Source organism: Microtus oregoni, unplaced genomic scaffold (genome assembly GCF_018167655.1).
Source record: "Microtus oregoni isolate MIOR12 unplaced genomic scaffold, Mior012 000004F_ref0000308, whole genome shotgun sequence".
Classification (NCBI taxonomy): domain Eukaryota; kingdom Metazoa; phylum Chordata; class Mammalia; order Rodentia; family Cricetidae; genus Microtus; species Microtus oregoni.
This window is the reverse complement of record NW_024543063.1, coordinates 8265467-8409645: the sequence shown is the minus strand read 5'-3', so window position 1 is coordinate 8409645 and position 144179 is coordinate 8265467. Positions and strand designations below refer to the sequence as shown.

The window sequence follows — 144179 nt, the reverse complement described above, 5'->3', positions numbered from 1 at the left end:
CAGAGGCAGGCGGATCTCTGTGAGTTCGAGACCAGCCTGGTCTACAGAGCGAGTTCCAGGACAGGCTCCAAAGCCACAGAGAAACCCTGTCTCGAAAAACCAAAAAAAAAGATGCACATTCACTGGGGAAAGGGCACATAGAGCATACATTCAGAGAGCAAACTTTTTCCCCCAGAGAAAGGGTTTCTCTGTATAGCTGTAGCTGTCCTGGAACTCACAAAGATCCACTTGCCTTTTGCCTCCCAAGAGCTAGGATTAAAGGCGTGTACTACAGCTGCCTGTCTTAGAACAGGCATTTTTATAGGGCAATTTCTGCACCTCATCCTGGAAGTCAGTGCTTTCCTAGGGCAGTCTAGTGGCATGATACAGAGAAGCCCACATACAGAGAACGCTGGGGTTCAAGTGCCCCAGCCCTGTCACTCACTAGCAGAACTTGTGAATTAAATCTCCTGAGAAAATACAAGTTACTTAGAAGAAGGGTGGGTTTTGAGGTTTGATATGACTGTATTAAAGAGAAGCAGAAAAAAAATTCACATAACACCCTCAATGCTCCAAATTTCACCCAGGAGACATCATTCAGTACCCACAGCCCACCTGCATGTAACTCTTACACCCTCCTAGAAGCCCAAGAGACAGAGACCATGTTCACTGGCAGTAAATTACCCAGGTTTTCCGCTCATGTAGCGGAGCCAGCATGTGAATTCTGGGAGCTGCTGACCACAACACAGTCTTTCCAGAGGACAGGGATGCTTGAGTATATGGGCTCAAGCGCCCCACCAAGGCGTTGCTTCTCTGGCTGAGTGGCCCTCTCTGTGGGAATCCACATTTAACGGCAATGACTTTTTTTTTTGTTTTGTTTTGGTTTTTCGAGACAGGGTTTCTCTGTGGTTTTGGAGCCTGTCCTGGAACTAGCTCTTGTAGACCAGGCTGGTCTCGAACTCAGAGATCTGCCTGCCTCTGCCTCCCAAGTGCTGGGATTAAAGGCGTGCGCCACCACCGCCCGGCCAACGGCAATGACTTTTAACAGGAGCTTCCACTGCAGGACTGAAATGGAATTCTACAAAATGCACAAGCGCAGGCACAGGTGAACCATCAATACAGGCGAATGATTCCACCCCTGATGTCTCTACTGCAATCCGTCTTTGAACACTGTTCATATTGCACAGGGAGAGCCAGGAGCTTAGGAAATGCCAGGTCAAAAACTCTCTTAGAATAAGTAACAGGATGAGGGACTCGTGGCATGAATACAAGCCACGAGCTTGCTAGGATACAGAGCTATCAACTAACAACCACAGCCCTAGGAGTCTGTGGGCTGGCCAGTTCTCAGGGAGGGCTGTTATATGCTGACCTGTGACGGTCTCAAACTGTAAAGATACTTCATGGTTGTTCTCATATAACTGACATCAGGTTTTTACCGGCAAAAATGAGTGTTATTCAAGACAGATGGGCTGTCCAAAACATTCCAGACACTGCCCACCCCTGCATGAACAATCACATAGAAAAGCCTAGACACAGGCAGCACCCCTAAGGATTCTATATTACTGGGTCCTGATCCCATCTGGAGCAAAAGCAACCTGTTGCGGTATTATTTCTGTTTCTGCCTGTGTAACTTTCACCCAACGTGTGCCTTGAACAGCTGAGAAAACTAAGGGCAAAGACTGCGCTTGTCAAAGTGGGTCCTGTGGCCCCTTGGCAGATTGTGATCTGAAATCAGATTTTATTAGTAAACGAAAACATTAAGGATGTCTTATGGAAGGAAATGACCTCATCAAATTCAAAACACACAGAGAATCCAAGACGCTTAAGGCAGTCCATAGCATTAAATAAAATTGCTCCTGAGGGGTAAAATTGCATCCTGATAGATGGACACTCCAAAACAGATGGGTCCGAGTTACACAGCCCAGTCCATGAGAACCGTGCAGTCCCGGGTATTGGCTTGCGCACTCCGGTGAATGTGAACACACCCACACGGAGTACCCACGGTTGTAAACATCTTTTTTATATCACAGAGACACTGTCCCGCTAAGCAATCAGCTCCGGCTTCCGCGCCAGGAATTTTAAAAATCAGGCTGCATCCGTGTCTCCGGGCATTCCCTTTTGAGAAAGAACTAGGAAAAAAAGCAATTCACGGTTGCAAGGTCCCCTATGAGTGAGGGGGAACGGGTGCTGCATTCCAAATTCTAAACCCCACTTTTCTAGAACACTGCCACGAGGAGGAGGGTTCCGTACCCTGGGGTGTCTCGTAGGTCAGCGTGGCCATCTGCACCAGCGGGTCGTCCTCAAAGGGCTGGTTATACTGCGGAGAAAGAGAGCCGGTCAGACCCCAGGGCGCTGGATTCCCGCCCGCCGGCCGCACCCTCCCTGCCTCGGCCATGCCAGCTCACCTTCGCTATCAGCCGCTGCATGTACGTCTGGAAACCCCTATGTCTTTCCTTGAGAAGCCGCACCAGCCGGCTAGGCGATGAAACGTCAGGATCCATGGCGCAGGCTGCTCACTGCCTGGACTCAGCACAGCCGAAGGCCGCGAACGGTCCAAAAGTACCGCCCTCGCGCTGATAGGCTTTTCAAAAGTTTTTACGCGATCGAACCGCCCTCCTCTCCCAGCACTTCCGGCGGAAACGGAGGGAGGGAGGGCAGCCGGAGCGGAGGAACAGGCGCATTGCTTCCCCATGGTGCACTCCCGCGCCCTCTAGAGGCGTCTGGACGAGTTGCCTGGGTGTCCCTGCTGGGTCCCGGAGGTGGTCCTTCTTGAGTTGCTTGGGAGGGCTGAGAGAGAGACATCGCCAAATAACTGTCCTGAAAGGAGTCAGGAAAACCAGTTGCCATAAATTTCAACAAAAGACATGTTTAAAAGTGCTGACCGAAAAGATCTCTGATGCAGTTTGACAGCTGAGAGGTTTTGTCAGTTTAAAAGGACAACCTCACCAAACAAATTTCAGTAAAATACAAATACAAGACCTGCAAGTTATAAAGGTGAAAAAAAAGAAAAAAGTGCTGACCGATATTATAAATGTGACAAAAATCTACGGTTTTTACCCTAGGGTTTTCATCAACTCCCTTTCCAGTTTTTTATTATATACGGTTTCTTGATTGACATTTATATTGTTCCTTGAGGTGGTAGGTTATTTGGTGTTCTTTTTATGAGGGCATTTACAACGATTGACATTTTAGAAAATTTTCAGGTAAGCTTTTTGCATTTTGTCTTATTGCAGGGCTGGGAGATTGAACCGCAGTTTAGGATGGTTTTATTCTGGCTTCTTTTATTCTGGCTTCATAACAGCTGCATTTGTGTGCTGTGTTAGTGTGCTTATCACAATATTGGGTGATACTGGAATCATTACTGAGTGCCAAGAAGTCCCTCGAGGGGCCTCCCCCCCTGTCAGCCTGCTGAAGCTGGAGAGGAAAGAGGAACTTCCGGGCTCGCGGACTGAGGATGCTCACACAATGTATTTGCAACAGCCACAGAAATACGCTAAGTCCCTTTCAAGATGGTTAGCTTAGGGCCATCAGTTGTCAGGCTCTCTTGGGGTTGTTTACTGATTGGGGGCTGCCCCATCCAGACTGTCCCTACTCCAGCAGGACCCGGCTCTGGGGGGAAATGTGAAGGCTGTGCTGTTTCAGCGCAAAGCGGTGTGTGTGTGTGTGTGTGTGTGTGTGTGTGTGTGTACCAGATAGCCATTCTGTCTCCTAAGTGCTGGGGAAATGTGAAGGCTGTGCTGTTTCAGCGCAAAGCGGTGTGTGTGTGTGTGTGTGTGTGTGTGTGTGTACCAGATAGCCATTCTGTCTCCTAAGTGCTGGGGAAATGTGAAGGCTGTGCTATTTCAGCGCAAAGCGGTGTGTGTGTGTGTGTGTGTGTGTGTGTGTGCGTGTGTGTGTGTGTGTGTGTGTACCAGATAGCCATTCTGTCTCCTAAGTGCTTCCGAGTCTTCCCTGCCATGGCGGGCTGAATTTCTCCGAACTGAAAGCTAAAATGAAGCTTTCCTTCTTTAACTTGTGTTTTGCCAGGCATTCTTCACAGCAATAAGAAAATATCCAAGACACTGTCAATTTACAGATAATTTTGATTTCAGATAGAGCTTTTACATCCACTGCGTTGGAAAAAAAGCATAAATAGCTCATCAAAGTAAGCTTAGCTTCATAGAAGATGGTTTCAGAGTACTGATCAGTCACTGAGAAAAATCAAGTAAAGAAACTACATAAATGAAACAGAACAGATAATTTGTCCCAAATATTATTATGTCAGTGAATATATATATATATATACACACACATATATAGTGTATATATACATACAATTCAAGGATATGCTATATTTTATTAATAAAAATAGTTTAAAAATATTTGATGCTATTTACAAATGCTATTTTGCTAATTATTGAAATAGTTTTCAAATATAGTGATGTGAATTCTAGTCATGAAAGTTAGATATTACATATATATATATACACACACATATACACTTATTGTCCTGGTCACTCTTCAATTGCTATGAAGAGACACCATGATCAAGGCAACTCTTACAAAAATAAAGCATTTAATTAGCTTGCTTACAGTTTCAGAAGCTTAGTTCATTGTCATCATAGTGACAATGGTGGCATGCAGGAAGACATGGTGTTGGAAAAATAGTTAAGAATTCTACATCCTGGTCCATAGGGAGCAGGAAGAGAGAGAGCTACTGAGCCTGGTATTGGCTTTGAAACCACAAAGTCCAACCCCAGTGACACACTTCCTCCAACAAGACCACACCTACTCTATCTAATGTGGCCTACCTCCTAATCTTTATAATCTTTTCAAATGGTTCCACTCTCTTGTGACTAAGCATTCAAATATATGAGCCTAAAGGGGCCATTTTTATTCAGACCATTGTACTACTAGCGGCTCACACCTACCATTCAGCTTTCACGTAGCCAACAGACCAACTTTTCTGAGTCCTTTTGGGCTCTGATGTTCACTGCTTCTCATCACCTCTAACAGGATACAGAGTGTCAAGTTTTTTCAATAGCTAAAGTCTCAACACCCACGTTTGCATGATGTCCGAATCACCCCATATTCTAATTAGCACAGAGACATTCTTTGACAAGATAGGAAAACAAGAGTCAAATAATTTGTGCAAATATCAAACATTCTAATTATTCTTCACTTCGACAGTCTACGATATGCCTGAGACTCCATTTTTTCCTTCAATGAAATAATTTCTCTTTTCTCTTCATATTTGTAAAAATATAATCTTTCATGCCTTATAGTATTGGCAAATCCTAGTGTTCATCAGTACCTTGGATACTTTGTTTTGAAGGTTTTCAGATTTTCTTGTTTTGTGTGGTTGGGTTAGGGCAGGACGCAGCGCTGAGGATTGAACCCAGGATCTCACTCATGTTAGTAAAGTGTTCTACCACTGAACCTACATCCTGGCTCTTCTTTCATTATGGTTTTTACAGTATGCAAACTCAGGCATTTATATTACCTACACATACAAGACAAGTACTTGCTATCATACAATTAATTATATTTTACTCTTTCATATTGTTAGAATATTTTGCTTACTTATAAACTATCTTGTGTATTTGTTTTACTTAGAGACCATACTCTCTGAAATAACTCTGTTATTCACAGCCAGGACTGTTACACAGAGAAACCCTGCCTCGAAACCTCCCCTCCCACCAAATTAATCTAAAGACAGAGAATATAAAGAAAGAATATAAAAATAGAGAAATGAAACGTTTAAAAGAAAAAGGGTTTAGTGTGTGTGCATATGAGGTCACTGAGGCCAGAAGTCACATAGGATCCTCTAGAACTGGAGTTACAGACTTTTTTTTTTTTTTTGAGCAACTTGACATGGATGCTGGATCCAAACTCTGGCCCTCATGATAGAGCATTGTTAAGCCCAAGTTACTGATCCCCAACAAAGAAACTCCACGGAGCTGGATTCTGATGTGAAGCACAAGAGGGCTTTTAATATTCAAACTGGAGTTTGGACTATACCACCAGTGTGTACACACGGTGGCTGAGGGAAGTGTGGCCCCGAGCCCAGGGAAGGGGAGAACTTTCAAAGGGGAAATGCTGTAATCAGGGAGTTCATGTCCTGACATTTTGGGATTGGGTAACGAGGGCATAGGGTAAGGTTTCTGAAACCGTTGGTCAGTTTTTGGGAACAAAACCCTAACAAAGAGCCATTAATAACTGACAAGGTATCTTCAAGGACAGGATGCCTCCTAGAAACATCTGGACCTCGTTAAATTTTATAGTCGCGTTCCCTAGCTCCTTAATTGCCCACTTTCAGGGTATTCGTTCAAATACCACTATCGCAGCAATCTCTGGAGCTGAGATCGGGCCCCCACTCATTATATGCCTTAAGATGATGCCCCTTCTTTAAAATGGAGTTGCAAAGTCAGGTCCTCACAGCATCAAGCTCTCCTAACCACTGAGTCACCTCTCCAGCCCCTGAAATGAAACACTGCTTTATGACAAAAATGCCTAACTTAAGACAAATCTAGGCGTCCAAGAACAAAATGGAAAAAGAAGTTAGGTTAAATCTGACGAAGGACTAATAACAAGAACATTTAGAAAGGAGTAGGAAACCCTTGAGGGGAAAAGGACAAAGGTCAGAAATTGCCAACAAGGGATGAAGTGTAATAATCATTGTTCTATCTCAAAATTAATTAGAAATGAGTAAGAGTCGGGTATAATGTGCGTGTGAAGACGCCACAATGAAGTCCATTCCTTTGTATGCTGACTTACCAAAGTCAGAAAACCGGCGGCACAAAGCCTATGAAATTAGCATAATTAATCAGTAGTAACAGATCTTAGAGAGGGAGTGAGGACATATTGCTGATCCTTCAGGAGAGCATCTGTTTATGCGGTGTTCCCAGAGGGCACTGTGCCATGATGTAACAAGGGCTTTCGAAACATGTTTATGCTTTGATGCCATAGATCATTTTGAAATCTAAGCAAATTAAAAAAAAAGTTGGCAGGAATTTGTCCTGGGGCTATTTACAAAGCCCTAACCACTACATTCAGTATTCTGAGGGTGTTGAGCAAGATGGTAACCTACCATCTATGTTCCATTCAATTTTGAAGAACTTCATCCATTGGCTTCTAAGATGAATAGGGCATATAAGTCTTAGATGGAAGTTCTAAACATATACATTATATGTCCATACTTTAAAGATGTCTGTAAGGGGCTGGAGAGATGGCTCAGCAGTTAAAACCATGCCCAGCTCTTGCAGATATTCTAAGTTTAGTCCCCGGCACCTTTGTTAGGGTGCTCATGAGCATTAGTAACTCCATCTTTAGAGGGTGCATTTTCTGGCTCCCATGTGTGCCCGCATTCATATGTTTATAACCCCTACACGTAACTATAAGAAGTTTTTGAAAAATGTGTATGTTTTCACAACTTGAGGATGCATTTATGAAAAGTATTTCCAGGATCCCATGTGTGCCCGCATTCATATGTTTATATCCCCTACACGTAACTAGAAGAAGTTTTTGAAAAATGTGTATGTTTTCACAACTTGAGGATGCATTTATGAAAAATATTTCCAGGATATATTCAGATCAATGATGGAGTAATGGAACATTTTTAATAATAGGGGTGCTTTTGGGCCACATTTTCCATAATGGGTTCCTGTTATGCAAATATGAGACTGTGTTATTCATGGACTAAAGAACACAGATAGACAATCATGTTTTTTTTCCCTTAGTTCTACAAAATTAGATTCCTCCCCCCCCCGCCCCCCAGTGAGACATATGAGGTTCCAGACATTCTAAACCTGTCTCCATGCAACTGGGCCATGTTTTATCACTATGGCACCTCACCTCCCCAGCTTTACCCAGAAATGGTTTTTTGGTCCCCCCCCCCCCCCCCGCTAGGAAACTAGGACTAAGGCTCTAGTGATATTTCTGTTCTACCTTCATGTGGTGGGAAGCTGTTTTTATCTTCTTCACCTTGTTTTTTTTTTTGCAACACAAACACATTTTTAGGGTCATGATTAATGTGTTTTAATGGGCTTTGCATTTTAAAAATCAATGGAAGAATTTACATTAAAAATAGAACACAATTAGGTTGATTTGGGTGACCTATTTTTAATCAACTCCATTATTTAAGGATCTGAAATTTTTCAGGGCATCTTTCTCTGGAGCACGCAGAGATCAGCCGTTCTGGTATTACATGTGAATATTTTAAAATAAGAGTCACAGGGTTAATTGATAAATTGCTAAACATCCCCCCTCCTTCTTTTTGATTTTCTAAGATCAGGTCTCACCCTGTAGCTCATACATTTTCCCCCTCATAAAACTATCTGTTATCGGAATGTTCTAGGTTTGCCCTCTCGCCCCCTTTCCTGGCCTTCAGCCCACTGCAGTGCTTTCTTCCTCCCATGGTTCACTGGGGCTGTTCTAGTTTTGTCCCTGTTGATGTGATAGCCATTTTGACTGAATACAACCTGGGAGAAAAGGGTTCTTTTCAGTTTAACAATTTCAGATAGCAGTCTGTCCCTGAAGGAAGTCAGGAAGGCTCTCAAGGCAGAACCTGGAGCAGAAACCACAGAGGAATACTTGTAATGGATTATTAAAAATTGCTGCAGGATCCCTGAATAGCTGCAGTAGCAGAAACACGGCAAGTCCCTGAGCAGTGGCAGGCAGTGGGCCATGTGGTGGCAGGCAGGGGCAGCAGGTCTGGAGAGCAGCCAGTCCCAGTCAGGGACAACGCAGGAGACCATGCGGCAGGTCTCCGAAGGTAGCTGGTCCCCAACAAGCCATGTGGCAGCAGGTGAGAGACAGACGATAGGCAAGCCAAGCAGAGTGAGGTTGGTTATTTATTTAGTGGTTATGGAAGGGAGGGGAGAAGGAGGGGAAGAGAGAGAGAGAGAGAGAGAGAGAGAGAGAGAGAGAGAGCAAAGCTGCCTCTCTGAGAGGGAGATGGAAAAGAGAGAGAACTTAGGCTGAAAGCTGAAGATCAGCCTGTCTCAGCAGATGGGGAAGGGAGGGAGGGCGTGGCTTGTCTCTTAAAGAGACAGAACAATCATTACAATGCTGCTTTCTGGTTCCCTTTCTGACTTATAAGTGGGCGTCAGAGGACAGTTTTGGGGAGAGAGTTCTCTTGTGGAATATTAGTTTAATGATGCAAAGATGTGTTGCATTGTTTTATGCTGCATTGTTTGACTCTGTAAAGCTGTGCTACTTGGCCTGCCCCAAACACCTGATTGGTCTAATGATGAGCGGAACAGCCAATAGCTAGGCAGGAGAGGGAGAGGAGGGCTGCCAAGTAGGCAGAGTAAATAGGTTTGAGAGAAGATTTAGGAGTGAGGAGTGAGAAAACAAGGAGAGGAGGATGCCAGGGGCCAGGAACTCAGCCGTACAACCAGTCACGGAGTAAGAAGGAAAGAAAGGGATATAGAATAGAGAAAGGTAAAAGCCCAGAGTCAAAGGATAGGTGGAATAATTTAAGAAAAGCTGGCTAGAAATAAGCCAAGCTAAGGCCAGGCATTCCTAAGTAAGAATAAGTCTCTGTGTGTTTATTTGGGAGCTGGGTAGTGGGCCCCCAAAGAGTTTTAAAAAAGAAAGAAAAATCTACATAGTTCCTTTTCTTTTTAAACACATGGGTTCTGAGGATTGAACTCAGGTCATCTGACTTTGTGGCAAGCACCATTACCTGCTAATCTGTCTGCTGGGCTGAGTTTTCTCATCTCTTATGGACCTTGCATTAGTTACATTAGTTCCTTCTGTTTCTGTGATTAAAATGCTCTAATAGAAACAATGTAATGAAGAAAAGGTTTGTTCTGGCTTATGGTTCTAGAGGGATAGAATCCAACATGGCAGGGAAGGCATGGAAGCAGTCAGGGAAAGTGTGGTGGCGGGGCAAGAAGCTGGCTGAGCATATTTTCATCCACATACAAGAAGGAGAGAAAGAAGGAGACAGAAAGAGAAAAAGAGGGAGGAAAGGAAATAGAAGGAGAGAGATAGGGAGAAGGAGAGAGAGAATAGGGGGTGAGGGAGAGAACAAGAAAAGGAAGTGAGGTTATAGTAGGTTACTGAACTACAGTTACTCCATTTTATGAAAGTCTTCCTAAGAATACTTTAAGTGCTAAAAATATCCTGGGTAAAACGGGTCTCAGGACCAGCCCTAAGTGCCTATGCAATGTGATCTTAGGCTAGAGGTCAACCACCTGACCCTTTAACCGCTACCTCTCCATTTCTGTAAACCATGCTTGCTTTTTGTATATATCATGACTATGGTTTTCTTTTTTTTTACTCTTCAAAACTCAAACAAACTGGAGGTCAAGCTGCTTTTCACAAACAGCTTGGGACTGTCCTCCTATAGTTAATAAAGACTCCATTTGACTTAGGAATCTTGGAAGTTTTTCTCTTCAGTTACCCCATAACAGGGCAAACAAAGCTAACTCCTAGTGATGGCCTTTCACCAGCTAGGCTCCATATACTAAAGGGTCTATAACCTCCCTGAACGGTGCAACCAGTTGGGGACCAAGTGTTCAAAATGAGCCTCTGGGAGGCATTTGTCACTCAAACCACCACAAATCTCAACACTGTTAAAATCAGACTCTTGACTTTGAGGAAAAAAGAATTTGAGGGTAAACCAGTATAAGGCAGAGTTGGTGTTTATTACAAGACATTTTAAATTTTGGTTTTGAGCACAAGGGCTAGGAAGAGGAAGGACCTTCTTGGGAGATTGTACCTGAGAACATTGTGTAGGGCCAGGGGGGCTGTGTTTGGTTGACTTTACAATAGTAGTAATATACAGGGGCTTCTCAGTCAGTGATCTTTTGCTGTGAAAAGACATCATAACCACAGCAACTCTTACAAAGGAAAGCATTTAAATGGGGCTTGCCTTCAGTTTCAGAAGTTTAGTCCATAATCATCATGGAGGGCAGCGTGCAGGCAGACATGGTGCTGGAGAAGGAGCTGTGATGCAACAGTCTGTGATGAAGCATGTCATCACACTGATTGTGATAGTCTAGGGCGAGCCAGGGAGTCCCTAGTGTGAAGGATCCAGGAGTTCAGGTTTGCATGCTAGCCAAGCCAATGCTGATCATATGTGACAGGAAAGGCTTTGCCTTCCCATGCTGAGCAGCTCACGGGGGCTTATGATTCAGTTGGTGTATTGGTTTAATAAAACACTGATTGGCCAGTAGCTAGGCAGGAAGTATAGGCAGGGCAACCAGAATAGGTGAATTCTGGGAAGAGGAAAAGCACAGGCTACAAGTGACAAATCTTTACAGGGTACAAGACCATTGTCCCACACTATCCGATGCTTCAGTTTGTTATTTTCACTCTTGTCTTTGTTATCTTTACTTATTTTTCTAATCCTTAAGCTCCTACCCTGGTAAGTGATATTTTTGTCAAAGCAGGCCTCTTACAGTTTTCAAGAGGGGGGAAAATTATAAAGGTCAATGAGTGTGATTTATGATTCAGTTGGTTGTGAAATCACACACCTCAGGTCCTTTCATTCCTACCACAGACCTGGGAGGTGGACACTGTTATGATCCAGACCTTACAGACTGAAATCTAAGTCTGGAGGCCTAGAATGTTAGAGAAGATGTAACCTGTTCAACTTCCAAATAACTAATGGAGATGGAGTTTGGGCCTTGGCTCCTTTAAGTGTAAATATTCTCTGCGAACATCAACTTTCTGCATTTCCTTAATATTCAGGCGAGGGGACAAGATGATATAGATTCCCAAAGCTGGAGAAACTGGCCCCATTTGTTTGTTCCTTACATTGAATACTGACAAAATGGAGACCATAGCGTCTCATCATTTGGATGAAAATGAAAACAGCAGATTTGTTGTTTTAGGGTCCCAAAGGAGGGCGACTTTGCGTATTTGACACCATTGTTGAGATGAGACTTTTTTCATGATTCTTATTCCAATCTGCACAATGTTCTCTCTGACACCCTGGATGCATTCTTGAGAGATGAATTGTCTCAGGGCGAGCGTCTGCCAGGCAGGTCTCCTAGCACAGACTCTAAGCAGTTGCATTAGACACTTGCTGTCTGCAGCTGCCTCTGGGAATGGCGGCTACACAATGACAAAAAAAAAAAAAAGGTCGTTCTCTTTTTAAATAACCACATGCAAGTGATTTTATGTTATCCGTGAACACTCTAGATGTGCAGAATTATTGTGAAGGCTCAGAAGAGATACAACTGTATCCACCAGCCTCTACTTTGGTATTGAAGGAAGCGTTTTTAGTTTTTCCTGTACATTTTTGACATGTTGCATTTCGTATAAGCCGTTATTTCGTTGTATTTTACATTATTTTGTCAGAAGCTTATCTTCAATTTTTATTTAAAGAAATTTATTCAGGCTTCATTACCGGTTGGGTACACAGCTCTGTGGATTTTAACAAAGGTGTGATCGTGACAGTGGTGAAAAACTTCCTATTCCTTTCATCCCCTTGTGCTTCTCATCGTTAGCCTGCCTCATCCCCGGCCCTGTCCAACACCCTCCGGTTACTGGTTGCAGGTCAGAAAGCATAAAATTTCAGTTTTTTAAAAGTTGTTGATGATTTTTTTTATGTCCTCAAATGTGATCAGCTAGGCCATGCACTTGAAAAGAGGGTGAACTCTGTCACTGCAAAGGTGTCAGGGTGGTCGGGCTCCTTGGCAGTGTGATCTGTGTCCTCCGGATTGTCTGTGTGCCTGTCCCGCCAATCATCGAGGGAGGAGATGTGGATTCTCCAACTCATAATGTGACTTTTTCATACTTCTGTATTCAGGGCCATCAGTGTTTGGATGACTTCCGTAACGGTTGGGTCCAGTGGGGGTCATGCAAAGATGAGAACACCACCAAGTCTAATAAACCAGAAGCAAACTTTATTCCAGAAACCAGGTCCCTAGGAAAACCAGAAGCAAGCTTAAAAATAAAATTAAAAAACAAAAATAAAAACACTGCAGGGCACAAAAGCTTATCAGCTAGCTGAGACCACAGCCAAAGATGGTGTTTGTTAGGCTGTGGCAAAAAGGCCAGTTTCTGAAACCACTTTTTATAGTAGGGGCACCAAGCATTAGCTCTGAACAAAGGAATTTTTACGATCTTGTCCTGACCCGTGGGTCAGTCAGCAGAGACCTGGAGGGGAGTGAGTTCTAACGTCAGTGGGTCAGCTATCATGAAATATGTTTTAGAGGAGATTACAGCGAAAGTCACTAATTGCAAGAAAACAGGCGTCTTTAGCAATTAGTCAGAAAGGGACTGCTACTAATAATAGAAGGTCAATAAATCAGAACAATTGGTTTTAGGTTGAGAACTTAGAAGGTAGCAGAAAGTTCTTTACACTATCTCAGGGTAAAACTTAGATACTGACTGACATACTTTACAACCTTTATTATCAGAGCTCATCAATTAAACCACTGTATTTGTCCACTGTCTCCAGGTACCTCAGGGTGTATACTGGAGTCCCATGCCTCCCCTTTGGTGGTGCCAGTTTTCCATAACAGAGACAGTGCCTAACTCAGAGGTCACATATCTCTGTCTCCTAAGGTTAACTCAGATCACATCTGTCGTTTATCAGGGATGGCCAGGACCCTACTCCTCAATTTGCAGGGAGAAGCTCTGGCCTTGTAAATAAAACAGCCAGTTGTAAAATGGAATGACCTAAGCTGATGGAGGCTTCCCAGGCATCCGAGAAAATAGCTCACTGTGAATGACTGATCCTTGATCTGCTGAGAAAGCTGCTGACAGTCTGTTCTCATTCTCCTAGACTTATAACTTTATATTTTTTCTACATTCTTATTTTTGGAATCTAATTTTTATTTTCTTATTCTTGGACTCTTCAGTGACCATTGTTACCCATTTTTAGGGTGCTCATGTCTTCTTGGTGAACTAGCCATTTTATCCTTCAGTTGTACCCTCCTTTATGGCTGGCAACATTCTTTATTCTGAAATCTAATAATGTATTGTAATCTATCATTTCATCTTTGTTTTAATTCAACTATTAATGATATTTTCCCCATTTGTTTTCCTATTTATTTATTGTGTGTGTGTGTGTGTGTGTGTGCGCGCGCATGCGCAATGTGTCATGTATGGTGCATGCGACAATCAGAGGTCACCTTTGTGGAGCTGGCTCTCTCCTTAACCTTTCTATGTGTTTTGGGTATCGGACTCACATCATCAGGTGAGCTCTTACCCACTGAGCAATATTGCTGCCATTTGTTTTATTTTCTCTTAGGTCTTCCTGTTTAAAGTGGTTCTCTTATAGACAACTCAACATATTTGAGTACTGCCTTTAATGAAAGATACAGTCTGATATATTTTATTTGCTTTTTTATGGTAAAGTTTAGAGCACCTGAAGTTAACATATTTACTATTGAAATTACCACTTACCTTCTTTCTAATTTTTTCTGTTGTTGCAAATGGTTTCTTTTCCTCTACTTCAATCTTCAGTCTATGTTTAGATTATTTTCTTTGAGTCTGTATTATTTTCACAGCTGACTTAACTTGTTTGAGTGATTTTCCTATACTTTCAGTATGCGTTTTTGATTTTTTTTATAGTCTATCTGAAATATCAAGCATAACCTCCAAGACAGCGCTAAAGGCTCGTAACCATGTTTTTCCAATTTCTCCTTTATACTTTTGCCAGAGACAAGAAAGCATAGCCCCTCTCCATGTGTGGTTCCTGAGATGCAGGAAGCAATTTCCTCCAGGCAACCCAGTGGCAGCTAAATGAGCATATTACTTGAGAGCCAAGGAGAAAACACCTACGTGCCCTCAGGTCTGCTTCTATGGTGTCTGCGTATGCATTTGGTAATGTTACAAATGATTCTGGTTTTAGCAATTCTACTAGTGCACTTGTTCTCCATGTTCCTTTTCTCCTTCCACACCAGTGGCTTCTGAAAATATGGCTGTGCTGTACTATAATCTGAGTCTTCCTGATCTGATAGAGTGGGCAGGCATTGAAGCTGTAAATCAGGTCATAGGGAAAAAAACTGACTGATGAAAGAATTGGGGAAAACGCAGAAATTGTTCTTTGCTTGATTATAAAACTTGGCAAAAGAATTATACTGAAACAGAAAAGAACTTGGCTGTGATGAATAAAGTTTCTGAAGAACCTAGGGCTTTAGGGATGACTGCCTATGGCCTTAAAAATCAAAATTGGAATTGTGAGGAACAACAATGGGAAAGGTATGACAATGGAGTAAAACCCACTGAACTATGCTTCTGTAAACTGCAAGTAGTTAACCTCTGCGGTGAAAGCCTCAGAAGTTGTTTTATGATTAACTCAGCTAAGAATTAAGAACATAGTGGCTGGCATGGGGGCTTGGGATCTGGGGAAATGTGATGATGATGATGATGTTCTGATTTCAAAGAATCTTTGTACTTCTTGTGAACTGCTCTGCCCAGGCAATGATTAACCTGTTGCAAGAAAAAAGAATCATTTTCCTCGTGTAAAATTTGCAATAAAAGATTGAGCTTTGAAGCTCAGAGCAGAAGAAAAAGAAAGAAGAAGAAGAGGAGGAGGAAGAAGAAGACCTTGCCCTGCAGCTGATAGCCTGACAGCTTGCACCAGAATCCTGTGTTCATGTACTCATTTCACCTTCCAGACATCCCAGATTCGAGACCCACTTCTCCGCTGAGGCTGGTCCCCGGCATACTCTTCCATTCATCTACCATACACTAAACTCTACTTGTTACAAGCTCTAAAATACATTGTTTATGTTTTTACATCATAGCCAATTATCTTTTATAAAACTAAAGTACGAGAAACAATATATATGTCTTCCTTTATTGAAGAGTTTCTTCAATTATTCCTCAACATTTCTGTCTGAAAAAGAATTATTTGGTCTTCAACTCCAAATACACGTTTGATGCTATGGAATTCTTAATCCCTTGTCATTGTTACTTAAATGTCCCCTTTGTTATGGAACGTCTGGTGTCTGTCATAATTCTCTCTCTCTTTTATGTCATGTGTGCCTTTTCTATCTGATGTCAAGATTTTTTTTCTATTTTTTCTATTTTTTTATTTTCTATCTGATGTCAAGATTTTTATTTTTTTAAACATTTGATCTGATATGTCTAGAGATAGGTGTGTGTGTGTGTGTGTGTGTGTGTGTGTGTACACGCTTTTATAAACGGACCTTTTTATTTTTGATTGTGGTTACTTGTTTTTTTTCCCCCACAATTTCAGAGAATTCTTGGTGTTTCTTCAATGATTTACTATCTACTTCTCCTATGTCTTCTCCTTTGCACTTCAAACATACATGTGTTAGACAGGCTTATCAAAGCCAGAGGTTGATATTTGGTGTCTTCGTTAATTGTTCTCTCCTTGATTTTTTAAGAAAGGGCCTCTTGGTGTACCTTTTGGCTGGACTGGTGGCCTTCTAACTTCAGGGACTCTGCAGTCTCTGTCTTCCCAGAACTGGGCTTACAGGGCACATTGTGCTCCCTGCCTTTTTCAAACAACTATTATCATGGGCATGCATGTGATATTGGTGCATGTATCCATGTGTGTTCCCACGTATGTTGGTGCACCTGCTTGTGTGCTTCTGCATGGAAGTGTGTGTGCTCTTGCATGTGGAGGTGTGAGGTCAATGTTGGGAATCTTCCTTAATCTCTCTTCACCTTACTCATTGAAGCCGGGTTTCAATCAAGCCCAGAGCTTGGTGATGAGGCTAGTGTGTTGACTTGGTCCTAAATGTCATGAACATCCCAGTAGTCAGATGCTCTCTCTGCCTGTGATCAGTTGAAGCAGTCGGCCCCTTTCACTGTAGTGGTTTTTCTGTCATGATCCCCTGCACTGGATGGCCTTTGCTTAGCTGGAACCATTGTTTGAGATCTAAGGAAAATATCGCCAAGACGCTGTCTGCTTGGTCCTGAGTCGGAATTGGAAGCAGCAGTTTCTTCTACATGGATTTACATTTTAATCAGGCTTTCCACTAGAGGAGTCTTCTACGAATATTCCTGTTGTCCACCGCCCACATTCACTCAGCCTTGTCAGGAGAGCCAGAGATTGCATTTGCCCCAGCGTCCTCAGACTTAGGGGAAGAGAGGCTAAATACGGTTTGAAATTAGCCTGTAGAATGTTCTTTCAATTATGAGAACTTCTCAACTTCACCTTCTCAGAATGAAAATTTCTCTCCTGCTGGGAGTACACCTTAGACTTTCAAAAAGTTTTTAATAGCATTGTGCGAAGTGGAATTTTGATGTGGGAGTGTCATACATCAATCTGTTGATTTCATTGGTTAAGTAATAAACAAACTGCTTGGGCTCATAGCTTAGAACATAGGTGGGTGGAATAAACAGAACAGAATGCTGGGAGGAAGAGGAAGTGAGGTAAGATGCCTCAGACAGAGACGGACAGCTCTGCTCTCTAGAGCAGAGACGCCATGCTCCTGGCTCCTGGTCAGACACACGGGATGAAGCTCCAACCCAGGATGGACGTAGGCTAGAATCTTTCCCGGTAAGACCGGTGCACACAGATTATTAGAGATGGGTTGATCGGGAATTAGCCTAGAAGAGGCTAGAAAGAAACTTCAAACCCTTTCATCTAACACCTTCCATCATTTTGTAGTTTGGGTGGCTAACACTGGATGAATGACTAAATTCTTCCAGTTTAATAAGGTCATATAAATGGGTAATGGGGACTTTCCTGTCTCGGCTATTACTTACTGGTAAAATTATCTTGACTAGTAGAAATAAAGAGATAATTATGACTGGGGAAAAAAAAAGAAATGGGCCAAGCCGTGTTTAAAAGAATACAGTTTCCGTGTAATTATTTCGAGGCATAAGCTAGCAGGCGGCTGGGGTGCTGGGGACGCAGCCCCGCAGCTCTTATTACAACAGAATTTGTTGTGCCGACCCTAAGATGGTAGGAAAGCTGGCTTTAGCTTTGATTCCTATGGATGTTTCTCTGCTCAGCTGCTGCACGGAGAAGGCAAAGTGTGTGTGTGTGTGTGTGGTGGGGGGGAGTGAAGGGGAACCAGGCAGCTCTGTAGTTGTCAGAGTTCAAATCCCACGTTTCCTCCATTTAGTTTCTAGTTAAATCGTCTTGTGCTTTCTATTCCCTGCATGTTTTTGCGGCACCAGCTCCTAGATTTGTTTATAGGCTTACACATTTACCAGGACTTACTTTTCCATTTGGCATCAACTCTATTCCCACTTGCCTTAGTGCCTCGTTGTTATCCGACTTAACGTAAATGTCTGTTTCATTACTCCCCTCTCTCTCTGAATCTCAACGCAAGTGTTTTAGACTTGGTTTGTCCTCCCAGCGTGCAGCACAGTGCAGCAAATGTAAGCAGGATTCTGGCCAGGATGCCTGGGTTCAAAGTCCCCCACTCCTTTCACATGGGCTTTTGAAGACCATTCCAGGTACGAACAATGGCATCCATTGTGAGCAATTCTCGGGTTATCAGTGAGTCTCATGATACCCTTATTGATGTTTTGTCTTGGATAAAATCGTGGTTTTGGCTGGTGGATCCAGAGGCAATTTGCTTCTATTTAGTAATAACAGTAACACGCTCACTGAGCAGACAATACTAACTACTTTGAGTATATTAGTATTTCCATTGTCCCAATTGATGTGGGATTTCCCTCTGTATTCTGTGATTATCACTGATTAATTAAAAAAAAACTGCTTTGGACCTATAGCAGGGCAGAACTTAGGCGTGGAAAGCTAGTTGTGGAAGCTGGGAGAAAGAAGGTGGAGTTAGAGAAAAGCCATGGACCCCTACAGGAGCCAGACAAAACTAGCCGGTAAGAAACAGCTACGTGGCAATACACAGATAAATAGAAATGGGTTAAATTAATATGTAAGAGTTAGCCAATAAGAATCTAGAACTAATGAGCCAAGCAGTGATTTAATTAATACATTTCTGTGTGATTATTCCGGGTTTGAACTACTGAGCAGCTGGAAACCAACAAGTGGGCCTCCTTCTAATACCCAACAAAGGAGGGAGGTGACTTGTGTTGAGATCCCAATTCTGCAGTCTGTTACCCAGGTGTCTTAGTTAAGGTTTCTATTGCTGTGAAGAGACACCATGACTATGCAGCTCTTATAAAGGAAAACATTTAATTGGGGCTGGCTTACAGTTTTAGAGGTTTAGTCCATTGTCATCATGGCAGGAAGCATGGCAGTATGCAGGCAGACACGGTGCTGGAGAAGGAGCTGAGAGTTCTAAATCTGGATTGGTAGGCAGCAGGAAACAAATGAGACATTCTTCCTTCAACAAGGCCACACCTACTAATAGTGCTACTCCCTGTGAAGCTATAGGGGCCATTTTCTTTCAAACAACCGCACAAGGATACTTTGGGCAATTTATCTGAGCCTCAATGATGCCGTTTGTAAAATGGGAACACTATCATCTTTGTAGAGTGACGGAGATCGTACCAACAGGACAGTGTTCAGTATCAGCAAGCTGATTGCTAAAGGAATGTTGATTCCTTAACCATGCAGGCCTGGGGTTGAGAATAGGCACCAGAGAGGGGCTGTTTCTAAGTCACACTGTAATGACCTGAGCAGAATGGATAAGCATGTGCCAAGCCAGGATGCAGGGGAGGAAGGGAAGAGGCTGCAGGCACTTTTATAAATTTCCACATGACGTTTCATGTTCTTTTCTGGTCTGGAAAGAGCTTCCAACTTATTTCAGGGGATAACTCTTTTGAGTCTAGCTTTGCAGTTTCCAAAACGCAAATGGAAAGCAAATGAGTGCTAACTCAAATACAAGGGCAGAGATTTCTAAATGCCTGCGGCACAGGAACTTAGCTAAATTACTTTCCCTCTCTGCTTTTTGGAGGGCAGAACACTTGCAATCCCAGTGCCTGCTTTCCACGTCCTTTCTCAGCTATTACTGCACACCTACAGTGTTGCCCACAGAGCCTAATGGACCACTTTGCCCCAGAGGGCTCTGACGACATCACACTTCTTTGCCACAACCTTGAAATGACTGGGACAGGGAACGATTCTTAAATGCTGCAATTCTCCTTTATACTGAAGTCGGGGGAGGCTCTGACAAACCTTTCAGACAGCTTTGGGGATCAGGGTGAGGAAATTTCCACACCCCTGTCTAGGTTGCGTTCCCGCGAGCAGCTCATTTGTTGAAAACAGCAACTGAGTCTATGTATGTGTATGCGGAGGGTGAGAGTGTTATACATCTGTTTTGATGTCTCTTCTCCTTTCATTGAATATACATCGCAGGGAGAGGAGAGTGTCTCTTCAGGTCACGGAGAGTTCAGTTGTGAAATCAGCATCCAGATGGTTAGGTGCTGATACCCCATTGCTGGAGAGAGCAGACGGCAGGAGACCTTGCTTCATCGTTCACAGAGGAGGATACGGGTGCAGAAGAGAGCCCATGATGTTGTCAGACCATCTGAGACCTTATCACCGCCCACCTACACGGGTCTTTTATCCAAGTCTGCCATTCTGGAAATGGGAGAGGCAGGGTACAGAATTGTCTCCTGCAGCCAGACACAGCACTCAGAGTTTGTGACCACAGAAATATGAATAAATAGTCCTTTTCTTCTCTGTAGAAGGGGACAGAGTGATGGCCAGCGCTACAACCAAAATGACAGCAGCAGGAGCAGTGTCACGAGTATCTAAACCTTTCCATCTTTATCGTTACAGAAGATCAGGGAAAACAGCTCTGAAACGTTGGATGAAGAAGACATGGCCATAGGACTGTAGAAACCAGAAAAGGGGTGTGAGCTAGCTGGGCAGTGGTAGTGCACACCTTTAATCCCAGCACTCGGGAGGCAGAGGTAGGTGGGTCTCTGTGAGTTCGAGGCCAGTCTAGGCTATAAGAGCTAGTTTCAGGATAGGCTCCAGGTCTACAGAGAAACCCTGTCTTGAAAAACCAACCCCCCTAAAAAGTTGGAGCCTCATTGGGGAGATGGTGAAGGCAGCTGAATAGTTTTGTATTTGACTGTTCAGAATATGTTGCTTTTTAAAGAAATCCCTTGTCTGGGGGCTGGAGAGATGGCCCTGTAGTTAAGAGTGATGGCTATTCTCCCAGAGGACCCATGCCTGGTTTCAGTTCGCATGTTGAATAGCTACATGTAAGCTCACATACAGACCACACGTAGCTTCAGTTCCAGGAGATCTGGCACCCTCTTCTGTCCTCCCATAGGCACTACACTCCAGGGCACATACCACATATATTAAAACATAATAAAAAATAAAACATTAAAGATACATAAATAAATAAAAATAAAATAAAAATATTCTTTAGCATGGTAAAAAGCAGACCATGAGGACTGCTTCAAAGCTGTGACACCTTCAGGAGGTTCTCTTCACATGAGCTCAGTATGCTTGCAGAAGACAACACTGTTTCCCCAGCAACCAAGGCTGCCACCCTGCAGCTGGAGACTGACCAGGGGGAAAGTCATTCGCTGGACAGGGCACATAGGCAGACGTGTCTCAAAAGTGTTAATTCTCAAACGGACAAAAGGCCCTTTCTTTCCAATTATGGTATTATAAATATCAGTTTGCCTATTGCGGCCACTCTCTGAAGGATCGTGGAAGGGCTTGAGGGGGGCTGAACCAGACAGAAGAAGAGGGACTGGGCTCTGAGGCAGCAACTCCTGTGGGCCTCTGCTCTTTGAAGGCTGAGACCATAGTGGTGGAGTTAATCCACGACAGCACAAGCTTTATCAAGTCAGTTCCAGGTCTGGGTGGCCCTAGGAACGCTGGTCTCAAGATTAGCTCCTTGTATTGGGGTAGTGATTTGCTTGCAAGTAGCAAAGCAGAATTTTCATGTTAACAGATTCCAGCAAACAATGGCCTCTATGGTTTCTGCCTTCAAGTTCTGATTTGAGCTCCTACCCTGACTTTTCTTGGTGATGAGCAAACTCCTTTCTCCAGTAAGTGACTTGTAGTCATGGTGTTTGCCATAGCAACAAAACCCTAACTAAAACAGCCTTTCTTACTGCTTTTGCCATCACCCAACCTGCTGCATATCTGTCTGATTGGTCTGATAAAGAGCTGAACAGCCAATAGCAAGGCAGGAAAAAGGATAGGCAGGGCTGGCTGGCAGAGAGAATTAATAGGAGAAGAAATATGGGAAGAAGAATCAGGGAGAAGGAGTAAGAAGAAGGAGAGGAGACTGCTAGGGGCCACCAGTCACACAGACATCCAGGCACACAGTCAGTCATGGAGTAAGAGCGAAAGTAAGATATACAGAAGTAAGAAAAGGAAAAAACCCAAAGGCCAAAGGTAGATGGGCTAATTTTAGTTAAGAAAAATTGGTTAGAAACAAGCCAAGCTAAGGCCTGGCATTCATAAATAAGAATAAGACTCTGTGTGTATTTTGGGAGCTGGGTGGCGGGCTCCACAAAGAGCAAAGAGTTAAAACAACAACAACAACAACAACCATAAATCTTGGAAATACACTTGCCATTAAAATTCTCATGAAACATTAAAGTAGGGCGCAAAAGGTGTAAAACATACAGTGTGAGTGACCTGGTTTTGGAACACGTGCCTGTGTGGCTCTTCTCCTGGGGCACCCGTCATACACACACTGTGGCTGTAACTTTTGCAGTGGAGGGTGTTACAGCAATACCAGCGTACATTTCTTTTTCCTTCTTACAAAATGTGTGGAGGGAAGAGTTGTTCTTTCTGTGAGTTTTCGCAACGTCGTCGATTCGACCTTTCCTCGTTAAATTCCGAACTCTTGCTTTTTCACTTTGTCACTTCTCTTTGGCACAACTCAATCTCCCGCCCCACTGCCCTGGTAATCTGGGGCTGCGGTGAAGCCAAAGAAGAGTACCTTGGATGTGAATCCTACAATATTGATGAGTCAACCAGGATGGGTACCAAAATGGCTAGCAGGAGGGTGGCGTTCTCGCTGTGGATCCACTAACAGAGAGAGTTGTGTCCTTAGCCAGATGGACTGGGATGGCATGATTTCATCACAGTACTTAGGACAACATGCGATTTAAAGTGTACACATTGTTTATGTTTCAATATTTTCCATGTGGAAATTTGTGTATTTCTGTATTGTCTTCTTCTTTCTTGTTTCCTTCCCCCCTTCTGTTTTGTGAGAGAAGACTTTGCTATGCAGTCAGCCTGGCCTTGAACTCACAAGTTTCCTGCCTCAGCCTCCCCAGTGCTGGGAGTCATAGGACTTGCTCTTTTCTTTTCAAATTACTTGTATATGTTTTAAAGGTAATAATAGAGAAAGGTTGGAGCAGGGTAGACAGCACAGGATTGTCTAACGGAAGCTGTTAAAATAAAAGGAAAACTGGTAGAGAGTGAGCCCCATAGTTGTTCTGCTTCCCCATCCCAAGACAATGCTGATGGATCAAGCAAATTTCCCATTTGTCAATGCTGTGGATGGGGGGCGGGAGGCTGCATAGTGAGGACTCCTTGATAGGCAACATATACTGAGCTGATGGGTCTCAGTGCCGGCTGTCAGCAGATTGGATGTACCTGGGAGACAGGTAACGCTGCCCTGATGACCTGGCTACTTTCAAATGTTCTACAGGGTGTTGTATTCATCAGGGTTCTACAGAGAAATGGAACCAATAGGCTGTCTGTCTATCATCTATTTTCCATCCATTCATCTATCTATCTATCTATCTATCCATCCATCCATCCATCCATCCACCTACCTATTGTCTATCCATTTGTCTTCCTATTTATTTGAGGAAATTTTTTTTTAATTTATTTATTTATTAAAGATTTCTGTCTCTTCCCAGCCACCGCCTCCCATTTCCCTCCCCCTCCCCTAATTAAGCCCCCCCCCCCCTCAGCCCGAAAAGCAATCAGGGTTCCCTGTCCTGTGGGAAGTCCAAGGAACCCCCCACCTCCATCCAGGTCTAGTAAGTTGAGCATCCAAACTGCCTAGGCTCCCACAAAGCCAGTACGTGCAGTAGGATCAGAAACCCAGTGCCATTGTTCTTGAGTTCTCAGTAGTCCTCATTGTCCGTTATGTTCAGAGAGTCCAGTTTTATCCCAGGCTTTTCCAGACCCAGGCCAGCTGGTCTTGGTGAGTTCCCAGTAGAACATCCCCATTGTCTCAGTGTGTGTGTGCACCCCTCATGGTCCTGAGTTTATTAGAGTTATTGAGATGTGCTCATGACCAGCTGTAAGCTGCAGATCCTGTGTTCTCCAGCACGGTCTAGGAGTTCTGAGCTGCAGACCTGGGAAAGCCAATGGTGGGGTTCTTAGCACAGACCAGAGGTTTGCAGACCAGAGGGTTGATGAGGAATCTGGAGTCAAATCTAGTGAGCCCAGAATTCTGGCCTCAGAGCAAGAAGAGAAGGGTGTTCCAGAACAGAAGAGAGAGAGAGAGAGAGAGAGAGAGAGAGAGTCTTTGGAAAGAAAACACCTCACAGACACAGAGCAAGAAGTAATGCTTAATCAACTCTCTGGATCATCTTTATTAATTTATACTTCAAAATAATTTATTTTTATGTATATGAGTGTTTTGTCTGCAAGTATGTCAGTGCAGCATGCAGTTCCCATAGAGACCAGGAGAAGGCTCAGTTACAGATGGTTGTAAGCTTCCATATGCGTGCTGGGACTCAAAACCAGGTCCTCTGGAAGAGCAACAAGTGCTCTTAACCACTAAGCCATCTCTCTAGTTCTTCTTTAATTCAATCCTGTTGACACCTAAAATTAACCATCCCAGGTAGCTTGAGCTTTTTTAAAAAAAAATAATTTAAAAATTTTAATTATATCTGTGTGTGTGCGTGTTGGTCTGTATGGGGGATATGTGCGCACAAGTACAGGTGCTCTTGGAAGCCACATCTATAGTCCTAATTAGAATCACCTGGAAGTAGAGTTATCGCCAGTTGTGAGCCACCAGAGGTGGATGCTGAGCACTGAACTCTGGTCCTCTGCAAGAGCGGTACATGTTCTTAAATGTTGAGCTACCTCTCCAGCCCCCTGGCCTCTTTGTTTTTCGCTTACAGCTCTCCAGTGAACACAATGTGTAATTCAGGTTGAGAATCACAGCATTAACTAAGTTTATAGTTCACAATGCAGAATGCAGCACCGTCTTTGTTGTGTGGGTGAGGGCGTAGGGAGTGATGTCAAACAGCTTGCCCAGGGTCACGCAGACAGACTGCTGAACTTGATGAGAACGCAGGCACCCTGGCCTTACAGCTGAGCTGTTTGTATACTCTACTTGCAATGCCAGATGCTTGAGCTTAATGCTATTTATTGTAGCATTTGATGGAAATATGAGCCAATAAAAGGACATCTTATATTCAAAAGTACTTTATAGCAGACAAGGAACTATTTAAAGATGATAAACTGTTATTTCTAGTTTTACTATACTCTGTTTGCATCTATTCTACTGAAGGAAGAATTTAAGATTTCATCAATTTTATTTGTTCATTTTAAAAAAGAATCATGCCTTCAAATGTTTTTGTTTGTTTGTTTGTTTAGAGGTAGGGTCTCATGTAGACCAGGCTAGCTTCAGACTTGCTAAGTAGCCAAGGATGACCTTGAACTTCCGAGCCTCTCCTGCCTCCACTTCTGGGGTTCTGGAATAATGGATGCGTACCGCTATGTCTGGTTTATATGGGGCTGGAGATCAAGGATTTTATGCACAGTAGGCAAACATGTGTAATAACTCAAGTCCCAATTCTGTTGCTTTTCAAGGATATTATTACCATTATCATTAACAATTATACTAATTTGAAATGAAACTACTCTTGTTAGAAAGTTTGGGGAAGGAATTGGGATAAAAATAATTTCTTGTGATTTGAACCAATGAAGCATATCTAAGCTTGTCATCAAGGTGCAGTTTTTCTGTACTACAGCAGGGTTTCTTTGCTGGCTTGGCTAATATTTGTTAATTATAACATATATGAGAAGCCCTCTCTCTCTGTGCCTGCCCTGGGAATACCAGATTGTCTGAGACTTTCAGTCGTACTAGGAGTTACTAGTAGGAAGCCTGATGTGTGCTGTGGGAGTTACCCTCCTAGTGATTCATGATCCAATGAAGTAGAGGATGGGAAGGGACAGAAACCACCCAAGAACAGTCTTCAAAACAGGAAGTGCTTGAAATTGACCTTTTAAGGCTGATGAAGGTTAGCCAGGCCAAGAAAGTAGGAGAGAAAAATGGTGAGAGAATAAGCCAGTATATAAGTATATGTGTATACATATATATATATATATATATATATATATATATATATATATATATAAAACATGGGAGAGACGGGAATGATGGAGAATGGCCTATTGTGAGGATCAGATTGAAGAGCAACTGGTCAACTATGGAGGTTAAAGGAATTTGGTAAGGTGATTTGGAATTGAATTTACTGTGAAAAACTTTTCGCAATCTCTGGGCCCATGCAGTTAGCTCACCTTGACATTAAAACCACCACCCCCAATGATGCCAATGCTACAGTCTCATTGAGACATCTTCTTCATTTTTGCAAGAATTTGTGTTCTGTATACAGTGGTCACTTTTGTTATCATAAAACAAGAAAACCAGAAAGCAACGCAAAAGTAGGAAGACTGCAGTGTAGCAGGTGAACTCAGTGGATCCGGGCTTTGAATTTGCTCGATGCCCAGGGGCCAAGCAGCCTCCATTTGTTTTTATGGTCAGATGCCATGGAAGAACCTGAAAAGGGTCCAAGGTAGGCAGGTCATCCAGGGAGTCAGGACAAGTCCTACTGTGGCCTCCACTTCAGACCACCAGGGATTCTCTGAAAAAAGGGAATCTTCTATGGGATTGGAGACAAAAAAATTAAAAAAAGTTGTAAAAATTCTTAGCATAGCTTTGGAGGTCAGAGGGTGGAGATAACTACAAGTTAAGAATGGCACTTGACGGGCCTGGAGAGGTGGTGTAGTGGATAAGAGCACTGTCTGGTCTTGAAAGAGGACCCAGGTTCAGTTCCTACGTACTGGATGACAGTTGCCTCTAACTCCAGTTCCGGCGAATCCCATGCTCTCTCCTGGCCTCTCTGGGATTGCATGCACATGATGCACATGTATAGAAGCAGGTACTCACACATACACATCAATGACACTCCTGGGTGGTAGGAACACACGTGCGTACCACCATTCCTGGCTTATACACGTTTCAAAAAGATGTTTGTGCAAGATTTTTGTTTCCCCCTAAACATTATCTCAACTACTTCAGTCTTTTTCCAGAAATATCTTTGGAATCCTCAGATTCATTATCTATTTTAATACTGAAATAGATGTATAATAGTTACTTAGCAACAGCCACGTGCCTTTCACTGTTTCTTCAGTGTGGTGACCATGATAAATTAAGTACTTTTTTTTCTCTTAAAAAATAAATGACTGTTAGTACTTTTTAAAAAAAAATGATACCTGGGAGGTGAAGGCAAGAGAATCAGAAGTTAAAGGTCATCCTTGGCTTCATAGTGAGTTCAAGGCCAGCCTGGGATCTCTGAGACCCTATTTTTAAGTTTTATTTTTGTTTTGTTTTTTTTTACCTTTTATTTTTATGATTTTTCAAGACAGGGTTTCTTTGTGTAGCTCTGACTGTCCTGAAACTCACTTTGCAGACCAGGCTGGCCTTGAGCTCACAGAGATCCACCTGCCTCTGCCTCTTAAGTATTAGGATTAAAGGTGTGTGCCACTATGCCTGGTCATGAGACCCTATCTTAATTTTTATTTTTATTTTTTTGTCGTTATGGATTGAAAGAAAATTATTTCCAAAGGGAGGGGCACTATTAGGAGGTGTGGCCTTATTGGAGTAGGTGTGATCTTGTTGGAGGAAGTGTGTCACTGTGGAGGAGGGCTTTGAGATCTCTTATATGCTCAAGCCACGCCCAGGGGGACAGACTACTTGCTGTTACCTGCAAGCTGAAGCCTCTCAGCTTCCTCCCCAGCACTGTGTCTGCCTGCATACCTCCATGTCCCAAAATGGACTGCCCCTCTGAAACTGTAAGCCTCAACCTCAATTAAATGTTTTCCTTGAGAAGAGTTGCCATGGTCGTGGTGTCTCTTCACAGCAATAGAAACCCTAACTGAGACAGAAATCATCTCAGATGCTTATTCTTTCTTTTCATGTCAGTCACAGGAGACAGAAATCCAGACAGAGGCTATAGTCGTCCCTTTAAGATGCACATTTGGGCACCTAGTGCTAAGTGGTTCTTAGCATACAGCTTCATAGGACTCAATAAATAATTGATATAAATTAGTGGCCAATGAAAGAAACATCCACACTGATCTATAATTACTGGAAACAACCTCATACATTTTTCATGAAAGTGTCATTTCATTGCAATTTTTTTTCCTTTAAAATTCAGTGTATTTAGAATTTAAATGGCTTTCAATAATTGCTCTCAATGCTCTCAGTGGTGTAGCTTCCCTGTGAGCGTGGGCGGCCGAGAAATGTGGGATTCAGTTGCTGCTCCTTGCTTCTGACTCCGCCTGACTTTCTGGCTTACACGATGACGTCAGTGATAGTGAGAGCAAAGGCCAGGATGCTCCACAGTGACACTTCAGCAGCTTGTCATCGTGAGCAGAGTCACACGGTGCCAACACTTGAGCAGCGTGTAGGACCCGGCAGCCATAGCCCGCATGCCGGCTGGCAGAGATGGATCCACCTGAGTGCGGTGTGGTCACGTGATTTCACCATGAAAGGGGCCCCCTGAGCAAGGACAGAGATTTCTCGTACTCTGAATTCACATCGTCAACAGAGCAGTCATTCAGAGAAAGGGCAAGGAGGGACAGACAAACAAGGACAACGGAAGGAGCAGGGGACTCACCATGTGGCTCTTTCTGCTTAGGAGACTGACTGGCCGCCACCTAGAGAGGTGTGGATCAGACAAACTGTGGCGTGAATTTGGTTCTGATCCTCACTAGCAAGGCAGAGCACAGACAAGTTATTGCTAGGAAGTCCTATAGTTATCACTTTGTAGTCGTGACTCTCTGCATCCTCACCTGTGACGTGGAAGGATACCCACTTCTTACTGTGATTCAGAGAGCTACATGAACTGAAGGCTGAGCTTTTTGTATCATTACTAATCAAATTATAAGATGAACCAAAAACCTACACTGGAAAGAGAAAGAACTGTCGCTAAGTTCTTTATCATCTAGGACTGTAAGGTGTGTATGTGTCCTTTGGTTCATAAATGTCACATGTGAGTAACAGTGAGGAAATTCAACTTGGTTATGACTAAGAAGCAAATTTTATCTGACTATCTATCTATCTATCTATCTATCTATCTATCTATCTGCCTATCTATCATTTCTGGTTTGGGACAATTCTGTATTCTGTCAATTATGTGTTAAATAAACGCTGATTGGCCAGTAGCCAGGCAGGAAGTATAGGTGGGACAACCAGAGAAGAAGTGGTGGTGGGGAAAGGAGAACAAGAGTATTCTGGGAAGAAGGAAGCTCCTCCCAAGTCCTGTCCAGACACCGAAAAAGCAGGATGTGAACTGCCCCCACTGAAAAAGGTACTGAGCCATGTGGTAACATAGATAAGAATAATGGGTTAATATAAGTTATGAGTTAATAAGAAGCCTGAGCTAATGGGCCAATCAGTTTATCATTAATATAGACTCTCTGTGTAATTTCTTTGGGGCTTACTGGATGTGGGAACTGGGCAGGATAAAAACCCCAACAAGCAGGCCCTTTTGTTACACATTTCTATCTTTAATTTATCTATATATCATCTATGGATTTATCTATAATCTATCTATCTATCTATCTACCTATCTATCTATTTATGTTTATTTGTCTGTCTGTCTATCTATCTATCTATCTATCTATCTATCTTGTATTACTCCTTGGAAATAATGATTTCATACTACAGCACCTCGTCTTTCCTGACTGTTGCAAAAGTGGCCTCTAGGCCTTTATATGTAATACAACCCCATTTTCCCCCTTACTGTATCATTCTGAGGCACAGAACCCTGCCAAGGCCTCTGATGGATGCTTGACTAAGTAGAAACTAACCCTATGTCCCACAGACCCTCTGATTAAGAATATTATTTTTATCTTTTGGTTTGTGTGTTGATGAGCACAGTTTATAAGCACTTGCCCTATGTTCTCTTTGTGTGACACTGGGATAGGTATTGGGGGGCGTGATGAATTGGTCCTCAAAGATCCCTTAGTTCAACCGTACTGAATTCTTTACTTATATCTACAACAGTGTCCAAAATTAGGCACTTGTAAGGATAAATGTGAGAACCAGGCTAAGCAAGAAGACAGTGCCCAGGAAGCTGGGGAGTCCAGGAACCAGCCAGAGGCTCACAAGTAAAGTCAAACCCAGTGCTGGCTTCATGAAACATATCTCTGGATCAGCTCAGACCTTGGGTCCCAGACATTCAGTGATCTCCACAGGATGGCCCTGAATTACTACCAACACGTAGCTGGTTAGTGTAGACACCTGTGATGTGGTGTTAGACTTAGCTGCTTGGGCCTTTTCAAAGCCAAGAATGGAAAACACGTCTGAGGATAAGGCCCAGATAGAGAATGTTAGGATAAAACACAGACACAGAGCAGGGTCCTGGTGATGCCATTGGAGACCCAGTTGGGCTGATCCTAAGAGAGTAAGCCCAGGCTGTGGTCTTCTGAGCCAGAGTGTCCTGTGATTTCTTAGTCTCATTTGTTTGTTTGTTTGTTTGTTAAAACTTCATAAGCCCTCCTTTTAAAAGATGTGCCTGTAGGGCCCATGGGTCTACCCCTGCTCCTGGGGTTCATTTTGAGGACAGTCTCTGGCCAGCCAGCCTTTCCAGTTTGTTCCTGTACTCCCTCTGCCCTGCCTGGTGATTAGCTATAGGGCATTGTTTACTCCATCTTGGGGGTGGTAATTTCCCACCTGCCTGGGGGAATTCCTTGTGCAGCAGCTAGGTGTATAAGGATTTTCCCAAGGTTGAATTAATGGCATTTGGCTGATCTCCTTTCGAACGACCCAGGTCTCTTGTGTGTTCTTTCAATCTCCAGGCCCTGGCCCGGCTCACATACAGTACAGTGGTGCGCGAGCTGTACCGAGAGGGTGACGCAGAGGCAGGTGTTACAGTTGGAGACACCGCTGGGATATCAGAAGTTACTAGTAGACACCTGTGATGTGATGTTAGACTTAGCTGCTTGGGCCTTTTTAAAGCCATGAATGAAAAACACGTCTGAGAATAAGGCCCAGATAGTGAATGTGGGATAAAACACAGAGACAGAGCTGGGTCCTGGGAATGCCATTGGAGCCCCAGTTGGTCTGATCCTCAGAGAGTAAGCCCAGGCTGTGGTCTTCTAAGCCAGTGTGTCCTGTGATTTCTTAGTCTCATTTGTTTTGTTTGTTAAAACGTCATAAGCCTTCCTCTAAGAAATATGTGGAAAACTCATTGCGTCCAGCTCATTAAATGCAATAGATTGGGCGTAGACAGGCCTGCAAGGTCCAGCAGCTTTGATATCTGTCTGTCAATGGTGGAGCTCTGAGGTTGTGTTGGGATTGGCAAGAGTCCTGAAGAAAAAGAAGGTAAAAAATGACGAGTAGGAGAGAATTGGGAGAGAGGAGAGAGGAGGGAGGAGGGAGATGGAAGAGGAAGGGGGAGGAGAAGAGAAGGAACAGAAGGAAGGGAGTCATTGTGAGAAGCTCTCCTGTTTGTTTCTATTCATTTCTGGATTGGGTCTTGCTATGAGATTGCCTTTGAGGATTTTCTGTTACTTGGCCCTAGAAATAAATTTATTTGCAGCCGAGAGTCTCCTGATAAAGGGGGCTTTTAACCTTCAAATGGGGATAAAGAATACGAGACCCAGAGTGACAGAAGCATGGTCAGGGAGCCTGCTTGGTCACAGTTTCCCATCATATTCTACAGTGTGGCCGCCAAAATAGCCCTGGTGGTAGGTATCTGAATTACTCAATCAACTTACCCAGACATCAGTGGGTACTAGGTACTGACTGTCTCAGGAACCACGACAGATGCAGGGACATTATACTGGACACAACCTATCTCTGAAAGCCATCTGGTACCAGAGGCAAAGGTGGTTTGTACTTGAGGTCTAGTCTTGGATAGGAGCCAACTTTGTATGGAAAAATTCACAGGAAGGCGTTGAACATATAGAAACCCAAATGATTTATTCCATCCCTGGCTTAGCAAAAGGGGCTACAGATAATTAAAAAATATACATGAATTCAGCTTTGGTTTCCGTGACTTCAGGTCTTGTGGGAATTCAGGCCTGTAATTTTGTCACAGAGAGTCGGTAGCATTGACTACCGCCTCTTGCATCCCCCAGGGCATCCTGGGACAGGCCCCTCTCACGCTTCAGCTAAACTGACAGAACACTGTGAGCTGGGTGCTGTGCCGGGACTTCCTAGAAGGATTATCTCATAAATTAGGGGTGCAATTACAACCTCAGGGATCAAAGGAGACAGATGCCAACTGAGCATCATATCGTCCCGGGGTTTCTAGTTGACTCGGTGCCCTCACTTCTGGCAGGAGGGAATGTCATGTTCTGTTTCTATGGTATAGCAGAGAGCTCCGGTTCATAGTTTGGGGCGATGGTTGCTTTACTGACTTAACCATTCCATGAGCAGCATAACATAAATAACCATGCTGTCTGGATTCCACCACATCTCTCATCTTTTCTCAGTTATAACAGTTGAAGGGATGATGGCTCATTACAGGAGACACAGTGTCAATCAATTTAATTTCACCATGGTGACGATGTTCTCAATTGGTCTCCTCTAAGCTGAGTCATCAGATATGATGGTATGTGCTGGGCCTGCTCTATAATACCCCATGCTTGGGCTGCTGCGAAGTCACCCTTCAGCAAGCATTTCATCTCTAGCCACGTGAAAGGACTAATAAAACAGGAAGAGGATATGTCGGTTTCCAGTGTCTCTTTCTGTCACTTTCATTTGCTATTATGAAGTTGCAAACCAATTAAAACCTCCACAAAGCAGAGGAAAATGAAGGGAGAGTTAAAATTTGTTGCTCGCGGGAGACAGTATCAGTGTTAAGTTGCTGTGATAAACCACACAAACACAACTCGACACTACAGGACTCCTCTCTTGTTAGGTGTGTGGGCAGGTGCCCATGGACCACAGCACAGAGGGAAAGACAACTTTCGGGAGTTGGTTCTTGCCTTCTGCCTTGTCGAGGTGCACTGCGTACTGCAGGCCAGTGGGGACACAAGCTTCCAGGTGATTCCTTGGTCTCCTGCACATGTTGCTGTAGGAGTGTCCCATTGCAGGTCTGCACCACTTTCCAAATCCAGCCCTTTTCCGTGCTCTCTGAGGAACAAACTCAGGTTGTCAGGCTTGCGTCACCGGCCCTTTCTCCCACTGAGTCACATTCCCCAGCCTCCTTTCTTGCCTTCTCTTCTTAGTTTTTGTTTTCTTTGTCCAGGTTCTCTTTAGTTATTTAAAATACAGTGGAAAGTAAAAGGGATCAATTCCTATTTCTAGCTTAACTTGCATTTGGTGTATGACAGAAAATTAATAAGCAAATTAAAAACAGCAGCAACAGAACAAAACAAAACAAAAACAAAGGAGGGTCTAGGTAGTATAGTGGTGGAGTTATCGTTTTTTTTTTGTTTGGCCTGTATTAAGTCTATATTAATAAGTCCATTTATTATCAAATATTCCTCTCAAAGTCCCTAAGTGAAGCATCTCATATAATTTTGTAATTTCCAATTATCCAACCTCATTGGTTGCTGTGGTCCATGTACACCTGTCCACACACTTAATAAGAGAGGAGTCCTGTGGTGTTGAGTTGTGTTTGTGTGGTTTAACACAAATCTTTTGATGTGCATCTGTGAGATGAAGGGAGAAGAAAGGAGAGCGGGAAGGTGAAGGAGGGAAGAAATTGGAGGGAGGGAGAAAAGGAGAGAAAGAAAAAAGGTGGAGGGAGAGGAGGAAGAAGGTAAGAGATGAGGGAAGAAGGGATGGAAAGAAAGGAAGGGAGGGAAGGAAGGATGGAAGAGAGAAATGGATGAAGGAGGAGAGGAATGAATTAAGGAAGGAAGGAAGGAAGGAAGAAAAAGGACAGAAGTAACAGGAGGAGAGAGCTCTTGTCAGTCTCCTCTTCCTTCAAATCTAGAGCAAAACGAAGAATGTCCATGTTGAGCTTTTCAGTCTTGCGAGTCCTGGAGGTGGTGTTCAGAGACAACACCCTGAAAATGCAGAGTGCAATCCGGGGCTGAGAAAGTCACTATAGGGACCCCGGGCCCAGCACCTGCTCTGGCCCATGATTCTTTCTTAATTTCATCACCCCTATCCATGAAAGTCATGTGATCTGTCTTCAAGATCTCAAAAAGCAAACAAGACAGGGCTGTTCTGTGAGCAGTGCTCCTGAAATGTCCTGGTGCAAAGGCTTGTCTCTTAGTGGATGCTGTGGACCTTTAGAAGATGGGGCTTTAAAGGAGATTCTCTAGGTCACTAGGGAGCTCTGGTCTGTGCCCTCGCCGTGACCACTAATTGTCCTCACCAAAGCAATGAGGCCAGTTGGCTTCATCCTTGGCGCCCCAATTTGTGGGTTAAATTTGTTCTTTAGGAGACTGTAGTCGGACCCCTGACCTCAGCACACCTGACTCCATGATGGAAGTACCACTCAGGCCATAAGACTCAGCATGTAGACAGCACCACCCGCCAAAATGAAAACAAAGACCTAATCCATCAAAGTTCGTATTCTGGGAAAGTCTCTCAATGCACTAACCTTGCTCTTTGGCTTTTGTAGCTCTGCTTCTGGCTAACTGTTCTTGTTAACTGAGGTGTGTCAATCCAGGATAGGAATTTTGGGCCTGAAAGTCCATCCTGAGAAAGGTTCAGTACAAACTGGGACCCCAAATGCCCAGACTAGTCACCAGCTGGCTAATAAAGACTTTCTATTGATTAAATCTGTGTCCTGATAACCTTCTCTGGCGGGTGGATACCCCACAACAGAGACTGCTTCAGGCACATTGCTGTAGCAATTAGAACCAGAATAGTGCAGGTAGCTAACACGTTTTAAATTATACCATATCCCATAATTTCGAGATTCATCCAATAAAAACATCTTGTCTTAAAATCTGTGTCAAAAACTCCATAGGAACTTGACTCAAGTTGAGTTGATTAGATTTGGAATCAACTAAGGGACAGACATTTAGGTGTCCTGTAAGGCCATTTCCAGGAAGGATTAACTGAGGGGGATGAGATTCATTCAGAGAGGTGGCACCTTCAGCCTGCAGCCCAGACACTCTAAGTTCTGCTTCGCTTACCTGACTTCACTTCTGGATGATGAGTACATCTGCTCTCTCAGATGTGTGTACGTCACACAGAGAGTGTGTGCTTGAAGGCTTATTAAACATAGGGATTCATGGATCTGGTGAGATAGCTCAGTTGGTAAAGCGCCTGCTGAGCAAGGATGAAGACCCGAGTTCAATCCCCAGCCCCCATATAAACATCCAGGCGTGGTGGCATGCACTTGCGATCCCAGAGCTGGGTAGGCAGAGACAAGGAGGATGCTGGAGCTTATTGTCCAACCAGCCTAGCCCAACCAGGGAGCTCCAGTTCCAATGATAGACCCTGTCTCAAAACAAAACAAACAAAAAAAAAAACAAAAAAAAAAAACAGGCAAGCAGAGAACCAATATGGACAGCTGACCTCTGGCCTATACAAATGCTCGCACACACACATGCAGGTGCACATACAGGCACACACATACGAATATGAATTTCTACTTGGGGTGCTACTGATATAGTAAGAAGATATACATACATACATACATACATATACTATATAACATAGAACATGCAATACATATATATGTATATTATATAATCTTTATATGCTAAACAAAGCCTATATGAATTTTTGGATGGGATGTCTTATTTAAAGAGACCAGAATCTCATAACTGTCATTTATTCCTTGCTTACCTAGCTTGATTTTGCTAGACAGACTTCCTTGTCTGTGTGCTTGTAGCCCTTAGCTCAAAGCTTACAGCAGCTAGTGCCTGGGTAGAAATGAGGCTACAGGGGCTAGCATACATACTATGACAGCATCCCCTTGCTCATTGGAAAATATCTTTCCCATCAGGTTACTTTTGGGGCGAATCTTTAATTCCCATCTGTGGTGGCCTGGCTATTTTCATCTCTGGCATTCGAACCTTCTGCCCTCAAGGCCCTCTGTGGGATGGCAATGCTACTAATGACCCTAATTGTGCATGGCCACCCCTACCTCCTCCATTACCTCCATCACCCTTGGCCACCATGCTTTTAAGTGAGGGGCGTCACATCCCTGGTCAGAAGCACAGCAACAGCTCTGAGAAGCCACATGGGCCTGGAGTATGTTTTCCTTGCCGTGCCGTTACCACATAAGAGTGGTCAGGAATCACTCAGGACTCTTTGTGTGATCTCAAAGTTTCAGTAATTTGGATAAAAGGGAAGAAATGGGTTCTTATTGCCTGGAGCTCTAAAATGGGACAGGGCAAGGTCAGATAGGCCGGATTGAAGGCTGTGTGAATTTTTAATACTTTCTGTCTCACTCAGGCGCTGAAGTACACGCAAAGGCAGCGGAATGCTTCCTCAAAAGCCTACTCCCACCTCTTCCCAGCCTCGCTTCCTCTACTTGAAGGCAGACATTTAAATACAATTTAAAGATAGTCTTGGAGGCCTTTTGAAATGATTTGCTTTGCATCTCATTGACTCTTTTTAAAAAAATCCATCCATCCATTCATTCATCTTTTGAGATAGGGTCTTGTTATGTAGCCCAGGTTGGCCTCAAGCTATGTAACAGTCGGCTCCCGATTGCTGAGATTTTAAGACTGTCCCACCATGCTTTCCTCATTTTTGTTCATTGGTTGGTTAGTTGGTTTTAAGACTAGATCTCACTGTGGAGCCCAGAATGGCTTTGAACTCACTGTCATCCTGTTTCAGTCACCCAAATGCTGGGGTGGCAGGCCTGTGCCACCCCACCTGGTTCTGTGGCCTCACCGAAATCAGTGACTTGGATCCATAAACCCGCTGGATGGCGGGGGTCTGCAGGTACTCTTGCTGGAGAATGTAGTCCTTAGGCATTGTGTCTGCATCTCTGTGGCATGTGGTGTAGACACTAGGGTTCCAGACTCAGTGTGAGAGCTGAGCCAGAGCTTTGCAGGTGACGTCCATGACAAGCTGAGCATGGTGGTGGATGCCTGCAATGGCAGCGGTGGGGAGGCAGAGGCAATAGATTTGGGAGTTGCAGGCTGGTATGGCTACATAGGAAATGCAAGGCTATTCTGAGCTTCATAGCAAGAACATATTTCAAAACACCTAAGAGCTACAGACATAGCTTAGTGGTAGAGCACTTGTTTAACATGCGTATGGTACTAGATTTGATCCCTAGTGCCAAAAGTAAATAGGAGCGGGGAGGGATGGAGGCAAAGAAGGGAGAGAGAGAGAGAGAGAGAGAGAGAGAGAGAGAGAGACAGAGACAGAGACAGAGAAACAGAGAGGGCAGGCTTATTTGTGAGTGTGTGAAAGAAAACGTATCATTTATGATGGTTTTCATCCCAATCAACTATTTATTTAATTGTGTGTGTGTGTGATGTGATGCATGCCTGTGCATGTATGTATGTATGCACAGATAATGTGCTTGCCTATGCTTGCACACGTAGAGGCCCTATCACTCCTCACCTTATGTTTGAGACAGGCTCTCTCGCTGAACCTGGGACTTGCCATGGGTGTGCTCACGGCTGCATCTCTTCTTCCAAGGAGTCAGTTTGTGCCGGGTGAGCATCACGCCTCTCAGCCAAGGCTGACGTAGTGTAATGGACAACTGCTTCCCTTGAGCTCCCCGAGTTCCAATGTGCGGATAGATGCTCGCTTCCATCAGTTGTCATCAGTGTGCAAAATTCTCACCTATGCTCAGCCAGGACTAAGACTAGGCTGTAATAGCCCTCTCTCTTACTTCCCTTCTCGAATGGGAAGTAGCCTCTGGGTGATGGGTCCACTCAACTAGTACCTGAGGCCTTTCTCCTTGTCAAAACCTCTAGGGTACGACCTGGGTTCCTGGGAAGGGCAGAGCCCAGGCCTATGTGGACTTGTATCCTCAAACATGGCCAAAGGGTGGGACAAGAACGTAGACCCTGTGTGGCCTCCACAGAAGGGCAGAATCTATGCAGTCACCCAAGGGATCTTCCTTGCAGCAGATGAGAGGACCAAGTCCCTTTCAGCATCTTTCATGATCCAAACTCATCCGGAGAGGGCAGGACTCTGCTGTGTGATGTTGTGCACCATCTCCATAGGGGAGAGCTGGGTTCCATGCTTGGAAGAGCAGATGACTTCTAGCAGGCCTGGGAGGAATGGGACTGGAGAAGGAATAGTCTGGGAAGATGGGAAGACCCATTGAGTACCTAGACGTCTTGCTGCTGCCCCGGCTTCTTTATGTCCAGAGTGGGTACCTCATAGAGTTATAGATATGGGATCAACTTGCCATGTTTACTGGAAGTCTGTTTGCTCCTCTCTTGAGGGATTGTTTGGTGTGTATCGGAAGTCTCTCCTGTGACTGTGGTTCCCGGTAGTCCCGGAGCTACCCAAGCTATGGTTGGAATTTCCTGTGCTCATTTTAGTTGCCCTCTCTCCAGTCTTGTCACATGGGATGATGAATTCTGGGGTAGAATCAGTTGTTTCTCTGTGTCTGCCTTCAGTACTTTGTACTCGAGGGCGGCATACCAGCCCCACCCACCCTGAGCTGCCGTTTGGTGACTTCTGCTTCTTTGGATTGGCAGTGCTGAGCCTGAGAATCATTGAACTCCTTAGGCCATGCCTTCCTTGGGATCCTGTTCTTAAAGTTCAGTGTAGAGTCCTTGGGTTTCATTCTGTGTGAATCATCGATCAAGTAGGTATAGCGCTTTAAGTATGCAGTGGTGCTTAATGTTGATGGGAAAAGCAAGCATGCTACTGCTTCATGTGGGGTTGCCCAGCAAGATACAATCCCTTTCTCCCTGCAGTTGTCCACAAAGCAAACTGACTTGCAGAGGACAAAAGATAGCAGAGGCAGGAAGGAATTCTTTAGATAAAGGTTTATTTTATTTTTAATTATATGCATTTTGTGGAGGAGTGAGCATGTGTTCTTGAGTACAGATGGTTATAGAAGCCAGAGACTTCTGATCACTTCAAGCTGGAGTTGCAGGCAGTTGTGAGCCATGTAATGTGGATGCTAGGAACCAAACTTGGATCCTCTGCAAGAACGGCGGGCATTCCTAACCACTGAGCTATCTCTGCAGCCTCAAGAAGGAAGGGTTCTAACTGGGCTGGTCCACCACCGTAGCTAGCCCTCTGAGGCACACCTGAGACAAGGTGACAGGGATCCCATCTTCCTGAGCTTTGCTCACAATGCCAGAGCTAGCAAAGCACCAGAGCCTGTACTAGAACCAATCTTACTCAACATTTTAAAAATATTTTCCAGCAAAGTAAAATATAGACCTTGTGACAGTTACTTTACCACCACTATGACAAAATGACCGAGAGGAGCAAATTATAGGAGGGAGGGTTTACTTCGGCTCATAGTTTCACAGTGTTTGGTCCACCAGAGTGGGAAAGGCATGGGAAGGTGGCTCAGTGTGTGGTGGTGGTGGGGGCATGTAGCAGCAGCTATTCAGATCGTGTGTGTTAGGAAGCAGAGTGCTGGAATTAGGGACTGGGTTCTAATTTTCAGTCTCACCCCTAATAAGCTACCTTGCCCATCTTTGGATAGCCCCAGAGCCTTCAACCAGGCACCGATGGCTGGAGACAAGTGCTTAGAACACGAGCCTGTGCCTGCGTAGATGCATTTCAGGTCCAATCCATAGAACACAGAGTTTGCCTCCAGAGTGTTTTCAAGGCTCAGTGGTATCAAGTGTTTTGTAGCTACCACTGCTGGTCACTTCCGGTTTGTTCTTAAGGCACAAGCATCATTGAAGCAAAGCCACGACAGCCTGTGTCTATGGAGTTTGCATATGGAGATCACGTGAGTGCCTGTGTTTCCCTTAGTGGGGGTACTAGGACACAAGGAGGAGCCAGCAAGGTCCACACTGTCTCTCACCTGTGAAGCCAGTTTGGTGGATAGAGCTGGAAGACTTTGCTTATGGCTGCCATCTCCTGGCATTGAGAGACAGTGCAACCACCTAGCATTAAAAATAAGTCTTTTTTTTTTTTTTTTTTGGTTTTTCGAGACAGGGTTTCTCTGTGGCTTTGGAGCCTATCCTGGAACTAGCTCTGTAGACCAGGCTGGTCTCGAACTCCCAGAGATCCGCCTGCCTCTGCCTCCCGAGTGCCGGGATTAAAGGCGTGCTCCCCCTACACTGTTTTCGAGGGTCTCACCTTGTAGACAAGGAACAACCTGTTCAGTGTCAGGATCGATTGTTTGGTGTTTTAAAGGCACCCCGCTGAAGAGACACTGGTATAGAAAATAGAATTTTATTCAAGTATGCTGGTTTGGTGGTACACATTTTTAATACCAGCCCTCAAAATTCAGACAGGTGGATTTGTGGTCACTTGGGTTAGAGAGTGAGACTGTACAAAACGAAACAGAAAACAGCAAAAGGGTTTGGCGATTTGCACAACTCCCCTACAGTAGTTCTTTCCGCTTACTTTCCATGTTATGACATCTTTGTTAGCTCTCACCACCACCTCCATGTTAGCTACTTAAATAGGTGAGAAGTCATTCTGTTTCCCGCCTCTGTTTTTATTACCTGTGTGATTGGCAGAGCCAACCACTGAAAACAGATAAGAGGTCACGGAAAGGAATGAAGACACTAGTCTACCTATGGAACATGGGATTTTTGTGTAGTTTTTTTTTTTAAAATAAATCGTACTTTAAAGCAAAAAAAAAAAAAATAAGTTTTTACCTGCTTAGCTGGATTGGGGCATTTTGTCAAGTCTTGGGTAAAATGACAAACCTTTAGGTTACACGCCCATACTCAGACGGTTCTGCCTGTATTTCTACTTCTGTTTCCCTCACTCATTGTTCATTTTATTACTTACTTTTCTTTTCTGTGTGCATGCATGTGTGTGTGTGTGTGTGCATACTTGTGTACGTGTGCGTGTGTGTGTGTGTGTGGTGCACATCCATATGAAGTCAGAGGTCAACCTCAGGACTTGTTCCTAAAGAGTTCTCTACCTCATTTTCTTTGAAAATTAAGTTCTTTGACGTGTTCATACAGGTATATAATACATTCTGATTACCTCCTCCCCAACTCTCTCTTATCTCCCTGCCTTTCCCCTCCCCCATCCTTACCTGTCTCTTTTACAGATTTGTGATTTTTTTTTTGGTCCTTTTGTGAGACACATTGGTTTAATGTGGGCTCTCTGCGTAATCATTGGATTGAGATTATCTGTGCCTGGCTTTGATGTGGGTTCTGGGGTCTAATTGGGGTCCTAGTGCTTGCAAACACATTGGCTGGCTGAGGCATCTCTCCAACTCTTTTGCCCACTTCTAGATGACATTGTTTATAGGAGGATCCTCTAAATGCCTTTCGGGACATGGTAAAGCTATTCAAATGGAGCTTGGTTGGTTTGGCCAAATGATAGTTTACTGGTTTTTGATAAAATACGTTCAGGCGAATAATGAAAACTTATGAGATAAAGCAAAGAACTTGACTTTAGTATGATGGAGGAAGGTCATTGGTTAAGTAATAAAGAAACTGCTTGGCCCCATAGGTTAAAACATAGGTGGGAGGAGTAAACAGAACAGAATGCTGGGAGGAAGAGGAAGTGAGCTCAGAGACGCCATGCCCAGACGCGATAGCTCTGCTCTCTGAGGCAGACGCATGAAACTCAGACCCAGGATAGACATAGGCTAGAATCTTTCCCGGTAAGACTGATGCTACACAGATTATTAGAGATGGGTTGATCGGGATATGAGAATTAGCCTGTAAGGGCTAGAGTTAATGGGCCAAGCAGTGTTTAAAAGAATACAGTTTGTGTGTTGTTATTTCGGGGCATAAGCTAGCCAGGCGGCCGGGGTGCCGGGGACGCAGCCCGGCCACTCCTATTACAACATTAGTAACCATAAAAATCAACGAGAAAGTCCCTCCTGGCTTTAGTGTCCTCATTTGGACACTAAGACAGTTCCCTTGGCCTCTGATGCTTGGCTGCTCTCCTGGGCTGTACTTAGGAGACAGTGGAGGCTGGGACCACAGCCACCATCAGACTTCTTTGCCTTTCTTGGGTGTCTATGATGGCATCAGTTCTTTCTTTCTTTCTTTCTTTCTTCCTTCCTTCCTTCCTTCTTTCCTTCCTTCCTTCCTTCCTTTCTTTTTTCTTTCTTTTTTGGCTTTTGGAGACTGGCAGTCTGAGGTCAAAGTGGCAGTACTGAGATTTCTCCCTTTTGGCCTGAGGATGGCATCTTCTTCAAGGACCTTCATGGGATTACTCCCTGTGTGTGTTTCTATGACGGTTCTTTGTGTGCTTAATAGAGATCAAAACTCAATCTAATAGCTTCATTTTGCCTTAATCAATCCTTTGCTTATGTGTTGTTGTGGTGGGGGTGATGTGTATGATAGGGGCACGTGTTCATATGTGTAGGCATGCACATGTGTGCCCATGCATGTGAAGATCAGAGTTTGACACCGGGTATCTTCTTTGATCACTCGCCTCTCTGTTTTTTGAGACACGGTCTCTCACAAAACCTGGAGTTTCTTACCAGGTGGCCAGCGAGTCCCAGAGATCTGTTTGTTTCTGACTTCACAGCCCTTGTGCACAGCAGGTGTGCACCACCAAGTCCGGCTTTTTAGGTGGACACCAGGGATCCAAACTCAGGTCCTCATGCTTGCATGGCAAGTACTTTACCAACTCATCCTTAGAGCTCTAATAAGCGCTTTAATCTCTTTAAAGACCATATTTCCAAGTAAGCTCACACTCTACAAGTGCAAAGAGTCAGGTCTTCAATGTAATGTATTAGAAGGACATAATTCGGATCATAATAGGAACTAAATACAACATTTTGGAGGAGATAGAAAGCTGTGTCTTGCTCGCAGGAAGCATGAAGAAACGTGTAGGCCTGGAGTACAGGTACTTGCTCTCCAGGATCTGAGATCCTTCAAGGAAGGCATCTGCCCAAGGTCCTCTTGTCCTGCAGGGTCAACTCATATACCACCTGTGATATTCAGCATCTCAGATACTTTACCTGGCCTCTGTCCTTCTCAGTTAGGACCAACATGAAGTCACTGTTACAGCACACCCAAGTCTCCTACCCAACATCCAAAGCCTGGCCTGGCTCTGAGTCTTCAGTGCCATGACCTCATCCAATTCCCAGCACAGCCCCCAGGCAGCAGACTGCAGCGGGTCTTCTCCCCCTAGGATTTTTCTCTATAGGTACATGTTATACCCATGATGGAATTGTACATTTGTGTCGTAACCTGTACTGGTCACTTGGCAACATATGCTTGGATTCTATTCTTGGGAATTTAGCTCTAAGTCAAGAGATTCCAGGCTCCTTCATGGCATTTGGACAGACACAGGCATCCCTCCTATGGGAACTGCAGTTGGTACCCCAGTATCTTTACTTTTCTTTGTTACCTGACCTTTTTAGTTTGCTTGATTTTTTTTTTCTATTTAGGTTTTAGGTTTTATATTCTGATTCCTCTGAAGATTCTTGTTGCTTCCAGTGCAGGTCAAGTAATGAGAAGCCTGGATTTGCTGGCTACCAACATAGGCAGCTCAAAACTGAATGAAAGATAGAGTTGGGAGGTCTACAAATCTGCAAAGGAGCCACACCAGTTAAATCACCTCCAGTTAAGTGTGTCTGCCTAATCTTAATTAACGCTTTTAATTCATTAATTAACCTCATCATCATTTTTCATAATGAGCATTTCCCATCTCATTTGTGGTTTTTAAAATGTGCCACTAACGGTAGAAATTAGATTTTAGTATGAATTAATACTAATGGCAAGCAGAGTGGAAATCCGGATTGCTTGTCTTATTAGCATTTAATAATTATCTTCTTAGCATTTCTATATACTCAGGCATCACTCATCCCTATTCACTTACTAAAATTGTTCCTGTGTGGTGTGAATTTTTCTTTTCTTCTTCTTTTTTCTTTCTGTATTCCTTTTCTTCAAAGAGGCTTAGGGAGGAAGGCGGGGTTAGGACGGCTTGGTCTATAAAGTCCTCCCTCCTCCAGTGGGAGAAGAGACAAGCAAGCTCTTTGCGGAGAGAGAGGCTCTTGGCTGATGGAGCAGTTCCACGGTATGTTCTCAGCTTTTGCTTTCTCCCCTCGGTCCATGCTGCCCTGGCTGTGGCTTGTGCAGTCTAGGTGATGAGTTTGGTGCTTCTGGTCAGGGTATCATTTTCTGTGGAGATGTGAAATTTAGGTCCCTTCAAGAGACAGGGGCAAGGTGTTGCTTCATGGATGCTCTCTCTGTTTGAGTTAGTTTATAAATGTAGTAATTTCTCCTAAAATTGCTGGGGCATGATTTTAAAATATTATTCCTTTTCTTGGGTGACCCATAAAAATGTACGCTAACAGCTCCACCTGTCTATGGGGAATCTGAGGAAACTAAGTTTTCTTGGTTCAACACTATGATGAGATGGAATAAACTCACAAAGGGGTTTATTCAAATTCAAAGGGATAAAAGCGAATTTTCTTTGCTAGTAGAAGAAGGGAAGTGGGCTCTGCTTGTCTTTCCTCATTGTGACTCTCTGGACCTCTCAGCCGATTGGGATGGGTATCGCTTTTATTATTCAGAAGTCAGTGGGCAAGCAAAGGGGCTGGATGAATAATTGAAGATTTCATTTCTAGTTCATTTTAAGACTTAGGCGTCTGTGTTCCTGATATTGAGACTGGTGTGTCGGGTGCCCTCCCCGTGTGTTGTAGCCGCACCAACGCAGTTGAGACTGTGGCGTGTCGGGTGCCCTCCCCATGTGTTGTAGCTGCACCAATGCAGTTGAGACTGTGGAGTGCCGGGTGCCCTCCCCATGCGTTGTAGCTGCTCTAATGCAGTTGTCCCCACGGCGGCAGGAATTCTACCTCCTCAGAGTCTTGGGAGTGGGGGGGGAGGCCCTTTCGAGATTGGGACTTTGTACTTACCCTTCACTAAAGTCTGGGATGAAATTGTTCTTATCTCGGACTAGATTTCTTGTGTCTGAATTGATGCTCTTCTTGTCACCTGTGAAGGCAGCAGGTTTCAGCCCCCTCTGAGATGTCCCTGCTGCCTGGCTTGTTCTAGATGGCTTTTGGCAAATAGTACCTTAAGCATTGCCCTCTGCTCGCCTGTGTCTCAACTCTGCTGCAGAGAGAGAAAGAGAGAGAAAGCGATTATCTTTCCTTGTTTTTATTTTTTGGTTTTGGTTTTTGAGACATGGTCTCTCTATGTAGTCCTGACTGTCCTGGAGCTTGATCTTGTAGACCAGGCTGACCTCAAACCCGCAGAGATCCTCCTGCCTCTGCCTGTCGAGTGCTGGGATCCCAGGTGTGGGCACTATGCCTGCTGGGACCAATAATCTAAAACTTGCACAAAATTTTCAATTTCACCAGTTTTGCCCATCTGTTCAAACATGCTACAATTAGAAAAACCGGAAAATGTCTTCAAAAACAACAAGAAATTAAAAAAATTATCTTAATCATCTTTCTCAATGGTGATTGACAGATGAGGGCCAACGTGGATGGTACCTCTTATAGGCCCATGCACCTCTGCACACACCTCTACAGGGCTACTGCCAGAATGAGGAGGGGGAGATGCCTCTGGGTGGTGTCACATGTATCTGAAGTCTCTGCAAGTGTCACCTCTCATCACAATGAATAATTGATGGGAAGGGAGAGAGGAGCAGGCTGGAGTTTGGTGCCAGACCCTCTGGAGCATGCCCAGAGCCCAAACAACTGCCTCCTCCCACTTGGAGCTGTCTAAGAGAACAATTTCCTCATCTGTGTTTCCCATAAAGGGACACAACTGTCCATCTTTCCCGAAAATGGCATCGTAAGACCAGTTTGGTCCCTGTGAGAGTCAAGCTAAGAAGCAATTCTAAAAACATGTCAAATACCATGATTGCATAAGACAATAGCATCGTTGATTTTCATGTTTGTCTGGTTCAGGGAATGCAAGAGTATTCCATTTCTAGTGATGGCATGGGTTATACATGTGACCCGTAAGTAGTAGTAATAAAAGTTACAGAGCAACTGGTGAGATGGTGTTACAGGGCAGCTGGTGAGATGGTGTTACAGGGCAGCTGGTGAGATGGTGTTACAGGGCAGCTGGTGAGATGGTGTTACAGGGCAGCTGGTGAGATGGTGTTACAGGGCAGCTGGTGAGATGGTGTTACAGGGCAGCTGGTGAGATGGTGTTACAGGGCAGCTGGTGAGATGGTGTTACAGGGCAGCTGGTGAGATGGTGTTACAGGGCAGCTGGTGAGATGGTGTTACAGGGCAGCTGGTGAGATGGTGTTACAGGGCAGCTGGTGAGATGGTGTTACAGGGCAGCTGGTGAGATGGTGTTACAGGGCAGCTGGTGAGATGGTGTTACAGGGCAGCTGGTGAGATGGTGTTACAGGGCAGCTGGTGAGATGGTGTTACAGGGCAGCTGGTGAGATGGTGTTACAGGGCAGCTGGTGAGATGGTGTTTCAGGGCAGCTGGTGAGATGGTGTTTCAGGGCAGCTGGTGAGATGGTGTTACAGGGCAGCTGGTGAGATGGTGTTACAGGGCAGCTGGTGAGATGGTGTTACAGGGCAGCTGGTGAGATGGTGTTACAGGGCAGCTGGTGAGATGGCTCAGTGAGCAAGGGTGACTCGAGTTGAGTCTGAGCATGGGAATTTAATTCCCAGAACCCACATGTTGGAAAGAGAGAACCAACTCCTGCAAGTTGTCCTCTGACCTCCACATGCATGCTGGACACACCACATACACATACCACACACACCATATACCACGCACACAGAGACACACACACCATACCTCATACACCACAATACATACACCACACCACATGCACCCCCCCCATACTCTCTCTCTTAAAAATCTGCAGCAGAGAGTCTCTTATTTAACAACAACAACATAAACTTCCTAATGTTTACATTTGGCAGTGTATTAGTATAGCGATAATGAGAATCCCTACCTTCTCCAAGAGACAATGAAGTGACACAAAGCCACTTGCAGTTTCAAGGCTGAGCTTGGGGGACAGCCTGTTTGGGTTGGAACCCTGCATTTTCTACTTATCAACTGTGGGGCTCTGGAAAAGTCTTCTTCCCTGTGTGTGTTCTGTTTTCCTCATCGGGGAATCTCATGGGAAGGTTGTCAAGAGCTCAGCACGGAACCTGGCATGCTGTAGGCCCGCATCCTAGCTGTTCTTGATTTCCGGCACTTGAAAGTGTCCCTGTGCTGGTGGAGTGTGTGTCTCATGTTCTAGAACGGGTAGATTGCCTTCATTGTTCATGGGTCCAAGCTGACTGTAGAAGAACAGTGGTCTGAAATTTACATGAGGCTGCCTCTTCAGGTCTCAGCAACCACAGACTGTGGTTTTGGAGATTTGATTGGATGCTCTGTGAAGTCTTTAGTGCAGCCTAAGGATGGGTGGGTGCTCACTGTCTAATCTGTAGCATTCCAGTGTGGACCAGAAGTTCTACAAGTGTGGTTCAGCACGCAGCAGTCCCTGCAAGCTGATCCCCAGAGCACAGGAAGGTGAGTTTCTTGAGACCCACAGGCAGTGATTCTCAACCTGTGGGTCTCAAGACCTTTGGGGGGGGGTCACATATCAGGTATCCTGCATATCGGATATTTACATTATGTTTTATAACGGTTGAAAAATTACAGTTATGAAATTGCAATAAAAGTGGTTTTATGGTTGGGGGCTCGCAGCAACATGAGGAATTATACTAAAGGGTCGCAGCATTAGGAAAGTTGAGAGCCACTGGTCTAGAGTCTCAGATTGGTCTGTTTGTTGATTGAGCCTGTGATGTAAGCCTCTGCTGCCTGAGTGGGAAGTTGGAGGAACTGCTGTCTCAGGTTTAGAGCCATGCCCCCTCCTCCTGGGAAAGTTGTAAGAAATATAGATATATTCTAAGAGCCCACCTTGATTGTATTTTTTTTTATGGAGATAACCTCCTGGTGGGCACAGAGACCCATTAAATGCATCAGAAATCTCTGAAAGGACTGAAAATCAAAATAACTGAGATAGGAAACAAAATACAGAGCCCAAAATTTCACAGAGTTAAATAAATCCTAGAACTGGCTAAATTCCCTCTCCTGTGGTTCTGGCTTTAGGGTACCCATTGAAACTTAACTGTAGCGAAACAGCTTCAGCTTCATTTTCAAAATGTTGTTGGAAGCAGGCACATTTTGTCTGGTGCCCCAGAAACTACCTGATTGGAGTGGCAGGTGTTACACGCTGGGAACTGTAGGCATTACCTAGTTGGAGCTGTAGGAATTACAAAGTTATACCAAGGATGCTTCTGACCATGACACTCAGGAAGTTGAGACATTTTTCTTTTAATTTACCACCATGTTGAAAAAAATATTGCAGAGAAGGGCCATGTGTCTTTCACTCATGCCCTCCAACTGATAACATCACATATAACTGGATTTTTACTAGACCCAGGCCAGGGATTGGATGCAGATACCGGCCACAGCGTCACTGAAATTCCCTGCATTTTTTCATGCACTCATGTGTTGTTTTCGTGTGTCGTTTTATCACGACTATCAAGTTTCAGAATTGTCCCATCTGTAGAAAAGGCCCCAGGGCTGCTCTTCAGAGTCACACCCCCCTCCCCATCCACCTGTCCCCGCTGTAGTTCTTAGCCTGGCCTCTGCTAGGGGTGGGGTGGGGTGGGGTGAACTTGTTGCACTTTCCCGGCTCTGCAGAACTTGCAGGTCGGCCATGTTTTTCTGTGGCTGGAGGAAGCCTCCGTTGACCCGCATTGACCATCCAGAGCTGGGCTTTGCAGTTTACGCTCCTATCCCTGTTGGGTGGATCAGAATCTACATCCCGGGCTCCACGTCCATTGCTGCCTGTGTTCTGCCTTCCTGGTTCCCTTCTGTCCACGATCACACACCATGGACAGAAGCCATTTGCTGCCACCTTTTTCCTGGCTTGACACTGGCCATGGTTTGACGTTGGCCGTGTGATGCTGCTGGTCTTTGTCTGTGAGGGTAACAGCTTCATGTAGAAAATGAGGACCAACAGCAGTTCCGAAAGGCACTCTGCTCGCACACCTTGTGTTCAGCCTTGAGCTATCACATCCGCTCTTTTCCTCCCAATCGTCTTTGTGATCTCTTATGGATCTGAAGAAACACTATCTTCTGTGAGATCACCCATGCCCAGGGGAGGCTGTAACCAGAAAACAACAAGATGATTTCCAGGAAACAAAAACAAACTTGAGTTTGCACATAGAAGTTTTTATGAATAATATGAAAATTTTAGACCCATTTCTAGCCAGAATCAATAAAATATTAACCCTGATGAATAAAGGACAAAAGCATAAATGTGGTACAGAGAGAACAGCAAGAAGAGACTGCCCATAGTGTTTACTTTACAGGGTCCATAAAATCTCACGGAAGCAGAATCAAACATGGGGGTAAACACAGGTCAAGTTGTCAACATGTGAACTCTCTGCCAAGACCCTCACACCGATACCAACCTCCAAGTATGCACATTCCCCACCATGCTCCACTGAAATCCTTCCCATGGTGGTTTCTGGAGCTGATGGATGAGTCCAGGGTGAGCTGGTCAGGGAGGAAGGACCTGTCTGTGAGAGTGGAAGAGGCAGAAGTGACCATTAATAGGAAGATAATTTTTCTTCTCAGAGCTAAAGATATGCAACAAAGAGAATTGCTTAGTCCTATGTCAGGTCAAAGTCAGATGAAGTTGGTCATTGTGGTAAAGTGGGGTGATCAGTGCCATGGTAACTGGCAGATGGAAGCACCAACCACCATTTTAAAGCCTGGTTAGGGGCACGTGGTGAGAATGTAGGCTGCTTGTGAGGTCTGTCCCCCTTTGCTATAGGTAACTCTGAGTCAGGGGCCTTAGGAGCCCCTGACCTGGGCTTACACTATGGGACCCGAGTGGTGTTTGGTAGTCTTGTAGCCATCTTGGCATGATATTGTATTAAAAAGATGATTCTTTTGATACTTCAAGAGCATTAGAAGTGACTGTTAAATAAAAGGGTCTTGTGGTAGACAGGCTTCTGAGATCCCCGAGGATGCCCACTTCCCAGCATTGAGCCCTTATAGCCTCCCTCCTCAAGTGTGGGCTGGACCTAGAGCCTTGCTGCCCCTCAGAAGCATATAGAAATGTGATGGATTGTCACTTTTATGGTTGGGCAATACAAGCTGTGAATGTGTCTCACTATCATGCTTTCTCTGGGCTCTTCTTAGCTATTTGTTTCAATAAAGCAAGTTGCCAAGTTAGAGAGGCCCTTATGGTCAATTCACCATGATGGAGAGGCCCACATAGAATAGTCTCCATGTGGGACTTACACAGAGCAGTCTCCGTGTTAGAGAGGCCTACAGTGACCAGGTTCTATGTTAGAGAGGCCCACAGAGACCAGGTTCTATGTTAGAGAGGACCACATAGAACAGCCATCATGCGGGAGAGGTCCCACAGAACAGAAACCTGACGGTGGACTTAGGCTCGTAGCTGAGAAGAGACTGAGACCCTCAACTCTAACAGCCCTCAGGGAGCCAACTCCTGCTAACGGTAACTTTCTTCATTTAGTCTAATGGATGATGCCCCTCTACCCCACTCATGGAGCCCTCCCTCCTCTTACTAGCTCTTTCTCCACTTGCTCCCTCTACTTCTGGTCCATTAGGATGCAAATCTAATCAAGTTCTTCCAACAACTTAAACAATATCCCTGACTGTCAGGGGACCCAGCCTCAGCCTAGTTTTTATTCAGATCCATAAGCCTTTGCTTTGGCTTTTTTTTCTTTCTCCCTTCAGTGTTAGATTAGTAGGTATTTCTTGGTGTTTGTCTGACTTCCTCTTGGCATATGGTTTTCACTGTTACGGGAAAGAGAGTCTTCCATTTCTCCATGAATCCTGGGAGTGAAGGACACCGGAACTTTTATGTTTCGTTCCTATCCTCGTGACCTCTTATTTATGTGTATGTGTGTATGTCTGACTTTTATTTATGTGTATGTGTGTACGTCTGAATGAATGTACGTGCACTCCATGTGTGCAGTGCCTGTGGAAGCCAGAAGAGGCTATCAGATTCCTCTGGAACTGAAGTTCCAAATGGTTGTGACCCTGGCCCTGGAAATTGAATCCAGGTTTTCTGCAAGGACAACAAGTACTTTTAATGTTTGAGCCAGCTCCCCAGCTTTAGAGGTAGAATAGCATAAGAGCAAAGTGAACCCATCCTTAACAAAAGTTACCACTCAGTCCTGCAGGACTCTTTCTGTGCTGTTTTCCTAGTGAAGTCTTAGTCATGGTGGTCATCTTGGTGGGTTGGCTGACATTCGGCAGTGTCTGTCATTTTTCTTTACTTCATTGTCCTACCTCTCTCCAGAGTTCCATGATTTAGAGACATACACTCTTGTGGTGCAAAAGATAAGCCAAGAAGCCCCGGAATTGAAGCTTACATTTACAGAAGTGTTTTAGATGGTAGAACATCAGTACCTCCTATAGAAAGATACAGCCTCCAACAGGCATTTCTGTTGAGCCCTCAAGAGCTGGCAGATCAGCTGGGTGGTGGTGGCGCACACCTTTAATCCCAGCACTCGGGAGGCAGAGGCAGGCAGATCTCTGTGAGTTCGAGGCCAGCCTGGTCTAGCTCCAGCTAGTTCCAGGACATGAACCAAAAAAGCTATGGAGAAACCCTGTCTCAAAAACAAACAAAAAAATTTTTAAAAAAGAGCTGGCAGATCAGACAGCATGGGTATGTTATGCCAATGGTGTCGTACTGTATTAGAACTCTGCGGTCATGAATCCTGTCTTTCAAGTTCTATGTGAAGGTTTAATACCCAGTTGTAGGACAGGCTGGCATGAACAAATGCATCAGCTTTAAATTTTGGAGCTCTGTTCTCTGTATGGTTTTTCCTTGAGCGAAGTAGTGACTCCCTCTCCATTTCAAGAGACGAGAGAAGTTCCTCTGGCCACCTGTGCAGTTATATGACCGGAGCAAATGGGCAGAGTGGACCAAGGGCTGCAGAGCAGATGTTTACATCTTTATCCTTATGCAAAAGGAAACTTATGGAACCACAAATAAAAAAAACCTCTGCTCCTATTAATATGGAGAGGGGCCCCCGAGGGGACTCTTTTGAAGTTACACTTTTGGATGCTGAGTGAGCCCCCAAAAGCTATGTTCGTGAACAGACTTGGGGTTCTCTTCAACCATTTTATTTTCAGTTTCTCATCTCTCCCATCTACCCTTGAGATGCCTTCTGGTCCCTGTACCGTTATTTACTGATTGCTAACATTATTATAGTCTAGCATTTACCCTGGACTTGGGTCTCCCGTGATCTGTTAGTTTTCTTTCCCAAGACTCACATTGATAGTACCTCTTTAGAGCAAAGAGACCCATAATGACCATCTCTCCTCCAACTCCGCTTTCCTCTCCAGGTGCTCCGGACACAGAGACCTTTGTGTGGCCATCTTCACTCTCTCACCTCCTGTCTCCTAGAGGAGAAGGAGACGGCTCAGGTCAGGGGCTGTCTTCACTTTATCCAGCTCCAAGATGCTGTTCTTTTCATTAAAGACTTTTTTCCAGGTGACATACATGATGTATTTAATATGGGAAACCACGAAAAGTTAAAGAATAAAATTAAAATCATGCACACCCACCCACCCACACCCTCACCCACACAGAGTTATGCCTAGCACTTCGATGGATCTGGATCCGCATGTTTTTTGAGTGCTTTGTGTGATGTATTTGATAGTTGCCTTGACAGCAAGCATGCTACCCAACTTACATGTATAGGGAAACTGTCTGGAAGGATTCATTCAAGGTCCCAGGGGCAGTGTTTAAGCACAAGTGTAAGATCAAAAAAATTTTTTTTGTTACTTCCTTCACCTTGATCTTTTCCTACGTGCAAGAAGCCCTAGCGATTTTCCCATATCACCAGTACACGCCTGTCTCGGCCATTCTGCTGGTGATGGAAACATGTTGTTTCTAGTTTTTCCTGTGGCAAAAATCTCACTATTGAACTTTTTCCAAGCATAACTGTGTGTGTGTATACACACAGAAATTCACACTCGTGTGTGGTGGTGCACATGTGGACGCCGGAGGACAGTCTGTGGTGTCCATCTTCAGGCATGTTTCTGAAGAACAATTAATAAAAACTCAGAGAGAGAAATTGGGGTTCACCCTGAAGATTCGAAAAGCAAAGCAGCCAGCCACTGGTTCTTACCTCGACCTCAGTATGAAATGGCAATCCTGCCTCCAGGAATCTCAGAATGAGACTGTGTCTGAAAACTGTTTCCTCCCATTTTATAATTCTCTCTAGGGGCTGGGATTAAAGGCGTACACCGCCTGGTTTCTGTGGCAAACTAGTGTGGCTATTGAGATTAAAGATGTGCGTTACCACTGCCTGATCTGTAAGGCTGACCAGTGGGGCTGTTTTACTTCCTGATCTTCAGGCAAGCTTTATTTATTAAAATACAAGTCAAATGCTACTACGTGTTTCACCTTCTATTTGGTCTCATCGGCCTGGGACTTCACCAAAGAGCTGCTTGTTTCTGCCTGGGTATCTTGCTCTGGGTGTGACTGCCACACACCACCACGGGCAGCTTTTTCATGTGCCTTCCCGGGACCTAAACTTGGGTCTTCACACTTAGAGGCAAGCAGTTTGCCGGCTGTGCCATCTCTTCAGGCCCTGGGAGAGCAACTTTTTACTGTTTGAGAGTGTCACTCATAGGGTATGTTTAATCGATTCACCCCCACTCTCCTCTCCAACACCCTTCCCTCTCAGTTCCCTCCCAACTTCATGTACTTTAAAAAACTCTCACTGAGCCTATGCTATGCTGCCAGTACTTTCACGGGTGTAGGGCCATCCTTTGGATGCATTGCTGATGAAAACTAAGTCTAACTTCTTAACATATTTCTGGTTCTTTTATCTAGGTTCCCTGAAGCCAGTAACGATCATTTTTAATGTTTTCTTTACTGTTTGCAAGACTTAAGTTTGCTCTGTCACCACCAATGACTTTGCAGGAACTAAAGCAGTTGTTACCCTGCTTTCCACCCCTGACCCTCACCCCCACTGTCTGAATGTGTCTGTCCCTCACCCTCTTCCCAAACAGACAATACTGCCATCCACAAACCTCCCTTTGGTGCCTCATTATTGATGAACTCTTTCGGTTGGATTACAAGGAGGCTTAACAATATTTACTTTGATTAGAAGTTGTATTACCTGTCATGGATTTAGATGTCAGTCTTTGGCCCATTTTTTTCTAGCAGGTTCAGGGTTATTGAATGTGGTTAGGTTTTTGGGGGTGGTCATTGATTGGACATGCTGCTGCCCCTTCCAAGGCTCGGCTTTCTTTTCCTTCTGGTCTTTCTGGTTTTTGTCAGACTTTCCAGTTCCCTCTCCTTTGGGTGAGTGTAAGCCTCTTTTCCTTCCCTGTGGTTCTGCTAGGGCTCTCTCTTCCAGACCCTCTCCAGGACCCCAGGAGCTCTCTTCCAGTCTTTTCTCTTGGGACTTCTTCCAAAAGTTTTGTTTCGTTTTTCACATCGGAATGTGTCTAGAGGATCAACAAACATGTGTACCTGTACCATGTGACCCATGGGACACGATTGAAAGTGCCTGGATCACATGGGCCCACATTATCAGCTAACCTCAGACATGGGTCAGAGACCAATGCCTGAAAGAAGCGAGACAGTACAGTCAGCTGCACGACTTCCATGGTTTGGCAGGGATGTGGTCTCCAATGCAAAAACACACCTTTTCATTTGCAGAGCGGTGGAGCTTCTTGTTGCAAAGCAAATAAAATTGCTTCCCGACCATCTGGGCCCCATTCAGAAGCAATTTGCTGTATGGGAGGCATCTCGAATACATGGCAGGACTGATTTGCGGTTGTGCAGTAATGTATATGAAGTACCTATTAATACTCCGTGCAGCTCTTTGAAATGCCTGGGGGGGGGAGTAAAAGAGGCACTTAGTGCTTTAACCAGTTTGCTCTGCACACTGAGTGGGTTCTAGGACAGTTCCCAGGTCTGTGGCTCAGGAGAGTCTGTGCTGGTCTGGGAACGTGGATCTTGGATGGGGAGTCAAGGCCACGGAGCTGTGGGATCAGAAGCACTATGTAAGTGAATGCTGGGTCAGCTCTGTGTGCTAGGTGTTTCTACACGCAGAGGCTACAAGAGGTGGCATGGCAGTTGTCCTGGAGGGTTTGGGAGGGAGTACTGAGTCACCCAGCTGGCTCATCTGATGGACGTGTATATGGTATGCTTCCTATACATTGCCAGGTCCTAGAGTTCTAGTGGTGAACAGGATAGGCATGGCTTGGGCCTCACTGAGCCAATGGAGGCCAGGAAGAACAATATATGAGTCTTGTGATGGTTGCTTCAGGGTAGAAGATGCTCCAAGGACATGAGCATGCTTACAAACACTCCTCCACCCTTCCCCCACCAATACACAAACACAGAGAGAGACAGAGAGACAGAGACAGAGACAGACAGAGATATGCACATAGTAATTTTTAATATTGTTTAATTTAGCCGTTCCATATTCAGCAACCAAGTAGACAATTAGTGCAAACACAGTGGGTGGTACTCTAGGGTGGGTCAGACAGTTTGTCCCAAGAATGCTGTTGTCATAAAATGTTGCCATGCATGTTGCTACCATAGGGTGGCAGCACTGAGGCTTGAAGACCATAGTGCTGTAGGGCAGAAACACTTGCTGGGTCCTAGAGAATGAAACGTAATAGGTACAGGATTGATGAAGCTGGTGAGCCAGACAGGACACGGTACACTGCCCACGGCGATGAAAGGAAGGGGCACCAGGGCACATGTTTCCAGGGAAGCCCCTTTACTATCTATAACCCACCTGTCCTCCACTCTTCACAGGCAAGATGTCCTTCGAGGGAGCCAGGCTCAGCATGAGGAGCCGCAGGAACGGGGCTCTGGGCAGCACCCGGACTCTCTACTCCAGTGTGTCTCGGAGCACAAATGTGTCCTACAGTGACAGTGTAAGTCCACACTGAGGCCATTTGACGCGATGAGGGTTATCTAGTGACCAGTTTGCTCTCTATAAAACGTTTTCTCTCGTGTCCTGGTTGGTATGTGTTTTATGAGTCATTTTTGGTAGAATGTAGAAGTGTGTTCATCGCTGTATTGTATTTCAAGCATTTCTCTTTTAAGATGACAATCATTTAAATAAGTCATTAAAAAAATTTAAATACCGTGTTCCTTAAATCATTTTTTTTTCTGGTAAAATTTGAGGATTTCATATGAATACACTATAATTGTTTCTTCTGCATACCCTCTCTTTTCCCTCCAATTCCTATTGTGTCCCCACCCACAACCCCTTATTGAATTCAGACCTCTTCTTCTTCTTCTGTGTTGATTTCTCTCTCTCTCTCTCTCTCTCTCTCTCTCTCTCTCTCTCTCTCTCTGTGTGTGTGTGTGTGTGAAACCTACCCAGTCTCATTTGTGCTATCACCTTATTTGCATAGATCGCCCTCCCCCAGGCAGCCGCTGACTCCCTGAAGCTCTTTATCTCCCGGTGGGGTTTTGTGAAATTTTCCTCCATTCCTGTTGGCATGTCAGTTAGTGTGGACTTCGCAGGTCTTGTGCAGGCAGCCGTGTTGTCGAGAGTTCCTGGGAGCAACATCTCCATCCTGCTCAGAAGACATTATCAAGCATCAGACATTCCGGACTTCTGGGTCCGACAATCTCTCTCCTCCCCATTCTGTGATGTCCAAGTGTTAGCTGTAGGGGTTGTATTGCAGATGCCCCATCTGGGGCTGGGCAGTCAGGAGTCACTCAGTCCCTTCAATTTTTTAAATCATGTTTTTAGTGTTGATTTCACTACTCATGATTGATGCTCTCGTTCTCACCCTGTGGCTTCAGGACTGAGTTGTGATGTCCGTGTCCTCGACTCGGTTCTGTTGCTCTTGCCTCCTGGTTGCTTCCTCTGGCCCATCTGTCCTCATCCTGAACCAGCCCTGACACTGCCGACAGGGCGTGGCTTCTTAGTGGGTTCAGCTTAGTGGGACAGCAGGACATTAACTCTATTCAGTTTCACTCCTGTAATACGTGGTCCCCTCCCGCCTGCTCTCTATCCTGTCAGGTGTGACTCACACTCTGATTTGTCAGAACACCGTAGTTGGAAGTCTGGCTTTCACTGACTGCAGCATTAAGTGATGAGGTAGAAGCTGGATTTATAAAGAAGAAGGAACGGGGGTGGGGGAGGGAGAGCCAGGGTACCACTCATGCCATCATTTTCATCTGATTGGTCAATTGTGTGGATCCATGAGCTGTCAAAACACTCAAAAAAGGGAGCGTGTGCCTTTACAGAAGCCTGTGCCTTCTTCCAGCTGAAACCTACCTCCTGTGGCTGGCATGGAGGGAAGGGGTGCTCAGGAGCCTCAGGTGCCACCCCTCATCTTGACACCCCTAGGACTAAGTGCCCCCCCCCCTTAGAGTCTGTCCCCATGTCTCACTTTAGGGCTGCTCCATGACAGAGTGGACACAGGCAATGGGGACCTCTCCAGAATTTTCTGACCTTGCTCTCCTCCTTCTTTTCCTTTGACCCCAAGCAATGCAGCACCACTGGAAGGCTCTCTCCAAAGAACCCTTGACTTCAGGCACCAGTGCCCTCAGAAGTGGGATGAAGGCTGAGACTTCTCACTTCCTGTTGGCCTCCTGAGCACACACACACTTCTCAGAAAGTACACCTTCCAAGGGAATTATTAGCAAGAAATTATTTTTTAAAAAAAATCACCCTCTTCTCTAGGATCATTCCATGTCCCATACAGCTGTTGAGTTTCTGTCCTCCATGGTAGGAGCACTCAGAATCATCTAAGTGGATAAACATTCTTGTGAGGAAAACTGGGCAGCACAGAGTTCCCAATGCCTTCTCTGCAGAGGAGCAGAGGAGCTGCGTTTATCCTAAATTTTGCTGAGGAATACACATAGAGGAATGGATCTTCCAAGCTTCCAGAAGCCGTCATCACCATGACATGGGAGCCACCTCCAGACTGAGAAGCGGAGGCTTCAGAGTGCCCTTCTCCTGCCCCAGGTCGCAGGCACTCTCCTGAACTGTGTGTCACCTAGTCTTTGTGGGACTGCCTGTGGGGCTTGGCTTTGTCTCTGTTGGATACAGGCACAGCTGGGCTCGACAAAGGCCCCTTTGTGGGTTCTTTATGTTTTATTATCACTAGTTTTGGGGATTGGTCCATGTTGATGCATATAGCCGCTGTCTATTCTTTGTTCCGCTATGTGGAACTCCGCTATGGGCTTCTGCTTACCCAGACTCAAAGAGACCGATACTTAGGTTTCTGGCATTTGATGCTGGGACCAATACCACCCAGTGTTCTTGGATGTATACACTGGATCTATCTGAGAAACACAATGCCCTTTGAGGGCTGATAGTTGAAGATGGAATGTCTCCTTCAATGGGTCTGGGTTTGAACAACGAGATCTATGGGGCCCACTCATATTCAAAGGGTGAGAACGGAGGCGAAGGTCCCCAGTGCCTGATACCAGAGTAGTTGTCAGTGCAGGCGCTGGGAATGCATGGCAAACTCCAAACAGGGAGGAGCCCGCCTTTTGTAGCACATGTCTGGCTGACTCTTATGTAGGGGACAAGAAGTTAGGGCTGGCTTCAGAGCTAGCCTGTCTTGTGAGGCCACCAACAGGGGAAGTGGTCTGAGTACATCAGCTGCCAGCACCTGATGACTTGCAATTGACTGGGGCTCCTGTGGAAGGGAAGCTCCTAGGAGCCACACTGCATCAGGGCTGGACATTTCCGAGGATGGAGTTCCATGGATTGAGAGAGTACAGGCTCTTGGGAAACCATTCTCTAATGGGTCCTCGGAGAAATGGCTTCACGTGTAATATATCCTGAGTGGTACCAATTTACTCTCTCACCTACTGGGAGTGTGAGGTCCTTCGCCTTCCTCCTCATCTCCAGTGGCTGGCAACTGTCCTTTTGATTTAAGTTTTGTTGATCTGGTAGGTAGATGTAAAGTGGTAGAGCTTTTATGTATTTTATGTATGTAGGACTTTCCTGTGGGCTCCTTTTTTTCCATAACTTCTCTGTCTCTTGCTGTTTTTCCATCAGACCATCTGCTTTGTTTCTGTTGATTGACAGTCCTTCTGTATCTTGGTCACTATTTATGATACATAACTATTGATTGCAAACTCTCTCCTTGTGAGGAATATGAGTGTTTCCAAATGTCTTTCTCTGCCAACGTAAGAGACATCTTTGGTTTCTAAAAGCCTGGGATGGTTCTTATTACTAGTTCCCAGTTACACCTAACCACCTTGCCCAGAGTGGAGCAAATACAAATAAAGGGCATTTTAGAAAACATCTCTTTTTTTAAAAAACAAAATCAGGCAGAAGAGGGCTGAAAATATGCACAGATAGTTTTTTTTCTAATCCCAAACTATCATCCAACACTTCTGTTCCCTAGTAACTGTGAAGAGAGAAAAACATTGTATGAGTGTGTGTGTGTGTGTGTGTGTGTGTGTGATGCCAATTTATCCACAAGACAATGCTAAGCAACTTTGGGAAACATTTTCATTTAGTTAAACAGTTTGAATGTATGTGTCATTAAAAATAAACTCAGGGTGGTCTAAAAGAAACAAAAAGGACGCCATGACAACCTTTGGGGAGGGCTAGGACATGGATAGTATTCGTTAATCCCAGCAGATCTGAGAGAACACACGAGTAACATATTACTCTCCATATTTTTTTTTTAACAGGATTTGGTGGATTTTATCCAGGCAAATTTTAAAAAGCGAGAGTGCATCTTCTTCACCAGAGACTCCAAGGCCATGTAAGCTGCAGCTGTCGTGCACATTGGCTTCTGTGTTTCCGAGCACAGCCAGCGACTGTTGGCACAGTGAGCCCTTGGGTTCATTACTGGGGATGGTTGCCTCTCTAAAGTCCCCGATGGCGTGTGATTAAGATGGCTCTGACATGCCTGCAGAATTCCCTGCTTCCGCTCTTCTCTCTTGTCTCTTAGCTCTGGCCATATCGCAGTTGGTAAAGTCACTGAGAGGGACTGTCACTCCCTTCAGGGCTCCCATGAGCCTGGGAGTCCACCCTGTTACCTAACACTTCGCAGGCAGCTCTACCCATAGGCTCCTGCACTATCTGAATGTCCCTTCCTCAGGGCTGTGGTCCTGGGCACTTCCCTTCTAAGTGGGTGCTCCTTTACATCAAGTCTTCTGTGTTTGGGAGTTCAGCCGCCTGCAAGAGAGGCCCCACAAACCCAACACACAGGGGTCTTTCATGATGTTAATGAGCAGAAAGGAAAATGAATGGGTTTGACCCTGTCTGTTACAAGACAAGGGACTCGAAGTGGCAAGAAACACTGACACCCTTCCCTATTTTGTGGTTACTGGACAAGCTAGATGACACAGGACACAGATCACCGCTGAGACCCTGGGGTTGCCATGTGTGTGCTAAGCCCAGGTGGACCTTCGCCTTCATCCCTAGTGGATATCTGTTTCTTGAGTGGTCCCTGGGGGAGGATGCTGGAACTTCTCCTCCGCCGGCACCTTTGAGCCCAGCAGCTACCTGCTGCCACTCTTAAAGTGGGATTCCCATGGGTCCGGACTGTCTCTTTGGCTCTCACTTCTTGGTCCATGTTGAGTCCTGTGTAGAAACAGGAGGGACACTGCAATTGTAGCTCTCTGCAACAAAACTCTGTGTATCGAGCTATCAACATGGCGATGTCATGTGACTGTTGATCTTTTGAAATGTTGCTAGGGTCAGCAAGGAACTGAATTACCAGCTTTAATCATTCTTTGCTCAACTACAAAATGAAATAGCCACGCATGGTTCTTGGCCGCAATAAAGATGTGTGTAGCTCTGTGGGATTCGGAACTATGGTTTTGAGGATGTGAATTAGAAAGCCAGTGCCCCACACCCCACCCCCAACCCTTCCCAGCTCTCCTCTCTGCTATCCCTGCCCCTCCTCCACGTGTCTATACCCCCAATTCTTTCCTGGCAAGGCCCTTTCCCTGTTTCTAAACAATTCATGCAGATTGGTTCTTGGAGGGCTACCAACCCACAAAGGAGCCAGACAACTTCTTTGGTCAAAAGATCATTTAAGATGTACCCCTATCCTTGGCAGGGAAAGGGGCTCAGGACTCTATCTTCAGCTATGGCAAGGGCAAGTGGACCATCTGCTACTCTACTGTGAGCTTGGGTGGCTGGGGACATGTCCCAAAGGGTAGTGGATTGGCAGGCAGCAGTGACAGAGAAGAGAGGGGCATGGGAAGCAGCCTTGTCTTGGGAAGTCCCCAAGGACTCCGTAAGAGAAAGGGTTATGGAAATGGTTCAGTCCCAGCAGGCTCTTGTTTCCTTGGCTAAGCTGAGTGAAGCCCCTTGGGAGCTGTGCAAACAGAGGCAATAACACTCGATGGTACAGGATCTAGTCTGTAGCTCGATTTTTTTTTATAATTTTAGAAAAACATTTATTATTTTCACAGATACTTTGAGCCAGGACAGTTCTCACACTCTGCAGTCATTAGGGGTCCTGTTATAGAGTTCAACGAGTTGAACTGAAAAAAAAAACAGAGCTTGCTTTGAGGAGACAGGAATGCCATCTAAAAGCAGGCAGTGGTCGGGTCCCTTGAGTAGTTAGAAACCGTGACTAGGTTTGTGGGGACTCAGAAAGTCCTGTCTGTCCCTTTCTCCATTCCTTCTTAGTACCCACAGGACTTTTGTGTGGCCTGGAAAGAGATGAGAACAGACCTTCTGATCCCAATTCTGATTTTCTTGCCAAATTTCCAAGAAAGGAACACCAGTGTCAAAACTATGCATGGGTCTGGTGACTGGATAGGTGCTCAGGATTCTGGTGCATAAGCAGGGTCACCCCCATACAACTGTACAGATGGTGTTGGGGAGCAACAGCAGTCTCTTTAGGACCCAGGTCAAGTGTGTGCTCCCCAGGAGGGACCTAAAAGAGGAGGCAACAGCAACAGTTTCCTGGACAGGAGCAGCTGCTGGTGTGGATTCCTGAGGAGTCCCCTTTGCTCCTCATTCCTGTTTGCTCCTCACGGTAGCCTCTCCCTTGAGGGGCTTTGGTGCCTAGTCTGGCTTCAGTACTTCACATGGAGGGCTGTTAACAGAGAAGCCCTGGACCCCTGGGATGCAGCTGAGGTCACCGCTTCCCGGCAGTAGAAACAGGTGGTTTGGTTGGGCCACAGATCACTGACTTCTGCAGTGCTCACGACCCTTGTCTACTGAGCTGTGAGCTTCTTCTGCTGAGTGTTTAGAAAAAGTAACAAAAACACAAGTCACCCCTATCCCCTCATAAATGAAAATACGACTGCCATAGGTAGGGCTTGACCTACATTTTGCTTTATGCCAGACAAATTCAGTGGTGGTGAAGACCTTGAAAGACAGCGCTTCCTCTGGTCTGTAATAGTGATGTGTATGCATCCATGCATCCTAGAAGGAAATCTAAAGTACCTATTTTACACAAATCATTGAGAACGGTTGCAGATATAAATTATTTATAAGAAGACTGATTAATGCCATGTCTCTTTGCTCATCCGTTCACACAGTGTTTGCTAGAGGCCATTATATTTTTGGATCGCGAATATAAAGTATAGAATCCAGCCAGAAACAGCCTTAACAAGATCTTTTCAATTGACATATCTTTCTCTGGCTCTGACTGTTGGGGGAAATTTTGCTGCAGTTGACTGAGTATGTAGGGTACAAGGATGCTGGAAGTGGGTGCGTCTTCTGCACTGTCCCCGTGCCCTGGAGTAGGTCCACATCTCAGGTCATATACTTTATTGTATGGATGGAGACACTGGTAACAGTGAGTGATATTAGTCTTCCTAGCCTTGGGCCAAGGATATAAAATAGGACATTGAGCTTTTGGTTATCTATGATGATGTTGGGTGACATTGTCTGGCTCCATTGTTCTTTTGCTCTGTCCTTCTCGACTATGGAATTGGTCAAACACAGACCGTGTTTGCAGATATTTTTTACCGCACTTTTACTTCTTTCGGTTGTTAGTCCTCCATTGTTTCTTGACCTGCATGTGTGCGCCACCCCGAGCTGAAGGTCTCCTTGGCAGAGCATGCGCTGTGCACCAGGCTCACTTGACGCTTTGCGTCATTTCCAGCCCTCACAGCAAGCCGGGCAGGAGAGGGACTGTGCCAGGACAAAAGGAGGCATTTGGTTGGTTCTGTGTGATCTTTGCCAAGTTTCTACTTAGCCACTCCAGGAGATGCCAGGCAACTTGAGGGGCAGGAAATTTCATCAGTTTCAACTTGGGTGTTGCAGATGCTATTTAATAATAAGTAGTGTTCTCAGACACTTGTTGCATGATTACGGGGTATTCTAGAAGGGGAGGATAGGCTGCACTACTTACCACGGTGTCTTTAATCCTCTTTCAGCTTCCCATCATGCACGTGTGCCCCCTAGTGGACAGTTAGGATTGAGTTCTGTGTACTTTCAGTGGGAAAACCTAATGCTCACTACAGCAGTTTTCCTTGTCTAGATTGAGCTGTTACTGACCCAAAGTCATCTAAGCAGTGAATATCTGGTAGAGAATGGTGGTTTCTAAGCTCTGGAGAACTTTGGACCCCTACCAGGCATGAGCATAGCTCATGGGAAGAGCTTACCCCTCCTCAGAAGAGCACAACTTGCTTGGGCATCCGGTGAGGTTGGCACTGAAGCACTAATGCCTGTATGTCGCTGTGAGTTAGCTCAGACTCACATGAGAAGCTGAGTTCTGGTTCCCAGATACCTGAGTTCCACCTCTTACCAGCTTCATGGCTTCTCACACAGTTAATGCAGGGCAGGAGTCCTTCTCTGCCTCTCTGCTCCCAGCACAGGGCAAAGCTCATTGACAAACAGATAATTAGCAACAGGAACAAACCATGAAACTCCTTTCTAGACAATCAGCCAAGATGAGGGAAATAGCCTGGGAGTAAGAGACGAGGATAGCATTTCTTGTGCCGGTTGAAGTTTAGAGTGCGTAGTTTATCCTAAGATGTGACAAGCCATTTGAGCAGACGGAAATCTGTTCCTTCCCCAGGGAGAGCATTTGCAAGTGTGGCTATGCCCAGAACCAGCACATCGAAGGCACCCAGATCAACGAAAACGAGAAGTGGAACTACAAGAAACATACCAAGGAGTTTCCGACAGACGCCTTTGGTGACATTCAGTTTGAGACTCTGGGGAAGAAAGGCAAGGTAAGCCCCCATGTTCTGCTTTAATATATGTGCTAAGGGCTTGGGCCACCTTGGTCGCCTTGAGCTGTTTCAGTAGCATGGAGGTGGGGATGGGTGATTGCCCACACCACTGCAGGAAAAGTCGGAAGACAGCGTCTAGACTGTGCTCAGTCTGAAAACTCAGTAGGTAAGGGTGGCATCATGGCTGGAGCTGTGGTGGAGCCACGTCATGGGTCCCTGTGACATCCTGAGCCTGTTAGAGGAAGGGAGAATACCTTTGTGAGTAGCTTGGGGCAGCATCCCTAAGGATATACTGTAGGGGGTAGTTCTTCAGGATGGAGAGAAGCCTGAGATGCCCTTCCGCGATGACCGTGTGAACTGGGTCTGGTTATTTCTCGCGCCTCCATACAGGCCCACTTAGGGAAAATAGTTTTCTATGTTGGGGCCTTTGGTCCCTGACAATATACTGTAATCTCCAATGAAGGCGACATTTCTTTATATCCATGAGTTTTACAAGGGTCTTTCCATTAGAAACTGGTCTCCCCCAAGGGTTCCCATATTCTGTTTCTACGATAGCTCAATCCATAGGCTGGATGTCTGGACCTTGACCCTATGAGTCCCCAAGCTCTGTATTTGTAGTCCCTGAGCACACGCAGCTCCACCCACTGTCTGGGGCTCTGCCTCATGATGGGTCAGCGAGTCTTCCCACAGGCTGCCCATCTCCTCCTTGGCTCATCCAAGTGTGCCAAGATGGTAGTTTGAGGACCCTTCATCATCTCTTGTCTACCCAGCTTTCAATACCTCAAGGGCCAGGTAAAGTTTCAGGATCTCCATCCGGCTTGTGGAAACATTCAGGGTCACTCTTCCCCCATGTCTTCCTTCCACTTTCCAGTAAGGCCCTGGCAGCAGCCCTGCCTAGGACACCCTATCCCGTGCCCCAGGTGCAGCCACCCACCCAACACCCCCGGGGGAGAGTACACAAACCTGGCGCTTTTATCCTGCCCCTACAGTATATCCGCTTGTCCTGCGACACAGACTCGGAAACTCTGTATGAACTGCTGACCCAGCACTGGCACCTCAAAACACCCAACCTGGTCATTTCAGTGACTGGTGGCGCCAAAAACTTCGCACTGAAGCCACGCATGCGCAAGATCTTCAGCCGGCTGATTTACATCGCACAGTCTAAAGGTATGCTAGTACTGAGAATATCTCGGATTATTATTCCTAGACCGCACTGCATTTTGGGTGCAGAGGATAAAGTTTGCACATGCTACTTATTCGCAGAATCCAGATATTCCTAGAACTATGTAAGTCTCTGTGGGTTATGTGCCTGTGAGTGTAGGTACCAACAGAGGCCAGAAGAGGGCGTTGGAGCAGGCGATACAGGCAGTTGTGAGCACTCTGGGTACTGGGTATTGAATTGGAGCCATCTACAAGTGCAATATGCACTCATAATGGCTGAGTCATCTCTCCAGCCCAGAGAAATATAGTTGTCATCTTATTATTCTAAATAAAATTCTCAGGCAGATGGAAAGATAAGATTCTCTGGCTGGCAGATTTACAGAGTAACTCTCAGTTGGGGTTAAGGTGTTAAATCTTAATTACAAAAAGAATAGTTCCCAGTAGTTTTATTTTATTATTTTCACATATAAATTTTAGTCAGAATATTCTAGTAAATAATTAAAAAGGCATTTTAGTTAGATTTTTCTTTAATCTTGGAGATCGTTGGTGTGCTTTTGGAAACAGAGGCTGCAGGCCACAGCACTGTGAACACTGTGTGGTTGTGTGACCCAGATAATGGTAGCTTTGACTTCATATGCTCAACTTAGCATGTTCTCTCTTTTACTTTTTTAATTTTAAAAACTTTCAAGCACTGCAGAAATGTTTCAAGAGTAATATGATGAACATAAGTGCATGCGTCTAGACTTACTGATGGCTGGTATTTCCTGCATTTGCCTCCTATAAATATCCCTTTGTGAATTATTCTTTTATGAATTTTATTCCATGACTATTTTATGAATATTTGTGTACTAGGATTTGGGACAAAATGATTTGAGAGTGGGCTGCAGACATCATGGCTCTTAGCCCCCCAATTCACTGGCCTGCGTCTTCGAAGAGAAGGGAAGTCCTTTACATATCTCACTGCAATTTTCCAGCCTGGGACAAGGACCGTTTACATTCCCTGACACTGGTAGTCCATTGTCGATTGTGCCTCTTTAATGGCCTTTCTAAATAAGGCATATTTTTTTTCTCCATTTGTGTTCCAAATTCCTTTAACTTTGCATAGCCTTCTGTTTTTCTCCATCAGCACTGGTTCTCAGTCTCCGTCCATCGCCACACTTCCATGAGAGCACAGCCACAGCTTTGTAGGCTGAGTCTCAACTTAGGCTTGGTTGATGGTTTTCTCATAAGTGAGTTCAGTTTACTTGGACGTTTTTGAAACGTCTTTTGCAAAGAAGCCTTGACCGACAGAACTGAGGAAACACATTTTATCTTAGATAGGAATTTTCCAGTGTCTGTCCAGGGTGATTGCAAGCCCTGGGAATAGGGTAGAAGAAAACACATGGAGTCCCTGGCACTGGGCCCAGCATGATGGCTGAGCAGGTAAAAGAGCTTATGACAAGACTGACAGTCAGAGTCTGATACTGGAACCCACAGACAGGAGAGAACTGACTGGAAGTTGTATCCTGACCTGCAACTGTGCTGTAGCAGAGATGCTCAAGCACAAGTACACACGTACACACACACAGATACACATATTACACAAACATACACATATATATTACGCAAACAGATACACACATGTTACACACACAGATACATACAGATACACACATATACATATATTACACAAACAGATACACACACATATCACACACAGAGAGATACACACACATATACACATATTACACAAATACACACACAGATACACATATTATACAAACATACACACATATATATGTATTACACAAACAGATACACACACATGTTACACACACAGACAGATACACACACATATACACATATTACACAAACAGATACACACACATATCACACACAGAGAGATACACACACATATACACATATTACACAAATACACACACAGATACACATATTATACAAACATACACACATATATATATTACACAAACAGATACACACACATATTACACACACAGACAGATACACACATACACACAGATACACACACATATACACATATTACACAAACAGATACACATATATCACACACAGAGAGATACACACACATATACACATATTACACAGATACACACATATCATACATACACAATGTGAACAGAGTAAGTGGCTTTGGCCTAGAAGACAGCTCATTTCTAACTAACTTACAAAGTTGACTCTGTTAGTTTAGCCAGGGCAAAGAAGGCAATACTCCCTGAGTCCTTGGTGTTGGTCATGTCCAGTTACCTTATTTTAAGAAGAAACACTGAGAACTGGTTTAGGAATTGGGTATGAACCTTCTAAGGGCCACAAGGCACTTACGGATTAGCAGGTCTTTGATGTGGGAGGTGACCGATGACCTAGTTCTTCCTTGTCAAATATGGCAGGGAAACTAGACAATGGAGACAGACAGCAAATGAATGGTCTTTCTAACAACTATAGAAGAGGGCTGCCTCAGGACTTTGAAGACTTCTATTGCTAGAGCTGATAAAGAGAGAAAATAGCGACTTCTTTCAGGGTGGAGACTGCCCTAAGGATAGTGTCCTCAAAGTGGAAACTTCCCTAAGGATGGAGAATGTCTCCAAGATGGGAATTGCCCTAAGGATGGAGACAGTGTTCAAGATAGGGGCTATCCTAAGCATGAAGACAGTGTTCAATGTGGGGGTGGCCCTAAAAGATGGAGAGTGTCTTCAAGGTGGGGGCTGCCCTAAGGATGGATAGAGGCTGTGTTCAAGGTGGGGGCTTCCCTAAGGATGGATGGGGACTGTGTTCAAGGTGGGGACTTCCCAAAAGATGGAGAGTATCTTCAAGGTAGGGTCTGCCTTTAGAGTGAGGACTGCCTAGGCTACAAGTTACACAATAGTCATTTCCATTATACTAAATAATTTTTCTGTTGTCTGGTGCTGGGATCCGAACCCATAGTCTGACATGTGCTGGTAAAACACTTTGTCTCTGAGCTACAGCCCGAACCTGCAGGTCTTTAGTTTCTTTTATTTTTCATTGAAATTCAGAAAAGTGCTTGACATTGAGAGGATCGTCAGATATAAACCTTGAGTAATAATATACACAGTTATGTAAAGCAAAGCAGATTTGCTGGGGCTAGGAAGGTCCAGCCTGTTCTGACCGGCGTGAGGTCTGGAGAGAGAGCACACTGCCCTCTATGGTTGCACTGCCCAGCTCACTTATGGGCTCAAGCCAGGCATTCACTGTTCATGAAAGCAATCCTTTGGAGACTCCTGAGTGCACCTTCTGTGGAGGCTGTGAATGCATATCTAGAATGGGGCACCGAACCTGTGCTGTCTAGTACATGCCCCTCAGGAACCCCCGATGACCTGGGATTCTCTTCTTGTTCGCCATGTGCTCCCATCCCACAGTCCGGCTCTCAATGCAGCATCCGGGAGCTCATGGCAGGAAGGTTCCCTCAGGAATCTAGAAACACAGGACCAAAACCTTACTCAGCACCAGGTGAAGTTCCGTTCCCCGTCCCTCATCCACAGGTGCTTGGATTCTCACGGGAGGTACTCACTACGGTCTGATGAAGTACATAGGTGAAGTGGTAAGAGATAACACCATCAGCAGGAATTCAGAAGAGAACATCGTGGCCATTGGCATCGCGGCATGGGGCATGGTCTCCAACAGGGACACCCTCATCCGGAATTGTGATGATGAGGTATGTGTGGAGCAGGGAGGCCTGTAAGGTTCTGTGGGGGAAAGACTAGGGCAATGGCCATGACCCGAATGCTGGGGCTCTGTAGTGGAGCCAGATGGTGGGAAAGCCTGTCTTATGAGAACAACCTATAGACCTACTATTAGTTCCAAAGCAGGAACTAATAGTGGAGGCATTTTGCCATTAAAATCGGTCTCCAGAAAGCTCCTATTAGACTTGGGTGCACTGTTTTTATGAATTATGATTCAAATCAATCTCAGAAGAGTTCACCTGTAGGTATACTCCTGCACTACGGTGCCGGATTCTTAGGAATTCAGGTTTATTATTGTTCTCCAACTTTAACCCAGTGTGGAGAAGGCTGAGACCCATACTACCAAATGTTTCCAGAGAACTGATTTAGGAGGTAGCAGACCTCCCTCAAATTATGTCCAGAATGCACTACAGATATATGATATCTACTGATATATGTGTCAGGTGTGACGTTTTGGAAACAGTGAGAAACTACCCAAGTCCTACTCAGGAGATTTGGGCTAGATGTTCAGAAATCTATATTTAATGCAATCTTATTCCATCTGAGGCTCACTAGGCATTTAGATGGTAAATGTTAAGGGCTTAGTTTTAAAAAACAGCCTTCACTTTCTTGTTTATGTTGCCATTTTGGAGACTAATAAGGGGGTACAGGAACCTAAGAAGTCAAATCTGTGCTCTCCACGGAGCTTTGTCACAAGTATGAAACTGTTTTTGGAAAGTGCCAACAATTGCACTAATAAATTCATCCCTAGAGAATTTGATATTAGGGCAAAGATTTCATTAAAGCATTCTGTAATGCCTAAGAATTGGCATAAATCTAAATATCCAGCAATACTTGGGACTCAGTATTTATTACTAGATATTATAATCTAGTAATATTTATCACTAAAGAGGGAAGCCCAGACAGATCACCATGTAAAAATGAAGAATAACCACAGAGGTAGGAAAATACTCCTTCTGAGGATGTTTTGACGGTATGGAAATGCTGATCAGTGTGAAATTATGAAGTGTACAGATAATAGCTAAATGCACATAAAATCTTGATGACAACAACCCACGGCTCTTAGAATTAAGTATAATTTACATTTGCATTTATATGCTACAATCTTCATTTCCGTAGAAAACATAGTTTTTTTAGAGACTTAAATTATACTGCTAGATTTTTTTTTTTAATCCTCTTTTTACTTCTGATGACAGTCTTCCATGACAGCATGATTTTGCAGCAAACTCTTATGATATTGCGCTTGGCTTCCTGGTTTCTCTAGTATTTTCCTGGGCGACAGTGTTTGGTCTTCTGTATAAACAAAACATTCACAACCATCTCATTGGCCACATCTTCTGACACAGGCTCACCAGGATCATTGTAGCGCTCGCTGCTATGGGAGGAACAGGATGGAGGCTCAGCCAACCTGAAACAAGGCCACTGTTTGAAACATGCCATACCTTATTTTAGATCTGCTTCAGAGAATTTTCTTTGTTTTCATCATCATCATCTTTTTTTTTAATTTTTGATCGGTGTTTTATTTTTGAGTCATGAGAATATTAAATACATATGAACAAGACAGCGCAGTTCTTGCTCATTCTTGGTTTACAGTAGGCTGTTTGTGACCATCTTTTTTTCTACTTCAATTTTGGTGCTCTTTGTCTGTACAGTCACCAGAGGTCACACACAGCAAACACAAGTTCTCTCACTTTAGTAGGGCCGTCGTGATGTCGCCCTGCATCCCGAAGACAAGTGTCCTTGTGCTTTCCAGGGATATTTCTCGGCTCAGTACATCATGGATGACTTCAAGAGAGACCCTCTCTACATCCTTGACAACAATCACACCCATCTGTTGCTTGTGGACAATGGATGTCATGGACACCCCACAGTGGAAGCCAAGCTGCGGAATCAGCTGGAGAAGTACATCTCGGAGCGGACCAGTCAAGGTCAGTCATTAGGAATGGGAAGGCCAGCATGGATGGTGACAGTTGGAGGCCAGCTATGCATGCATGCATGGCTGTTGTGGAGGCAGCTGGTGCTGCATGGCTAGCTAGCCCTCTTGATTCCCCATCTTCACTGCTAAAGAGGAGCTTGTATTTCTCCCCTTTCTTCAGGATCCCAGGAGTGTCTCTGCAGGAGCCACTGACATGTCCTTCAGCATGCTGAAGGGAGTGACAGATACTTTCTTACACTCTTGCATATTCATTTAGGAAGCCTGCTGGCTTTTTTTTCTATAGGCATTTGTAAAAAGTGAAGCCCCTAATGGAAAATGCATATTTAAGAAGCAATGCAATTAGGTAGGTTGTTGAGGACCGGCCTCGGCAAAAATACTTCTTACCAGGGTAGGGGTGTGGGAATTGGAGAAATATAAGTAAAGAATATGAAGACTCATAAAAGATAACAGAACAGAAACCATAGAAAGTATTGGGAGGGCATTCCAGTGACTGAGATCCTGAATTCACCCATGTTTATTAAAAAAAAAAAAAAAGGAGCAGAAGTACATCTGCATATCCTGACCACATGTCAGGAAGGCATGGACTTATTAGAATGGATCTTAATCTCAAAAGAACCAAGCAATCACCTCCTGAGTTAGGACGTGCAACTATGCCTGTCAAATCTCCAAACTCTCCTACCGTCAGACAAGGTGGAAATGGGCCTGCATTTTTTTTTGTCCTCCGCAGTAGATGATGACCAGACTGAGCTGGGCCATGTGGAGAGAAGGAGAGTGGGAAGGGAGAGGGGGAAAGAGAGGAAGGAAGTGTAGAAGCCATGAGGGCAGAGGTACAAAAGGGGGCAGGTAACCACAATGGCTGCATTATATAAGGAAGAGCCTCTGGGAGAAGGGTAGACCAGCTTCTGGGTTGGAGAGTTCAGGGTAGAAGGCTGGGTATGCCAGTCATACCCTGTAACAGGTAGGGCCTGAGGGATGCTGGGAGACCCTGCCAGTCAGTGTCAGCACTGATATATTAAATAGGCAACTCAGGTATTTGACCTGGGTTTGAGACTCAACAGTAGGGTAGAGATGTTAAGACTGTTACAACTGGAAAGCTATTTAATGTTTTGACTTTGGCTCCTTCTTTGGGTTACCAGAACAGAATCACCTAAAACACTGGTTTTGCAGAAACTGAGTGCAAGACCTTATCTGATAAGCTGCATGTGTCTTCTTTTCCTGTGGACAGGGTGCTGAGAGGCGTCCTGCTTTGGAGCAAGGCTGTCCTGTGGTTTAGTGACAGACTGCCTCACAGGACACAGTCTCAATTGTTTTGGCTTCAATGAAGACACAGCTTAGGAAGTTATTTATAGCTGCACTCAACTCCATTGAGAGAATGCCTCATTATGCAAATTTGTCACCTACTTAGGAAAGCATGGGATTATACAAATGAGGGAGAGAATAAGAGCAAACTTTAACTCAGTCTCATCAAATCCACAAATGTTAATGAAGCGACAAATTCAGCATTTTAAAAAGCAGTGACAAATGACAGTATTAACACACCACTATTCCTTCATTGGGATCTATCAGTTCAGGGCCAAGGTCAAATCCAAGCAGTTATCGCCAAGGCCATGAGCTCTCAGAGCAGATGGTCCTCTAACGTGGGATGTCCTTCTGTATATGTGTTGCTTTATTGATTGATGAATAAAGCTATTTTGGCCAATGTCTTAGCAGAGTAAAGCCAGGCAAGAAATTTGAACAGAGACAGAGAAAGAGAGTAGGCAGACTCAAGGAAACGCCATGTAGCTGCCAAAGGTGAAAGATGCCAGAATCTACCAGTAGGCTACAACTTTGTGGTGATACATAGATGAATAGAAATGGGTTAATTTAAGATGTAAGAGCTAGCTAGGAATACACCTGAGCCATAGGCCAAACAGGTTTGTAATTAATATAGTTTCCGTGTGATTATTCGGGTCTGAGTAGCTGGGAAACCAACACACAGTCATTTACATTCCTCCTACTTCCTGCCACATCCCACTTCCTGCCACATCCCACTTCCTGCCACACTCAGTCCTCAAGGTGGAGTCCAAAACAGACTTTGTTCTTGTTTTACAGATTCCAACTACGGTGGTAAGATCCCCATCGTGTGTTTTGCTCAAGGAGGTGGAAGAGAGACTTTGAAAGTGAGTTTTGGCTTGGTTTTCTGAAAGACTGGTCTACACCCAATAGAAGCACCCTCCCCCTACTGCTGCCCCAGTCTTTTGCATTTGTCTAATCTTTTCAAACTAAATTTCCAGTTGGTGTATAAAATGGGCCTCACCATGACCTGTTCATACATGGTTTTCCTTGTATTTTCCTCATGTTCAGTATACTGCCTTCTGTCCCACTTCTTTAATCTCTTTCCTTCTCCCACACAGTCCTTTCTCCCTTCGTGATGTGTGTGTGTGTGTGTGTGTGTGTGGGTGGGTGTGTGTGTGTAGTAATAGGAGCTGCGGGGCTGCATTCCCAGCACCCCAGCCGCCTGCTCGGCTAGCTTATGCCCCGAAATAACAACACACAAACTGTATTCATTTAAACACTGCTTGACCCTTTAGCTCTAGCACTTACAGGCTAATTCTCACATCCCGATCAACCCATCTCTAATAATCTGTGAGAACCGGTCTTACCGGGAAGATTCTAGCCTAGTCCATCCTGGGTCAGAGCTTCATCCTGGGAGCGGGGCATGGCATCTCTCTCAGGCGTCTGCTCCCGAGAGGAGAGCTGTCGAGACTGGAGTCTGAGCTCACTTCCTCTTCCTCCCAGAGTTCTGTTCTGTTTACTCCGCCCACCTATCTCTAACCAATGAGAGCCAAGCAGTTTCTTTTTATTTAACCAATGACCTTCCTCCATCATGTGTGTGTGTGTGTGTGTGTGTGTGTGTGTGTGTGAAGTCTAGATTCTGCATGCAAGAGGAAATAAGATGTTTGTCTTTTCTTATTCAACATTCTTATCCACAGTTCCATCCATTTCTCTACAAATGACAAGACTTCATACTTTATGACTGACTAAAACCCCACTGTGTACACATCCAATACTTTATCCATTCATCTCTTGGGTAGCTAATCTGGTTATATATCTTAGCCACTGTGAACTGTACCCTAGAGGACATGGGAGTGCTGGTGTCTCTAGTGTCTGCTGACTTAGATTCCTTTGGGTGTGTGCTCGTGAGTGGTATACTGGATCGTATGGTTGTCCTAGTTTTATTTATATTTTGAGGTACCTCTATATTAATTTCTATAGTCACTAATTAAAATTGCTTTTCCTTGGCCCCTTTGTTAGTGTTCTGTTGCTTCATTTCTTGATGCTAGTCAGTCTGACAGGAGTGAGATGGACTCTCAAGGTAGTTCTGGTTTGTGTTTTCCTGATGGCTACGGATGTTAAATATACTTTCATTTTCTTTGTTGGACATTTGTATCTCTTCTTTTGAGGGCCATCTGTTGAATTTAGTTGCCCATTTGCTGACCGTGCACTTGGACTTTTGGTGCTTAACTTTTTGAGTTTATAGGTTCTAGATACTAATATCAGGCCAGCTATAAAGATTTCTCTCCCATTCTGTGAGCTGTCTCTCCTCTCTGTTAATTGTTGACTTTGCTCTGAAGGAGATTTTTCAACTTTATGCAATCCCATTTCTCAATTCTTGTTGCCGTTGCCTGACCCACTGGAATCCTTTCCAGCAGGTACTTGCCCACATAAATATTTTGAAATGTTCTACCCATGTTCTTTTGCTTCAGTTCAAAGTTCCAGGTCATGTATTAAGGTCTTCAATCCATTTTGTGTTGATTTTGGTACCAGGTGAGAGATAAACATCTCTTTATTCTTCTTGAACTTTAAAAGATAACGTTTCCAGGTATGCTAATCATTTTGGCAGTTTGTTTTTTTTTTTAAGCTTTTGGGGCTTGAAGTATGCCATTTCTGACTTTCCTGACTTGGGGTTTCTGCTAAGCTGTCTGATAACTCTAACGGGATTGCCTTTGTGAGTTGGCATCTCTCCCTTCAACGTTAGATATTGCTTCTTTGTGAACTTGCGTTCCAGTTGTAACATGCAGTAGTAAGATTTTCTGGCAATATGCATTTAGGGCTTAAAAGACGTCTTGTGCTTGGATATCCCTTCCTTTCCCTAGTTGAATACACACACACACACACACACACACACACACACACACACACGTATATATTGCTATAATGTCCCTGGATGACTTTTTTGTACTTAAGTTTTAATTGTAGCTCCTTCTTCTCTCCCGCAGATTCACAGATTTGGTTCTTTATGATGTCCCAAATTCCCAAGAGCCACATTCATGAGCTCTCTTGATTTTGCCCTCTATATATCCTAAGGACTTTCATGAAGTAAGCAATGTCTTCTCATCATGTGTTGTTCCTTTACTAGACACAGGCTGCTCCTCAGCTGAGAGAGTAAAGAGTTGCACTCGGAATGGCAACTCTTCTGGGGATCCTGGACTCCATATGCAGGAATCTCACACCTAAGCCATGCTGCCGACATGGAGCTCCTGGATGACTCTGCCCGAGTGATATTGAGCATCTTGGCAAAGACTCCATTTCCCCACCCACATCGCAGGCTCTGTTGTTACAGTTGCACCTGCCGGAATTCAGGCCTCTGGCTCCTTAGAACTGAGCATCAGTGACTACAATGTAGCTAGTGTTTGGATAGGGTGCTTTCAGTGATCTTTGTTGTTGTTGTTATAGGAATAAGATCTTGTAAGAAAATAATGTTCACCTTCTCTCTTTATTATTTTCATGCCCACCCCTTTTCCTTGCTTTAATTTAAAACTGGGGATAGAATAAGCAGACCTACACACAGTAACCGTCTCTGGCCTAGCGACCAGAGCACACTGGAATTTCTAGTCCTTGCTAGCAAAAATTTTCTAGAATTGTAGAGGAACACTCACCATCTGGTCTTTTATTTATGGTGTGGCTTTTAGTTTATTCATTCAACAGATAGTTATGAGATGTTTTGAGAGCTGCTTTTGAGACCACTGTTGAAGAAAAAAAGATGCCATTCAGGAGTCTTTGAACGAAAAATGTTTTTAAAGGAATTTCAGGGAACAAGTAAATTGATCTGTGAAATGATCACTGGATAAGCGTGGACAAAGCAGCCTTATGAAGAGGAGGTGGGGAGAGAGGGTGTGAAATAGACATCCCACTTAGGGCCAAGCCGTCTGCCGTCTCTCATTCTTTGCCCAGCTGTGGATGGACTAGTCTCTGTGTTAATCGCCGTCTCCTGCGAATAGATGCTTCTCCAATAAAGCTTGACTGATGCACTAATCTCAGGGTGTAGCAGTGACTCATAGCAGTCAGTGTAACCCTATACCCAGTTACCAGAGTGACAGTCACAGGTTCTCCGCTAGGGCCTGGGTGTCTTCTCACAGATTCCCGTCCCCAGTGACAGGATGTGGTTTCATCCTGTGGAGTAGGTCTTAGCTCCAATCAGAAAGGGATTGCTAACTCCCATGACATTTATGCTTCTATTGTACCAGTGGGCATGTCTTGCCGGCCCGGTTGCTATTGTAGCCCCCCAGGATTCATAGCTGGGTAAGATAGATGATTACTTTTCTACTCTGGTTGTATATGCAACACTTCCCTGCAGTGTGTGTGTTAGTTAGTTAGTAGAGATGAGGCGTTCGGGTCAGCATTAGCTTGGTTTCTCTGTGTTCCATAGCTCGTGTGGGTGGTGTCTTTAGCAATAGGCTTACTGTCAGGTACAATACCCTGTAGTGTTTGGGGGTCTGTGGAACCTCACTGGCCAACTCCCTAAAAAGGTAACCCATTCACGTCCCTGAACTTTTAATTTATTAGCCTGTGGTGACTTGTAAGGCCTTTGTTGCCCACTTATTGATTGGATAGAGAAACAGGGAATGACCAGGGAGGAGCTGGAGGAAGGGAGTGACCTTAATCAAAATGCACTGTCTGAAATTCTTTAAGCACTGATAAATGAGAAAAAATAAAGAGGAGACAGAGAGTGGTAGCAGGTTAAAGATGTAGAGAGAGATGGTAAATAAGAGAGATGGATTGGGAGCTGGCTGCATGCCTATTCTTTCTCTGAAACTTAAGATTTGGAAAGATTTGTTCTAGGGTGAAGGGAAGAAGTTTCTTTTCCCACTGCAACTTAATGGCGGGGGTCTCTCCAGTATCAACTGCGAAGACCTGTATCGCTTATTCCCATTCCTCGGAAGCAGGGACCGGAGATCAGGACGCCAACTAACATCGAACTAATGTTTCTTGGGCTCCTTGGCTCCACATCTTTTAGCTGCCACCCAGCACTTGTGCTTCTGTTCCTCTGGGGTTCTGAGGATGTGGATGGGCTGCCAGGCTGCTCCCTCACACTCCTCATAGCCCCACAGTCTTGGCGCAACAGGCTGTGTCTTTTCCACGGAAAGCCTTCAGCCTCTAAAGAAGGGGACTTTCAGGTTCTTCTGTGCCCATGTGTAGCTTAATCCTTTGATCATGAAGTCAGGAGATAAAGATTCTGAGGCCCCTCTTCCACCTCCTGAAGTTCTTGCAAAGAACACATCAGGGCGAGAGGTGTTTGTTCACAAAGCACATCTATTTCGCTTTCTTGCAGTAAGTGAAGGGGGCAATGATGGAGCCAACACAGTAACTGCTGGATGCTTTTAAAGTATTCCCAGGGCACTGATAGCTTCCTTTAGATAAGTTATCGATACAACTGTGTGGGATCAAACCTTCACAATTGCCACTTACGCGTCACACCAGTTTGGGGAGTGAACCATTCTGTACGTAAGGTGATTTTCAAAGTACCCTTGTATGGAAGGCGTGAATTATCGCAGGGGTTTTTGTTGTGGAACATTTGTTTAACCAGGCAAAGAGGTGTTACATTGGTTTATGCTGCATTTGTTTAACTATGTAAAGATGTGTTGCATTTGTGTTAATTAAATAAAATTAACCTAGGCTCAGAGAGGCGGGGTTAGCAACTGGTTGACAGGAAGTAGCAGGGAAGGGTATAATTTTTTTTATCTATTTAAGTTGGGGTGGTGTGGAAGGAGAGAGGCTTCTGGGAACACCAGCTAAGAAAGAAAGTTTGTTGCTACTACTCTCTACTCTAGGCTTTGACTTTATAATTTTATTAGAATAGACTAGAATTCCCCTCCAGGCTATGGCCTGAGCAGTTGGGCCACTAGTAATAATAGTAGACTTTCATTTTTCTCAGGATGTCAAACAACTGGTTCACTTCTCCCATTCATAAAGCCGCTACAGTTGGTTCAATGTTGGTTTGAAATCAAAGCTGTTGAAGGAGCTGCGGGCTGTGTTCCTGCCACCCAGCTCCTGGCCGCCTGGCTAGCTTATGCCCCGAAATAACAACACACAAACTGTATTCTTTTAAACACTGCTTTGCCCATTAGCTCTAGCACTTACTGGCTAATTCTCATATCCCTATCAACCCATCTCTAATAATCTGTGTAGCACCAGTCTTACCAGGAAAGATTCAGCATGTCTGACCTGGCGGCTTGCTTCATTGCGTCTGCCCTGGGGAGTGGCATGGCGTCTCTGACCTCACTTCCCTTCTTCCCAGTATTCTATTCTGTCTACTCTACCCACCTAAAGGCTGGCCTATCAAATGGGCCAAGGCAGTTTTTTTATTAGTCAATGACCTTTCTCCATCACAAAGCTGTGGAGAGAAAAGCAGTAAGAAGCATCAGAGCATCTTGTGATTTAGAGCCTCGGTCCTGAGCTAGGTTGTGTTGCTCATTGCCGCCCCTTCTGCATGTCCAATTCTTTCTCCCTCTCATAGGCCATCAACACCTCCATCAAAAGTAAGATCCCCTGTGTGGTGGTGGAAGGCTCCGGGCAGATTGCTGACGTGATTGCCAGCCTGGTGGAGGTGGAGGATGTTCTGACCTCTTCCATGGTCAAAGAGAAGCTGGTGCGGTTTTTACCACGCACTGTGTCCCGGCTGCCTGAAGAGGAGATCGAGAGCTGGATCAGATCTGTGAGTCTGGGGAAGATGCTGGGGGTTCCTGGGATGGAAGAATGTCTCACGTTCTGTTGCTAGGCACTCTTTACTAATTCCCACAGAGCAGGGCCTTAATGGCCTCCTTTAATTTACCTGAGAGGATGGCTCGCTTTGTAAGCCTGATGGGACGGTGGGATCCAAAATGGTCAGATAACAAGCCCTTTCTAGATTAAGCTCCATTGTCTAAAATTTGCAGCTTAGAACTATGGTTGAATTTCACCTCTACAGCTGAGAGACAGCACCTGCACTGGGCCAGGCCTTGACTAGCAATGGCTTGTATGATCTCCTTACCGAGACATTGCATTTTTCAGATTTTTCCACCAAAAGGTAAAACTGGTAGCTTTGTAGGAAATTTCTTGCAGGGATTTTTTTTTTCAATCACATCTAAGTCTAGCACAGAATCAGGGGAATGGAGATGAAGATTGTAATTTATGGAAGGTGAAGGCAAAACTGAACAAAGAGGCTGAGAAGCAATTCAGCCGTTTGCATCCTTCCTTGTGCTGAGTCCCAGAGTGCACTGGTTGAGCGCACACATCACGGTCAGTATGTGATAAACACTGGCCTCCTTGCACCAGAGTGTCATGCTCTGCAAAAAACAGATACCAGTGAAGAGAACCATCAAAGATCCAGCCAGGGAAGGTCAAACCTGCTGTCTATCCGGAGATAGTGAAGTGGTGGGGAGTGGCCAGGTCACTCATCCCTTGATAATCTTTCCACATGGAAATCCATACACAAGGGTGCTCACTCTCTGAAGTGGAAATACTGTATACCTGGATAGTTTTAGTTAATTTGTTGCATGTTTATTGCCCCTCTTGATGGAAGAAGGTCATTGGTTAATAAAGAAACTGCGTTGGCCCATTTGATAGGCCAGCCCTTAGGTGGGTGGAGTAGACAGAACAGAATGCTGGGAGAAAGAAGCCGAGGCAGGCAGTAGCCATGATTCTCCCACTCCAGACAGAAGCAGGTTAAGATCTTTCCTGGTGAGCCACCTTGTGGTGTTACACAGATTATTAGAAATGGGTTAGATCAATATGTAAGAGCTAGCCAATAAGAGGCTGGAACTAATGGGCCAGGCAGTGTTTAAAAGAATACAGTTTCCATGTAATTATTTCTGGTAAAGCTAACCATGCGGGTGGCTGGGCGCTGGGAATGCAGCCCGCAGCTCCTACTTCACCCTCTCTATTTCCTGAGGTGGGTAAAAATAATTCAGTAGCCAGTATAAGAATACCCAGAGAGGAGGGAATAGAGAACTATTAGTTTGTCTACCTAACACAGACTTGGGTCCATCCCAGTAGATTTTCTTTTTAACTCTTCTAAAAGTTGACACATATCATCTGGTTCACATCACATCCAAAAACCAGGACAGTCCCAATGGTTCCTCTATTCTTTATGAGGGATTTGGATTTCTACTTCAAGGAAACCATCGCAGGCAATTCATCTTAAGCTAAATGTCAGGCTAATTTGGCTGCCTTTGATTATATTATCATTCCTGTGATTCATATCTAATTTATATTCATATCTAATTAAATATATTTATTTCTAATCATGTCAACCAGAAGACATACATAAAAATGGAAATTGCTCTGGCATTTTAGCTATGCATTCGTATAGAATTGTGAAATTGGTACAGATTTCCCAAAAGACCAAACTTGAGAGTAGGATTATTAATTAATAAATATGTAAATCAGTGAACTATATAAGCAGCCTACCAATGTAGTCTTGAGTGACCTCGCTAGTCATGTGAATGGCTGATCATCAAAGCTGAACACATCCTTTCTCTGTCTCTCCAAGAAATCCCTCTCCACCTGGGAGCTCCCCTTCTCCCCAACAGCTTTCTCACACTGTTTCCACATACATACTCCGAGCCCACCAAGACCTTGACTTTCCATAGTATCTGAATATTAGCCATATACCATCCGTTCAAACATCTAAAGTTATTTCATCTTCTGTTCATTAGGTAAGTTCTTATTATGTGTATGTCATGTGCTAGATTTGGTTTGGTCACACCAAGAATTGTGTGTATGTCAGAAATAGTCTATGGCCTCACATAGGGAACGTAAGTTGAAAAATACCTTGTGTGAAATATATATCACTATATTTTTCCAACTGGAATAGGTATGCATTAGTTGCTGTTATCTTTGCTGTGAACAGTACCTGGCAAGGAATAACTTTAAAAAAAGGAAGGATCTATTTTATCTCACAGTCATAGGGGCTACAGTCCATCACAGCAGCAAAAGCATGGTGGCAAGAGCATGAGACAGCTGATCACATTGCCTCTGTAGTTAAAATCGAAAGAGAGAGAGAGAGAGAGAGAGAGAGAGAGAAAGAAAGGAATGCTGATACTCAGCTCTCATTCTTTTTATCCAGCCCTGGACCCCAGCTCATGGAATGGTATCACCCACATTTAGGCTGGGTCTTCTCCTCTTAACCCCATCTAAACAGTTCCTTATAGACTTGCTTAAAGGTTTGTTTTCTAGGTGGTTCTAGATCCTGTCAAGTGGAGCACCATTATAAACCAGCTTGGGGTATTCTGAAGAAAGATGGCATGGATAGAGATGGATAGATGGATGTGTTATGGTGTGGGGCTTTGTGGAAGGCTCTGAGATGAAGTGATGTGGGAACCAGTATCTGAATGATGGAGAGTGAGTGGGGGGGGTGAGGGTGGGCATCATGATGATGGGAACTGCATGTACAAGGGTCCTGAGGTGAGAAGCTGACACAGAGGAAGAACTGAGTGATGGCAGAGGAGGTACAATTGTGAGTGGAAGCTGAAGCGCGTGTGAGAGTCCAGAACAGGCACCTCTCTGAGCACCGTTTTCAAGTTTGGGTCTTAATCAACTGTCATGAGATACCACCAAAAGCCCAGAAGCAAGGAGAAAATGAGATCTGGCTTACATCCAGGAGCTCTCACGCTGGTTGCAGCAGGCTCAGGGAGGGGGAGATGGGAACCCAGTTAGAGAGTCCTTGGAACCCTCTCCAGGTCTGCTACTGTGCTTTGTATCTGTAGTTGCTTTCTTCTCTTTCCATTGCAAAGTCAAAGATGTCTTACCTCCACAGAGTTGCCCACTTTACATGTGCTCCATAACCCTGGGCCCTAGATCTGTTTCCTTGCCAATCGTTTGTCTCGGGATTCCTTTCCTTTGGCTTGAGCAAAAGCCTGCACGCATGGTGAAGAATCTTTCCTTCTTTGCTCATCTGTTCCTCTCCCTCAAAAATCCTCACGGTTGGTGTTTTGTTGAAACTCTGGTTGATCTCCCCCTGACCATTGGGTGCACATCTTTGGAACCCATATCTTCATCATCACTCTTCTCAATGAACAGAGGCCTTAAAAGTTCACCTCCTGATAGCCAGGCCCAAGAACTTTCTCAACCCCTTGCTACCTTCCTGAAGCAAGAGCCCAAGACCCCTGGTTTTTACCCTGTTGAGATCAGGAAGGTCCAGCTCTAGATTTTGCTAGGGAAATCACCATCATCTATAACTGAAGCTAACCAAAGCAGGCCTCCCATAGAAGTTCTTCCAGGTAGAAGTTCATCCTTGCCAGTACCTGGAGCCTTGAAATTAGATGCCTTTTCAAAAAACCTGTTTCAAATTTAAATACTGCAGAAAAATCACAAAGGATAATATATTTATCTCTCATAAAGGATAACGTAAGCTATTGCTATCTCTAGCACCAAGTCCTCCCGCTTCTTGATTGTCATTAAGCTATTTTTTCCTCCTCTTTCAGACTCTATGACCAACAACACTTAGGTTTCCACAGTCTTCTGTTGTCTGTTCTGCATTAATTTACTTACCAGACAATTGGTATCTTTAGTGTGTCAGGCTTTGTTTCATTCACACATACACACGTATATGCACATGTACACTCACACACACACACACACACACACACACACACACACATTTCCAAGTAGTAGAAGGGAGGTCTGTTGAGAAGAAGGAAGGGTTTAGAGAGGGGGGAGGGAACAAGAGAGGATAATAGGGGGTCAGGATCAAAGTATATTGTATATACATGTATGTATGAAATTGTGAAAGAATAGATACCTTTAAAAGGGTCATGTTCCTCATGCTCAAGACCAGTTGGTTGACAATATTCTTCCTGACCTATTACCAGCTCAAAGAAATTCTTGAGTGTCCCCACCTACTCACAGTTATCAAGATGGAAGAGGCAGGAGACGAGGTTGTGAGCAACGCCATTTCCTATGCACTGTACAAAGGTGAGTGGAGTCAGTTCCTTGGGAGTACAGCCTTGGAGGGTAAGATGACTGCTCTCTAAGGTGAATTTCACAGAAGAAATTTTATGTCATTAAAAGGCTGATCAAATGTAACCAAGGTCATCTGCAAACGCTGTTTCTATCAGTGGTTTAAAGTACTTTTAAAGTCTCAGACCCCTTTAAATGTGTTGTAAAGACTTTGTACCTGCGGGGGTGTGTGCATATATGCTTCACATGTACACATGCTCTGTCTCTCTCTCTCTCTCTCTCTCTCTCTCTCTCTCTCACACACACACACACACACACACACACACACACCTTATAATTCAACCTCAGGGGCTCACATATCTCCTGAAGCTAATGACTGACCACCAGGTAAAACAATTCTTTTTAGTCTTTGCTGTGTTAAAATTCCATCAAAGTGAGCTGGGCATGATGGTGCATGTCTTGAATCCCAGCCTCAAGAAGGCAGAGGCAGGTGGATTTCTGTGAATTTGAAGCAAGCCTGGTCTACATAGGACTATAAATTTGTCTTCCAGGAAAGCCAGAGCTATATAGTGAGACTGACCGTGTCTCGGAAAAGAATTCCACCTAAGTGTAATTACCTATAGTAAATAGCAAAGCCTTGCCTTCTGGATTGAAATACCTAACCAATAAATGTAAAGTATACAGAGAAGATAGATAGATAGATAGATAGATAGATAGATAGATAGATAGATGAGAAGAAAAAGTGGGGAGAGAAGAGAAAACAAAGAGATTGAGTTGGAAATTGGGCCTGTAAGACCTGCCTCCCTTTGAACCACTTCCTCAAACTAAGCCATGACTCCTAAAGGTTCCACAGCTTCTGGGAACAGTGCCGGTAGCTAGAGACCAAGTGTTCAAGTCCAGGAGCTTAGGGGGAACATTTTACACTCAAATCATAACAAATACATTGTTGCAATATGGTTCATTATTTTGTAGATTTAGACATAGGATAAGTCAGATACAATTTCAGAATATAATACTTATGGAGTCTCAATCTATAGAAATATCAATATATCCTAGTTATACTATACTCATATGTAATAGAAAGATATGATGATCTGGGGTGATCACTACAGGCTTCTGGGCATGTGCAATGTAGATAAGAATGAGTGTGAAAGACAGTTTCCTCTGATTCCAAGAGACCCGCTTTGACAAGTGGCTCTAATATTTGGAGGATATTAGTGGCCTGGCTTCCTTATGTGTGGCTGTGGTTTTCTCCCTGTCCACTTTTAGCCTTTAGCACTAATGAGCAAGACAAGGACAATTGGAACGGGCAACTGAAGCTTCTACTGGAGTGGAACCAATTGGACCTTGCCAGTGATGAGATCTTCACCAACGACCGCCGATGGGAGGTAATGAAGCCTCTGGGAATATTCCTGGATTAGCATGGACATTGGTCTCAACAGTAGATGGTTGTGTCCAACAAGGTCATCAATCTAGAGTCTTGTTAATGATTAATGATTGCTTTGTTCTAGCAGATAAGTGGTGTCCAGCCTCCCTTTCCTTGATTGTAGGATGGGATAATGATGTTGACTTAGTAGGTTTCTTGCAAACAGATAATCTAACCAAAGACTCTAAAGTAAGCCGTCCTAAATGTATAAATAATCCTGTTGCCAGGAGATGAGAGAAGATCATCTCGTCTGGAGCTATGGGTCTGTTGTCAGGAGTGGATGGGTTGAGGTATGGGGACCAGAGACATGGGATTATTGATCTGGCTTGACTAAAAAGATCAAGGCAGCAACTTTCTTTTGCCCCCTCCACACCCAGCCAAATTCAGATAACAGATTTGTCAGGGGTGGGAGGTAGGAGGGAAAGGTGGAATAGCTTTGCTGAGGACATCCACCAGTGTCTTGGAGTGAGGCACCAGGAACTCCCTGTGTCAAATAAGCCCCCCCAATATGGAAGTTGCATGTGTAGTTAAAATCTTTAAGTTTCCAGCAGGTCACTTTTCTATATTTTCATGTTTTGAGACCCCATTTATGGGATACTGCTTGTATGCATCTAAAGTTCAATCAGCCTTGGTGGCTCGGTTCAGAAGCACCAGTTAAACCATCAGACAGAGATTTACAAGGGTGCATCTTTGTGTTCAACTCTTCTCAATTAATTGAAGTCATTATGGGCAGTGAGGTTGTATTTGACTGTACATGTGTATGGATGGATTTGAAGGCTGGCATCACTCAAGCTGCCATCTCCAGCAGCCAGCTTCAGAAAGCCCTCTCACACAAACCACTGTATCATCAAAGACCAAGATTTGATTTACATTAACATATGATCAATTTTAATGAGAGTAGTGAAAGTAGTAATGGCTCATGAATTTTTGAGTTATTCATCCCTTTAGCAAACATTGTCTTGCGTTTGGTCTTTGCACCATAATGAACCCCATTACACATCACAAGGCTTTCGTTAATGGAGGGCAAGTAGAGCTGCGAGTGCATTAATTAATTGGTTCATAAATAAATCCCTCTGTGTACATTGTCCTATTTAAATAAGGTCAGGTGGTAAATAAACTCAAACACATAATAGCATTATACATTTAATTTTATTAACTCAGCTGAAGGTGGTTAGGATGAAGGGCATAGTGGGTAAGGGTTTGAGTGCTGGAGTGGGTGTCTGTGTGTCCTTGGGCAAGGTTCTCAACTACACACTGGGTCAGTTCCCTTTCACAGTGCCATGCTGAAGCCAGCTCATACTGGCTTGCAAAAACTAGCTGCTAAATTTTCCAGAGATTTTGGGGGAGTTACTTGTTGACTATAGTCATGAGAAATCACATCGTGTAAGTTTACATAATAACTAAGGTTCTCAGTGTGGTCCTAGGACGAGTGACAGTGTTAGTGGTGTGAGTTGCTGGGTGGTGTCTAACTCAAGCTTGCTGAGTTAGAAACAAGGTTGACTACGGCAGTCAGCTGTAGCGAGTTCCCATGTTTGAGAACCATTGCACCAAGCTGTCCAGTGTGGGACCAATGGGAAGGCACACACGTGCGCGCGCACACACACACACACACACACACACACACACACACACTTATAATGCTTAGAGTACAGTGGAGAAGATGCTATGCTCCCCAGGTGTTAAACCCAGAGAGATCTAAAGAGTGGAGGAATCCAAGGAACCCTTAACAATTTACCCTAAGCAAAATGTGAGTCTATGAAAACAGCCTCAGACAGACACAAAAACCACCAATGCTGCCATTAAAATGAGGGCCAGCCAAGGAACTGAGGGAGTTAAGTAGGCTGTGGTTAGGGTGGAGTCATGGAGTCAGTGGGCACCAGGGGGCCTAGGTTTCTGAGAATAGACGCCATAGGCTTCTTCTGGAGGTTTTCATGTTGTCAGACTTTGTACTTTCCTCCTTTAATGCTAAAAAATAGGATCTTAAAGGCCCTTTGAATCTGTGAGTATTGGCAATGAAACTAACTCATAATAAATATCGCGGCAGTCTTATATTGCACCTAAGAGCTGCGCACCTCCTGGACTGTGGCTGAAGTGAGCACTGATCTTTCTTTAGACTCTTCGGAAGGATAGGCATCATGGCTCCTGCCTGTCATCTCAGCATTGGGGAGGCTGATACAGGAGAATTGCTATGAATCCAAAGCCAGCATGGATTATGTAGTGAGTTTCAGGCCAGCCTGGGATACCACGCTAAGATGCTGTCTAAAACCAAATAAGAAGAAAACAGAAAGGATTCCTGGAAAAGCTCTGTAGGATAACTTTTACTAGGGACTAAGATAGTATTGATCCAGGGTCCAGGGACTCACTGCTGTGTCACAGCCCAGATCCTTCCTAGACAGTATGTGGCTTGATGGGTTCTGTTTTGACAACTGTCACTGTAGAGAAGGTCAGAGTTCACCTAGGGGGGCATCAGATCCCACAGTGTGTACTGTAGCATGGGCAGTTGGTTCACAGTCAGTGTCTACTGTAGACGCCCACCATTGGCTTCTGCTCCCTGATGCTTTTCATGCCGAGTGCCTGGATCAGCTCCTGGCCCGTGTCGCGCTTCAGTGGGCATGCTATCTCCACCTAAGAAAGAGCCCAGGTCACATTCAAAGTCTCCACCTTGGTGTTCACCCACCTAGAGGCTGAAAAGTGAATTTTATTGTCAAAGCAGAATGGAGAGAGAATCTGGAGATCCTGGGACTCTATGGCTGAAATACAGAAACACCTTGTGTTTTCTTTATTGATCTCACGGTACATGCTCTCTCCTGCTCTTTCTCTTCAGTCGGCTGACCTGCAGGAAGTCATGTTCACGGCGCTCATAAAGGACAGGCCCAAGTTTGTCCGTCTTTTCCTGGAGAACGGCCTGAATCTGCAGAAGTTTCTCACCAACGACGTCCTCACGGAGCTCTTCTCCGCCCACTTCAGCACCCTCGTGTACCGGAACCTGCAGATCGCCAAGAACTCCTACAACGATGCGCTCCTCACCTTCGTCTGGAAGCTGGTGGCTAACTTCCGTAGAAGCTTCTGGAAGGAAGACAGAAGCAGTCGGGAGGACTTGGATGTGGAACTCCATGTACGTAATGGTAAAAACAGTGGAGCTGTCTGAATTCAGTTCTCTGCGTCCATATTTCCATTTCCCAGAATTCCGTTCTCTGCCTCCATCTTTCCCGTTCTCTTCCTGATTGCCGTAAAGCAGCTGGAAGGGTAGCATGCATTTTCTCTACCATCTTTCCAAAAGAATAAAGTCACTGGTAAGTTTTCTAACGTCTGGCTCTAGTCCCTGGCTCTGTTTGGATCCATCATTTCTAGATCACAGGGCTTGTGTGGCACACTTTCCGAGGCTATTTGATGGGGAACAGGGACAGACAGATGGCTTTCCGCTCGGGGTTCAGCTCCCTGCTGCCCAGGTGAAAGAATGAAGGGCTGCCAGTAGTTTTGTGGACAAATGGAGTCGTGGATATTTCCGCTAGGGCAGATGTGAATGCCGCAGGGTTCCTTTCTGCATATGGGCAGGTCCAGTTCCATCAACAGCATCATCAGTCATCGCCAGCGTTTGCTCTGATAAGTGTTCCAGGGCTAGCGAATGCCCCGATTGCCCCTCACCTAAAGGAGACGATTCAGGAGCATGGCCGCAGTGAGCTTCTGGCAACACAGCCATGGCCGCCTGCTTGGCCATGTGCCTTCTATTGGCCTCTTTCTTTCCTGACTTAATTTCCTCACTCTCTAAATAAAAAACTTTGCTCAAATTCTAATCTCAGGATTGCTTCTGGGGAAACCTAAACTAGATCATTACCACTTGAGTTCTGAGATTTGTGTCATTAGCATTTGTAGCTGAGATTTTTAAGTGTGTGTGTGTGTGTGTGTGTGTGTGTATGTGTGTGTGTGTGTAAATGAGCTCAGTGTGTGGTTGAATTGAAAGTGTGTATCTTCTGTTTGACATTATTTATGTTAAAATTTGAAACACAGTACTTACCTGGGGTTCACATGTTCAGTGTAGAGTTTAGTCAAATCAAGAGGGGAGCTGTAGGAGGGGACACACACACTTTCCATCTGAAAATATTCCTTGAAGATACAGAATCTTAAATGTGAGCTAGACCTCCAATCTTTGAACGGCAGCCCAAGGAAATGAGCACATTCTACTTGGTGACAATTGAATACAAGGCACAGGAGAGTTGGATTCCATCTGACCACCTTTCTTCCCCCTCTGTCTGAGAAACTGATCTGTGGAACGGAGAGGAATCACTTTTCTCCACGGTGCATCAGAAGTCATTTAGTCTCTGAACTGCTCTTGGCTCTCCTCCCCCGCTTTTACCTTCCCACACAGTTGTACTTTGTCTTTGATGCTGGATGAAAGATTTTGTGTCAAATCACACCACCTGCTGAGCGACAGTGAGCAATGAGAATCACACCACTGTGCTGCTAAAACAGACTCAGCCCCCAAGTCCCAGAGGTCTCCGAGCAGAGGGCCTGTTTCTCATGCTTTCCGACTACCCCATCTCATTGTTAAAACAGTGCACCGAAAGTGGGTTCCATTTGCATGTGGTGAACCCATGTTCTCACCCCTCTCAGGATGCATCTCTCACCACCCGGCACCCCCTGCAAGCTCTTTTCATCTGGGCCATCCTCCAGAACAAGAAGGAACTCTCCAAGGTCATTTGGGAGCAGGTAAACGTCCAGGCCCACACGGAATTGATGCCAAATGCATGCTGTGTCCCAGGAGTCTGGTCTAACCTACACTCGTGCCTAGTTTAAAACTTGGGGCATCTGGTGCCCAGGACCACACCTGTGCCTCTGTCTGCACGTCCTTGGAGGTGTGCCTAGGATGGGTGGTCCCCGGAAAGGTAGGGTCCCCCAGTCCACTCCTGCTCCCCAGGTTCCTCTGCATGATTTTCCCCCCAACTATAAGAAGCTCTGAAATGCAACTTAAGAAATTAGTTTCTGGTCCCCAATTCAATACATACTATTGGCATTGCCCTTGGTTATTTCCCAGAGGTTGAAGCTACCACATACCTATTGATGAAGAAACTGCACACTTTGGATATAGGACCTGGAAGACTTGAGGTGGATGTGATGTGGAAACATACTTCCATAGGTCTAGCTTCCATAGTATCTGAAGGTGCTAGACAAGCGGCCAAGGGAAGGGAGCAATTAACAGCCCTCCCAAGCTGTGATGCCCTTGAAACACAACCATGGACAGAATGGCAAGATATTCCTCAAGGTGCAATGGTGGCGCTAAGAACTTGGCGATAACCAACATCTCTCTAATTGGACAGAAGGACTTTTTAACAGGCAGTTAAGTCATGCCTGGCACTATAAACATAGCCAGCTGCCTAGGGGCTAAGTCATGAGTCTCAGAGGAGAGCCTCATACCCTGGTTTTCCTAAACCAGTATTATTTCTAACTGCATTGTAAATCCTTACCCTTAGACCCACAGAGAAGTGTACCCCTCATCAAAGAAACCTTTCTTTCCAAATCTTACTTTGTTTTTGCTAAATCATTTCTCTTCAAATTTATTCACAATATTAAAACAAAAAATTAAACAAATCATATGGTCAAAACTCAAGTCTAGTTAAAACTCAAGTCTAGTCTGTTATTATAGAATAAAGAATTGTTGGATCCTCAGTGATGTAACAAAAATTGCATTGTGATGATATGGGAATTTTAGAAGGTTATCAACTATGGTAAGAGACAACAACCTCAGCCAAATTAAGACGGCAGATTTCAAACTTTAATTAAGTACTACCCAGTTAAATATTCAATTCACTTCTGAACTACATATACAATTTAAAAGGTTCCCTATATACATTAAATTCAAATTTATTTACTGATTTAAAAAAGGAATTAATTTCTTAGCCCTTACCTCACATGCACAAGGCCTTAGGTTTGATCCTCAGAACTAAGTAATAATAAGATTAAAGTAAAACCAATGATCTCTCGCTTAATTCCATTATGAACCGGAGGTAGGACCTATAAACATTCTGCTTAAAGTATTTATTGAGACTTTTCTCTGTGGTTTGGTACATCACAGTTTCTATAAATATGCTTCCGTATGCACTTCCATCCTTGACTGCTGAATTCAGACACAGCCTTCAGTTACATGGTGCAGGTCTTCAATGTTCTTATTTTTCCTCCCTGTATCCTGGCTGTTATAGTATGATAACGTTGAGATAAGGGGTCAGTCAGGCTTCCTGCCATCAGAGGCTGAATGGCCCCCAATACTTACCCAGGTATTTTCTTTTTAGACGCTGATTCTCCCTACAAGACCACTGATAGTTTACTGAGGTCCAAGTCTGTTCCAAGCTCATCTCAGACTTGACTTGGAATCACAATGAGTAGTTGACTTTGCCATCTCCTGCTTGTCTATTCTTTTCAAAAGTTAATGTCAATATTTCAAGAGACTATGAATTAACCAACATTTCCCCATCCCTGCACCCCCTTAAAGACCAAAGGCTGTACTCTGGCAGCCTTGGGAGCCAGCAAGCTTCTGAAGACCCTGGCTAAAGTCAAGAATGATATCAATGCTGCTGGGGAATCCGAGGAACTGGCCAATGAATATGAAACCCGAGCTGTGGGTGAGTATCCCACAGCATTTGCCAAGATGTCTCACCCAGAAGGCTTGGGAGAGAAATGGAAGGGAGGAGGGGCTGTTTTAGGTAAGGAGAGATAGAGAATCCTGAGGCCTTCCCTGAGAGCAAGGCCCTTCTGCCTGAGTCCAGACAGAACCCATCAGAGAGGGCCCTCCCTAGGTGGTGGAGGCAGCTCAGTTCCATAAGCATGTAACAACACCCTCTACATTAAAGAGCCCTGCCGACTATGCTATGTCATCCATGTAGCAAGGGTGCCATTTGGTTAGCTTTTCCTATGCCTTCTGCATGCCTGGGTCTTCATGCCCCATCTGTTCAGGGTTTGATGGGGCATAGGCAGGCCAGGTTCCACGTCTACCAGCTGAGCCCAGCCCTCCTCTCCGTGACAATACAGAGTTGTTCACCGAGTGCTACAGCAACGATGAAGACCTGGCAGAGCAGCTGCTGGTCTACTCCTGTGAAGCCTGGGGCGGGAGCAACTGCCTGGAGCTGGCGGTGGAGGCCACAGACCAGCATTTTATTGCTCAGCCTGGGGTCCAGGTAAGCGAAGGCTGGGCCCTGAAAACTATGCCCAGGAACGTGTCTGACAGCACATGCTACCAGTAGTATTAAGGACATGGCATTAGGAGTCCACCTTCCTCATCCCGTGTAAAAGCCACTGAGGGGTTCCCTGGGTGACAATGTGAAAGATGAGGAGACATATGCTTTTGTGGAAAGCCTCACCTCAAGAGACGGCACAGGAGTGCACCGGTCAACTCTCCACTGCTGTAGCGAAATGCCTGAGGTGATTACCTTAAAAAGAGCAGAGGTTTAGTTGGGTCCACAAGGTTTGAAGGTTTTAGTTCATGCTTGGCTGTGCCCATTGCTTCTGAATGCATGATGAGACAGGGCATTATGGCCACAGCTGTGGTAGAGGTAGATACCTCTTGGCAGATAGGAAGCAAAGAGGTGAGGGGCAGAGGAGGAACCAAAGTCTCTTCGAGGGAGTAACCCCCAGTAGCCTAAGACATCCCCCTTAGTCCCATCTTCTTAAAGATTGAACCACCTTCCCAAGTGTCACACTGGAAACGATGCCTTTAGTGATGGATCTTGGGAAAATATCTAAGACCCAAATCACAGTGTGGTGCCTAGCTTTAATCGTCAACTTGACATACTGTAGAATCATCCAGAAAGAATCTCAGAGATGCATTGTCTAGATAGGTTGGTCAGTGGGTGTATCTGTGTGTGTGTGGGGGGGGGTTGCCTTGATAGCCTTAGCTGATGTGGGAAGACCCTGCCCACTATGGGTGGTACTGTTTCCTAGTTTTGGATCCTGGACCTTAGATGAATAAAGAAATCTAGGTGAATATTAAGTACACATTAATTTCTCTCTGCTTTTGACTGTGGATGTGATTGTGCTTCAAGTTCCCTAAAATGATGGACTGTAATGTGGGACTGTGTGCTAAAATAAACCCTGTCCTCCCCTTTTTATTTTTTAATCACAACAGCAGAAATGAAGCTAAGACACATGGCAAGGAGGAATTCTTTGGGCTTCCACCAAGCAAATAGTACAACATTGTAATGATGAGCTGTCTCTGAGTCCCTCTGCCAGGGCCTTAGCCCACTAAAGCAGATGTTATATGGTGGATCCCAGTTTCTCTCTGTGAAATGGGCACAGTCATGCATATCAGGTATTTCTCTGTGACAAAATGTATGACAGAGGCAACTTAAATGAGGACAGACATATTTGGGCTCACAGTTTCAACCCAGTGTAGCAGAGATGGTGCTGATGCTGCACTCCTGTGGATTAGAGGACAGACACAAGGACTGGGACCTCTACAAGGCCCGCCCTCCGTGGCCCACACCACCAGGCAGACCCGAGAGCCTGTGGGGGATTTCTTGTCCAAACAGCAGCAGCTGCGGTTGTCAGAAAGTTGCTATAGTGATGCCATGAAATTCTGTATGAAAGGGAAGGTCGGCTGTGTCAGCTGCTGCCACTGTGGTCATCACGGTTATCATGAGTGATGGAGGAATCATGAGACGGGCGGGGCTGGTCCTGAGGCAGGTTAAGCAGGCAGCAGCTTAAGTGCACCCACAGTTGCCCTGGGACACTGTAGGGCTGATCAGGCAGGGATGGGGGGAGAACCATGCCTGTAACGTGTTTCCTCTGCACCATGCTTGTGGAGGTGGGCATAATTCATTTTATTTTGAGGACTCAGGGCTCAGAGAGGTCCTGGAATATTTCCCATGCTTGCTTGCTAGGAAGTAGTGGCACCAGGATTTGATCCTCTGTGGATTGCCTCCAACTTCAGACTTTGCATTATCCCACGTGGCTTTCAGTGAAGTGGTTTGCTCTAGAGGTGAGCTAGAGATGACTAACAGGAGGTGAGCTTGGGGAGGGAGAAGCAGACATGATGTGCTCAGAAGGAAGGTGGCCCTTGGAGCTCTTGGGAGCCTCTGGGTCCCTTGTAGAGCCCGCTGCAAGTCTCGGGGTATTTATTACTGCAGTGTGCTGCTTGCTTGGTGCTCTTTCTGGGGTCTAGCTTGGCCCCTCCTCAGCCAAGCACATATCTGTGGAGTAACCCCAAGAAGATATGGCAGGGAGCACAAGAGAAGCCCAATAGGAGAGCAGATGCAGGACTATGGCCATAGTACACCATTCCCAACCCTCTTAGTGGCAATGAGTGGGCCCCAGTTTTCCTTTGCTCTGCCCTCCTCTATATGCTAAGCCCTACCTGGTTGGCTTGTTTTGTTTTTCCAGCTGTGAGCTTCTTTGATGTGGTCTGGTCCCTTATCCCCACACCTATCTTTTGGTGGTAATATGGGTTTCCAGTTTCCACCATCATGGAAGCCCTTCCTGCCCCACCTTCAGGGGCTGGCACAGTGGTCAGGGGAATGTGTCTCCATGCCTACCACCTCGACTCTATCAGTCTCTGTTTTCCCAGCTTCCTTTTAGCTTCAGAATAAAAGCATCCATCTGCCTCCAGACAGGAATCTCTGGGGACTCTACAGATTGCATTGGCCCTGGCTTTGAACTTAGCAGTCACTGAAGACTCATACTTGTTTAAGCTTACACAAATAAGAGTCATAGTAGTTAAAAATTCATAAGCTTAGTGAGTTTCACTCATGTAATACTCTCTTTTAAAGCCAATAGAATTGAATTTAGAAAAAAAAAAGACTCGAAAATCAAACAGAATTTTAAGTTGCTTCTTCACGCCTTAGGATCCGGATAACATTTAAAAATTAAAGACATTAATATAGGGGTAAATGTTTCTGGAATGCGCAGGGATGGGAAAAATGACAGTGTCCTGTCCCTCCTATACTTAAATCAACAAGGACTGTGTTCTCTGTCTCTGTTTCTCTCTAGAATTTTCTTTCTAAGCAATGGTATGGAGAGATTTCCCGAGACACAAAGAACTGGAAGATTATCCTGTGTCTATTTGTCATCCCCCTGGTGGGCTGTGGCCTCGTATCATTCAGGTGTGGACTGGGGCATCTAATCGTGTGTGTGAGCATCTGTGGTGTGTGTGTGCGTGCATGTGTGTGCATGTGCATGCATGTGTGTGCGTGTATGTGTTTGAGCATTTGTGCAAATGGTTGTAAGCCTAGAACTTAGAACATCCATTATGGCATCTGTGTGCATGGTCTGGCATCTTCCCTGGATTTTTCTGGGTTGGATTTCAAGCAGGTGGGCCTGGGGTCATCTTCAGTATCTTAGACTGAATTTGGATTCTCTGACCAACTAAAAAAGAAACAAAGACAAAACAAAACAAATGAACAAAAACAAAGGTTGAGTTTTGGTTGGGTCAGCATTTCGATCCAGTTTTCCCTGTTTGTTCCTTGTCTGTGGTGGGTAGCACCAGTGTGTGTGTGTGTGTGTGTGTGTGCGTGTGTGTGTGTGTTTGTGTGTGCATGTGTGAGTGACTGTATCAGTGTATATGAATATATGTGAGTAAATGAGAGAACGTGTGTCTGTTATGTGTGAGTGTGTGTGGATGGTGACTCTGCCCCACCTCTGGCTTGGTCCAGGAAGAAGCCAATTGACAAGCACAAGAAGCTGCTCTGGTACTACGTGGCCTTCTTCACCTCGCCCTTCGTGGTCTTCTCCTGGAACGTGGTCTTCTACATTGCCTTCCTCCTGCTGTTTGCCTACGTGCTGCTCATGGACTTCCACTCTGTGCCACACACGCCAGAGCTGATCCTCTATGCCCTGGTCTTCGTCCTCTTCTGTGATGAAGTGAGGCAGGTGGGCAAGTGTTGCGTCGCTCTCCCCAGGGAGATGACTAAATGTCTGCTCACCCCAGATAAGACACTGACAACACACCAAAGAGATGATTCCACGAGTCTAGTGTAAAAAAACGGTGAGCTTACTGGGCTGACTGACTCAAAGGCAGCTACAGCATCCAAAGTCCACCCAGACAACTCACAAACACTGCATCTCTGGAACTCAAAGGCTAATCTGTGGACAAATCACTCCACCAATGTCTCCTGCCCCAGGACCTGCTATTGTTCACATACAGCCTCGGGGAGGTGCCTGTAACTTTCCCAGTCCCCCCCAGCCTCTGTGCTACCCCAGGAGACGATGTTTCAATTGGAGGAAAGGGTTACAACACTGGGCACTTCCTCAAGGTGTCTTCAGTGGGTAGCAGCTTCCTGACATCATGGTCAATCAGAACTGTTTCTGAACTACAAATGCAGTCATTAAGTTGCAAATAAATTCTTCCCGGGTGACAGTCTATGGACCTGAAGGTGATTTTCAAATCCTGAGCACCGCAGTGAGATCTCTTAGCATTGAATTCATGCTATGTCCTTAACTAGTGTTAACTGATGGACATGGCTCAGCCAGGGAAGGTGCCTTACTTAGCTTTGATTGCCAGCTTGGCACAGCCTGCGGTCATCTGAAGGGAGCCTCAGCTGAGGAACCGTCTAGATAAGATTGGCAGGTGAATATGTATGTGGGAGGATTGTCTTGTAGCTAATTGAGGCAGGCGATCCCAGCCCACTGTGGGCAGCACCATCCCTAGGCAGATGATCCTGGGCTGTATAAGAAAGCCAGCTGGAGTCGGGCGGTGGTGGCGCACGCCTTTAATCACAGCACTCGGGAGACAGAGGCAGGCGGATCGCTGTGAGTTTGAGGCCAGCCTGATCTACAAGAGCTAGTTCCAGGACAGGAACCAAAGGCTACAAAGAAACCCTGTCTCGAAAATCCAAAAATAAAAAAAAAAAAAAAAGAAAGCCGGCTGGGCTTGTGAACTAGCAATGTTCCTTCATGTTCCTGTCCCTGCCTTAGTTTTCCTCAGCAATGCAGTGTGACCTCGAAGTATACGTCTGTAACATGAGGGGTGCCTGTTTGTTTGGGGTTTCTGTCTAGCCCTTTACCCCACAGCTGTTTAACCCCAAAGAAAATCACACATAGGTCTCCATAAATGATAAGCTGATTGGCCTATTAGTTCTAGCCTCTCACTGGCTAACTCTCATATCTTGACTAACCCATTTTTCTGATCTATGTTAACCCTGTGGCTCAGTACCTTTTTTCAGTGGGGCAGATCACATCCTGCTGCTTTGGTGATCTGGGCAGGAATGGGAAGAATCAACTTCCTCCTTCCCAGAATTCTCCTGTTCTCATTACATCATTTCTACTTCCTGCCTGGTTTTCCTGCCTATATTTCCTGCCTGGCCAATCAGCATTTATTTAAAACATGATTGACAGAATACAGACACTTCTCCCACACCATAAGTCAAACAAATCCTTTTCCCCCCTGAGTTGCCTTTGGTTAGAAAGTTTTATCAGAACACCAGAAATAAGCTAGGACAGAGGAGGGGCGTGGTTGAGAGACCTTGGCCTGAGTTCTTCCATCATCGGGAACCTTCTGTGTGCTCACCTTCACCACCATCAGGGGCAGCTTGCTGAGTAACTGGGGACCTGGGGGCCTGATCATCTTGAGCACCCTAATGCCTAGCAGTCAAGTCTTGCCATAATCCCTGTGGGTTCTTTATGGTCCATGTGTGCAGTTTCTTGGGATGTGCACTTTTTGGGATCCTTTTTCCACCCCTGAATCCAAACGACCCCAGGTTCCATGGAGCAGGGACTTACAGAGGTAGCAGATGTTGAAGAAATTCATGCTAACAGTGAAGGTGGCAATGTCTTGACCCACGATGAAAACCGGTCTCAGGAAGCCCTTTCAGATTCTGCTGTCATCCTGTTGTCTCTCCTGGACCTGAACCCTAAGGTTAAAATATATTCCATGGAGCAAGCATGTGCTAGGTATACAGCTTGTGGGGTACCTGAGTTTACAAAGCAGAAGGCCTGGTGGCGGAAGAGATTCGAAGGGGCAGCAATGCTGCTCATGCCCTGGTAGGGCCCCGACTAGTCTAAGAACACTATGTTGGCTTCCATTCCCATGCCAACTCTCTCAGATAGATCTTTATGTGCCTTCTCCAGGACTCCTGGGTTGCGAGGGGTTCTGGGGGCCTGTTTATATATTCTCAGCATGGGTATGTCTTGATCGATTAGTGATTATGGGTGTGGGAGCTGGGAGGGGCCCTGGCACTGGTGCCCATGTGTACCTGTCTTCTTGACTAGTCGGTAAGCAGTGTGGAGGTGGAGGAAGAAAACCCTAAGACACACAAGATGGATTAGGTAGCAGTGTACTGCCTATGATTCTTGAGGGTTAAAGACCAAGATAAGGGTATAGGATGGGTGGTCCCACTTAGTACTACGAAGGAAACAGTTCTGTCCCATCCCCTGGCTTCTGGAAGTTTTCTGGCTGTCTTTGCCATTCTGTGCCTTGTGGATGTGATGCTTTGACCCCTGGCATCATGTCCATATGGTGCTTCCCCCCATATGTGCAGGTGTGTCCTAATTTCTCCACTTCCTGGGGACAGCAGTCACGTTGGATCAGGATTCCATCTTCACCTGTCCAGGTCCATCTGCAGTGGCCTGATTTCCAGACAAGGTCACATTCCCAGGTAGAGGGTTGAGGACTTCAGTCTGCAGGTGTCGCTGGGCCCACAGCCCTTCTGTGTGGACTCTGTCTCTGTGGCCAGCCTTTACTCCCAGGTTCCCTTATGGCTTCTGATGTGTCAGCAGAGAGGGGCTGAGGGGTTCTGTGTGGAAATCAGCAGTTAGAGAAGAGCTTCCTGGGTTAGAGGGTCAGTTGACTTATGGCTAATAGGGAATTAAGTCATGAGGATTGGGTTGGGAGAGAGAAAGAGGGACAGAGAATTAAAGGGTAGGGAAGAGTTGCAAATAGATTCTGAGTGATGGGTAGTAGTTTGGCTTCTTAGTTCTGTCCTTTTTGGGGGTGCATTTCCTACTGAAGAAACTCCCGAGAGAAGCAGAAGCACAAATGGGGGTGTCTTCTCTTGTACTGACCCCACCAGGGAGTCCTCTGAGTGCCCCAGGTCCTAACACATGCTCCTGTAGTCCCCAGAACAGCATCAAGTGGGAACGGTCCACTTTAGACTTTAATTTGCTATGTATCTCTGAAGCCAGAGCTGGTATCTTCTTGTTGCTGAGATTGTTGTGTTAATACAGGAAGGGACATGCAGGGTGTACCTAAGTCACTCCTGAGGGTCACCTGGTCAGCTACTAAAGCCAGAGAGGAGGAGAGAGGAGGCCCAGTCCTCTCTCCCTTTTGAACAGAGAAACCCAGGTGGCTTTTTTTTCTGGAATGCTTGATAAAACAGGAGCCAGTCTGCAGACCACTGCTGTAAAGTTTTGTCACTTAAGCAATATGTCACTAGAGGGCGCTGTTTCCCTTTCTTTCTGTAGAACCTTGTCTTTGGATCCCTAAACTGGGTTGATTTTCAAGGAAGAGGTCTACAGACCTGTGCAGTCTTACCAGAAAGAGTCACAGTTGTTCCAGAAGGCCCCCTCAACAGGACATTGTCTGTTTTAGATTGTATCTGGGCCTCAGACACCCACTGCTCTCCGCTGATGAGTGATGTCGGGTGCTCACACTAATTGGGGATTTCTAACCTAGAGAGTCAACAGTGCACACACAGTTAACTCACTCCTAGCAGAGCTAAGCAGTGCGGTGGATGTTTGATTAAAAGGTGGTAAGCTCCACCCCACCTTCTCTGAAAGTTCCTCTAGTTCTGAAGCTGTCACAGCGTGGAGGAGATGATGAACACATCCTGTTGTTTCATGAGCGCAGCTTAGCCTTACCTGAAATCTTTTCTCCCTGTAGTGGTATTCTAGTGGCCCAGGGTTCATGTAGCTATCATTCCTGTAATACGGGTCAGGCTTCTGGAGTCCCTTAGACAAGGAAGGGCTGGGACAGTACGGATCAGCATGTACCAGCCTACCAGCAGGGACGACAAGGAGAATAGGTGGGCAGGGCAGGTGCTAGCCATTCTCATCTTAGCAGGCACGGAGTAGCCAATGGCTGTTGGTACCCCGAGGGTCAGCACTGCACCGACAAATGGATGCTCCTGTGTCCTCCCAGGGTCCTAACCTTGAACCAGTTTCCCCACAGTGGAACATGGTCTGAGCCAGGCTGTGCAGGCATGGGGGAGGTCATCATTCCGAGGTTATCTGGTAATGCTCCCTCCTTTGTCCACTCGAGCGGTGTGTCCTGCCCCCCTCAGCATTTCAGCTTGGAGGATATTGGTGGATCCTAGAAACCCTTCACTCCCAGGATGGGCACCTTAGCCACCCCGTCTAGGCCTTGTGGTCAGGGACCAAGTAGGAAATAGGATAGCCAAGTCCCAGATAGACCCAGATGGATGAGTTCATGGGAACACACGAGCATTCATCTTTTATAGGAATCAGTACCACACTTCACTGAATCCACTGTTCCCCGTTTTGAGCCTTCCCCAGGGTCTTGTTCTCAGGCTCCTCATAGCCAGATTCTGAGTAGGTAGGCAAACGGAAGGGCTACACAGCTAGGTTGGAGTTCTTCACACCTACTTTGTACAGTCCAATTAATAATCTTCCCTCTATGTGCCCATTTTGAAACAGTTTCACTAATCAAGTTGTTCTACTGTGTGTGTTCTATTATATTTTTACAATAAATACACAAATCTACAACAGTCAGGAAGACACTCGGTAACCGCACAGTGCACAGTCTACATTGCTGTCCGTGTTCATGTTTTCCCACACAGGTCACACTCATTCTCTGAGGCTTCATTTTTAGAGAAGAGAACACACCTCCTTTCCTTGACTCTGAGAGCTATATGTGTGTAAAGAGCAGCTAGCTCTCCGGTGCCCTGGGAACATGGGGTTCTGGTCGTGGGGTTCTTGATACCAACAGCCTCCAGAGTGCTAGGGAGAAGCTGCATGGATATTCACGGGTCTGCAAGCCTGGTGTCCCAGATGCCCACTCTTTCGTCTGTCCTCTCTTGTCACAGTGGTACATGAACGGCGTGAATTATTTCACTGACCTGTGGAACGTCATGGACACCCTGGGGCTCTTCTACTTCATAGCAGGGATCGTGTTCCGGTGAGTGGTTCCTTCCCCCTTCCTATCTTCAGGCATTTTGGCACAAAAGATGGAGAAAACAAATCTTGGACATAACAAGTCATGCCCTACCAGAGATGACCACAAGAGGCCGTTGCTCCTGTCCTGTGGAGACACATGTTGGCCAACATAAATTCCTTCTTCACCTCTCATCCAGGGTTCTTTACAATTTTCCTTTTGTTTTTCAAATAGGCTTTGGGGGGGGCACAATTAGAATCCAGGGAAAGGGTCCTGGGGATGTTGAGTGTCTTCCAATGTTGATTTATTTTGGTCCACTTAGTTATGGCACATGTGACTTCGGCCAGAACACTGGTCCTGTAGCCACCCATCCAGGTATTAGTGTATCCCTCCAGCCTCACAGCTAGAGTGCGTGAGAAGACAGCTAAATCTCAAATGACCATCCAAGGCCCTAAACTGAGCTGGGGAGATGGCTCAGTCAGCAACATGCCTGCCATTCAAGTGTGAGGACTGTGTTCAGACCCACAGAACCCGCGTAAAAGCTGAGAATGGCAGTACCCACCTGTGACTGGAACCAGGGCTGGGCAAGATTGGCAGATCTGGGAGCTTATTGTCTCAGTCAGTGAGTTCCAGGTTCTGTGTGAGACCCTGTCTCAAAAACCATGACAGAAAGCAACAGAGTGAGACACCGGATGTGCACGCGCACATGACATACCACACACACACGACACACTTCACACACACAACACACCATACACACGATATACCACACACACGTGACACACCACTCATACACGACACACCACATATATGACATTCCGCACACACGACACACCAAACACACATGACACACCACAGTAAACTTTGAGACGTTGTGCCACATAACACTAATTCCCTTTTTCTCTCCACAGACTCCACTCTTCTAATAAAAGCTCTTTGTACTCCGGGAGAGTCATTTTCTGTCTGGATTACATTATATTCACTCTAAGGCTTATCCACATCTTCACTGTTAGCAGGAACTTAGGACCCAAGATTATAATGCTACAGCGAATGGTAAGAGCCAGCAGCACCAGTGGGCATCCGTCTCTCATCTGCCTTGGAGTCCATGACTGGTGGGCAGAGCTTGTTCACGGCATAGCTTGTTCACGGCATAGCTTGATAGCTTGCGTTAACAGTGGCATTTGCTTTTTTTTTAAAAAACTGTTTTTTACCAGAGGCCATTCTCCTCAGGGGAGATTTTAGGAAAGAGAGCTCCAAGGAACCAACAGTGTTGAGTGTAGCACTGCCCGAAAGCCACTGGGGTTTCCTGACGGTCTCCACTTCGCATCACGCTTCCTTGGAGTCTGAACAGCTCGCTCAGAGTATATGTACGGGCGGGGGGGGGGCTTTTATGACGTTTTTACCGTTTTTATAGATAGGTTGTTCTAGTTCAAGGAGGAAAACATCTTTCCCTAGAGATAAATGTTGAGCTAGATGTCTAGAGATGATGGGATCCTAAATTCCACACCCTGTAATACCCATGTGGGAGAAAGGCTTGTTTGACATACACAACGGGAGAACGTGGCAGGCTGGGGACGTTGCTTCCCGCGGCTGGTTCTGTCTGGAAATCAGATGGGCCACTGGATGAGCTCATGTGGACATCCCTTTCCAATGCTGAGGCTGAGTGTGCGGTTTTTAACTCAAAGCACCTCGGAGGCATCCAGTCACCATGACGTCAAGCTGTGTGTGCAAAACACAGCGGGAGAAAAAGTAAATTGTTCCCATCTCATAAGGGCTGCTTTTGTTTTCCAAAGAAGTAATTCTGCAAAAACAATTTGGGGATTGAAAAAAAAATGCAAATGCTCCCAGGTGTGGCTGGAGCCAGCTCCTCCAAAGCAGAGGCCCTTTAGTGTTTGAGCTGGGCCTTCACTCTCAAAGCCCTGAATCCAAGCTGTTTGGAGATCAGCAAGCAATAGTGCAGGACTTGGGTTTCATTGGGGAAACATCTCCAGACCTAAGGTGAGGGTGTTTTATTTTTAGGTTAGTGGCTAAGGGTTGGGGATGCATGCAGCCCAGTGATAGAGCATATACAAGGCCCTGGTCTTAACCCCAGCAGTTAACTCAATCAGTTGGTGTGAAATAAATGAATAAGTGGCCAGGCAATTTGATAATACATTTTCTGGGTCCTTGAACCTCCCTCTGCCGGCCTCTGTGGCTGACTGGGAATGGCCAGGCTTCATAACCAGCCACCACGAGCACAGTTCTGACTATTCTGATCTCCTCCCTTGGCAGCTGATCGACGTTTTCTTCTTCCTGTTTCTCTTTGCCGTGTGGATGGTAGCCTTTGGCGTGGCCAGGCAGGGGATCCTTAGACTGAATGAACAGCGCTGGAGGTGGATCTTCCGCTCTGTCATCTATGAGCCCTACCTGGCCATGTTTGGCCAGGTGCCCAGTGACGTGGATGGTAAGCCCGGCCCTGCATGGACAGAGGTGGAGCTGGGGGTGACATCCTGGACCCATCCCTGACCGTTTCACCTCTTCTCTTTGCTCCTGAATAAGATCTTACGTTGTTCTCATGGAAATCTTTAAGTCTTTCTATTTCTTAATATTTTTTGAGACAAGGTCCCTAGCCCAGGGTATCTTTGAATTCCCTTTGTAGCCCAGGATGACCTTGAATTCCTGATCTTTCCTCCCTCCCCCTCCCCCCACCCCTCTGAAATTGCTGATGTGTACCGCCGTGCCTGGTTAGCGCTGTGCTGGGGATTGAACCCAGGACTTCATGTATGATAGGCAAGCATTCTACCCACCGAGCCCGCACACTCATGTTTTTAAAAATCATGGCATTTCTCAGTTCCCAGGGTAGAGTGGGACAGTCCTTGCTGATTCAGACGGAAGTGTTGTCGACTGTACCTCCCTGTATGTCACAGAGTTCAGAGTTCCATCTAGTCCTAAAGAACACATGGAAGGTTGACACTAGGACCTTGGGTTGAAGCTTTCATCCTTAGCCCACTGCTCAGAAGATGGAATGAGGCTGACGTTGGCATAGTGGCTTTATTGTGCCCACACTCAGACTACAATGTCAGGAATGGGGCATAAGCAAATTTGTGTTTTAAATGGACTGTGTAGAGGAGCTTCCTGATGTTGACAGTAGCCCCGACTTGTCATCTCCCACCCTGCCAGCATGAACTGCATTGATGGACTGTTTCCTTGAGCCAGGGCTGGACCTGACTGGTGACCTTTCTCAGTCCCTCTGGTTTCCCTATTGGTCTCCATTCCTCAGCGGAAGCCTCTTCTGACTGTGAGAAACAGGTCCCTTCCGTGCAGGGGTGGAAAGGCTCTTGGGACTCTCTAGTTGGCACGGTGACACCCTTTGTCCGGAGGAGAGCTCCTCCTGCTGCTGGGTTGGGTTCTACCGAGGAACAGCACTTAGGGGACAGGCCAGGGCAGGTATGTGCGCTGTGTGCACATTTCAGTCTCTGAGTTCTGTCAGTGACTGTCTGGCACAGTGACACCTTCCTACACTGTGTGTGTGTGTGTGCCCAGGCTGTCAGGGATGAGGACAGGGCTCTGGCAGGGTGCTCCTCCTCAGAACCAGAGTCTGTGGTCTTCTCTGAACTCACACAGACCTACAGTGGCTAGTTCAAAGGAAAGGTCCCGACCTTCCTGGCAGAGCAGGCCTTCCTCCAAAGGTCCATGCTGGTCTCTTTCCCACCAGGGCACAGTGGTGTATGTCAGAGCCCTTTTGTGACATTCCGCTCCTCTGCTGTACTAACTAGGGAAGTGTTCCACCACCGAGCTATATCTCCTACCAGGGATATGTCAGGTCGTTGATGTACTTAATAGACCTGTGCTACCATCTCTTGTCACTGTGACAAAATACCTAACAGAAACAATGTCAGGAAGAAAAGGGTTATCTTGACTTACAATTCGAGGGTACACAGTCAGCCTATCACGGCAGGGGAAGCGTGGTGGCAGGAGAGTGAGGTGGCTTGTCTCATCACATCCACAGTCAGGAATCAGCGGGTGGAAAGAGGGAGGGAAAGGGAGGGAGGGAAGGAGAGAGAGAGGAGGAGACTCCTGATACTCAGCTTACTTCCTCCTTTTTATTCAGTCCAGGACCCCAGCCCATGGGAAGGAGCTGCCCACTCTGAGGGTTGAAGTCTCTGGAAACACCTTCGTGGACATGCCCAGAGTCACATCTCTTAGGTGGCTCCAAGTGGCCTCACGAACCCTCTCTGACACTGCTCCTGGATGCTAGTGCTCAGCCGGTTTAGTTGATTTCACGATCCCACAACACCTCCATGCAGAATGTTCTGATCCCCCATGCTCTGGCATCTATCCAAGCTCTCCTGTGTCCTCCGGATCTTTTTGATATGTGTGGCAGTCAGAGCAGCCCTTTGGTAGAGAATCACTTCTATTACCATCCTCTAACAGTGCCCATGGCTTTCATCATGAGCATGGTGAGCCAGCAGTGCGGCCTTGCCAAGTTTCCTCTCCCAGGCCTCTGTCTCACTTACCTTAGCTTGTGCTGTTGCCAGCCTCGGGTACCTGTCCCTTCCCATTTAGTAACATGGTTGTCACTCACTCATCCTTCTGTTCATTTCAGAGATGTTTCTGGGTGATCCAATTCCTTCTTTTGGGACTTTGTGCAGGTTGAATCTTTAAACTGACTGTAGAACTGAGGAACTTGGATGCTTCTTGGAGCACAGAAATGATCACAGCCCCTGTTCTAGTTTCTGTTGCTGCGATAAGACATGCGGACCAAGGGCGATGCTTCCACTCCGTAATTCCTCACTGAGGGAAGTCAGGGCACGAGCTCGAGGCAGGAACCTGCAGGCAGGACCCACAGAGGGATGCTACTTGCTAGCTTGCTCATTGGTTAATGCTTAGCTAGCCTTCTAATTCTTCCTGGGTTGTACGTCTACTCTTCTTCCAGCTACCTAGAGATGGGACTTGTCACAGTGAGCTGGGCCTTCCCACATCAAGACAGTCTCTCATAGACATGGCCAAACTGACCTTAGCCACCCCTCAGCTGAGACTCCCTCAGATGACTCCAGTCTGTGTCAAGTTGACACCTTTTTTTGTTTTGTTTTGTTTTGTTTTGATTTTGGTCTTAATGAAGTCACGATTTCCCAGTAGCTGCTCAGTAAGCTGTCTGGTGGGCATGAGACTCTGAAGATTGTTCCCAAGATGACTCTGACTCCACATCTCCCGGCCTGCTGCCATCCTTGCTTCTTCTCCAGAGGGACCTCACTGGCCTCCTGGTTCTGTGCCCACAGGTACCACATATGATTTTTCCCACTGCACCTTCTCGGGCAACGAGTCCAAGCCCCTGTGTGTGGAGATGGATGAGAACAACTTGCCCCGCTTCCCTGAGTGGATCACCATCCCTCTGGTGTGTATCTACATGCTCTCCACCAACATCCTGCTCGTCAACCTCCTGGTCGCCATGTTTGGGTATGTCTGTGTCACACATTCAGGGACTTCCTCTACGGGCTGTGCCTATGCCAGGCAGGCAGGACGAGTGTGGGCAGAGGTAATGTCCACCTTGAGGAGCGGAGAGTAGAGGCCATTGGGAGCCTGGTGGTCTTTGGTGTTTGGGGGCCTTAAAGGGACCATATTTAAAAAAAAAACAACAAGGTGTTTGACTGATTTGACACCACAAACAAGCAATGTGACCAACTCCCTTAAATCTAGGCAATGCTTAGGATTACATCATTCCGGAGAGCAACTGAACCAACAACATTCTTGTTGCTGAGACAAAACACCTAACACAGGCAATGAGAGGACGGATGGGCTTGTTTTGGCTTATAGTTTGAGGGTACAGCCTATTGCAGTGGGAAGTCACGGGAGTGGGGTTGGGAGGCAGGGAGTCACAATGTGTCCGCTACTCATCTTCCTTTGTATTCAGACAAATACCTCAACCCATGAACTAGTGCTCCCTGTGTTCAGAGTGGGCCTTCTTCCCATTAAACCTCTCTGTAAGCATGCTCATATACACCGCTAGAGATGTGTCTCCTAGGCAATTCCAAATCCAGGCAAGTTGACTGCGTTAGCATGATAGCTACAGTGCAAATCACCTCTAAGGTTCCTGGTGTATGTTTTCTAAGTAAGACAAACGTATGCAAACCAATACCCAGCAACCAATGACACCTCGGATGTATAATCCAAAAGTTAAAGGTCCCAGGAGTGCCATTCATCATGAACTTGGAAGGTGTAGCTGTCTTGTGGCACCGTTTGGTTTTAGCCTCTACTGGGCAACACTTGCCAAGCTCCTCATGGGGCCTCACACACAGGCTTGCTTCCACGGGTTTGCAAAGCTTCATTTTGTCCAAGCCCCACATTATTTAGCTGTGATAAGTTCCTCACTTTCATAGAGTTTCTCAGAAGCACAAGAGATACATGGAGTGGCATCTGAAACAAACCGAATGATCTTCATGTCTTTAGCTGTGAGGAGCCTCACTGATGGTTCTGTTGTGCCTCAGTTGGTATATAACCTACCTAACTGCTCCACAACTTATGTATCTGGCCACAACTTATATAGCTGTTGTAATTTAAGATTTGCCTTAGGATGGCGATAAACATTGGGATGAATCCGCAACACACAGATTGTTGTTCTCGTTCTGATGGCCAGTTATGGTGTGGTATCTTTCTGAATGTTGGTTCTGAGGCTAGCTAGTCTGCAAGGGACACCAAGGGATCCTGTCACAACCTAATCAATACATGTTCCCTATGACTCTTAGTGTAAAGAGACTCTTAGTGTAAAGATACGTAGGGTAGGATCTTCGGGAGATTCTAGAAGAGGCATAACTGTTTTCATAACCATTTTAATGCAGGCCTTTGGATCCTCTGAAAGGTGGGAAATGATCGAGTGGCTATCTGCTAAAGCTTCCAAATAATTGTGATGTAGGAGACAGATAAATTAGGAACACTTATCTCTATGCCATCTAACATAGGTGCAGATTTCTCGTGAAAAGAAAATCAGAGGTTAGAAGATGTCAAAGTCATGTTGCCTAAGCAACCACATGCTAAAAATGACATCCGGAGCCAAAGAGCCAACACTGAGTTAACGGCACCACACTTGATAACCAAGTCTCAGAAACTATCCTGTCGCCTGCAGTGTTTCCAGGATTGCATACAGCGTGCCCACTGGTATGAGCATGTGTAACACTAGGCAGCTCTGGGGAAACTGACCACCAGGCAAATTGGCAGAAGTTGTTCAAATGTGAGCTGTCCTCCACAAGCACACGTGTTTGGACACTCGGTCCCCAGAGGGTGGCACTGTTTGTGGAAACTGCAGAACAATTTAGTAAGTAAGGTCTGGCGAAAAGAAGTGAGTCTTTGGGGTCAAGCCTGAGCTCTGCTTCTGGTGCCAGTTTCTTATTCTCCCTCATACCCTCATTTCCACCTTCGTCCTTTTTTTGGTCCTCTGAGATGTGAGCAAGTCACCTGAAGTTCCAGCTACTAGCTGCTCACACTGCTGTGCCTTCTCTACCATGTTGAGCTGGACTGTGTTCCTTCAAACCATGAGCCAGAGTGAATCTTCCCTCCCTCAGCTAAATATTTATGGAGCTTTGCCTTCCAAGTGCCTTGTATGGGCCCCTTCACTTCATTACCAGCCCTTGTGGGGGTGCAGCCTCCCAGTGACTTCACAGGGAAGAGGCGGGGCCAGGTCAAGTGCCTGCTGTAAGTGGAAGAAATGATTGCCAATATTTACCACGGTGGCACGTATTATAATAAAATAGGAAGTAGCCACCAGGTCTGGCAGGACAGTCCTGGAAGCCCAGCTACTTAAGAGTCTGAGGCAGGAGGATTTCAAGTCCTGTGTTTTGTTCAGTCTAGGCTGCATTGCTCTATGGCAGCGTCGTACTAAACTGAACGGTTGATTGAAAGGCAGGTAAATGGAATCAGTGGTGTCTTTCCCAAGGGTTGTCAGTTCTGTGCCTGCTCCTCCCCACATCTCCCACATCACGATTATTATAATTATTGTCTTTTATTTTGTCAGTGGCATCTAGTCAGCTCTTCTGTGATCTATTCCAAAGCCCCCTTCACTCTTTCCCGTCCCTCTTACAAAATGTCTTCAATCTTGAAAACAGTGCAAAGAGCTACTGTTACTTTAATTCAGCTGAATGGCAATTCAGTTGCTTAATGGATGTTATTCTGGTCCAAACTGGCACCTAGCACTACGCCTGTTTATTCTCTTGGTGTAATGTTGGAATGCACATGTTCAATGAGTAATGATTAAATGATAAGTATTGTCTCCTTCTTCTCAGACCACCATCATCTCTTTGTGTTGGAAGCTTTAAGCCTCCTCTTTATTTTATTTTAAATAATGAATATGTGCATATGTCTGGTATGTGTGTGGTCAGGAGAACGGTATGTGTACGTGAGTGGAGGTACCCACAGAGGCCAGAAGGGGTTATCTAATCCTCTGGAGCTGGAGTTACAAGCAGTGATACGGACTACCTAATGCGGATGATGAGAGGCGATCGTGGGTCCTCTCTAAGGGCAGTATTTGCTCATAAGCACTGAGCCCTCTCTCCATCCAAATCTTCTAGTTGTTTTGAAGCATATGGATGAAAGGGGATAGGATACAGCAAACATGTCAACATACATGCTGGGCAGACACAGAGCCCATGAGCCAGGGCTGTCTCTAGGAATGAAACAGTTCTGATTAGACATTACTGGTCTGCTTGGGAAGGAGGGGGCATTAGTTCTCCGTGACACACCAAAGGAGCTGCTTGTTGGGTGAAAGTCTAGCTGAGGGCCAGAGAGATGGCTCAGCACCAGCGTGTTCACTGCTTTTGCAGAGAACTGGGTTTCAGTTCCCATCCCCCACATGGTGGCTCACACCTGTGTCTAGCGCCAGGTCTGGGGACTCCAATGCCCTATTCTGGCCACTGTGGGATCCTGCACGTACATGGTGCACAAAAACTCAAGCAGGCTCACACACATACACTTAGAATAAAAATAAATCTTTGAGAAAGGAATCTAGCTGAGAAGCCTTTTTGGATTTTAATTTATTCTAAAACCTGCTGTTGTTTTCATATCCAGTTTTTATAATTTTCTTCAGACTGTGCATTCTGATTTGATCACTCTTTCTATTTTGGTTTTTACTACCAAATGGTTTTCATTACTGAAGATTTTTTTTTAAGTCATTAAAACATCTGTTGTATAAGTCCTCCCCTCATTATTCTTACTCAAATCTCCCCCTAGCTTTTCGTGCATATTTAATTGTATGAAGAAACTCATCTTGTGAGTTTCTTCTTTCTTTTTTTGAGAAAAAAAAATTCTTGTGACTCTTTGTGGAATTATTTAGGAGAAACTGGATTCATAATCCCCAGAATCAGCATCGTATTCACAGTGTTCAAGTATCTGTAGCTGTCAGTACTCTGTGGTTCTGTTTGCATGGGCCTTGCAGGCTCTTTGTTATTTCAGCCATTTAGGGGTGTGAGCAAATGTTTCCTGGCTTTTTTCCTATGATTTTGATTTCAGTGACGACTTTTTGCTATATAGGAAGGCTTTTAAAGAGTCACTTATTCATGGGGAACAAGTCTCCTTTGTTAACTGTCTCCCTTCTTTTTATTACCTCGAGGACGGTGGTTCCCCCTCCCCCTCAACTCCTTATCTGTCATGTCAGCTCCTTCTTCTCTGTCTCCCTTTCTAACCAGAAAAAGATGTTCTGTGTTCCAGAAGGCTCTCCTGTAAGTATTGAAAGACTTTCCTTTTGATCTGGCGTTATGATGCATCATACAAACGATGGATTATAGCAATATTGTTAGCATTCCACCATCCTTCTGCTCTGTGGTCATGGCATATCACCCCTTTAATGCACGTCTGGATTTCATCTGTGCACAAGGCTCTCTGAGCTCCAAACATCTGCCGAAGGCTAGCAACATCTCCAATCTCAGCAAGTTTCTCCCTCCAAGGGGCTTCTGCTTCCTCCTCTCTCCTGCCCTGCTCCACAGAGGGTATTCAGTTGGTCCTATGAGATGACTTCCACTGCCACTACCCACATACAACCCACTGAGATACTGACAAGGACAATACCTTCCTAATAGGGTATCGGAGAAGTGGTGAGGAGGGGCAGGTTTTAGGGTCTCTTGAGGAAGATGCGGATGACCAGTGATGGCCTGGAAGATGCTGAGCATTGTCTGATCTGGTGCAACTGAGGCTAGCTTCAAGCCACTCTGATGCTTGTGTCCCTGAGAGCCATTTTCACACATCAGCCATAGAAGGCCTGCCTTTGCAGAATCTAACTTCTCTACAGATGTTAAAACTAACTTCTAAAGACTATAAAAAAAATCAGAGAGCCATGGTGGTAGCTCGAACTGGTAACAGTGCCTGCTAGGCAAGCCTGAAGACCTGAGTTCAAGGTCCGTGACCTTCATTAAAAGCCAGGCCTGGCAATACACTTGTCAATCCTGGTGCTGGAGAGGCAGAGACATGCAGATCTCAGGGCCTGGCTACTCAGCCAACCTCGTGAGTTTCTGAGGTCAGTCAAAGTTACTGTCGTAGCAAAATGAAAAGTTGACAGTACTGAAGGAGCACCTGAACTTGGCCTATGTTTCACACACACACACACACACACACACACACACACACACACACACGGATACATGTAAATAATACAAAAATTATTATCTTGGTAAAGCAGTTTGTTGCCACCCTCAATTATCAGCAATTATCAGCCTTCCATGGAAAACTCCCATGTTGATTGACTGAATCTGGAGTGGACATAAAAGAAAAAGAAAGAAATTTAGAAGCTGCTGCCATCCAGGGAAGGTAGACCTTGGCTTTTAGGTGCTCATCTAGCTCCCTCATGATAGGTAAACGTGGGTTTTCATCATTTATCAGAAGTGCTGTTCCCAGGGTTTATCTTGCCCACGGGGCACAGAAGAAATTGCTGTTCTGATCGGAAGGGCCTTGACATTTGGTTCTCCAGGGAAAGAAGTGAAACAGTGATGCGCAGGCTTCTTGAGGTGGAGAATGATAGCACAAAGGCAAAGTTGTGATTGGTGGGCCCTCCTGCCTACCTCAGAGGTAGGGATTGCAGCGCTTCTCCAGAAGGGCTTGCGCCAAAAGGACGCAAAGAAAAAATGATGCCCGATGGCTTGTCCCGGCCTGGACTTCTTTGCTCTTCCCAGTCTTTCTCAGGCTGTGCAGAAACAAGCAAAAGGTCGCAAATGGCTTCATTCTGTCAGTTCCTGCCCTACGTGATCTGCAGAACATAAAACATGCTTCATTGAGTCTGAATGGCCAGTTCAGCCAAGGCACAAATCTCACCCCCAGAGGGCCTTTCTTCAGCGTTTCTCTCGGAGCTCCCAGAGTGAGGACAGGAGGGAGGCACTTGTGCTTCTTAACGTGCCGTGAGCATTGTAAAGCTCCCCACTTCATCCAGACATAGCAATGTCTTTTGTAGGAAACATCCAAAAACAACATTTGATGCCTCAAAGTGGATGCAGTGGCTTTTGTTTTGGTTTTTGAGTTTGGAGCAATCGGGATCCATTTGGGAATGGCTGTGTGAAATCATGAGGTGCTTTTAGGGCTTCTGGCAGAAGGCAGAAGGCTGTGACTTCTGGCAGGTTCTTAGACCGAGAGTCACTAATCTGGGTGCTTCGGTAGATCTGAGCCGCTGCTGCGGCAGATGAGGCTGCTGTTCTTTGTAGAGAGCAGAGCCAGCTGAGGACCAGGGGAGATGGTAATGACAGCAGACGGAGCATTAGCCTCCCAGCAACCTGACCTACATTGGGAAGGAATGCCAGGCGAGCTATTAGATACATCTTCTGGATCCACAGTCCTGTTTGCTTTGTACCTAAAACTTCTACTCTGAAACGTAGATGAAAGGATTAGCCAGGCAGCCGCTGGCATGCCTTAGGGAGCTTATGCATGCGGGTAGTCAATAAGCGTGGGTTTCTAAACTTCAGAGGCTTCATTGTGCTCAAAATGCATACTGCCCAAATTGTCAACCACTTTGTAGTTAACCCAAAGTGACAAGTCATCCCTTTAAACCCCTTGGAAACAGAGGAAAGCTATCATAACACCACACATTTTGCTCGACTGATGCAGGATAGACTCGGAAATAGATTGCTAGGCCAAATCCCAGCTTCAACGCTTCAATTTGTGTGCTCTTTCTGTGCCTCAGTTTCCCAATCTGTTTATCATAGATGATAGCAGGACTTAGAGTTATTTACATATTAAATTAATCAGCATGAATAGGCTGCCTAGAACAGCATCCTATAGGAACTGGGGATGGAGCCCAGATGGTAGAGTGCTTGCCTAGCAGGTATAAAGCTCTGTATTGGGTCTGAAGCATCACATAAGCCAGGTATTTGTGGCTTATGCCAGCAATCAAGCCCTGAGAGATGGAGGCAGGAGGATGAAAAGTTCAAGATCATCCTCAGCTACACAGTGAGCTGGAGGTGCTTGAACTATAGGAGAGCCCAAATAGATCAATAGACCAGCTCCTGGTTTATTGAAAAGTGTTTTCTCTTTTATAGCATGGGTGTTTTGAGAACTTGAACATCATTACTATAAAGAGTTATGGGTAGAACGCAAAATTGACATCGTAATTATGTGCATCATAATTATGTGCAGCACGCAGACTTCTTACGTGGTGCTGGGAAGTGGAAGGTCAGGAGGACCGAGCCCAGCTGGGAGACTGGAGATGCCACTCTTCCCCGGAGTCATGATTTACATGGGGAGACTGTCCCGAAAGTATGAGTTTGAGCCTCGTTGTTTCCACTTAACACAGACAATTTTTCCAAAGCAGAAAAATTATCTATAAACCTGATTTCAGCGGTTGCATAATGAAATTACGCTCATCATCCATACCCAGGTGTGCTCTTGGTGTTGAATGTGCAGGTTGTTCTTTCCTCGTAGGTGAGGGGCACAGGTGTCTCTCCCTACTACGTATGAGGAGCCATGTGTGTGTGTCTATTTCTGTGTAGTTTTTTTTTTTTTAACTACCTCCTGTCCCTAGCTTGAACTTCCAGGAGTGAAGTCACTGGGTCAAAATGATGAAACTTTTTAAGGTTCCTTAAAAAAAAAAATAAACTTTTACATTAAGCAAAAAACATTGCAGGCTGGTAATCAGTTGCCACATCCTCTTCCCACCACTGTCCTGCTATTGCCGAGTTCAACACAGGGAAAGAAACAGTTATCAAAGTGAGTTTTTTGGTGCGCAGCAAAATTAAAGAAATGGGAAAATGTATTTCTGGTTAGAAAACTGAGAGTCCGTGTCTCCATTAAGAGACTTTTTTTTTTTTTTTTTGGAAATGTTTTCCTTTTCCGTTTTCCAAACTGTGCCTTTCAGATTCTTCTGGGCTGTCGTGTTGTGTATTTCACGGTGCTCACAGCTCCTGGAACTCTGAGGAGTCTGGCAGAGAGTTCCATCCAGCTTTCTGACACCTTATCAAGTGTTAGAAATGGGTGTGAATTCTTGCCTGCTTAGTTCCCACAATGCAGCTGCTGAACGCCACCTCACCCCAAGTAGTATGTACTCTACCCAAAGACACATGATCCCGAGCTGACTTGCTCAGATGAAACGTTTGTATGACTTTTCTAAACTGTGGATGGACTCATAAGTGGCCACCTTGTTCTTAGCTCTGTTAACTCCAACAGCAGCAGAGAGAGCTGCGCACCGCCAACTGATTGGCTTGTAATCTTCGTAGTCAACGAGACAGCATTGCTCCTTGGGTGGAGAGAGACAGCTCTTTCTCATCTTGGTTTCCAGAAATTGTGCTTCTGTTAATTTCCGCATGTTCCCGGAAGGGAAAAAGATTGACTCAGGACCCCCAAGACCAAGTTCTCAGCACAAAGGAGATTTATTTGCCCCAGAGGGACAGAGGACAGGGATAAGGGACAAAGACAGGGGATGGAGGATGAGAGAGAAGGGGAAGGGAACAAGGGAGAAGGGTGAGCTGTATTTGTCCTGGAAGGCAAAGAATTGCCTGGGGATAGGGGGGAAACAGACATGCCATTTTCATGGCAGCTTATAGAGGTACAACGGGAAGCCTGCATTAAGACAAGGTGTTTAATTTTAATTAGACATGTTAATAAGGTGAACCAAAGGGGGATTTTGATTGCTGGACTTTGGTAGTCAGCCTCAGAAGGAAGGATTGACCAAATAAGGAAAATGACCTTTAGCAAGGCAGAGGGAGCTGGGGAGAAGGGCAAGCCCTGCCAGAGCGCTTGCTCGAGTGGGCCAGTGTCCCTTCATCTGCAGTTCACAGAGTCAGATCTGCCCTTCTGGACACACCACAGGGCAATCCTCAAAATTCCTTTCCAAATATAACTGTGTATGTCTGTAACTGGAATCTGTGCAGCTCCCAGATGACAGTCCCTGGTGACAGCTTTTCCTAGAGGCTTTCTCCCCTTTTCCTGCCGAATCTTGTACCCCAGCCTTCCCTAGCCATGAGGGGCGGCCATGCTAGGGGCAGCCATTGGGCATCCTAGGAACAGCCATTTTGGTGTTTTGTCCAAGGCTCTTGAGAAATGCTAACAAACTCTCTCCAGATTGTTTCAATTAGACACATAATGGTGATAAAATATTCCTGAGGGAATTGCCTTCACTGGCCTCTTTGTAACTAGCACAATAATAGTTTGATGAGCAAAGGTTATCATTGAAAGGTTTGTAAATCAAGATCACTTCGAAGTTCACTGGACATTTTTCTTGTGCGATCCAAAACAAAAAAGAAAAGGGAACCAAAGCTAGATTCCCCACTGAGGTCAGCGGGTGGCGTACACCAAGTTGTCCTGGCTGTGGTATCAACATGGATGCCTCCCTCCTGCCTGGCCTAGGCCACCACGTGGCTGACTGCCCAGCCGTCTTACCATCATAGGCTAATGGGGCAATGGACAGTGCAGATGGCTAAGCTGTGTCTTCCCTCTCCCCTGCCAGCTACACAGTGGGCACCGTGCAGGAGAACAACGATCAGGTCTGGAAGTTCCAGCGCTACTTCCTGGTGCAGGAGTACTGCAACCGCCTCAACATCCCCTTCCCCTTCGTCGTCTTCGCTTACTTCTACATGGTGGTGAAGAAGTGTTTCAAATGCTGCTGCAAAGAGAAGAACATGGAGTCTTCCGCCTGCTGTGAGTGAGTTGCCTGGCCAGGCTCTGGTTCTGGAGCTGTGGCTCATTTCCGGCTGGGCTCGGGTTCTGGCGCGGTGGCTCCTTTTGTGAATGTGTGGTCTGTGTCACTACAGTCAGTTCACTGTGTGGCTCTGAAGGTCAGGTGTCAGGCCAGCCAATGTGTGCCTCAAGGGACAGGGTGGGATAGAAAGCTCTCCAGGGCTGCTGGGTATGGCTTTGGGACAAACATAATAATAACAACATAATAAGGTATTTTGCCAGTAGGCTTCATGAATAGTATGAAGCTAGGACTTTGGTTTTAGAATTTCCTTCCTTCCTTCCTTCCTTCCTTCCTTCCTTCCTTCCCTCCTTCCCTCCCTCTCTCCCTCCCTCCTTCCCTCCCTTTTTTTCCTTCCCCCCTCACTCTCTGCTTCTGTCCCTCCCTCCCTCCTTCCCTCTCTCCCTCACTTTTTTTCTTTTTCTTTTTTGACCCCTACTACTTCTGGGAACTTATTTTTTAGGGCAGTTTAGCCATACTGCCAACAGAATGAAAGGCTTTTTGGGTTGCTTTTATTAGTCAGCTCTCTATCACTATAAAGACCCAGCTCAGGTAATTAACCTATAAAGAACAAAGGTTCACTTGGCTCAGTGCTGGAGATTCCAGCTCAAGGCTGTGTGGCTCCATTGCATCAGAGCAGATCACTTATATCACTAGCCAGGAAGCAGGGGGTGACTTGAAAATGGGTCTCAACATCACCTTAAGAGCACTCTGGGCCCCTTCTCTTGAAGGTGTCACCACCACCCCACATGCCATCTTGAAGGGCAACCCTTTAACACATGGGAATTTGGGGGGAAACTTACCCAATTCGTATCATTCTACTTCTGGCCCCCAAATATTCATGTCTGTCTCACAATGCAAGACACGTTTCTTTCATTCTTCTGGTCTTCACTATTATTCCAGTATTGTTCAAACATCCAAACTCTAAGACTGCACGAAAACTCAGGTGTGAGTCTTTGCAAGTATCGAAGTCACAGACTCCTTAGGTCCAGTGATGGGGTAGAGGCAGAGACAGATAAATATTTCTACCACAGGAAGGAAGGAAGGACAGCATTAAGAAGGGGAGAATGGCTCAAGGCACATGAAAGCCCAGAAGGACTAATTTCAAACCCCAGGCTCCATGCCTGGTATCTGGGGAACACCGGAGGAGAGTGACCTCCCGAAGGGCTGTCCTTCCCCCCTCATTTCACTGGTGGCAGTCCACCATGCAGCTCCAGAGAAGGTTTCATTTGCTCCCGTGGCCTCCAGCACACTGTTGGCACCTCTGTATTCCTGGGTCTCCATCACATCATCTCTGTCACAACTCTATGCCATTCTGGGGCTTATCCTTTGACAATGCTTGACTATATGAGGTGCTCTGGTCATTTACCACAAGGTGTGTGATGAAATGGATATGAACTTCTATTACCGGATTACTCATCATGTTGGGCTGACCGCTTCTCTTTGATGCAATTCCAAATATTATGATTCCGAATGAAAAAATGTCACTTTCCTAGATATGGTAGTTGGTGGCAATTATGACAGATTTTAAGTGCAGAAAGTCATCGTCTGACCCTTCCCATCAAACTAGAGGCAAGATACTCATGGCTGACCTCCAGTCCCATCCTGAGACCCAACCTGCAGCCTGACTTCCCGAATATATAGGCACCTCCAGTTCTCAAACAGCCTGCAGCAGGAAGGATCTTCACACTCAGCTTCAACAGTGTCATCCCAGGCATTAAATGACACTCTGGGGGTGTCAATAACCATTGCACATGTGTGGTTGTCTTTCTTGATGAAAATATTTTGACAGTTTGGATAAGTGGCTGTCTTTCTCCCCATTGTTTTGTCTTGGAAAACAAACTGAGCCATTACTAACTGAAAGAGTGGAAGTCTTCATGTTCAGGGTGGGAACTGCTAATGCAGGTCTAGAAGCTGAATGTCCTCAAAAGCCATGTCCGAATATCAGAGGCATTTAATGGCATGCCTAGGTCTCGGTTTGGCTCCTTCCTGAGATCATGTAGATGAGAGTGTCTACAGGATCTGGGAGAAGACTGAGAGGCAAATCCAAGCCCTAGAAAGGCTTACACAATTTTTTTTTCTTTGGACAATGAATAAAAGTCATAATGAGGAAGAAGAGCCGGAGAGATGGCTCCATTGACAAAAGCCTTGCCTCCCAAGTGTAAGCACTTGAGTTCAAATCTCTGGCACACATGTAAAAGGTCAGACATCATGGTGCATGCCTGTAATTCCATTGCTGGAGGCAGAGACAGGAGGGTTCCTATAGCTTGCTTGCCAGATATAACCAATCAGTGGGCCCCAGGTTCACTGAGAGACACTGTCTCAAACAAAAAACTGGACAGTGGTTGAGGAAAACACCCAATGTTTGTCTGTTGGTTTCTACACACATGTGCAAAGGTACACAGGTTATGTACACATAGCCTACATGAGCAGATGAACATACACACACATACACACACTTGTATTTGTTGCAATGAGGATGGCTTGGACTCAGGATAAAGACGAAAGCAGAGTCTAACATTATTTTCTGGAATTGGAATGAATGTTCTATAGAACTGTCCATCACATTGACTCAGGTTGGGCATCGACTTTTGGGGACTGGATGAAATAAAGGTCCATTCTCTCGGGATCTAGTACACTAAGCCTGGGATCTCAGTGTCAGGAAGGGAGATCATCTCCTGGCTTCAGACTCAGCTTAAGGAGGAGGACAAAATGCATCACATGAGGCAAGATAAGAACATCAGCTAGAAACGGACGCCCCCCCCCCCCCCGCCCCAACTAGCCAGCCAATAGGTTTCATTATCAGGAAGCAAACAGGTATGTCACAAATGCTTGTTATTTATCCATCTCCCCAGGGAGACACTGGGAGAGAGATGCTCTATGGACGGTTGGAAGAAGCAATGGTACCTGTCCTCTTTGAACAGATCTTACTCCCAGGAGGACACTAAGAAACAGGGCGCCTCTCCTTAGTGGTGCTGATGATGGAGCCAGAGCCCTGTTCCCTCACCAGAGACTTTCCAGCCAGCTGAGTCACTCCATGCTTCCTTGCTGCCTCTTGCAGAGGACTAATTCTAGAGACCACAGCACTCTGCCTCTCCCAAGGACTCCAGCTGGCAGCTCATTCCTGAAGCATATTTTGTGTTTGCTTCCAAATGATGGGGAGGTCATTAATTTTGAAATTGCCCTTCTTTAGAGGAAAGACTATAAGACTTTTTTCAAATAATTCTTAGAATGTCAGACTCCAAACTTTCTTTCTTTTTTTATCCCCCCTTGTTTGATAATACCTTCAAGTTGGTAATTGTATTTTTAGAAAATTTATTGTTTCTTTTCTCATTTGGAAGGCAATATAGACTCTTTATAGAACATTTGAAAAATACAGGAAAGCACAAGTAAGGATTGAGGGCAGATAGGACCAGCATCCAGAGATAAATATCAATAGTTATTATTGATTTCTGTGGGAATGTATATTGCCTGGAGTATAGTAAAGAAAAATTAATAGAATAATTGATTCATTTATACAGCTGATGATGCATCATAAACATGTTTAGACCTATAAACAAATAATGTCTATGCTAAGAATTTTAACTATGAGATATTCTAGTGTATGGATATACCATAGTTAACTTAACCAAGCCCTTATTGTTAAATATGTAGTTTGGTTAAGCTCTTCAGAAAGATACACACACACACACACACACACACACACACACACACACGTGCCTGCAGAGAAAAAGGCACTTGATGCCCCTGGAGCTAGAGTGATAGGCGGTTGTGAGCTGCCTGACATGGATGCTTGGAACTGAACTCAGATCCTCTGGAAGAACAGCTAACATTCACAACAACTGAGTTGTCTCTCCTGGCCCTAGTTTGATTCTCAGTAATATATGAGGTTGTGATAAAAAGTGTAAAAAGTGGTATATGTGCATTTTTGAGAACATGAATCATTTTCATATTAATTCTAGAAGAAAATGTCTAGATAAAGAATATGTATTATTTCTGATTCTTGGGTAATGTCTCCCACAACCTTCTCATCCTCTCTTAAGTTGTAATGATGGATGGGCTCTTTTTTATAAGATGGGTGGGTGCTTCTACATATTTTTGCTGGCACAAATATGGACTTCAGAGTCTGCCAATTTTTCAGTACACTTGGTGAAAATGCCAGGCCACCATTTCACCTAGCCTCTCTCTCACTGTTAAGGAAGCTGGCCATTTTTTGTTGGCTGTTTGTCGTTCTTGTTCTGGCTGCTGGTGTCCAGGAGCTTCAATCTTGTTGAGCTCGAAGATTTACTTTGAAGGAAAGACACTGTAAACTACTCGAAAATGCACTTGAAAGGAAATAGGTTAGGAACTGTTTTGAAAAGTAATAACAGCCATTTAAAGATAAAGGCATGTTTGATTTTGGTATTTTCTCAAATCCAGTCACTCACGTATTACTCTGATCTCCAATTAATTTTTTTTTTCAGTCTGGTAAGGTGTTAGAGTTTGTAGACTCTAACATGAGAATACACACATTTAAACGGTAAGTTTAGGGTAAAACCCACACAAATTACTGGGTTTGGTGGTACACACCTTTAATTCCAGCACTCCAGAGGCAGATGCAGGCTGATCTCAGTGAGTTTGAGGCCAGCCTGTTCTACTAAGTGAGTTCCAGGGATAGCCAGGGCAGTTATTGAGAAACCCTGTGTTAGAAGAAAGAAAGAAAGAAAGAAAGAAAGAGACAGACAGACACAAAGAATGAATGAACAAAATAAGGAAAGAAACCTGACCAAATAAACAAACCACAAATCTATTTCAACTATGGTGCAGCCACTTACACAAACATCTCTTTCCTGTTCCCATAAACTTCTGGAGTTTGGTGTCCATTGCAAACATTAATTATCTTGATGATGTGGTTTTTCATTTGGCCTCCATCCGAAAGGCCCAGACACCGTAAGAAATTGAAGTAAGAATCTCCCTGGAACAAGTCCCAGGCTAGTTTGTATAGTTGGCCCTGGCTTAGAGGAAAGGGCAAGATTGGAAGTAAGGCTTTCTTCACGGTCCACTCCCAGACCACCTGTCTCAGAGTAGAATCAATGTCATCGGATTGCCCTCCTCTATAAAACTCCTGACTTTAGATTGGGAGTTCAAAACCTGAAGTAAATGTCCAACCAAATGGCTTAGTGTTTCCATGTCATCAAAGCAGAGGAGAGGGACTCACCAAACGTGGGCACCCAAATCATGAGTGGAGTGATCTGAGTCTCAAAAGACACAGGCAAGTTTCAAAGGGATCTCTGTTTAGAATAACGATTACATTCCTCATTCACACAGTCAGCGCCCACCTTCATTCTTGCTGATAAATCTGTTAATATTCCATCGCTCTGCCTCTGTCACTGGTAAGAGACGGTAGTCAGGTCTACTGCTAGAGATCAATCTAACTGTCTTAGTCCCAGAGTCTCTCAGATGCCTGCCTGGCAGGCGTTGGTTTGGGAAATGGAGGCAAACGAGACAACCTGAGTGTTTTTCTTTTCTCATTCTTTCAGGTTTCAGAAATGAGGACAATGAGACATTGGCATGGGAAGGTGTCATGAAGGAGAATTACCTTGTCAAGATCAACACGAAAGCCAACGACAGCTCAGAGGAGTACGTCAGTCACTCACTTCTGTAACAAGGCACCCTTTGCATATATAAACTGGAAGGACAGAGACAGCTTATCTGAGCATGCTCAGTAAGGCGTGTTTCCATTGGCCAGTGACAGTACTACTGAAGCAATTGTAGATGACAAATACTTAGACATATGCCAGCCACTCCCTCAACACAGGCAGAGATCACACCTCAGTTAATCTGATTGTTCCCCTAAAGAACATGGGATAGAAAGGGGTCCCAAGAGGCTCTATCTTTCTCTTGGGACAGTGAAATGTCCTGTGTTCAAGGCACTGAGATCTGAGCTAAGCCTTTAATGGCTGAGTTGGGTGGTAGTGCATGCCCTGAATCCTAGCACTCAGGAGGCAGAGACGGGCAGATCTCTGAGTTCAAAGCCAGCTAGGTTTACAGAGTGAGTTCCAAGACAGCCCGGTCTACACAGAGAAACTCTTGTCTTAAAAAATCAAGCAACCAAACAAAAGAAGATGAGGAGAAAGAAGGATAGACATTAGCACCCATAGCGCCAAGAAACAAGAGCCACAGTTGCAGAAGTGAGTTCCAGGAAGACCCAGAGGTCATGGGTAATTGTATTATCTTGCAGGAACTACCGACACATTTGTCTCTGCAAAGCTGGACAACAGAGGTAGAAGGTGGCTTGTTACAAGTTATCTCTGGGAAGTGCTATCATTTTTAAATTGTGTGGGACTTTTTATAAATCCCTATGTGACCTAGTGACCTTTTATAAATCCCTATGTGACCTAGCGACCTTTTATAAATCCCTGTGTTTCACTTTTTCTAAGAGTTTAGCACACCTCCAAATCTACTCTAACCAGTCGGAGTAAATATGAGAACAACTAATCTATTCGCTAGAATCCACACAACTACCAAAGGGTACAGCCTGCTCTTTTTCTTGAGACAGCATGGATGCCTGTATTCTAGACTTCCGTATTCTGGATGTGGAGGAAGGCAGATCTTCTGAGTCAGCTTTCACCACTCCTGTCAGCAGGACACGCATGACTTTTCCGTCTGTCTAATTGGGCTGAGAAAGGAATTCTGCTTTGCTTGGAGATGAGGAAGAAAATCAGAGAGATCAGTGCAGCTGATGCTGGCCTGAGCCCAAACTGGAGACTGTACACAATCTGCCTTCCATCCTTTGAAAGATGAAAACAGGGCCAAAGAGCCCCCCCCCCCGACTCTTTCTCTTAGTTTATTTTCTGATTTCCTTGCAGGATGAGGCATCGGTTTAGACAACTGGATACAAAGGTATGGCCCGGAGTTCCAGAAGCATTTATTTTATCTCTAAGTTTTCAGCTATAGGGTGGTCAGAAAACAAAAGAAGGCATTCACTGTTTTAAAAAAAATTAGACATGGTTCTGTTCAGCTGTCTGCACAACTCGCCTAAGAGCGGGGGGACTGGGGCAGAATTGCTTCTTAAGCTCCCAGCCCTCGTGTAGAAGAGCCCAGAAGTGCTATTTCCATTAGATTTAACTTAAGTCAACTTAACACAATCTAAAATCACCTGGGAAGAGGGTCTCAGTGGGCAACTGTCTAGATCAGGTTATCCTTTGGGCACGTCTGTAAGGGATTGTCTTAATTACATTAGTGGATGTAGGAAGACCCGTCCCACTACGCGTGGCACCGTTCCCTGGGTTTGGGTCCTAGACTGCATAAGAACAGAGGAAATGAGCTGAGGTTATGTATGCGTTCATTCTCCCTTCTCTTCCTGTGGATGTGATGTGACGAGCTCCCTCAAGCTTCTGCCGCTGTGAATATACTTAAGGTATACAGCCAGGTGTTTGGATGCATGTATACATTGTAAAATGATTGCCACAATTCAGCGTTGGAAGCCCTATCCACATAGTGCAGAGCCGCCCGCATCCCACGAGCTGTCTTGCTGCCTCTACCTCCTTTTCTGTCACCTTCTCTGTCCTCTTCCCACTCTGAACAACCAAAATTCCCTCCTTTCCACTCATAGAAATCTGGGGATTTTGTTCTGAATTTTTGTTTCTAGAGCAAGAATTTAGCATATTTTTGCTTTCCTTTATTTCCTTTATGACTTTATTTTTGAACAGCTCCATTGAGATATCATTGACACAAATTCAATATATTTGAGGTATACAGTTAGATATTTTGATTCATGTATACGTTGCAAAATTAACACCACAATCCAGCCTAGCTAATTTACATACTCGCATAGTTACTATCTGCATGTGTCCTAGGATTCGCTGTAAGACTGATGATCTCAGCACATCTCATGTATGTAAACGATGTTAATGTCTCAATGGATATTAGCATATGAATACAGTATAATAGCGGTCATTCTCACCTCCGTGTTCAGATCCTTTCATATTCCTCCCTTCCCTAACCCTTCTGACTATTTTAGGCTGACGATGTGAGTGAGATCACATGGGAGGGGTTGCCTGTCTGTGCCTCGCTTATTTTACTCAGCACAGTGCCATCTGGGCCACCTGTGTCCCTGCAGATGTAGGGTTTCCTTCCTTCCTCTAGGGTGAAACTGTTCTCCACGGTGTCCATGAACCACATTGTTCTTTACCTGTCAATCTGTTGCCTGACTCTTGGGTTGTTTCTGTGTCTGTAGCTGGTGCTGCAGTGAACAGGTCAACATGGGCTACCTCATCCTCATCCTCCTGACATCAGCTCTTCAGCTGAGTTCCAGGAGTGGGGTAGCAAGGCCGGTTTTAATGTTTCCAGGAACTTCTGTATTGTTTTCCATAACAGGGACACCAATTTTAATAAATTCGTTCCATTGTTTTTTTCAGGAAAGGATTTTGGTGAAGTCTTTGTTATAAGACATTACTTAATACCCCACGCAAACAGATCTAGATAGCTTTTACTTCCTTTTCTTACCTGATCACATGGGCTACAACTCCCAACACTGTTTAGAATAACAGTGGCAAGGGTGAGCAGTCTTGTCTGAAGATACTAGAGATGGTGGGGTATTGGATATGGTGCTAGGATTCTTTCTTCATAGTCTTTATTGTGTCTAAGAGTCCTTATCTTCTTAAGTTTGTATTGTGAAGCAGATCTAGAGTTTTTTTCTGCCTTCAATGCATGGGTCATGTTGACTCTGTCCTCCATTTTGTTCATAGCTTACCACACCCATTGGTTTTCGTTTGCTGAACTGTCCTTTGTCCTTTTATCTGTCTGTCTATCTGTTTTTCAAGACAGGGTTTCTCTTTGAAGCCCAGGCAGTGCTGTTACTCACTATGCAGACCAGGCTGGTCTTGAACTCACAGAGGTCCGCCTGCCTCTGCCTCCTGTGTGCTGGATTAAAGGTGTGCACCACCACCACTGCTTGGCATGCAGAGCCAGTCTCATATCCCAGGGAACAGGTCACTTAGTTGTGGTGCGTGGTCATTTCGATGTGCTCTTGAATTGAGTTCCAATATCTTATTGATGTTTTTGCATCTTTATTCACTGGGATGTTGGCCTGGAGTTCCCTTCATTGTCTTTATCAGACTTTGGAGCTGGGGTAATGTTGGCCTCATACATGGAGTCTGAAAGCAGGCCCTCTTCTGTTTTGGGAGAGTCTAAATGGGATTGGCATTTGTTCGCCTTTAAATGTCAGATGGTAGCTATTCTCTTGTGAAGCCACCTCTCTGCTCCAGAGCTGTTCTTTGTTAGAAAGGTTTTGAGGCCGATTCTGTCTCCTTGTTTGCTCCTAGTTTGTTTGAGCTTTATAGGTGGGTGCACATGGCACACTGTGGCGTGGAGATCTGAGAACAACTCTTACAGTCTGGTTCTCTCCTTTGCCTATGTAGGCATGGGGGATTGAACTGAGGTCACCAGGCTAGGTGTCAGGTGCCTTTACCTGCCGAGCTATCTTACAGGCCCTGGGTTCTATGATCTCTATTCAGACTCCTTAGGTTGTATGAATCTAGAGAAGCCCCTGGCTAAGCAAGGTTCTAGAACCACCGTGGCTAGCAAGCTGCCCTTTTGGGAAATGAAGAGGACTGGATGGAGTGTTTATTTCATGAGACACCTATTTTATCTGGCATGTGGCCTGGTGGCCTGTGATCAGCCTGTCCCTGGAGCAGGAGTTTTGTATGTGCTGGCAGGTGCCTTTGTGGCCTTTGGCTAGCCAGGGGCAGCTTATACCTGTCTGCCCATCACTCTCGTTGCAGGCGCCTGTTAGACTGTGTTCTCCCCACATCTGAGGAAGATCCAGGCCTGAGCAGCCCCTGGTTCTTTAAGTCTGCACACCACTCCAACAGACACAGCTTTTCTTGAAGTCTAGCTACAGATTTGTTAGTTCTGTTTACCTTTTCACAAAACTGACTCTTAGTTTTGCGTATTTCCTTTTTGTTTCTCTGTGTCACTTCTTTTGCTCAGAGAGTCTTGTGCTTTCCTTGAAGTGGCTTATTCATACCATTTTACTAGTAACAAAATCCCCTGGGGGAGAAACAGAACTCTTTTCCACCTCATTATAACTGAAAACAAAGTTATTCACTGCTGACCTGAAGCCTAGAAGTGGCCTCTCACTGTGCTGTTTTCAATGAGGCAGACTTTAGCTACCACAGTTTCTCTTTGTTCTTTCTTTCTTAATTAATTAAAGGAAGAGGCTCACACTGGAACCGGGCCCAACTTCAGCACATGTCCCCCGCCCCCACCCCAGGAAGCTGGGAGTCGACTCTACAGAAATTAGAACTTGTCCATGTGCTTTTATAAAGGACATTAAGGTGGCACATGGCTTAAAATGAGGCCACAGACCTCATATAATATGCAGAGTAATCTTATGAATCAATTATGTAAGTTGTATTTTGGAGCTTACTGGTTATGTGTTAGGAGGCATACCGTCATGTCTTGCTAGTATCTTCATAATTTTTATTAGCAACATATTTTTATATAGCAAAACTTCCTTCATATCTACTAGCAGTGTCTGTGCCCATTTGCACACATTCCTCCTGTGCTGTCATCCTTTGTCGGTCTAGGAGGAAGGAAACCCTTTGGACGTGCATTTCATGAAGCTGATGTTGGTTTGTCTGGTAACCGCTGACCATACGTTAGCAATAGGCAGGGTCCACCTGCCTTCCCCGGGTTTTCTTTACTGGTTAACGGACTTGTCATTTCAAATGGAATGTTGGAAATTTGTCCAAAGACTGAGTTCCATGTCTCTCCCTTCCCAAGCTTAACGATCTCAAAGGTCTCCTGAAAGAGATTGCTAGCAAAATCAAATAAGCTGCATGAAGGAACGTTCGTGAGGAGAAATCAAGGCATGACAAGGTGAGTTGGCTAACGTCTTTCTTCTTTGCTCTAAAAATGTCGGTGTTTTAAGGATAGTTTTCAAATTGTGGTGGTTTTCCCACTTGTTTTATTTTCATATGTTATCAGCTTTGACAATAAAGCACTGTACAAAACAAACCAAATAAGTTGTAGTCTAGAGACAAAGATGTGGAAGTTCCTCCTCAGGACCCTCCTGGAGTGTGGCTCTAGGGCACAGATAGCCTACAGGGTCTGTGTAACACTTGCCAGCCCTGTAGCCATTTTCACATATTGGAATGAGGTCATACTGACCTAATATTTGCTATTTTTTTCTTCCTTAATGCTTTATCGTAGGAATTTTTGTGGAAAAAAATGTTCCTTATTCTCACAGTTTCTTATGTCTATTACTGTGGTGTAGGTAGGCTGATCACCTTTTTGCCAATGAAAATGGTTCCAGTGAGGCATGGGATGGTTGTGACAACAGCTCATTTGCACAGTGACGTGGAACTCAATCCACTGGCAAAATTGAACTCAAGGCTTCGCTCCAGCCTCTCGCCATTTGCTTTAATCATGTTTTCCCAGAACCGGTCCACATCCTGAGGCCAAATGTTGAACATTTTAGGAGCATAGGGAGGAGGGGAGAGAGGAACACAATTATGGCTGTTCCATTAGTCTACAGGTAAACTGTAAGGAATAGAGACACAGCGAGGAGTTGCCTGCTCCGTTAGTATTGACAGAGTGTGGCAGAAGGGTCAGAATTGCGATGTGCTAGCCCCTTGCGCTGACATCTTACCCTGGCCCCTAATGCTGGCCTCTCGCGTTCATGTCTAGCATTGGCACCCTCATGTGGAGCCCTCACACTGACCCCTTGTACTGGCCCCTTATTGTGCCCCTCACACTGGTCCTTCGAGCTCATCCCTCGTCCTATTCTTTGACACAGGTCTCCTGTGCCGCCCTTTGCCCTGACCCTTACTTACGTGCAGTAAGTACTTGAACTATAGGGTTCCCCTCTGCAGAGAGGTCATGCTGCAGGGAAATCCTGTGTCTTTGGCCATTCATCTGTGTTCCTGGAGTCCTGGCAGTCACAGCTCATATCTACAGACCTCCAGTATGGAAGATTCACACCTGATAGGATCTGAAAGCTGAGTGCCATTTCCTGAATGTGCTGAAGAATTCAGGCCTTGAGTACTCAGGGGGAACCCATTTTGACACCTTCACAATGATGTTTAATTTAAAAAGTTGAAGTTTAAAATACACTGCACTGTAGCACGATTAATAAAAACCCAGAGACAGATATTGGGGTTCAACCTGAAGCTCAGAAAAGCAAAAATAGCCAGCCCTTGGCTCTTACCTCCACCTCAGTTTGAAATGGCAATCCTTTCTCCAGGAATCTCAGAATGAGACTGTTTCTGAGAGCTATCGCCTCCCGTTTTATATTCCTCTCTAGAGTTGGGATTAAAAGTGTGCACCACTACCACCCGGTTTCTGTGGTAAACTAGTGTGGCTACTGGGATTAAGGCTGTGTGTCACCACTGCCTGGTCTGTAAGATTGACCAATAGGGTTGTTTTACTCTCTGATCAAAAGGCAAGTTTTATTTATTAAAATACAAATGAAATATCACTACACTACACTTCGGATTTTGAAACAGTTTTTTCTTAATGTATGAACTGAAAAAAAACAGGAAGGAGCAAACAAAACAATTCAAATGATAAAATAAATCTAAATGTGATTAAAGAGTTGAAATAATCACCAAAAGTTCAAATCCGTACTAGTACACCCACCCAGAAAGCTCTGATCTCAGCCTGCCTTTCAGCGCTTTGGCTGTGAGATGGGCAAACAGACTGGCCTCCCACCCATCTACCCTGCACTTAGCTTTGGCCTTTGTTAATATGATCAGAAGTAATGAAAGGGTGGATAAAAATGACCTTTAAGGGTGTGACACTTACTCTTGTATGTGTGCACCATGTGCTGGTGTGTGCAGCCTGTGCACTGATACACATACTGAAACACACCAATATACGTGAACACACACTAATACATATACTAATACACTAGCATATACTAACACACACAATAACACACTAACATACACTGACAAACATACTAACATATGAATACACATACTAACAGGCATTAACATACACACACAGAATAACAAACACTAATGCATATACTCACACAGGCAGAAAAGGAAACATATATCCCATGACTTTCACCTGGTGACATCTTTTGAAACAATGAATTTGTCAAATGCCATCTTTGTATTCTTTTTACTTCTAGGTAAGTTCTTTCTTGATATTCATACCCTTAAGAAAGAGTTTGACTTGAGTTCTCAGTAGTCCTCATTGACCGCTATGGTCCTTGGACTTCCCACAGGCAGGGAACCCTGATTGCTCTTCGGGCTGACAAGGGAGGGGGACTTGATTGGGGGAGGGGGAGGAAAATGGGAGGCGGTGGCGGGGAGGAGGCAGAAATCTTTAATAAATAAATAAATAAAAAGAAAGAGTTTGATTGAGTGTCAGTCCTAAGTGGCTCAGACAAGTCTCTCAGTGCTTCTTTATCTAGAGGGCTCAGGATTCCTTACCTTTCCCTGGGAAAATATGAACAGGGCAGAGAAAGTCAGCCTCAGGGTGAGAGTTGGGACAGGTCAGGGTTGGGCAGGCAGACAGGTGTCTGACACTTCTTTCTTCACCCTAGGCCAGTCTTTGGTCCATCCCCTTGTGCCTGTTTTTTGTTTTTTGTTTTTTTTGTTCTCCCACACTATGGCTAGAAGACTCCAGAGCAAGACTCAAGTAGGCATCCTCTCTCATGGGGGTGGGGAGTGGAGCGGGGAAGGAGGAAGGTCCTTGGGGCTAGCCTGTTTTCCAAAGAATGGGCTCCTGGATACATCATTTCCCTTTCTTCTTGAAAAAGAAAGCAAGCTTTTGATGATCCTTTGCATGTCATTTGAAAACTGAATAAATGTTCTAGTTTTCAACTTGCCTATTCTATCTTTTTGGGTTAATGGAGCAAAAGCTAAGCTAATAACGTCCTTATTGGTTCTCTGAGACTTCACCTAGAGGGGATGACTTGGATCTTGCTCAGTGAACCTCACATAGCTCACAGGGTTAGACCCCCAGACAAACACAACTAGTGTTGCAAAGCCAACCTCTTGGTTGTGGTGGCCTGCTCACACCTCTCCCCAGCCCATTTTGAAACGCCTATGCTGCCAGAGAGTGGAGCCGTGAAACTTATTCTGAGTTCACCATCTTCTTGTTTTCACAGGTGAAATCAGTCATCTGGATTGGGAGGCTCACAGAACACTATTGACCTCTGAAGGAGAACTTTTCAGGTTCCTGGGCCGATGACTCATTGTCACCCTCCAGGGCGGACATCAGGGACCAAAGTGTGTGGAGGACTTTGGACGTGAAGAGGGTTGTAAAGGATCATGTGTTCTTCTGTGAGGGTGCCTGCACTTTCTTCACCTTAGAGCCTCGTGCTGGCATTGAGTGTTGATGTGTTTGCTTACCTTCTTTGTCCCTTGAAGTTCCCCATCTTTGTTCTGTACATCTCCCATGACGGCGATCCTGGCCCTGATATTACACCTGCCTCGCTGTTATTTTCTGCTTTCCTCTTTCCTGCATTGTATGATGATCTCGACATATTGTTAAAAGGTTCTACCCAGACTCCCATCAGGCCATCCTCTAAAATGCCCTCGGGCAACTTCTCCTTTCTCACGCGTCAAAAAGGTCCACCATGGCGGTGACTTCCTCTTGGGTTCACCAGGACTTGGGCTGAAGAGATCATTGATTCTTAAAGTGTGAAAAGTCACCTAAGAGGATCCCCTGAGAGGATTCTTGCTTGTTTTGTTTCCGCCGGGTGTGCCCCTCCTCCATTCTTAGTATTTCCCCATTAAAAACAGCAGATGGATATTACAGGGAATTAGACGGCGTAGGTGCACATAAGCAATCTCCCACTCCCTCGTGTAACTATTGCCCACACTTCTGTGTTTGCTCAAGACTAGCTTTTTCTATGCATGCTATACTTCACTTTTAGAAATCTTAATCATCATCTACATATACAGTTTTATAGAGGCCTTCTCAACAACGATTTTATCAAAGATGTTTCACAGTCTTCACAAGCAGTATCAGTAAGTCGGTAATATTCAAACCTCTAGCAATTTCTTTAATGTAGGTTATTGATAGCTGCTTTCATTTGGCTATCAAAATGAACATTTTTGAGCATGAGTCTCCTTTCTGAATTAAGACCATCAAGAGACCTCGTATCTAGGATACTAGCTTCTTTGGAATATCTGTTGATTATCAAACCACTTACAAGGCTTTTTTTTTCATCAGTGTATAGCAAAATAGGAATTATTAACTTATGTATAAGGCATAAAATATGTGGAGCTTTCTATTAAGACATGGTATTATATTTAACTTCCAGTGGTTATCTCAATGAGCATTCTACTCCTAGCCTTCTTGAACCAAGGTCCCTGTGCTTCACAGAGATGTTCTGGGAGAGCAGAAGGCACTTTAGCATTTGTAGTTAGCTTCTCGGCTTCTCATAGACTCACTCAGCAGGAAGTCATTAAATGAATCTTTAGATAGAAGAATGACCGAAGCATTAATCCAGATAGATGTATTTATTTCTGTTTGGTCTGGCTGGCTATTCACAATGTTAGCAGAGATTGGAGGAATAAAGGATGCTGTTACTTAAACCCACTCCGGCCTTCCAGGGCTCTCACTCACCAGAGTTTCAGAAGCAGGGAGTAGATGGGGCAAATTTACATGTGAGAATGGCCAATGGATGGAAAGCTGAGCATTTCTCTGTTGGTGAGAGCATTTCATATCCATTTCACCCCAATGAACAAAGTGCTTGCCTTGGCTGAAAACAACACAAGAAAGGGTCCATGCTCTCCATAGGGATTTGCAAAAAAATAAAATCTAGCCAGGCGGTGGTGGCACACGCCTTTAATCCCAGCACTCGGGAGGCAGAGGCAGGCGGATCTCTGGGAGTTCGAGGCCAGCCTGGTCAGGGACAGGCACCAAAAAAGCTACAGGGAAACCCTGTCTCAAAAAACCAAAAAAAAATAAAAAATAAAAATAAAATAAAATCTATGACAACACACAGACCGTGTGGACATTAGGTCCCAGGCCCTTACCTGCAACTCAAGCAACAAACCGGAATAAAAGAAATAAATAAAATTTCAAATGCTCTGTAAGACCAATTAGCCTAACCTATCTGCCATTCCCCACTTAGTGAATGTGTCCGCGTGCTCATAGTTCCATGCCATGTCTCAACTGGCTTAAGAAAGCAGTCTTTGCACACATTATGCTTCTGTTGACCCTAAAGAAGAATTAGACAATGCTCAGAGTCGTCTCTCATTCCGTGTGGAACTATCAAGCCTCCCAAGTGGGGTCTCCACTGGTTACTCTGCAGGATGCGTGCTCATGTGACATCATTATCTCTACTGTATCTCATGAAAATATCACGTGTTGGCTATTTGTCAAATCAAAGGTGCTAGCTACATCCTTCGGTCTGGTACTAACTGTCTGTAGACCTGCGCACAACTCCAGAGCATCCTGCAACATGGTTTCGAGCAGTGTGTGGGAGCATTAAACCATGGAGGAATTGTCCTGATCATGTGTGTGTCTCATTCTGGTGAGAGTGAAAAATAAAAGTCACCCCCTGAGTTACAGTCATTCCTAAAGGGCTTGGGTGCAGAGTCCCAGGGCTGATAACTGGAACACTCTGGGTGCCAACAGAAGCAAGTGTGCTCTGGTTGCACTTGCCATCAGGGGATTTAGGTCCTGTGGTCCACAGTTTGGTAAGTGTATTAACTGCTTTTCCATCGCTGTGGTAAAGCGCCATGATCAAAAGCAACTTGTAGAGGAGTTTATTTGGGCTATGTTTCTAGAGGGATAAGAGTCCATCATGGCTGTGGGCAGCGGGCATGGAGGCAGGAGCAGAAAGCCGAGAGCTCACATCTTGAACCATACACACAAATCAGAGAGAACAAGCTAAAAGTGGCGAGAGAATTTCAATCTCAAAGCTGGCCTATACCTTCTTCAGCAGCACCACACCTCCTGAACCTCCTCCCCAAATAACATCACCAGCTGGGGATCAACTGATCAAAAACACCAGTAGGTTTTGCTTAGGCACCCATCTGTAACTTAAGGGTCTCCAGCTTCACTGAACCAGAGGTACTCCATTATGTTACCGGTGGTTTATGAGGCTACAAGGGTTTAGATGTAGGCTTGCCTGCCAACTGATAGATTACCCTGGGCTAACATGGAGTCTTTCACCCACAAAAGAGCCACCTGTACCCAATATGGGACTAGGGTTGCTAGATATAGTTATGTCGCTGACAGTGTTTCTGAGTCCTCTTGCTCCAAGGGCACAAGTTTCTCTCCAGGAGGAGTCAGGGAAATGCATCCTTCCACCTCCTGCTTCTCAGTGGTCCACAGGAGACTGAGCATGTGGTTGTCATGGAGATGGTTGCTGTCTAAAGCCTCTGTCTTAAAAGCAAGCTGCTCAGAACTCAGGCCCTCGGTCTGTGCTGGAACCGGGCATCCTTCTTCACCCTCTGCTCCAAGCATAAGGACATGGGACTTTATTCTTCCAAAGACAAACGTTTCAGTGTCTGGTGGCCTACCCCAGTTTTCTGAGCAGACACCTCTGAAGTTCAGCTAGTTGGAGTCCTGCTGGGCTACGCGTAAAATGTCCACACGGACAGCGCCAGTGCATTTGATCAGGTTGTGTTTTCCCCTACAGAAGTCTTGTTTGTCAAGTTCCCCTCGTTCCTCATACATGGATGTGTTTTTAAATGTCTCCTGTGAACATTTCCTTGGAAAGAGAATGACTTGAAATAATTGGGAGGAATTGGTAGGCTCTGCTTTCTACCATTTTATAACCTTAGGTAGGAGAAGTGAATCTCAGACAGAGTCAACACTACCAAAAGGTGGAATACTAACTAAATGCAGGGGTGGGGTCGAGCACAGAAGGACTCGGAATGAGGGTGGGAGGATGAAAGAGGTCTCTCAGGATGCAGCCTGGCTGTAGCAATGAGCCTGGCTTCCTCTGAACTCCCCTCAAGGGGACCATCTGGTGTTGGCAATGTAGAAATGCCTCGAGAAACAGGATGGGTGGGGGCAGGACGTGTGTGAGGGATGATGGGTAGTGATGGCTAGGTGTCAGGCAGTGGTGAGGCTTTTGACATTGTTGGGGAATGTCATGAATTCAGGGCAAAGAGAGAGCTGCTGAAAAGGAATGAGACAGAGGAATGGGTTGAGAAGAGTATGTTTAGGACCCCCCAAATTTGTGTGACAGTACAAATCTTTTTAGAAGATGTATACAGATCTGGGCTGACCTACAACTCAGGGGATGGCCCTTGTCCAATATGCATGAGGTCCTGGGTTTGTCCCCTAGCGTCACATTTGCATATTCATACATGCACAACACACACAATGTAAAGTAGTCCATCAGATCAGGAAGTCACATGGAATCTTCTAGAACACGGGGCACATTATGCCAGGCTGTGAGGTCCTATGTCTCCATCATGCTGGGAGACATATTCCTGGGATTCAGGGTGGGACCTCCCTTCTCCTCTCTCAAACCTTCAGTGGTCCCTCACAGACTGCCTTGCCATGTGTTCTAATACAGAGTGTTGGGGGACTCAGTAGCCCTGCCTTATCTTTGTAGGTTCATTGTGTGACAGCTCGTGACTATCTCAACAAGCCAATTGTCTGGACATAATGTCATGGTAGTAGCTGAAGAGTCTCTTCTTTTGTGCTTAGTGGCTTGTCTTCCCAGCAGGAGCTCACCACTGGCCACCCAATCCCTCCATCACCAAGATCAAACAGCTAGTGTTGAGTTTATTCTTCATGGGTTTTCCCCTCCTAGGTTTCCACCTCAGTAGATCTTCTAGAAGAAGCTGTAGACTCTCTCAGTGACAGGACAAGTTGTGTTCACTGGAAGCTTCTGTGCCTGAGGAGGTCATACAAGCACTATATCTTGGTTCGCTTGTCTGTAGAATGGCCTCCTTTCCTCAGAGGGGTGAGAGGATTTGATGAGGTAACTGGGAGGTTCAGAGTCTTGGAATGAGACATTGTGTTATAGCTCCTGTCAGCTTTTCTTACTTCCACCATCTTCAACTCTTCCTCTTACCCAAAGTCTCTTCATCTTTTTTTTTCCCCTCTTATAAACTCTTAAGCATCTGTTAAAGCCCAACTGTTGACTGAGGTTTCTGTCCTGCTGGGTCCCACAGCCATTCAGTTTTAAATAAACACACAGAGGTCTACATTAATCATAAACTGGTTGGCCTAGTAGCTCAGGCTTCTTATTAACTCTTATAACTTACATTAACCCATTATTCTTGTCTATGTTCACCACACAGTTTGGTACCTTTTTCAGCGAGGCAGTCACATCTTGCTTCCTCTGTGTCTGGATGACAACTGCAGACCGAACCTTTCCTCTTCCCAGAATTCTCCTATTCCTGTCACCCTGCCTATACTTCCTGCATGGTTGCCCCGCCTATACTTCCTGTCTGGCTACTGGCCAATCAGAGTTTTATTAAAAACAATACAAGAGACAAACCTTTCCAAAGTACAAGACCATTGTCCCACAGCACACAACTTGAAAGACACCACCTCCAGACAGCCGGCCTTGAAAACCTCAGCCCCCAGAGCAGTCTCTGGCATTTCTGTCCTGTGGAACCTCCCTGACTCCTCCACTCAGGTACCCACAGGACACTCATCTTAGGTGAAAATGTCAGCGCCTTGACAGACATTTAACCTATTCCTCATCTGCCATCCTTGTTGGATGCTGTGGTTATTGGTCTCCAACACAGTCTTCTTAGAATGCCCCCTGTGGGGATGGAGAGTTCTTGAGGGAGAGACATTGTCCAGCTGGTCTGTCTCATTCATTCTGTATGGACAGGGAAAGAGCCCAGTGAGGGCTGTGTGGTTGAATGGCACCATTCTTCAGCATGTCATGAGATGCTCTCCAGGCTCCTGTTCCTTCTCTTTTCTTGTCTGGTTGAACTACTTCTTGGTCTTATCTGAGCACACCCTATTTCCTCATGTTCACATCAGGACAGAAGCCAGTCTATAGATCAGATGGCAACCCTGGCAGCCTGTGTTGAGGGATTGTGGCCACTGTGGAGAATCTTGTGGCAGGGTTCTCTAGAGCCAATGAAAGGTGTCTGCAGAATGGGGTTTACTAGGCAGCTGGGATGTCCCACAATCCACCATCAGTGGTGATTTGCAGCTCCGCCCTAAATCCTATCTTATGAACCAGGAATGAGAGGACTCACATCCCAGTCCAGGGTTCAGGAAAGGTTGGTGATGCAGCTCACGAGCCAGAGAGGAAGTGTAACCTCTCCCTGTTCCTGCTGTGTCCAGGTCTTCTTGGGATAGACGATACCTTCCACCCTGGTGAAGGAAATGTCTCTACTGATTACAGCAATGCATACACTAATCCTATCCTGCAATACACTCCCAGACACCCAGAAATAACACCCGGTCAACTGGAAACAGAAAAATCACCATCCCAGGTCTTTCTCCACTGGATCAGAAGCTTTTACAAGATAAAGACCTCGGCTTTTTCATTTATATATTAATCCACACTCTTGACTCATGAGTTGTACATGTCATTGTGGTTGGATACAGCCCTGAATCGGTACTGAACAGCTGTCTACCATAGCTGTCATGTAGTTGTGAGATATGATGGGGCTTTAGTTAAAGGGATGTGGAAGCAAAGAGGAGGCTCCCAATTAGCTCTGAGGAAGAAGGCAGGGAGACATCCAGGACCTATGATGGGCAGAATGGATTTACTGACAAGGAAGGATTGAAGAACAGAGAACACAGGCTGGCTCGTGGTTAAGAAGTCAAGTTGTCAATGTCTCCCTTGGGCTCAAATGCCACCTCCGGCATGCTATGTAGTCTGCTCTTTTACTATGTTTGGTATTGGAGCTCTCAGGTCACTGGCAGACTTTGCATTTGTGTTCTTGAAAAATGTTTCATGATGTGAGCCTGTGCAACCAGCCTTTTACCTTTCATGGATGGGTAACGGAATGAAATAAACTGCTCAAGAATTGAATAGGACATGAGGGGCCTACAGGGCACAGAGGGCTGTCCAAGTGTGTGGGTACTGAAGCCCATCTTCTAACCCTCATCCCGGAATACACTCTTCAGGCAGCAGGAGGCTTCATTAGTATTTTCAAAATGACAAAACTTCAGTCCTCTACATTAAGAAAGGGTCCAGTAGCACTTTTAACTTGGGTGGCCAGGAAGAGCACACGTAATGATTCTATGTAAATAAAAGTAAAATCTCACATGCTCTGGGTATGCACTAGGTCCTCTACATACATACCACATACATACTACATAGATACATTTCATCTGGGGTCTTTCTGAGACTCCTACCAGTCGGAATGGGGGTGTCTCTGACTCTTACCTGCGCTTGGGACCCTTTACACCACCAGGTTGCCTATTTCAGCTTTATGTGAGGGTTTGTGTCTGGTCTTATTGCATCTTATTTTGCCATGTTTGGTTGATGTTACTGGGAGGTCTGTGACTTTTTCGAGCAAAATGGAGGAGCAGTGGACCTGGGAAGAGAGGAAAGGGGGAAACATGGAGGAGGGGGGAGATGGTAGGCTACAGTCAGAATGTACAGTATAAGAGAAGAATAAAGAGAAAAAAATTCTACACACTCACTTGGCCCATTGTTTTCAAGTAAAATCTATGAGTACTAATAGCAACCACAACAATAATACTAATCAATGTTTCCTAAACGCTTGCGCTTCAGTGGGGTGATATTCCTGTCCCTGTTGACTGTGGTCCTCTCCCAGCCTCCACTTTTATCCTCCCTTCTTTTAACTTCAGTGCTGGCTAATGCCTATAATGCTTCATTCATGTTTTTTACATGAGTGGGGAATAGAACAGCAATCATTCTTCTAGATGGATAAAAAGTCTTCAGCCTTACCGCTTTTAGCCCCTGATATGTCTCCTTATAGAGGCAAAACCACTGCCCAGTGCAATATACCTGGGACTTTCTTGATTTTCTCTGAGATGACTATTCTTGGTTGTCAGCTTGATTATATCTAGAATGAACTCAGTAATGGCTGGGCACACCTGTGAGGGATCTTGGCTTAATGATTTGAAGTGAGAAGGTCCATTTCTAATACAGATCGTTGAGGTGGGACCACACACATTTAATTCATATCTTTCCAACTGGGAAAATCCCACATGCTGCTGAAAGCCTATATAAAGGACATGAAAGAAGGAAGCCTTCTCTCTTTGCCTGCTTCTTCTAAGACTTGCTGGAAAGTGCATCCCTTCACTGGTATTAGAGCCTACTTCTTCAGGATTCTGGTGTATACTGAAGACTAGCCGAGACATCTAGTCTTATGGCCTGAACAACTGCTGGACTCTTGAAACTTCCATTGATAAGCAACCATTGTTGGATTAGCTGTACCACAGCCTGTAAGTCATTCTAATAAATCTCATATATATGTATGAGACTTATGTATGTGTGTGTGTGTGTGTGTGTGTGTATTCATTCTCTAAGTTGTTACTCTAGAGAACCCTGACTAAAACACTCTAAGACTGCAATTCTCCAGCATCCTTTTGGAAATGGGAAATGGACATCCTAGGCAGCCTGCTGTCACTTTCCAGATGCATTTGGCAATGCCTACACGTTTTATTCTGAGTGATCATCACCCTTACTGACCTATTCTGAGTGATCACCCTTACTGACCTGGAAATAATGAGACCCTGGAGTTTGTGGCATGGGGACAGGAAAGGAAGGGGACTTCAGTGTCCCAATGGCCTACCCTAAGGGAGAACCCCGGGGCAATAGTATACAACAACAGCCCGTGTTCTCTGCAGAGCCCCTGCCCTTTGTGTCCCCCAGGTCAAAGTCTAGCTGATCTCCTGGCTCTGACGCTTGCTGTCCTTTGGGATCTCAGGAGGTTGCAAAGCTCTCGCTCCAACTGTGGACTATTTCCAGGTCAGGAAGTAATTTCTCTCTGGCTCCTGAGAGCCTCTGCCTTCCAGCTCTGAAATCTTGGATTCATTTTTTTTTGGGGGGGGGGGGTTAGGTTTTCTCTTCTGATCCTTCTGTATTAAGTGGCACAGTTCTTCAGCCTACTAGAAGCCAGGAGGCTTTCATTACCAGAGCTGAAGTGCACATGGCTTGAACTTGGAGAGGAAGGTGAGTTCATTTCCATCAGTTTGATTGAGCACCCACTGCATGCCTTAGATGGGTCCAGACTAATTCCCTGATATTTCTTGGTCTCTAGGATGTAAGGTCCCTTCTGTTGGGTTGGATTGTGATATCTCCTGGGGTTTGAGCTGCCTCATTAGAAAAAGGAGGCCTTGAACGAAATAATCACTCAGGCTGTCCCCTCTCTGGGACACTAGAGTCTCATCTCTAAATGGAGGGAAAGGAGGAAGCCTTTGGTGAAAACATCCACACTTTCTTTCTTCCTGGTCACTGAGTCTTTCTGAGTTATTTTTGTAACGAGGCAGACGTTAGATGAGAGAGACAGGAAATCCTTCTCCTCCCACCCGTCCCCCTTCAGTCTGAGAACAGGCGTTCTTGATCCACTATTCAGCCATCTTTGGGGGTAGGGGAGGAGTCACTGCTGGTGGGAAAATAATGGGATGGGTAGATGTTGTCGGCCAGGAGGGCAGAGGGGGAAGGAGGCCAAGCTGGCTGGATCTGGAGTTGAATTGATGGGTTTGAGAGGGGAGTGGGTGGAAGGACTTGACCCCGCTCTCAGTGTGTGCGTGTAATCTCCGATCCTTAGCTCCAGCCTCGATTTCCACGTGAACTCTGGCTGGGCTTACCCAGATGGTTGTCTGGACTGTTTAGATTGCAATGCTTTGACCAACTGGCTGGCTCTATGGAGACATCATCACTGTGTTCTCTCTCTCTCTCTCTGTGCCCTCCAGGGTGTACTTGACGATGCTTTTAAAATCCAAGCACCTCTCTTTTTTCTCTGCTGCAATCACTCTTGCCCACCTTGAACTGTTATCTTAGCTTGAACTGAGCAGCAGCAACTTCATCCCCACCCCTGAAGATGGATAAATAACGGAGTAAGGGTCCCTGCTCTCAGACAGCAGGGGAAAGGCGGGAGGAAAAGGGTTCCCAGGCTCTCTCTTTATAAAAGTAACACCGAGTCTCAGGTAGGAGCCCCTGAAATGCGCCTGGTGCTTATTCCCTTCCCTTCTAATGCCTCTGTAGTCGAGACCAATCAAAATCTGACCAAACAGTGTTCATGTTTAAAACCCTTTAATAATTTCCTGTTGAATGGTCAGGGTTGTCGTCAGGAGTCGGTGGCTTGGCATGTTCCTGCTCACTTTCCCAGCCTTATCTGATACAGGGCCCTGCCTCATCCTGAATGCCAAGTCTCTCAGTTTCTCACGAGACACTGTTGACAGGGCTTGGGATGCTATTGCTGACTACCCTAGAGCAACAGACATACGTCGGAACTCCCTTAGGCAAACGGCGTGACTCTATCTAGGACTCGGGATGTTATTAACAATTACTCGAGATTGCGGTAGTTTTCAATCTTTTTAATGCTACGACCCTTTAATACAGTTCCTCATGTTGTGGTGACCTCCGGTCACACAGTTATTTTCATTGCTACTTCATAACTGTAATTTTGCTACTGCCGAGAATCAAAATGCACATACCTGTGTTTTCCAATGGCCTTAAGTGACCCCTGGAAATGGGTTGTTTGTCCTCCAAAGAAGATGTGGCCCACAGGTTGAGAACCACTGCTCTAGAACACTAGATATACAGATATCTAGAATACTAGATATACAGCAGAACTACCTTAGGCAAACTGCAGGACTCTGGGGCTCAGGATGCTATTAGTGATTACTCTAGAACAATAGCGAGGCATTACCTTGGGCAAACTGTGTGACTCTGTCTCTGGGGTGACATACTTGTTTCTGCCCCAGAACTCCTACTTCCTCTAGTATGTCTGTTTGGATCTCTCTTGCCCTGCTTTTTTTCCCCTCTCATTCATTCTGAATCGTCCTTTAGCTCATATATCAACACTTGCTTTTCCAAAGAGACTTTCCTAACTATCTCAAGTCCACCCATGGTATACCTTTCTAGAATCTTCTATGAAACATTCCTCTAGTGTGACTGACTGTGCCTTGGAGGGCCTCCATTGCTGCTGTTGCTTTCCCTGCATTTATGAAACCCACTGACTGATAATCACTCCCCTGTATTTCAGGTACTCAGCAGTCAGGAACTAGGGGATGCCTTGCTCACGTGTGTCTCCAGCTCGAAGCTGGTACCGAGTCAGTGAGGACATCAGATAATCATTGGAAGATGGTTATTCACTGGTTCCTGGTATGAGAGGCTCATTGACTGCAAAGTTTCTGTTTAACTGATCAAAGATGTAAATGATGGCTTCCCTGTCCTGCACTATCCCACAGCCATTTCTAAAGAATCACCCAGAGGCTTAATATTAATTACAAAATGTTTGGCCTATAATTCAGGCTTATTACTAACTGGCTCTTACATTTTAACCCATTTCTATTCATCTATGCATTGCCACGTGGCTGTGGCGTTAAATGTGTTCTAATATATCTTGGTTCTCCAGCTGCTGACTGCCATCTCTCCTGATTCTGCCTCTCCTCATCTGAGTTCTCAGTTTGATTCTTTCACCTAACCTTATCCTGCCTGGCTATTTGCCAAACAGCTTTTATTGTTAACCAATGAGAAGAATACATATTCACAGAGTGCTTAGAAAGATCTCCCACAGCACAAGAATTCTTGATAATGAATATAGCTTTGGAAGACATAAATGATACCTTGTCAGAAAAATGAATAGCCCACTAGTTTTCCTATTTAATAATGATAACACCTTCTGGAGAAGGAAAGGCCAGTGTGCTGGATAAATGCTTTGGTCTCTGCGAGATCAGTGTTCAGTAAAACAATTGTCTGCATACCTGGGTACAGTGTGGAGCTTTGCATGTTATTCATGTTTAATGCAAAACCTGCAGAATCTCCAGCTGTGAGGGGACCACCTGTTCTTCATCTTGGAGGGTGTGTATTCTAGCATCCATGCCACAGGCATGAGAGGCCTCAAACCCATCTCAGGTCTTCACATGAATTAATTGGGTTTAATTATTCTGTATTGTTTGGAGTTCAGTAAGAAGGTGCACAGAAGTGAACCACGTGGGCACTTTGAGGGCAGGCCCCAGATGGTTTTCATGCCAGACAAGAGCCCCGTTCCTGGACCACCTCTGTGATAATCTGAAGCAAGCAACAGCCTCTCCACACCTCCCCTCCTTTTCTCCTTCCTCTCTTATCTCATGTAGGTCAGGATGGCCTCACATACACTGTGTAGCTAAATAGGGCTTTGAATTCCCATCTTTCTACCTCCATCCCCTGAGTCCTGGGATCACAGGAGTACACTATCATAATTGGTTAATGTGGGGCTGGGAATTAGACCCAGAGTTTTCTACATGCCCTCTGTGACCATCTTTCTTTATTCTCTATCTGCCTGCCTGCCTATCTGTCTGTCTATCTGATTCTCTTGCTGTGTGTGTTCTTTTTTCTCCATTTCTGGTTTTATCATTTTTCTTCCTCTGTCTTTACACTCTATTCCTTTTAAGATGTCTACGCTAATTTCTCCCATGATGTTAGCTGACTTTTACAGAGGATGCATTTTCAAACAGAAATATCCCCAAGGTTTAGAAAAGTATAGTAGAAAAAGAGACATAATATTTAGATGTGTATCGGTGCATCGCATGTGACACTGAGCAGGTCAGCAGACCCCAGTGTCATTATCTGAATTCATTTATTCATTCATTCAAAATTCATTTACTTAATTACTGGTAACAAATCATGTCACTACTGCCTCCAACAGACTCACAGTCTGAGGAGGATGACAATTTCAAAGTTCTCACAGAGGGAACAAATCGTGACAGCAGAGATGGTTGCTGTGGCCATGGCAGGGGCAGGCAGCGGAACAGCGGAGGGTCAGAGCAGCTGTACATCGTATCTGGAGTCTGAGCTGAACAGAGCAAGAGGCAGATCTGACCTGAAGAAGGCAAGGTGAGAAGTTTTAGTGAATACAAGGAGAAAGCTCTTTGTGGCTCCTGTTGAGGTTTTCCTCATCTTTGCCCACATGACCGGCTCTGCTTCCATGCTCAGTCTCCCACATCTGGAATGGTGGTCCTAGGGAGCTATGCTTCGGTGCTCAGGTTCCCCACATCTGGAATGATGGACCTAGGGAGCTCTGCTTCTGTGCTCAGGTCTCCCACATCTGGAATGACGGACCGAGGGAGCTCTGCTTCTGTGCTCAGGTTCCCCACATCTGGAATGGTGGACCTAGGGAGCTATGCTTCTGTGCTCAGGTTCCCCACATCTGGAATGGTGGACCCAGAGAGCTATGCTTCCATGCTCAGGTCTCCCACATCTGGAATGGTGGACCTAGGGAGCTTTGCTTCCGTGCTCAGGTTCCCCACATCTGGAATGATGGACCTAGGGTGCTCTGCTTCCGTGCTCAGGTCTCCCACATCTGGAATGGTGGACCTAGGGAGCTATGCTTCCATGCTCAGTCTCCCACATCTGGAATGGTGGACCTAGGGAGCTATGCTTCGGTGCTCAGGTTCCCCACATCTGGAATGATGGACCTATGGCACTATGCTTCTGTGCTCAGGTCTCCCACATCTGAAATGATGGACCTATGGTACTATGCTTCTGTGCTAATGTCTCCAACATCTGGAATGGTGGACCTATGACACTATGCTTCTGTGCTCAGGTTCCCCACATCTGGAATGGTGGACCCAGGGAGCTCTGCTTCTGTGCTCTGGTCTCCCACATCTGGAATGGTGGAACCAGGGAGCTCTGCTTTTGTGCTCAGGTCTCCCACATCTGGAATGGTGGACCTAGGGAGCTATGCTTCCATGCTCAGGTCTCCCACATTTTGAATGGTGGAACCAGGGAGCTCTGCTTCCATGCTCAAGTTCCCCACATCTGGAATGGCGGACCTAGGGAGCTCTGCTTCCATGCTCAAGTTCCCCACATCTGGAATGATGGACATAGGGAGCTCTGCTTCTGTGCTCAGGTCTCCCACATCTGGAATGGTGGTCTTAGGGAGCTATGCTTTATCCTCAGGTTCCCCATATCTGGAATGGTGGACCTAGGGAAGAGTCTCTACCATTAATACTCACACTGAGAGCAGACAATGTAAGAGTTGACAAGAGGATCCAAGTACCTGCCTCTCCGAGAAGGCTCCTTGTTGGCCCCACAGAGACCACACAGGACTGCCCTGTAAGGCAACTGGGATGATGGGAGTGCTCAGTACAGCCCTTGACCCATAGGAGCCAGGTGGCTGCGTTTAGACTAAGGGAGTAAGACTGGGTTCAGAGATAACACCTGTAAGTTCAGTATTTGGAAAGCTGAGGCAGGAGGATTGTGAGTTTGAGGCCAGCATTGTAGATACAGTATGTTCCAGAATGAGCCCTCTGATTGGTTATTTAATAAAAAATGATTAGGTCTGGAGCCACACATACACAGCAAAAACTGGACTCAGCAAGTCACACTTACATATTTGTGCACACCGATACATTATGTAACAATAATAATCAAAGAAAAGGGCTTTCAGTTTGAGAGTGAAGGAGTTATGGGAGGATCTGGAGGGAGAAAGGGAAGCAGAAAGTGATGGAATTATATTTTAATTAAAATGT

At 45.2% G+C, this 144179-nt stretch overlaps 2 protein-coding genes across 2 annotated transcripts in view; one reads left to right on the top strand and one right to left on the bottom strand.

Annotated features, from left to right (window-relative positions):
* LOC121447586 (Holliday junction recognition protein) overlaps window positions 1-2522 on the bottom strand; it is an 11949-nt gene extending 9427 nt beyond the window's left edge. Inside the window, exons 1-2 of the mRNA XM_041650923.1 lie at window positions 2385-2522; window positions 2230-2296 (exon numbers count right to left, since the gene is read on the bottom strand). Coding sequence (XP_041506857.1) covers window positions 2230-2296; window positions 2385-2480 — 163 coding nt within the window. The 5' untranslated portion in view covers window positions 2481-2522. The remainder of the gene's footprint in view (window positions 1-2229; window positions 2297-2384) is intronic.
* Window positions 2523-55741: 53219 nt separating this feature from the next.
* Trpm8 (transient receptor potential cation channel subfamily M member 8) lies at window positions 55742-126452 on the top strand. The gene is made up of 24 exons (XM_041650485.1): window positions 55742-55858; window positions 59601-59674; window positions 63905-64061; window positions 65051-65228; window positions 68738-68910; window positions 70692-70866; window positions 72966-73033; window positions 78652-78849; window positions 82985-83087; window positions 84342-84460; window positions 87323-87613; window positions 89110-89205; window positions 90983-91112; window positions 91519-91664; window positions 94471-94583; window positions 95133-95349; window positions 100458-100549; window positions 101437-101578; window positions 102797-102968; window positions 105784-105961; window positions 115407-115597; window positions 121154-121253; window positions 122483-122516; window positions 126402-126452. The coding sequence occupies exons 1-24, from the start codon at window positions 55742-55744 to the stop codon at window positions 126450-126452; spliced, it is 3315 nt and encodes a 1104-aa protein (XP_041506419.1).
* The last annotated feature ends 17727 nt before the right edge of the window (window positions 126453-144179 follow it).

Coding starts and splice junctions, on each gene's coding strand:
- Trpm8 (XM_041650485.1), top strand. CDS start 55,742: ATGTCCTTCGAGGGAGCCAGGCTCAGCATGAGGAGCCGCAGGAACGGG. Junction 89,206..90,982: donor CCAAGGTCATTTGGGAGCAG/GTAAACGTCCAG, acceptor ACCCCCTTAAAG/ACCAAAGGCTGTACTCTGGC. Junction 102,969..105,783: donor GGTGCCCAGTGACGTGGATG/GTAAGCCCGGCC, acceptor CTGTGCCCACAG/GTACCACATATGATTTTTCC.